Below are 113,842 nucleotides of genomic sequence, written 5' to 3' on the forward strand. Positions count from 1 at the left end.
CTTCCTGGCCTAGAGGGACACCCAACTCCTAGGCAAAATTGATGTTACTGGCAATCACCTGATGACACCACCTTGTCTCCCCCCGAACTTCCAGTTCAGCAGACATCATACAGACACAATATAATCAGTACTCTCTTGTGGTCTGATGATGTCACCTTGAATTCCTTCTGCACTATTCTGCAGACATGAGTTGAAAAAGGCAGCTCAAGCCAGGCTCAGGTTTTTATCCCTCAACAGCTATCTGTAACTTTGGTATTTCTGAGGTTCCATGGGAGAAGGCAGATTATTACATTATAAATTACTTATCATACTGTTTAATGGTGGTTAGGTATTTTTCAGTTCACAGATGTTGAGAGTAGTAGTTCAATACAGCAGTAGGTGAACATTTAAGATATTTGATTAAAGAACATATTCTGATACTGCCGGAACTTAAAAGATGCTTACCTATTCTCCAAAGTATATGGTGCAGTGGTAAAATGAGAACTAAACCCTACCCTCCTCCACTGCCCCCATCTCCAAGCTCTTTTCCCACAGCATCTATTCTTCTGAGAAGTCAACCTGTCCTCCAAGCTCTTTTCCCACAGCATCTAGTCTTCTGAGAAGTCGACCTGTATCCTGACCTGCTTTAAACCTGCAGAGTTGCACAGTGGAATTCAAGAGTGTCATCTTTTATATGTCTCTGATCCTCTTCTCTTAAGGTGGCCATAGACGTAACAATTACGATCTTTCTTGGAAAAGATCTTTCCAAGAAAGATCGTTCGTTTCAATACACACGTGTAGAGCTGAATCGGCAGATATACAGGTAGATATACAGGAAGAAACAATAGAATTCTACCTGCATCTGACGATTCAGCACTAAGAATGGCCGATGTTTGGGTCCCTTCAAAGGCACCCGATCAAAATTTTCCGTCCAGCCCGATCGACGAGCCGACCGATATCCAAGTCTTCTGCCGATATCGGTCGGCTCTTTTTCCACCATACACACAACGAATATCGGACGAAAATTTGTTTCGTACGATATTATCTGTGCGTCTATGGCCACCTTTAGAGCAGCGACACCGATCTTGTGGGAGCATGCGCAATAGAAGCTGATTCAGGACATAGATTTAACGGAGCATGCTCTTCTAAGATCCGTGTCGCCACTCTAGCAGAAGAAGATCAGAGACAGATGGAAGATGTCATCTTGGAACTCCGCTGGCTAACATCACATTGTCTTCATGATCTCAATATATGCAGAATGCTCATGTATAATGCCAGCAATTACAGTCATATGAAAAGTTTGGGAACCCCTCACAGTCTGCATAATAATTTACTCCACTTTCAACAAAAATGATAACAGTGGTATGTCTTTTATTTCCCAGGACAAAAAAAATTGAGCACTTTCCTGTAGCCAAAATTTTCTAATCAGTTAGTCAATAAACTCATCTGCGGGTTGAGACTTGTAGCTAAAATAAGGCTTGAGACTCACCAGTCCAGTTGGACAGCCACATAAACAGCGCAGCTACAGCAAATTGTTAGTGATCTGCTGCACGGAGTACATTGTGTTCCACATTGGCATTAGATATAAACTGAAACAAATAAAAAATTCCCTGGAGACTGTAGCTCATGCTAAGCATTTTATTGTGCTTTGCTAGATTGTCTTCATTGTTGCAAGTCCAAAGATGTGGTATATTGTCCTCTGATTAAAGCTGGCCATAGACCTGAAGATATTATCCGTATGTCCGACAAACGCTTGTTCGTTGATCTCTTCTGACCTACGATAACCATTCAGATTAAATATAGTAGTAAAAAGAACAAATCAGACAATGCTCTGTCCCTTAATTGACAGACAGCAATCCTGTTATGTGATGTCCGACAAATAGTAGTGTCAGTCACCCACTGGGTCACTTTAGATACAATCTACTAGTTTTCTTTGTCTAGTTTTTATTTTCTTTCTCAGCTAAGGCTAGGATAGAGGTGGAGGCACTTTGAACCTGCCCAAGGATCTGGAAATAGTTATTTTTGGTTATATATGTCTCCATTGTAATGGGAAGTGTAATGAATGATAACGGTTTTCAAGCATTTTGGGATAATAGTGGCAGGTTTGAAGTGTGATCATCCCTCAGAGAAGTTGTCTGGTGAAACACGTCAGCGGAGATGTCACAAGCATAATTTTGAAAATGTTTGCAGAGATTGGGAGCATGTGCAATACATAGCAACAAACTATTTCAGACTGTAGCTGCGGTGAAATCTCTATTTGCTATGCTCAATTTTAAAGATGTGTATGTAAGTGCAATATTATTTATTTAACATTTACTGTACATGGAACTTTTCTATTGTCCCTAAAAAGGAAAAGTATTGCGGAACAATCTGTAGCTTGGACGAAACACAAGAATCAATGTGAGGAATAAAATGGGTCCATTGTCTCACATATACTGTCAAACTAAGTTGAAAAAAGGTTGAAAAAGCACACGTCCATCAAGTTCAGCCTTTTAGTGGAGAACTAATACCCCTTGCTAATAAAAAACCTCTATTCTTCATAGTCCCCCCTCCCTGCTCCCCCAGCACAAGTGTTAACAAAAGTAATTACCCCTCCTTGTAGTCAGCGCAGCGGAGCTCACAGGCAACATCGCCCCACTAGGTACCAGGGGCAGCAAAAATGCTGCTACTGGTACTTTAAGAGTGAATTTCCAGGGGAGGGAGGGGCCAGGATCGCCCCTGCTTCTGGCGCTTTGGTAATCTTCGGGTCTTCTTCTGGCACTTTGGTCATTTTTGGCACATGCGCAGTTGTAACAAACCGGAAAATTGCTCCAACATGCGCCAATACGGCACTTACTTACTTTACGAAGCACTGAAGATGGCCCCCGTGAGCACCTCTGACTCTGTGAGGGGTAATTACCGGCTTAGGGGCATTTACTTGTGTTAACACCTGTGCAGGGGGAGCAGGGAGGGGGCACTATGGAGGGTAGGGGTTTTTTATTAGCAAGGGGGTTTAGTTCTCCTTTAACTCTATTGTCATGTGCCTAACTGCTAGTTGATCCAGAGGAAGGCTAAAACCCATTTGAAGCCTCTCCAATTTGCCTCAGAGGGGGAAAAATTCCTTCCTGACTCCAAAATGGCAATCGGACTATTCCCTGGATTAACTTGTACTATGAGCTTCCATAACCTTTTATTCTCTCCTTTTGCTAAAAAGCTATCCAACCCCTTCTTAAAGCTATCTAATGTATCAGCCAGTACAACTGATCCAGGGAGAGAATTTCAGCTCTCACTGTAAAAAACCCCTTCTGAATATTTAGATGGAACCTCCTTTCTTCTAATCGGAATGGGTGACCTTGCGTCAGCTGGAAAGACCTACTGGTAAATAAAGTATTAGACAGATTATATTATATGATCCACTTATATATTTATATATAGTTATGATATCCCCCCTTAAGTGCCTCTTCTCCAGAGTGAACAACCCCAATTTGGCCAGTTTTTGCTCATAGCTAAGATTTTCCATACCTTTAACCAGCTTAGTTGCCCTTCTCTGTACCCTCTCTAATTTAATAATGTGTGGCACTTAAGGCTATTTCACTAAATTTTACATTGGGTCTAAGATTTGTATTTCTGACAGTGGGTGAATGTGTGGCACAGGGTGTATCAATTTTTAAAAAAGCTGCACTATAATACTTTTATATTTTTTTCTCTTATCTTGTTTTCACAAAATGCTAATTTTTTGAGTCTAACAGTGACAGAAACTTGAAATTTTGTAGGTTGAAGAGGACCTATTGTGTTTCACTGAAGTGGGACCAAAACTGACTTAGGACTTTTCTTTTTGATGACTAATATAGAGGCTACCTGTCCCATTTATTAAAGAAATATTTTTATAGAAGGTGGTGGGGTGTGGGAGTTAACTGAAAGTGGAACAAGAAATACTATAAAGAATGTCAGATTCACAAAAGACTAAGGGGCCCATATACTAAGGGTCAAAGTGAATTTTCAAATTAAAAAACTTCAAATTTTGAAATAATTTTTGGGTACTTTGACCATCGAATCGGCCAAAATTAGATTCAAATTGAAAAAAACTTCGACTTCAAAAATCGAAGTACTGTCTCTTTAAAAAACGTGGACACTTTGCCACCTTAAACCTGCCGAATTGCTGTTCAGCCTATGGGGGACCTCCTATAAACTTTGGCTAAGTTTTGAGTAGTCAAAGTATTTCTTTGTAAAATAATTCGAATCGTTCGATTCAATCAATCGATCAAACGATTTATTTCTTTGTAAAATAATTTGAATCGTTCGATTCACTCAATCGATCAAACGATTTTTACTTCGATTGAAAACGGCCATTTTCGATCGAAAAAATACTTTGACTATCGAAGTATCAAATTCGATGGTCGAATTTAGAAGTTTTTTAACTTCGAAATTCGACCCTTAGTAAATGTGCCCCTTAATCCTTTTCATGTTTAAAATGATTTGTTACACGTCAATATTAAATTATTTCTGATACCACTTTAATGAATTAGAAATACTAAATTATTCTAGACAAATTGGTCAGAATGTACGTCATGTTTAGGTTGTTAGTTTTTTGGCATTATTAATTGCATTTTAATGGTGTTAATGTTGAATACAGAAATATAAACTGACAAGATAAGTATACTACAACTTTTGCAGTTTGTTTGTGGAGTTTCTCATTCGTCCAAGTCATGGCATATCTATAGTAAATCAAATCAACTGGACTTGCTGTACTTTTTTTTTCTTTTTCCTTAAAGACGTTTGGCTAGTCATCCGAACGGCTTTCTCAATTCAAAATTAATGGAGAAAGAAAGTCGGATGACTAACGAAACGTCTTCAAGGAAAAAGAAGAAGAAAAAAAAAACAAGTACAGCAAGTTCAGTTGATTGGCCTTAATACTACAGAGATACAACATTTTGCATTTTGCTTTTTTGGACTTTGGAATAGGATGATGTAAAAAAAAGGCCAGATTACTGTTACTTTGTCATCAAACGATTTTTTGGTGTTCTTGAACCTTTTATGCCAAATTCATCCTTTCATCCTGGTGCTGCTTTTGTGAATTTGAGCTCATACCTGTCAAAATGTTACAGAATGGTTAGTGGTTAGAGCCAATTATATGTGCAGCGTGAAGCTCCGGCAAGGATATAAAGTGGTGGTTGATCCAAAGCTGTGGGTGGCTAATAAGTTCCCAGTCACTGCTATGGTTGCCATTTGACCAATAGCTAAAAGCCTAACTGGTAAATATTATACATGATACCTAGGATATGAATAGGGAGGAAAAATATATATTGCAGAAGAATATCAGTATATTTTGAATTCAGGATATATGGCAACCCTGCATGGAGTAGCAGTGTAGCTTTCATACCTGAGAACCTTTCCAACAGAATGATTGTTTTGTAATAGTGCAGTTCATCTGGGTTTTCAATATTATAGGCTAAAAGACAGAAGCAATGCTGAGCTACAATTACCAACGTTCAGTCTAACCCACACAGTAGTGCTGACTATCTGCTACAAACACACCTGTGCCATGGCTGTCTAACCTACTTTCTTGACCAGTTGCTAGTAATGATAAAAAGCCATTATTTGCAAACAAAAACAAGAATGATTGCGAGCACACAGTCTCAGCCTTTATAAATAATTATTTTAAAAATTAGGTATTAGTACCACACTGTGGCAAATATATGTAAGCGCACGTCATGTAAAGGCCTCTTGTTGTACAGGAGTCCTACACTTCTATTAGCATTCTGTCTGTAGTGCATTTAAAATCATGAGTCTCTCCATGACTAATGAGATGTACAACCCCGTTTTTACCTTCCCAGACACAGGGTGAACCTGATTTTCTATACTAAATTCTAGGATATTTGGATTTTAAACCTGAACTGTGGTTTATCAAATAAAACAGTCCTATTTCTGGGGGTGCTGTCTGCTGACTTCCTTTAAAGGGGTAGTTCACCTTCAAACAACTAGTTTTCAGATAGATCATCAGAAATGACATTTGTGTCACTGTTTTTCTAATATTTAAGTGTAAAGAGTCTTTTTTCACCTTCTAAAGCAGCTCGGGGGGGATTGTCGACCCCCTAAACTGTCCTAAATGGATACATTTAGTTGATACATTTCTTATCTTTGTCCCTGCTGAGCAGAATTTCTGGGTTTGTTACAGGCGGCTGTTAGAATCGATAGAATAGTTGCGAATACGCCAGAGATGCTGCTGAGAAATGTATCAACTAAATGTTGCAAAATTGTAACAGTTTAGAGTCTGCACCTGAATTACTGAGCTGTAAACGTAGATTTTGGAAAAACGGTAAAAAATAAATAATGGAAAGTAATTGAAAAAAGTCTTTATTTCTGGGGAACAATCTAAATTCAACTGAATTGGAAAAAAAGTGTTTGGAAGGTGAACAACCCCTTTAAGCAAATGTTCAGGCAATGGAAAATTAAATCGAAATCCTTTGAACAGTCCATAATATTTGGCCATCACCAGGTTATGCAGACAAGCCACAGATAAGGGCTATACATATCACCTCAAGTAAACCACAATTTACCGGGGGGGGGGGTTATATGTCAGTTACTCCCCAGTGAATCAAATTACTTTTTTTTGTCAACAGGCTGCTGCTCTTTTTGGGAAGAAAAATGCACTGGCCTCAGAAAGACACACAGTGATATGTATCTTTCAGAATAAATAAGTATCCTACTGCAGCTAGGTCTGTAGGCTAAAGTTGTTCCTGCTGTGGTCATACCTTGCTTTATAGCAGTACTTAGTTACATGCTGCATTTATTAAGATGTGTTTAATCATCATTATTTCTTTGCAACAGTTATCTGGAAGCATTTTCCCAGATGTGTGTATTTTTTATCCATCTTAAAGCAGTTTCTGGGCAAGAGAACAACATCCATCTTCTCCAGAGATCTCCGGATCTTGAGACAAAAATAAAATGTTTCTGAATTTACTGGTTGATTTTTATTTGCAAAGTGTGAGTGCAGTTCTTTGTATCGGTTCACTGTTGGGAAAAGGCAATGGCACATGGCATGTTTTCAAGTATTTTTCCAATTTTTAGCTTGATGGGCAGGTGGTAAAATGCTTGAATTTGTTGCTTTGTAGACTAAAGCTGGCCATAGATGTTGAGATTTTTAAAAGATCCGATCCTCATCGTGAGACCACGATTTTCTTGGAAAGATCGTATGAATTGACCATCAACTTAAAAGTCCAATTTGCCAGGAAAACAAAGTGGAGCTGCCTGCTTAGCCCTGCAAGCATAGATAGATTGCACTGGGACCGACAAAGATTTTTTGACCTGGCCGATCAATTTTCTGACAGATGTTGGCCAAAAACATCTGGCCTACTGTACAGTCTAACTACTACTGTAAAGTCTAACTGAAAAGATACAATGGCATACCCTGGCCCCTTAAACATATGTATGTTTAATAAGCCATATTGTGACATTTTCAGGGGCACGCCCTTTTACTCAAATCAAAGGGCATGCTTCTACAACATAGTTGATTAAACATGCTTTGCATCTACTTTGAGTGCCCGTATATTTTGTATTTTCACACTACAGTATTACTTGCCTAATAGATAACACAAAGTAGTTTCTCAGATGGTTTTCTTAATCTAGTTATCTAGTAAAAGCTCTACAATTACAGATCTATGTCCAATTCTAGTATCCTGATTGTAGGTGTAGAGTTATGCCCCACCCTGAAAGAGGTGTCTTGCACTACTTCTGTAGATACTCATATTTAGCATCCAGGAAGTGAGTTTGATCAATTTGAGACAACTTGTTACTGTATTTGCCACAATGGTAAATTCTCATTTCATGAAAAAATCCTGCAAAGATAAAAAAACCTCTTCAGAACATGTTTTCAAAATGTGAGAAACATTTCTTCTAAGCATTTTAGTAATATCAAGGATTTGAGGAAGACTTTTGATTAATCTATGTCCAACGTGATCTCTGATTATAGATAATGTACTTCCCAAAACTGATCAATCTACTATTCTTCTCAGAAGGGAACATGCAGGGTCTGAAAGAAAAAGCACAACCTTTGTAGCAGATACACCAGATAACAGGGGAGAAGAAGAAGAGGTATACCCTCAAGATTGACCACAAAAAGAAACTTCCACAACAAGAGAAGATGGTCAAAGCTTCATGTAAAAGCAATCATCTGTTCCCAGTCCACAATGTTATTAAAACAAAACTGAGTACCCTGGACAAAAAAAAAAAAGCTAGTCAAAAGGTTTTTATTTTTAAGATTGACAAATTTTAGAACTCCGCTCTTAGTCGATGCTGCTATAACCAGAGTGGTAAGACACACAACCATCCAGTGGATGAAAGGGTGTGTTTGAGATGCAGTGGAAAGAAGACGGTATGCCATCCTGAAAAAGTTTTATTTTGTTAAAAATATTGCTTGCACATCTTCAGTGACAATTACCTCCTTAGCCAGAGCCAGCAAACTCTGGATTGAAGAAACGGAACATGCTCCTCTTTGTCTACAAGGTATACACATCTTCACCTATGTGGATGACATCATGATCTAGACTGAATCACAAGATCTCCTGATAGTACACCTCAAACTCCAAAAAGTAATTTTAATTCTTTCACATTTAGGGATGACTATTGCAATACTAAACTTTTTAATCTTGCCTATGCTTTGGTTGTTCCAGACAGGCATGCCACAGTTTCCACTTTGATTATGTAATTAGTAAAGAGGGTGTACATTAGTGATGTGCGGGCCAACCCGATACCCGCGTTTTTCGGGTAGACCTTGCACTGCTCCTCGCGGGCGGGTGCGGGTTGAGCTCTTCTCCTGCTCTCCCCGCCACCTTCAAATGCCGGCATCCAACTTCCGGTTTTATAGTCTCGTATCTGCTTGCCCCTTTTGTGACATCATTGTGATGTCATCGGCGGGGCGGATCAGCACGGGTCTATAAAAGGACCCCAGAAGCGCGGGTGCGTGCTGGCGTTGCAGCAGGGTGGGTTAGATGCGGGTCAGGAAAACCCTGACCCACACATCACTAGTGTACATGTATTGCCTAAAGCTCCCCATAGACACAAAGATTTTTCTTGCCGAACGACTGATTTAGCGAAGTCAGGCTAATCCTTCGAAATTATCGTGCGGTTAGTGGGATTCAACGATCCTACATCTTACGATTTTTCGTCCGACATCTGTCATAAAATTGATTGGCCAGGTTAAAAAAAATCTTTATTGGTCCCAGTGCAATCGATCTATGTTTGCAGGGGCAAGCAGGCAGCTATCGTTTGTTTTCCTGGCAAATGGTCTTTTTAGTTGATGGACAATTCGTATGATCGTTTCGAGATAATCCTGGTTTCACTATGACGATCGGATCTTGGCCAGCTTTAGAGAGTGGGGAATTTCCCTTTTTATAGCGGTTCCATTTTTACACTTTTGTAAGAGCACTTGAGAAAGGAGATACTGTATCTTAATAAAATATACAGCATATTAGCACATTTACTGGATTTGAGTGCCATCTGTTACAAATTGTATATAGTATTGTCTTGAGCTCCAGAGCAAGAGGACGCAGACTTGAGCACCATTTTATGAACTTTATTTTTTGAAAATTGACAAAAAGCTTGGAAATATTTTTGGATTAATGGACCCTAGGCTGTTCAAGGACTACATATACACTTTGACAGGGTAAAATTAAAGAAAATGCCTAAGCAGCTTTCACATACAGTAGAACCCCGATTTTATGTTTTTCAGGGGACCAGAAAAAAAAATGGTGTAGAAATCCAGGAAAATGTAAAATCAGGGAAATGTATTATGCATAATATATAGGTGGGGCCACAAAACAACAATGTAAAATGAGGGAAAACTTAAAAATCAGGTGAATGGTGCTCAAGTCTGGGGGTTCTTCTGTATACTAAAGATGACACATTTTAAGGAACGGTGGGAACATTGGTATTGGGACTCCTGATCCCACAATGCCTTGCATGCTTGTGTTAGTCTCAGGCCAGTTACTTGCCATATAGAAAGGCAGAGGCTAGTTGACTACCAATGCAACATTTCATAAGATATAGCAGCGGTGGAAGGAACATTAAACTCTACTCTTACATGTACATTTACTAATGAAGTGTGAAAAACAGTGTGTGTGTATATATATATATATATATGTGTGTATGTATAAATAACTCACCCCCATATATGCTGTAAAGCAAATAATGTGCAAACTTGATTTTAAAAACAGCAGAACACTGTCCAGGAAGTCCACAAAAATACAACACACTGACAATTTTACAACTAACTGTGTCCTAATATACAGGAAAGAGTAGACAATTTCCAATAAACCCCAAGTGTGGCCAACAAAATAGCGTGAACAAAGCCGCACAACCATAACCGTGGTGGCAACAGAGATGTTTTCTCTTTCACTCCAAATGTCAGGCTCCACACGAGCAAGCTTACAAAGGGGAAAAGGCAGCTTGTAGGTAAAAGGTAGTACATCACTATGTAAATAAAATCTCACCACGGTGGTTTCAAAGGTGCCACAGACAACAAACTAAGCAGATAAACCGCTTAGTTTTTAAGACAGACGGGAACCTATTTGCCATATAACATAATGAAGGCGGGAAATCCGCACCATTAAAGAAACCACTATCTCCCAAGCAGCGCAGGCATGCAGTGATTTAGACATAGCGTCTGAGGGTGCGCCGCAAAGATAAACGCCACGGAAAAATAGGCGTGGTTAAAGGGGCGCGCGCACCTTACTGGGGGGGGCAGTTTTGTTGGGACAATTGGGCGGAGCTTTTGCGAGCGCGTCGCCGGTCTCGCTGTGTGTATGATGTTTTGGGAACGCGCAGTGGCCGGGAGCGAGCAGTGTGGTCTGTGCTTGTAGCTCCGTGCTCCGGTGTTTGCGGTGGCGTTTCGTTACAGAAGGTTTGCGCAGAGGCCCGTAAATCTATATGCGGCTACTCCCGGGATGGTGAAGAGTGGCTCGCGGTGAAAAGGTGTGGGATGGCGATCCGAGGCCCCCCGGGATCGTTAGTCTGGGTCACCCGGGGGTTCTTCGCAGTCTCCATCCTTTTTTCCGTGTGCAAGAAACCGACTTGGGCTGCCAAGACTGAAGGTAAGAAGCAGTGAGGAGCGAGGGGGGTTACGAGAACGGAGCAGTGATTGTGAGTGGGAAGAGGATAGTGGGAAGGGCAATAGATCAGTGGAGGTCAGTGCCGGCTGCTGGAAGAGCCATTAGGCAGCAGGAGTCGCTTGCTTCTTGGTAGGAATGTGTGATCCAGCCATGTCTCACACGAGAAGCACAGCAAATCCACTTTATTGCTGAGAATGTCTTTATTGCTGAGAATGTCTTTATTGCGTTGCATTGGCACCTGGAAGTAACATGGCTTGAGCCCACCACCCAGAGTGCTGCCGCTTCTTTTGTTGGGATAGTGAAGGGTAACAAGTTTATACTGGAGCCATCCTCTGGGGCATCTGCATTGGGACTTCTTGGCTCTCTAGCCCATTTTCTACAAAGTTCTGGCTCTGTTGGCTTTCTCTGGGGGCAGCAGGTTGCCAGCGTACCATCCTAATAAAGCCAACGTTTGCCTTGTTTTCTCACAATCCCCAAAAAAGAAACAATTCGGGACCGACCCATTTTGCCACAATGTTTAGCACAGCTGTATATAAAATGAGGAATCTGATAATTAACCATTTTAAAATTGTCTGTAATGAGACAGGATCTCCCACCCTCAACAAACGTAATGTAGGTAACATAGTACTTGTTGGCCTTTTCAACATAGATCCACTTTTTGCTTTATATTTGATGTCCACCCCAAGGTTTCAGTAATAGCAGCCACTAAAGATATCTTGGTTTCATTTTCAACTCCGCCAACCCTTCAATACACAGGGCACATAAACCTTTTTGTTTTATATACAAAGATGTGCCTTCTGGCATTGAATGGTTTCCTGTAGGATATACCTGGGTGCAATTTGTCTATCTTCTTCTCAATAGCACTGACAGACTGCAAAATCAGTGGTGTTTATGGCAGTGCTTTTTATATCATTTCCATGGCAATCATTAAATGTAAGATAATAAAATGTTGTTGGGTTGATAATTGTGTTTTTTTGTTTTATCTCAAAGTTGTGCAAGAGGATATATTTGCACAGTATTATTTGTTTTGCTAAAACTAAAACAGACAAAACCCCCACATATGTTAAACATTTTTGGTGGCGTTGGATTCTTTTTTCCTTTGGGTTATTCATGTATTCTCGAGGATGGTCCATATTATTAAGAAATCCTTATGTATTGAGTAGATTGCACATGTATTATGTTTTTATATGGCTCTTGCACATGCATAGAATATATAATCGTTGTATGTATAGTCATGTTAATCTGTTTCCAATTAGGCATGTGTATATTTATGTTTGGCCAAGCAAGCAATATCGGACTGTTTTCAATGGCGGACGCAAACATTTCTCTGGCATTCTCAGAGTAGCATTTTTTTTTTCTTTAAGATGCTGAGATGTAAATGTTGTACAGCAGATTAATATTTAATAGACAATGCCTATATTTTTGTAGCAAGTCCTCATATTTGCTTCAGAGCTGCTCTGAATGCTGATTAGGTTCACTATATAATAATCCAGATCTGCAGAGCTGTCTATGCTTCAGTTAAAAAAAAAAAAAGAAAAAGTCTACATTTTACAGTATCCTATGCATATTGATGGCTTTGGCTGTGTATTTATTTTAGTCCGTCTAGCGACAAGGACTAGCATTATTCATACATCAGTCTGCAGTCTATGTGGTAATTGAATTAAAAATCTTAAGCGGATTTCAGGCTAATAGCCGGTACAGCTGATGACAGAAATATGGAGCATGGGCCTTACAATTATTCTGAATAACCGTACTTATTAGCTGTAGACTGGATGGAAGCAAGTAGACGTGACATGCTTGTGAGTAAATGTGTGCTTCACCTCACTCTGTCATCCTGCAGTAGCGAAGGCAGATCGTGGACCACATTTCTTTGTTCACACTCAAAGGTCTTTATTACATCGTTGTGTATCTTTTTTTTTTCCCCTCCCCATTTATTTGTAAAGGAAAATGATTTGTGGCGATTGCTGCCAATGTGGTTGTAATGTGGTTCCTGTGACTTGTTCATTGGACTAATGCTATTTTTCAGTGACTTTTTTTTGTACAGAGAGGAGGTAGTTGGATTTGTCACAGATCTCTGTGTTCTTTATTTCAGGTGGTGCCCATAAAAGGTCATTTTATTTTGTTATGTATTTTGTTATGATTCTCTTTGCTGTGAGGTCTGCTATTCTTGTATGACAACATGGGCTGCTGTGGTTATAGCTTAAAACTTAGTATTACCTTTGTATTACAGTCAGGTGGAATGCAGTTCAGACTGATAATGTGCAAGCCCGTACTGTGTAGCGAGGAGCTTCCAATTCTAGGGCCACTACATTAGTGTTGGAAATGACTTTACCATGGAAACCATACTTCTTTTTAGCATTCACCTGGTAAGTGAGGTAGTAGTTTTGCAGACACCTTTTCATCCTTAGACCCTTTGGGGCAGATCCCAACATATTAGGGAATACAAAACCTTTGAAAGGGAGAATAAGGAGCAGATTTATCAAAATGTGAGTTTAGAGCTCACCTCAGAAAAACTCACTCACTTATTCCTATGGGATTTTTAGAATCGTAATTATGAATGGGTAAAAGTTAGAGTGCACCTTTATGATTCTAAAAATCCCATAGGAATGAATAGAAAGTGGGTGAGTTTTTCTCTGATGAGCTCTATACTCACATTTTGATAAATCTGCTCCTTATTCTCCCTTTCACAGGTTTTTTATTCCCTAATATGTTGGGATAGATGCAAATGTATCAAGTTCAGTGGTGTTACCATACATGCAGCAGAAGAAAAACAGTAGATCCCTCCAATCTGCAGTACATGTAAAATCAGTGGCATTTCTATCATACTTCTTGGGAATCCTGGCTCACTAGAATATTCTAAATCTAAACTGTCATATAGGCTGACAAAATAAGGCTGTGTTCCAGATATTACACCAAACTTTTAGGGCAGGACTCCACAGGCGATTCCGACGCACTGCGCAAAAACGCAGGCCTCACGTCGGATGCAATGGAAATAAGGTAAGTAGTTCTATTGTCGGATCGTGTCGCAGCGTTGATGTGACGCGAAATGACTGTCGGATGCAGATGCTGCGTCGACGTCTGCGTTTCTGCTTAATCCAAACTAAGATATAATCAATCCTTATTGAAAGCAAAACCAGCCTATAGGGTTCATTTCATTTTTACATGATTTTTTAGTAAACGTAAGGTAATAATGTAAAAGATCCAAATAATGGAAAGATCCGTTATCCGGAAAACCCCATGTCCCAAGAATTCTGTATAATAGGTCCAAATACCTGTAGTAGTCCCCTTTGATGTAAGGCTAATGCATTAACTGTTACATTTATGATGCTAGCTGGTTGGATATTCCACACAAAGCTGTATTTACAAAGATATTCTATGTCAATGAAGATTTTCATTCATCAAGGCTCTGATATACAGTATCTAGTAGGAAGCAACTGAATTTTCTGAGTTTGGGTAGTGGCCCAACAGTCCGATTGCCACACAGTATCCATTTGCTTCCCCACAGTGGGGCTTATTGTGTAACACTGGGGAAATCTGCACTATTGCAGTAACTCATAGAAGCCAATGGCTAGCTTGCTTTGATCAGTCTGCTGAACACAAAATAATTAAAATCTCTGGTTACTTCCATGTTGCATTTTCCCCACACTGGCACATAAGCTACAAAGAAATCTTCTAGGGTGCAAAATTATCTTTGGAGGATCAGTTACCACCCTGCCGCCACAATAAGGCAAGTGGTTTCTTTAAAGTCTCCTCCTGCCACCCCACCCCCACACATACCTTACATTAGCAATATGCCTGGATTTTAGTAACTTTAAAAACCTTTTAATGCTTCTTTCTAAAACCTAGCACATACGCTTAACCATCTAAGTAACCTTAAAACCCTCAAGAAACCATTAACAGGTTACTGTAAAGTTGACAAACCTGTAGAATCCTGTGGTTCATTGCTAATTTGCCGTGCCCAGGATTTTAAACTAGTTGCCTCAGGAGATGCAGAGAAGCATTGGAAGGAATACTATTCTGGGCAAAAACTTTAGGGAGAATCAGCATGCAAATGCTTGGATGCTGTTGGAGTTCTCATAAAAATGATAAATTCAGTGTGAGAGACAGGGCTATATGCTCTCTATTTAGAGTTTTCATAAAGCAAAACATTATTTATGTCTATAGAAAATGTAAATATTCTAACAGAAGTGTATTGTTGCACAGAGAGAATCACATTTGTCATTTTAATTCTACTTGAAACCTAGTAACATATGTTAAGGATGAAAAAATACTGGCAATAAGTCATCTATCTTGGAATGCTGTGTTGCAGTATGTCTTGGGAGAAGGAAATGTTTTTCTGTCACCTCCAGTTCTGTTAATCCTTTGATTCCTGCTACACTGATTCCAGGAGTCAGAACCAGAGGACCAGCAGTGCTGAGAATAGAATCAACTTGACCGATATTACCATTAATAGGAATAACATTCAGAAATCCCTTTAAAATCAATGAAATTTTAACTCCATGTATATTTGACTAGAATTAAAATGTAACGTAAATGCAATTTAATTGTCTAGGTAAAGAAACCACATTTTATCTGGAATAAATATGGGGACACCCCATGTAAGAATCCATGTACTTTACTGTAGCTTAGTATTGGTGCTGTGCTAACGATCCTCATTCCACAATACACTAACAAAGGAACGAACTGTCCGCAGTCAATATGACATTGTCTTGGTGGACGTACCATCCTGTTTGTTACTTCAGTAGTGGTATGACTGAATCAAAAGAACAAATATTAGCTATTGCCAATGTGTTTTCTTTATTCTGGGGCAGAATGCTTAAATATTTAGTCCCATAATAATCTTTTTCAATGGTAACTGACATCAGTGGTACCCACTGGCTTAGTTTCTCTTGACTTGAAATGAGAAAGGTGAAAGATAATTAGAATAAATACTTACAAAACAAGATTAACAAAATTGCATCATTTCTGGTCGTGATGAAAGCTTGTGTCAAACGTTAGTTTTGTTTTCCCTAACATTCATTTCTGATGGCTGTTCATCTGTGTTCCATTTCTCTCTTCTTGCACATGAACCTTTTTGCACTTTTTCCGTTTTTCATTTTCTCCTTATCTACACTCTCCAGACGTGATCCTTGAAGCTGTCAGCAATACTTCAGTGAGGTTCAGAGCTCATTTCTGTGGTAGTTGGAAATGTATGCCATTGTGTGTATAAAACTGGAAATCTGGTTACTGACTAAGATGCCGAATACCTTTTAATTAATTAGAGAGGAGAAAATAGGCACCTCTTGGGTATTTTTTAATAGCTTGAAGTCTTAGACATTAATTTTATGATGCAGTAGCTGCTTTGGCATAGTTTGATAAGTGACCCCTAATTTGCTTATTTTCATATATTCCTACTTCGAAATTGTAATGATTTATTTCTAAATCTGGCCACAGACATGCTGATTCTATCCTAATGTCCGATGACTGATCATTCATACAACTAACCATTCATATTAAATAAACTAGTAAAAAGAACAAGTCAGACAATGTTTTGGCCATTAATTGACAGACAACAACCGTACAAAGTTCTGACAAATAGTAGCCCATTGATATTGTCAAATAAGCAATACATGCAGAGATATTATCATTAGCCGGCAGAAATCTTCTAGCTGTCTTATTGACTAAACGACTGATTAACATGGTACAAAAATGTTGGGACAATCCACACATAGGGGCAAATTCACTAAGATTCGTAGCTGCGCCAGCGGCTGCTTCGCCACACTTTGCCAGGCGTATTTTCGCCAGCGCTATGCAAATTCCCTTAAATTTCGAAGTTGCGCTCAGGGGAAGCGTAAGGTTGCGAAGTTGCGCTAGCGTTAATTCACCAAGCAAAGCGAAGTTACGCTAGCGATTGAAAAAGATTGAAAATTGAAGTTACAATGGAGGTATATGTAGCATCACTGCACAAGCCTGGGAAACCTTCAAAACAGCAAATAAAATTTTTATTTTGCCCTACACATGTGCCCACTGTATAGTTAAGGTGCCATGAGTTAGGAAATGTAGGGGGGAAGGAGGGTAGCCCCAAAAATATTTTGATCTTTTTCAGCCTATCACCCATAAAAAAAGAAAAAACACCAGTGTTTTTTGGAATTTTTTTAACTTTTTTTGAAGCAATCCCTATCTACTCTATTGCACTTTGTTGGTCTGAGGTGGTGAAGGAAGTCTGGCGTAAAAGGTAGCATTAAGAAAAATTTGCGCAACAGTGAATTTGCGTAGTTACGTCCGTTGCGCAAATTCGCCAGGCATAAGGGTGCGAAGTAACACTAGCGAATTTACGCCAGCGTCCGTTAGTGAATCGGCGAATTAACGAAAATGTGCTACGCTACCGAATTAACGCTAGCGTTAGGTGCTTCGTCCTTTAGTGAATTTGCACCATAGTCTGAAAATTGCACAAACCTTTATTCATATGACTTTGTTTGCTCCTATGGCTAGCTTAAGTCTAAGTAAACTTAAGTTTTGCACTGCTCTAAATAGAGCTAATCAGAGCCACTTTAAGCCATGGTGCCCCCTCTCCCCCCAGTAATCAGTTTCACCCTTTCCCGCATCTTTGTATACAATTAAAATACTTATATAGTATATACTTATAATACTTAAATATTATAGTTTCATAGTAGATGAGGTTAAAAAAGAAAAGAACACATCTATCAAGTTCACCCTTTTGACAAATCAAAACCTCCCTGACTTTTAGTTGATCCAAAGGAAGGCAAAAAACTCCATCTGAAGCTTTTAACTTCGAAGGCACAGCAATAGTACTAATTCTAGAAAAGGCTTTTTATTGTAGGGTAATGGCACACAAGATTTGCAGTGTTTTTTTACTCCCAAGGGTGGGGTGAAAATGTAGCAAATCTTCTACCCATCCAAAGTAAATGGAAAATACAGAAATCATTCTTGAAGGCTGAGTGAAAGGCACTCCACATTTTAGATCTGTTTATCCATTTATGTTTTGCCATTCTGAGGGAGGTGACAGCTCTGCAAATCTCTAGTGCCATTACCCACATGTGCTAGAAAATTTAGTGAAACATAAGCCACTTGTAGTTTAAGTAGGCCTTTAGCGTGGGAGTATTATTCCAATCTTATATCTAACTTGTAGCGCTCTTGCAGTTTATTTAAGTAAGGGGTCTACTATTCCTGGGATATATTTGGATCACTGAAAAGGCTGATGGTTTATTACAGTTCCCCAATACCATATTGCCTTAGGGTAAGGTCACACTGGGCGATTCGGGGAGATTGTCGCCTGGCGACTAATCACCTCGTCTTTGCGGCGACCAATCTCCCCGAATGCCTTACCTCTGTCATGTGCCGGCTAAAATGAAAAGTCGACTGCGGCATGGCACACGCGTCGATTGGTATTCTGAAGTCGATATCTGTTGGCTCGTCTCCCACCAGACACACACCGAATATCATATTTTGTACGATATTATCGGTACGTCTATAGCCACCTTTACTCCATTTTCTTGTCTTTAAAGGGGTTGTTCACCATCAAAAGACTTTTTTTTTTTTTTGGTGAACAATCTGAAAACAACTGATCTGAAAAAAATCTACTTTTTTCAGTTGTTTTCCGTGTTCTATTTTTGACCGGTTTTCCAAAACTTGAAGTTTAAGGGAGTTGTTTACTAAAACTAAAATTGTTTAATGAAAACAAAGCCAACCCAACTTCCATTGCACAAATTGAACTCATTTATGAATAATTTTTAATGAAAAAATCAGAACGGCAAAACATTGTGACAAAATAGAGCGTTAATTCGTATCATATGATTTTTCCCCCAAAAGTCATTTTATTGAATTTTCACAGCAACAACGTTACTTTTTCTAATTATCAGACAAAAAACCCAGATTTTTAGCATCTTTGGGGTATGTTAAATCTGTAAAAATTCTAGTTTTATTTACACCAAAAATTAGTTTCCCCCCTAAAAACCTTTAACAGAAAAAAATTGAGGTTTAATAAATTAGTATTAATGTTCCTGTCCATGTTTCAGCCTGGCAACTCAGTAATTCAGGTGCAGATTCTGAACTGTTACAATTTGCTACATTAGTTGATACATTTCTCAGCAGCATTTATGGAGTATTCACAACTATTGTATCAATTATAACAGCTGCCTTTAATGAAACACAGGGACAAAGAACAGTATACAGAGTCGGCGACCCCCCCCGCTGAGCTGCTTTAAAAAACACGAGAAGGTGAACAATGAGACTTTAAACTTCAATAGTAGAAAAACAGTCACAACTATAAAACAGAACGTAATTGAAAAAAAGTCTTTAGTTCTGGTGAACTATGTGAAATCAACTGAAATGGAAAATGTGCTGGAAGGTGAACAACCCATTTAACTATTTTTCCTAATTACATATTGTTTAACAATGCTTACCTGTATTCTTTAACCTTTTAACAGTATGTTTTGCTGGCAAAAGAATGCATCTATTTACAAAGTTGCATGCATAAGTTTAAAAAATAAATAATGATATTCACTGACTTTGGAGTGCGGGTCCTTTTGAACTTTATACAATGCTTTGACCCAGCACCCTCATCAATATAAGACTGGCTCAGAGTGCAAAAGTTTAAAGCGGACCTGTCACCCACACATAAAAAGCTGTTTAATAAAAGCGCTCTTCAAATTAAACATGAAATCCAAAATATATATATATATTTTTTTATAAAAGCATTCATAGTTTAGGCATAGAGGCGGGGCAGGCAATTACTTTGTATGTATGCATGTGTATATATGTGTGTATATATGTATATATGTATATACCTTCAACTGCCTTTATGCACTCACTATCACGTTAAAATGAACTTAAAGGTGAGCCACCCCTTTAAGCAAATATTTCAAAAGTAATATTATTGTTAATAATAAACAGTTCCTTGTACTATTGGGTTTACTTAATCTTTTGGCAAGAATGCGAATCACCGGCGGCATACCTATTGTTTCGGAATTTCGAAGTTTCCTTGTGAGGCAACTTCTGGTGACATCGGAACACGAAGCAATTCTTATACCATGCGGCTGGTGATTTGCATTCTTGCTGGTGGAAGGCATTTGGGGAGATTAGTCGCCCATAGTAGAGAAGATTTGTTGCTAGGCGACTAATCTCCCAGTCTGCCACCGCCCTAAACTAGGTCAGACTTTGCTTGGCTGGTTTTATATTGTTGTATAGATGAGAAATGTGATTACTTTGCCCTTTATTATTATTATTATTATTATTATTATTGAAATTTTTTGTTCACTAACAATGAATTCCCTTTGTAAATTACTGTGTATTTTAGTTCCCGTACAATTACACTCCACTTATACTACTTACCTCCGTGCATCACTTTGCAGCACTGCTGCAATAATGAAGTCTCAAGGTTATTGGTGGGGGCAGTCCCTTGCCCCCCAACTGATATAAACTGATATAAATGTTTTTTTTATGTCATTGCACCTGGTGAAAGATAGAGGACAAATGCTTGGACCCTTCAACGTAGCTATGTGTGCACGTGAACATATTTTGTATAGATTTGAAATAGTACTACAGTAGACCTCTTCATTCTTGATATTATTAGCTATGATTGTTGTTACAAAATGTATTTGTTTTTTGCACAACGGCTTTATTGAAGTGCACAGTTACAGCGTGCAGACTTTTGTTACTTTAATCCACATTGTAAAATAACTGATTTATGTATTGTATAGGCACTGCCAACCCACAAACATTTCTTTGAAGATAATTGCACAGCGTATGTTTCTGGAGCTTAACTTCTTCTTCCTCTATGTTTTTTTTTGAACAAGGAATTATCAGTCAGGCATTTTGCACAAAAAAGTTTCTTTAGGGTTCTGTTTAAAAGGCTATTATTATGACTGTTCCAGAATATGCGTGACAACTCGTCCCTCACCACTGCAAATTAGGAATCTGTTCCGTGATGCTTTGTGTTATAGATGCTTGGATGCTTGAAAAGAAAGCAGAGTGTAATCAAAAATGTTAGGGAGTAATTATGAATAAGATGTCTGAATCCTAAATAACGATTAGAATTTAACATGGTCTCCGTTGCTGGTAGCTTATATGTTGAAAAAGAGTTTTCATCTCTTCCGCCTTTGCACTATAGCAGGCCAGGACAGATCCGATTATTACTATCATGACACTGCTGGAATTCTATGCAATTCAAGCAACCTGGCATACATAAATTTGCAGCATGTTAGTAGATTGTACCATTTTCTGGAGCTTTCTGTATAATGGGGTTTGAGATATTCTTATACCCAACATATATGTGCTATCAATTAAACTCTCCTGATTCTTCTTGAGCCAATTTAACCATAATGTGCATGTTTGTAGACGCATAGGGGCCTATTTATCATGCTGTCTAAAAAGTTGAGTGAAGCAGTGATGTTGCCCAGAGCAACCAATCAGCAATTAGATTTCAACAGTTTGCAAACAAAAGCAAATATCTCATTGGTTGCTATGAGTAACATCACCGGTAATATTTCACTCCACTTTTTACACAGAATGATTAATGATATTTTTGATAATAATGTATTATGTGCATTTTGAAACAAAATGCGCTTTGTTTTCTTCAGACTTTACGTATTCTCTTTAGAGGACTTACAACATTTTGTGTGTGTGTGAGACAAAATATCTAGTAGTGTATAAAGATAACTAATCGTGAAAGTCTTGGACTCTGAAAAAGCTTGTTTGGCTAGGTTGGTGATGAATAGATATGTAGTTTGTGCAGACCTGCCAGCAGAGGACCACATTCATAGCCCAGGTTCCTCCTTGCTACATGGTGGTTTTCCACATTGATACCTGACTGGTCTAGGTAGGGCCAAGCTAGACTTGGCCAATAGACCTTTATCCCTTCTTAAAAAACCTTTACAGTCTGCATTCAGACAAGTACATTCTCCTGACATCTGCCAAACTAAAACTTGTCTGTCAGGGCACCAGTCCATTTGGCCCCTGTGCCAATAGTTTAGAGAGACTGTATATAATTGGACTGTATATTAGAGGGAGGTGCAAGGGGAAGCACGTACATTATAGATACTAGGAAAGAGACAAAAAAATACTTTTTGTGCTCCCTTTCATATAGTCACCCCTTATGACGTTCTTAAAAAGAGGAGAAATACAACCTTGTTACACTAGTGGGGGTATTTACTAAAACTCAACTTTTTCCCTCACTCTAATAAAAATTCATCCAAACTCCCAAATCTGAACTCCCTTAATTTACCAATAATTCTTCTTGAAAAAGTCGGTGCAAAAAAATGTTGCAACAAAATCGTGCGTCAGTTCGAATCATGTGAGTTTTTCGAATTGATGCTCCAAAAACTGACTGTATCGGATTGTTGCAGTGACAATTCGAATTTTTCAGATTATCAAACGAAAACCAACTCAAACAGCCCCACACTATTGAGAATCCAGAAGGTAAAAACATGTTCCAATTTTTAAAGGGACCATCTGCTATTGACTTCTACATGAATTCGTCACATTTTAGCTAGAGTATTTTCGGATTCAAATTTGTAGCAGCTTTGGAAAATAATAAATCTCGGGGAAAAAAATCAATTTTTTTGTTTCCTTTAAAAATTTGAGTTTGTCTATATACTGTACACGGATCACTTACGTTGGATTTTTGGCAAAAACAAAATTGCTACAGCATCAACAAGTTACTGAAACTACACAAGACAAGTTCTGCTGTATTAACTCTGCAGTGGTGGAAATCCACATTATTTATTTGCAAGTTGTAAATTACACCACTCCAAGACTTTGAATAAATGCTTATTTATCAAGAACACAATTTTTTTCCCACCAAAGTTCGGTCCAGTCTGTTTGACCCCTTTGTATCTTATGAACGGTCATATCCTCCATGCCAATATCCCACATCATTGCTTAATAGCATTAATGCACTGATGCAATTCCACTTAGTTATATGGGAAAAATATGCTGACATAATTACGCAAAGTATTTGCATGTTAATGTCATGTGACTAAAGCTTTGGACAACTGAACGCGACAATTTTTTGTTCATAAATGATTCTATTTTTATCAAAGTTGAATACATTTCCTGACGTTTAGTAATGCTGACAATCTTAATAAATTTGTTTCGCTAACTTAAGCTCATTTGTATTGGCCAGACCTTCAACTTATTAGTGGACTTGTTTATGCGACGTAAGGCAAACTGTAAAAATTTGAGCAAAGCACTTATTTTTACACTTTTCACGCCAACTGCAGTGATGTATCCTTTGGGGACGATAGTTGGCTTGTGGGCATCCCTTGTTGCTACGATTAAGGGGATTTATTATACAGGCCCGGATTTGTGGAAAGGCCGCCTGGGCCTAGGGCGTCAGGATTTTAGGGGGTGGCATGCTGCCCAACCACACCCACATTAGTTCAAAAACACAGAGGATACAATAATTTTTAAAATTTCCCATGCCCCAATCCCCATTGCTCCGGTCCAGATGATGAAAATTTGCATGAATAAAGGGGAAGGGACAGGGGCGACAAACGGCAATGGGCCTAGGGGTGCCCACTATGTAAATCCGGCCCTGTTATTATACCCCCAAAGCTGGAAGTAGCATGAATCTGAAAATACACCATCTAAAACCTGTCAAGGTCATATAGAAACTATGACTAAGTGTCCTTGGTAGACACAAAACGCGTCAGGCCATGGTTCTTAATTATGGAAAATAAAATGTAAGCTTTTTAATCCTTTTACAATCTGACTCCGGTTTCACTATTTCATGGGTCGAGGCTTGTGCCAGCCCCTTTTTCAAGTTTCCTGGTATCTGTTCCCCTTGCTGAAGGTTGGGGCGTGTGCACCCGGGCCCACCGTGTACAGTGGTAAGCTCATTTAACACATTTGGACTTAGCATGTACTAGTTATATATTAGTATAAAAGGTCATATAGAAGTCAATGGCAGAGGTCCCTTGAACAATTTGAAGATGTTAGTAGCCTTCATTATGTTTGAGGTTTTTCAGTGGGGTTCACTCGAAAACTGAATTTGAGCGATTTGAGTTTTTTCTCGAAAAAACTCGATCAATTTGAGCATTCAAATTTTTCACTTGACTATACTGATTCAAGTTTTTTTTACATTAGAGTTTTTAAGTAATATAGTAAGTTAGGTTGAAAAAGACACATCCATCAAGTTCAACCTTTTAACTCTATTTTAACCTGCCCAATTGCTAGTTGATCCAGAGGAACGCAAAAAAACCCAATTTGAAGCCTCTCCATTTTGCATTAGATGGGGAAAAAATATTTCCTGACTCCCAAGATGGCAATTGGACTAGTCCCTGGATTAACTTGTACTATGGGCTATCTTCCATAACCTTGTATTCCCTCCTCTTCTAAAAAGCCATCCAACCCCTTCTTAAAGCTATGTAACGTATCAGCCAGCACAACCGATTCAGGGAGAGTATTCCACATCTTCACAGCTCTCACTGTAACAAACTCCTTCTGAATATTTAGCCAGAACCTTCTTTCCTCTAATTAGAGTGGGTGCCCTCTTGTCAGCTAGAAGGACCTACTGGTAAATAAAGCATTAGAGAGATTATTATATGATCCCCTTATATATTTATAAATAGTTATCGTATCACCCCTTAAAGGAGAAATAAAGGCTTCATGCATTTAGGAGTGCCAAATGTAAGGCACCCCAAGTGATTGTATTGACTTACCTGAAACCCCGGGCCGGTGCTCCTATTAGCAGAGAACTCCTCTTTCTTCACGCGGCTGTGCATGCACAGTAAAACGAAAAGCCGAACTTTAACTTAAAAGTCGGATATTTCGCTCAACTACGCATGCGCCAGGAAATTTGAAGAAAGAAAAAGCCGGAAGAGGATCGCTCCGTGATGCTCACTGGTATAACCCCAGGCAGTTTTTTCAGCAGTTTTTCAGCAGTTTTCTGCTGATAAGATCACCATGACCATAGGTTATGTAATGTAAGGGGAAGTGAATAATAGAATAAAAATGTTAGTAATAATAAGGTTTTCTGGTGGGCCAGTGGCACCCAAGGCTCACCATATAATCTGCCATAAATCAGATTCTACAATCTCAGTTTATCTAGAGGAGAGTAAGAAAAGTAAAAGGCTTGCTCCTATCAGCATAAAACTGCACTGGCCCTTGGTTATACCAGTGAGCACCCGGAGCTATCCACTTCCGTTTTCTTCTGTCTTCAAATTTTCTGGGCAAACGTATGCGTAGTTTAACAAAATAGTCGACTTCAAAGTTCGGCCCGGGGTTTTAGGTAAGTAACTATCACTTGGGGGGTGCCTTACATTTGGCACCCCCAAGTGCACCAAGCCTTTCTTCTTTAAAGGCTCTGCCCCACATGCATCAGTAAACTTAGCGGCAGCCCAGATCACGATAGGTGCTTCAGAGGATGTGGAGAAAGAGAGTCCTTCCTGCACACCTGTTGGACCTGCACTGTAGCTCAGGAATTCTGGAGGATGGTAGCGTCTCTGCTCTCTGAGGTTCTAAATTGCACTATACAAGCAGCCCACACACACATTCCTATTAGTAATGAAGATCAGAGCCATAAACTCTAAACAATCCTGCAAATTAGCTACTCGCATCCTCAATGCAGCAAGATCTCTGTTAGCAGCAAATCGGAAATGGAATCCATAAGAGACAAACTCCAAGACAGACACATCTGTGGGTCCAGCACCTGGAGAACCTGCAACCTAGAGGTACTACATGCTGAACACAAGCTTTTATATAGCTAGGGCCTGATAACTTTCCCTCTTCTCCTTCCTTTCACCCCCTCGCTTCCCTTTTTTCCCTACCGCATCCCCCACCTATCCCAATTGAAACCTTTATTAAATTTGTGTTGAGGCAGCGATATCATGACAAGAGGAGACTCACCTTGGCACAGATGCCTACTAAATAATGAGTAACATGTCATGAGACAGATTAATGATGCCGTTCAGGCAGTTATATGTAATCCTTGTTACTTTTGTCAACAGTAATCTTTTATTTGAAAATTGAAAATCAGTAAAAAAATGTAAATACCAAAAAAAGCTATGCAATAGGAACATCAAAACCCAGCAAATAGCCAGAATATTGCTCTTTTCTTAAAAACCCAGGAATCCTTTATTCTCAACTGTTTTTTTTTTTTTTAAATATGGTGCTTGTTATTGTTACCTTGTTGCAGTAATGTAAAGGTGTTGAATGCACACCTTTCCTTTCCAGTGGCATGGAACAGCAGTGATTTGCCACTTTTACACGCTTGGATTATAGTCTCTTCCGCCAACTATCTATCAGAAATAGGGATGTTACCCTTGGAGGGCGTCTGCATAGAGCCATGTTTTTGAATCGTAGGCATTCTCCATGCACACAATGTGTATAAGGGCATTGATTAGTTGGTTTTGTCCTTCTTCAGCGTCTTGTAGACACACAGACATTCCACTTCAGTGAGATGGATGTTTATGTTGTATCATTTTCATTTATGACGCGGTTCTACGTTTAGCTGCTAGATGTAATATTTTCACATTATAAACTGGAAAACCAAGAATCTCGTTACATACAAACTGTAAGCTTATTTGTTTTGTTATTTAAAGATGGTATAATATAATGATTCTTCTGTACAGTATGTTATTGGTACAGGCTCTTATTGGCATGGAAGGGAAAAAAACATTCTAGCAAAATAGTAAACCAAGAGAGAAATATGTTTAGCATATGACAAAAAAAATACATTTTTGGATTAGCTCCAATGATCTTAAAGGAGAAGGAAAGGCAAAAATAAATACCTATTTACCTGTAATGTACACCCCAAGACCCTCAAATTCGCTGAGGTAGCAATCCACATAGTCCTTTCTAATCATGTAGATTCCATGTCCTTGTTACTATTGCTTATTTATTCAGGCAGACGCCATCTTAGTAAGGTAACGAAAGCTACCGTCGCCTCCTTTTCCTTATTGCGCATGCACGGAAAAAAACGTGCACAAAAGTAGGAGCGCTCCTGTATGTATTTTTCACTGACCCCCAATGAATATTTACAGGGGAGAATGTTACAGGGGCGATTGTTTATTAAAGGGGCCACTGGCCACCAATGTATATTACAGGGTCAATGCTTCAGGGTCAATGATGACGCACGCTTATTCAGATTAGCCTGCGCTTCATCATGAATAGGTGAAAGGCAGCGCCCACAGAACATGTGCAGTTGATGTAAATTATACCCTATGCGCCTCAAGGCTGCCTCGGCAGCAGGAAAGTAGAAGACTGTGTAAAGCGTGACGTCACCTGAGTCCCACGCTTCATGTTCCTATGAGCGCAACTGCTTCCAGATTAGACCAGTAAGAAAACTTTAAAAACGCTAGGTAAGTTCTTTGTCCACAAGACTTTGATTAGAGGCCTATTTATCATTTGCCTTTCCTTCTCCTTTAAGTAATACTATGTTACATTTACATGATTGGATTTAAACATTTTCTGATTTTGTTTTCTTAGGTATGGTTTGTTACATCTTAAAGCTGCATGCACAAAAAACTGTATGTGCACCGTGAAATGATACTGACAATGGTTTTCAGGAATATTTCAATATCGCTTTTAAAAATATTCTTGTCATTATCCTAAAGTCTTAAAAGGATCCTGTCATCGGAAAACATGTTTTTTTTCAAAACGCATCAGTTAATAGTGCTACTCCAGCAGAATTCTGCACTGAAATCCATTTCTCAAAAGAACAGATTTTTTTATATTCAATTTTAAAATCTGACATGGGGCGTTGTAAAATCTACACCACTGGCTCTAAAGTAGCATAGCGTCATCAGCATAGACCCTCCACTACCTAATGGATTAAACGACAACTAAACATAATAAAATAAAAATGTTATTTTAATAACTGCTGTAATTGCATATGTTATTTTTACGTTAATTTTTTTATTAAATGTTATCCTTTATTTATATAGCATTGACACATTTAAACAGGGCTTTGCATTTTACATATTGGGAACCAAATAAGTTTCCTATGTGTTTGCTATGTTTTGCATCCATTGTAATACAGTATGTTATTACTGTTATTATAGTATGTTTTTACTATTGAGCTCTGTTTTAAGATCTACCAAGCAGTTGTTATCTTGTGTTAGGGAGCTGCTATCTGATTACCTTCCCATTGTTTTGTTATTAGGCTGCTGGTAGGGGGGGGTATCACTCTAACTTGCAGTACATCAGTAAAGAGTGACTAAAGTTTATGAGAGCACAAGTCACATGACAGGCAGCTGGGAAACTGACAATATGTCTAGCGCCATGTCTGATTTCAAAATTAAATATAAAAAAATCTGTCAGCTATTTTGAGAAACGCATTTCACTGCAGAATTCTGCTGTTTACCCATGACAGTATCCCTTTAAAGCATTTGATCAGGCATTCAACATCCCTCCATCTCATGTCTGTCTCACTTACGTGCTCTGTCTTTTTTTTTTTTTTTTTTTTTCTGGTTTCACATGCTATTTTGCTGCTGAAATGTGCTGCTAATACAAATCAAAAGCCTGTGTATGCTGGAAGCACTTTATTATGAAACATTGTATGCCATCTACATCTACTACTTCCATTGGTTTTGTCGGCAGCAGTGCATTTTTGTGTTTAGTAAATCATTTAAAGTTGGATATGAAATACTCCAGGGCAGCATATTATTCTGCACTGGGAATTTGTTTCTTCTGTATGTAAACAAACCTCTGATTTGCTGCTTTAGAGTACCAACAGGAATATTGGGACTTCCTCTCCCGGGACATTTTTTGCTTAAACATGAAGCAGCAAGGCTTATACTTAGAATGCCTGATTATTTAATTTGTTTTTGTGTGTTTAAGCAAATATTCTATATAATATCTACCCGGCAGCTGTTATCTTATGTTAGGGAGCTGCTATCTGGTTACCTTCCCATTGTTCTTTTGTTTGTCTGCTGGGGGGGAAAGGGAGGGGGGTGATATCACTCCAACTTGCAGTACAGCAGTAAAGAGTGATTGAAGTTTATCAGAGCACAAGTCACATGACTTGGGGCAGCTGGGAAATTGACAATATGTCTAGCCCCATGTCAGATTTCAAAATTGAATATAAAAAAATCTGTTTGTTCTTTTGAGAAATGGATTTCAGTGCAGAATTCTGCTTGAGTATCCCTTTAAGCTTTAAAGTTATGCAGAAGTCCTACAGGATTAATTAACCGTTAGCAGCCAAGTAGCAGTGTATATTGTAAGCTTGATAGCTACATAAAAAATTTAAATTTCAAATGTAAAATTTTAAAGCGATCTACCCCTTTAAAGGAGAAGGAAACCTAGTCGGTGCAAAAACCCTCCCCCCCTTCCCGTGTGTTGCCCACCCTCCCTCCTCCCCCCTGGCCTACCTGTCCTGCTGGGCAAATGCCCCTAACTTGTTACTTACCCTTCTGCGCCCAGTCCAGTCTACGGAGTTCACCGACGCCATCTTCTTCCAAGCGATCTTCTTCCTGCTTTGACCGGCGCATGCGCAGTAGGAGCATTTCGCCGGTACGATCTACTGCGCATGGGCCAAAAGTCACGAAGTGAAATCAGAAAACTTCAGGGGTTTTGCGCCGACTGGGTTTCAATCTCCTTTAAGTCGGTCAGTTGCCTTATAGAGAGTTAGCTCATCCGTTTTAAGTATTTTGTTTAACACAACAGTTTTTTTAAGTAGAAGTAATAAACAAGTTTACTTGGCTGGACTTGGGCATAAGTAAGTATTTTACATTATTTTGATATTCGCTGGAATCTCACAGCTTTCCTTTTGGCTTCTCACATTCTGCCTCTGCCATTATGTTTTCAACATTATTCGATGTGGGATTAGCTAACTATTTCCTACATACCAAATGGCAGCGTTCATATGTTTCTACAATCATTTTTGTTTTATTCGTTTGACCTTTGCTTTTATAGTAACTGAATACGGGGACTAAAAGAAACAACCTAAAACGTGAATCCTTGCAGTTTGATTGCAAGGTGATCCTCCTCTGGCACATGTTCTGTTAGCAGGATTTTGCAACTTAGTGAGCCCAATGTTGTACCAGGTATTGCTTTCCTGTTTAATTGGCTGCTTACATTGTGAGTAAAGCTGCATAACCAAGTGTTTTTCCACTGTAGAGACATAAAGGACCTGTTTCAAAGCTCAGGGAAGGCGTAAACAGAAAGGGGGAGAGCACAAGGAAACTTGTGTGAGCTGTGCGTGTGTACTTTAGTGGAGAGGGAGAGACGAGGGGGTGGGGAGTGGAGCACAAATGTCTTCATTTAGGCTCCCAAAGAAAACTCTCTCTGAGTCTAGAGGCCCCATATGGAATCATTTAGTTGACCACACAAAGCAGAGGCCCATCTATTGTGCAGCTTGGAAAAACGTTGAGGTGTGCAAAGAGAGGAATTGTAGTTTGGATTCTAACCTTGTAACCTGTTCTTTGCTGAAAAGACATTGTAGAAAAAAAATGTAATGTATGTTATAACCCTATGTTCTGCTTTCAAGGGAATGCTGACTCCATATATAGGGTTACTTATAAACTAAATTGCAAAGAGGAGTGCCACTGTACATGTATGTCACTGTAAAATTCTCTCATAATCCTCTGTTTTTACATGATAAAACCTTTAACCGTTTTAGTCACTGCGGCTCTTTGATCTGAAGTGTGTTGCCATGTAAACATCCGTGCAACCAAGATCAAAGGGCTGACCAGAGACATAAGGCCAATGCTAGACAGGGCTGAAATTCAGCTTGCTGAAATACACCAGCCGAGAATCGGCTCCTACGCTGGCATTCGCTTGTCCTGTCTGTACCCGGAGGCAGGCACATGCAGCAGATATCGGCACAGATGTTGTACAGTTTGCATTTGTGCACCAAAATCCACCGCTTGGCTGCATGACAGGATGCTAATGCTAGCTTATGGGCTGATTCTTGGACTGTGTATTTCAGCATTGCAATCTTCAACCCTGTCTGGCATTAGCCTAAAAACTACAATGCTAGCACTAAAATGGTTAACGTATGTTTGAAAATGCTGCAGATTACAGCAATGAAAACATTTTTTCTGCTTACTGTATTTATTTTCCTTTTGATTACTTTCTATTCTGCCTGTTCCTAACATTGTGTGTAAATGGTTTCAAGTTGTTATGGTGAGGGTCCATAATCACCAGAAAGCAAAATGAATTGTGAGATTAGGTTTACTAGCTAGTTATCTTTCTGTTCTTGCTTTCTCCTATTCATAAACATCATCATTTATTTATATATTACCATCACAGCAATTTACATTCATTTATAACGAACAGGGGTTGATCAATAATTTAACAAATATAAGTTACAGAGTAAAGACAGGATCAGAGTAAAGCTGTGCAGACAGTTGTACTTACTGGGTTCATTAAAGTGGACCCGTTACCCAGACATAAAAAGCTGGATAATAAAATTCCTTTTCAAATAAAACATTAAATCCAAATTCTTTTTTTTATTAAAGCATTCATAGCTGTTATAAACTCATTTAAAATTTTAGCTGTCAATCAAATATTGTCTGCCCCCTACTCTATGCCTCAAACTGGCCGTATGGTCGAACGGTTGGATTACGATATACCAAGGGGCTCAGACGGGTCGGTTGGGTAAAAATCAAACCTTCCCGATTGATATCGTAGCCAGATATCGATCGGGAAGACCCTCGGAAGCCCATACACGCCATACACGGGCAGATTAGCTGTCAAATTGGTCTAAACGACCGATATCGGCAGCTTTATCTGCCCGTGTATGGCCACCTTTAGGCATAGAGGTGGGGCAAGCAATTACTTTCACTTTCCATTCAGCACTTCCTAGAGGTCACTGCTCTCCCCACATTCCCCCAGTTCTTTTAACCATTTAATTGCATAGCCAATGCATGGGGATGGACATCAGGTCCCCCATTCTGGTGCACAAACAAGATTTTGAGATGATGCAAGGCTTGCCTTAATAACAGTGTCCAGCAGGCTCCTGCCTGCTTGCTAAAATTATGAGTTCCCAGATTGATGGAAACGAGAATCAAATAATTTATACAGTGTAAGTAAAGTTAATTTTGCTTGACTAACATGATAAAATAAAATTTGAAATAATTTTTTTGGCTGAAGGGTCCCCTTTAAGCCATTATTTAGATAGTAGTGTTAGTTGTAAACATGAAAGATGCGGAGTAAAAAAGTTATTTCATATCCATAAAATACCACTGCTGGTACAAATTATGTTGAATTTGAAAATGGATACATTTATATTGTTTACAATAAAAGGGATGGGATGCGCTGGGGAAGATTTCAATAGAATATCCTCAATCCCTGTTGGATTTTGCTTAGTGTGTCCTGACTTAAATTTACATCTAGCAGTACCTCTTTTATGCAGATCTCTAGGACATTAGCACGTGTAAACTAGAGAGAGGACTACTACTGCTACTTTATCTCATTACCCGCAGGGAGGGGTGGGGGGAGCATTGCGAGTTTGGACTCCCCACATAAAGGGTCCTTAAAGTTGCGGTCCTGGTGGGCCATGACACGCCAATCCGTCCCTGGAAATGCTGCATGTTGGCACAAATTATATTGAATATAATTTGAATAGTATTATTTGTCCTCTTATGATGGCAGAGAAGATGAGTTCAAAACTTATCTCATGCATTTTATTCTCCAAACATCAGTTATTGTATCCGTTAATATGCGAATTCCTATTAGCTTATTTGCATGTACATTACACCCACTGCCCTAATTAAACACACTGTATGATTTTTTTTTAGAACATACAGGTTGTGTTAATATAGCAAATATCTCAGTGCATTTTAGTCAGAACAGCTATTCATCACATATATGTTGTAAATTAAGGATGAAAGCTTTCAATTACCTAATATTTTATTTATTTAACAATGATAGTGCCAGAAATGACTGTATTACCATAATATATTGTGTTTTTAATTTGGCACTATCACTATTTTACATATGGTTTTTAGTGCTTTTCATTTAATAAAAAACAAATTAGTTCAGGATCAGTTTTTTTTTTTAGTTATTTTATTGTGAATCTTCGGTCACATTGAGCCATTCAGAACCCCATACTTTCCTGCCTCTCTCATGGAATGGAACCAGGCAAGTGCTTCTAAACAAGCAAAAACAATGCTTGAGTAAAGATATACAGATTTTATCCTGTAAGAATACCAATAGGGTGCATGACAAGGATTCAACAAATGCACAGTGCTGTCTAAAGAAGAAACTGGGATTGGGAATGTTAAATACAACCTCTTGCAAGTAACCACTTAATCCATGATTATGCTAAAATGTGTAGAATTTGAAGCTAAATGTGTAGATTTTGAAGTAGGAGAATGAATGTGGATATTGTCACTCAGTTCTAGACACAGACATCTTTTGGTGTCAAGAAAGTAGTAAAGAAGAGGATAAATCCAATGGTCAAGTAAACAAAATCAATATATAAAGTATATAAAGTGTGCCCTTTAAGCAACCTTTACTAGAGTTTAATAGTTTCAAGTACTGGATTTCTATCTGCTTAGTATTTACAACAAAGTTAATGCATCAAAAATTGTAAGTGTTAAAATATATTTTAACAGTAGTAAAGCAGTCTCTGGAACATAGCAATAGACATGACTGTAAATACATATATAGTTAAAACTCGATTATAGATGTAAAGATTTTACATTTTTTCCTTATTTGCACCATTAGTTTAAAATTCCAAAAGAAAATATTCATTCAAATGCTCTCTGAATTTACACTTGCAATATAATCATTTTATACTGACCTTTGGGCTGTGTTTAAATATTATCAAAACAAGTGCATTCAATCAGATGAGTCTTCGTTACATGTAAGGCTTATTGATCTTTGTGAAGGACTTGCTATTACAGATACTTAAAAAACATTTTTCTTAACTGAACTCCTTGCTTCTACACAGAATAGGGGTACTGGATCCATCTTATCTTGACAATTTAATATTGTTGGATTTTTCCTTACAGTTCCTTTTTCCTAAGAACCTCAGAAAGGATCTTCTTGAGAATTGTCAATGAAACTATAACTGTAAAGGCGACAAGATTCAATATTTGCTTATAATGCAAAATAGGCAAGGTATTATCATTTGGATCGGCCGAAAGCCTCTATTTCCACAAATATTTGCATGCATGGCTAGAGGCAGGAGAACAAAACCGTGTCTGTATTATAATCATTCTTTGTATTAGACATGCATTTGGTTAGTAATTCCAGGGTCATATCTTCTTTGCTTCTGTCTCCCAGTCCTGTGTTATTAATTTATTAATCTTATATATATGATGCCAATGAATTTCCAGTATGAATTATTACTAAGTGGCCACATTTTAACTTGTCCAACACATGGTCTGCTGTTTTGTGCCATCATCTTCATGTTGCTCTTGAAGGAAAATTTTGGCCTCCTCTTTTATATTTTTGTATTATTTGTAAAACAGGTGCATTGGTTCGTCCATGTTCAGGTCTTTTGGCTGTGCACTTGATCTGGCAGTCCCTTGCTGGATTACTGCTTGCCTCTAACCCTATGCAGTTACTTTTTGAGAGTGGCTTCCTGAGAGGAAACAATACTGAGATGAGCAGGAAGTCATTGAGAATGATGTGGTTCCTGTGGTTATATGTTGGTTGAGATAAGAACAGAGTGGTTGCACAAAGATCAGTATGACACAGCTTCCCTAACATACAGGGCTTTTCAGATTTGTAATGTGGCGCCTTGCACTGATTTTAATTAAACTGGATCATGTTTATGCACGTGTACACCTAAAACTATGCAATACATAAACTGTGTTCAGCAAAAGCTCACTCGCGAAGCATAATATTGAGTAAATCATGAATGACAGATTTTGAATATGTTTTTGTTTTCAAAGTTTTATGAAGGGGAAAATGGCATTTGAATGCAAATTGTGGCATAGAGAAGGTTGCTGATTAGGCTTAGATAGATCATGAACAAAACAATACCTATTTGGCACTACAGTTATATAGTACCTATTATAGAAGATACTCTCTATTGTGCAAAATTTAGTAAAAAATATGTACAATCGGTTAGAGGAGAGAAATAACACATGCTAATGGACCAAAACACTTTGGGGGTTATTTATCAAAGGTCGGACTTTTGAGTTTTATATGCTACAAATGAACCAACAACTCAATTTAAGAAAAACTAGGATGGAAAGAACTTGATTCAGTGAGTTCGGGGTTAATGATGCGAGAATTCGAATTGGTCACGTGTTTGGCAAAAAAAAAAAAAACTCAAATTAATTGAGCTTTTGGTTAAAATGTCTTATTGTTTCTTGAACAAACAGAGAGAAAAAAACTTAATTTTTGGTCATTGCAAATTCTCAGTTGATCCCTATACAATGGATTCCTGCTTATCTGTGCAAGGACCAAACATGAAGTAACTTCAGTTAATTTAAATCATAGGACTTAATGTTGAACAAGGCATGTTATTCATAAATGTAATTGCAGTTAAAAGCAGTGTTTGTGGCTCGCAAACATTGTTTTTCGGGGTCACAGAATGTACACATACATTTACTTCTTTTCCTAGCAATTACATTTTCAAATAATATTAAAACCAGTGAAAATATTTGAATAATTGGGCAGTACCTCATTTAACATGTTTTCAGTGAATTGGTCTTGTTCTGAACATACTTTTTGCTTTTTGTTTTAATCACAAAAAGTATATTTTCTGTTAACTCATGAACTAAACAGGGAAATTGAAGCGACTCCATGATTGGTCCTTTCAAGTTAGATAATTAGGTTGCCAGTATACAACCTTTCCCTCCCTTCCCCTTGCTGTGACTGTTTTGTTAGCAGGCGTCCATTGTAGAGGAGAATTATATTTGTGTAATTGTGTAATCTGATTATCTGCCTCGCAAGTACTAAACAATGGAATAGCTTCAATTTCCCTACATGACCAGTGATTAAACCAATTGGGCAAAAAGTATGTTCACCACAGGCCTTACTCGTTGCGCTTGAACAAGGGGGTATACTGCACCTTTAATTGTATGTTGCAAAGCTGCTTAGTACTACATGATAAAGGTGAAATAGATTGGATTGGTTCTGGTAAAATCAATATGAGACTTTTACATCATAAATGTATTGCCTCATTTACATAAATGAAGTCTAAAAATAGGAACAAAACAAACCATTCTACCGCCTCCCCATCCTCTCAATCGTTTAGATCAGTGATCCCCAACCAGTAGCTCGTGAGCAACATGTTGCTCTCCAACCTGTTGGATGTTGCTCTCAGGGTCCTCAAAGCAGGTGCTTATTTTTGAATTCCTGGCTTGGAGGCAAGTTTTAATGGATTAAAAACCAAGTCTAGTGCCAAGTAGAGTCTTTTGAAGGCTGCCAGTCCACATAGGGGCGACCATATAGCCAATCATAGCCCTTGTTTGTCACCCCAAGGGACTTTTTCATGCTTGTGTTGCTCCCCAACTCTTTTTACATTTAAATGTGGCTCACAAGTAAAAAAGGTTGGGGACCCCTGGTTTAGATATTTAATAATTCAGGTAAATAAGGTAGTACCTCACAAGGTATTTTTGGGGAAAACAATGCTCTTACAAGACAAAAAAAATCAAGACAATAGACCGTTTTACCCAGGAACTCCAATGATGCAGTCTTTAGCTCAATGATTGACCGTCCTAGAGTTTCTGAATTCTTGGTCATCCAGTTATTTTATTCTTAAGATAATTGCCCCGTTCTCTGCCTTCACCGAATGGAATTGGACCCCCTTAAAACAATTAGCACAGGTGACCACCCATAGGTCATAGGATATGTCATTCTGGAATGTATATAAAGGCTTTTATAAGTGCTGCTGGCCTTCTTGTAAATATGAAGATTTACGTTAAATTGAAATTGGCTTATCTGTGTTCCCAGTAAGTGTTTTCTTAATCTTCTAAATATGATGCTGTCTGCTAATACTGTCTTGGTGTAAACGGGTGATTCCTACTCTTTAATTTTTCTGAACATGCGTTTATCTGATAATAGTATGTGTGCTTCGTATCGGTACTAATCCAATAATGCAGCTTAACTCAAGTACAGCTGGTCTGTTCTCTGTGTGCTATCACATTCATTATCTGTCTTCTGCTATCTACTATGATTTTTGTGTAAAGTAAGTCTATGAAGTAGAGTTGTTATTGATGTCAGGAAGCGGTGGGGAAAATATAGCTCAAAACAAATTGCTTAAATTTACAGCTCCGGTGACCTTTAAAAGTCTTCTGTTCCCAAACTAACATTATATTCCCCTGGGATAGTAAGAAAAATAAACCAGATCTCCTGCATTATTGTCTAATACAAATTTGCACTGAATGCACAAACATTAAATATATGCACAATGATTGCCACGCATGGAACATGTTTCTAGATAAACTAGATACCCACTCAGGGCAACACGTCACATACATTTTTTTTTTAATATTTATTATTTATAAAAGAATATTATTTGTAATTTAATTTTTGGCAAACGGCACCTGTTTTTTTTTTTCACTTAATATTTTTTTTAAAATTGTCTTGAGGGATCTGTACAAAATATGTCCAGTTTTGCCAAAAAAAGAGCAATTTTATATACCTGGCACTTTGATTCAGTCTGTGTCATGTTGACGTCTATTTTGTATAACATTATGCAATGATAGCACATTATACAACACTTAAAATAATGAAAATATAATGAACTGTTTCCCTGCACTGCTGTTTTTGCTTCAAAAACTCTGCAATAGTTTATACAACAAGCTGCTGTGCAGCCATGGAGGCAGCCATTTAAAGCTGAAAAAGGAGAAAATGCACAGGATACAAAGCAGAAAACAGATATGTTCTGAAGAATCCCATTGTACTACCACAGAGCTTATCTGTTATCAACTGTGTACCCTATGCTTGAATGGCTGCCCCCCATGGCTACACAATAGCCTATTTATATAAACTATAGTGGTGTTTTTGAAGCAAACACATCTGTTTTATCAGTGCAGAGCAACAGTACATATATTGTCATTCCTTTTTTTTGGTGTTACTGTCCCTTCAATTAACTGAAATCAATGGTTTGCTGCACATGCCAGATGCATCAGTAGAGTATAATGAATTGTACCACTTTGCCTAAATCTCTGTTTTACAATAGACTTGAGCAGGCACTCAAGCAGATCCCATTATAAGAAAATGTTAAGAAAAGCAAATATTTATTTCAATCAGCTGTAGGACACACCATAAGCTTACACTGTGGATTATATGTAGGATACACAACTGTTAGCAGATTAGTAGTCAGCACAACTGCAACTCACTTCTTTGGCTGGGTGCACGTCCTCCAATGGCCACCTCCTACTGGCAATATTGGCGAAAAAAGTTAGTCCAGCACCCACTGTTTAGTGAATAAAACGGCCTTTATTGGACCAAGGGCATTACAGCAACGTTTCAGACCAACTGGTCTTTTATCAAGCTTGATAAAAGACCAGTTGGTCTGAAACGTTGCTGTAATGCCCTTGGTCCAATAAAGGCCGTTTTATTCACTAAACAGTGGGTGCTGGACTAACTTTTTTCGGATACACAACTGTTACCTCAAATTCAGATGCAGAACAGTCTCTCTAAGAGGAACACTAGAAACTTCTATAACCAGCCTGATATTTCCTGAAAAGTGCACTGTGTTTTTAATGCTCTTTTGAATCATTAGACAATGAATACCCCAAAGCGATCCTGGAGCTCATATGATTTAACAACAGTCATTTAAATCTTGAGAATATCATCCCAAGGCTTAAAAATTGATCAGTGGGTAAATTTCTTATAATATGAGTGGATTTGATGGATCCACTTTCAAAATAGTGTTAGCTGAACAGTCCTATACAGTGATGTGACACTAACTATTGCATACCATGCAGGCAACATCTAGATAGGGAATTTTAAAAATTCCTTAGTGAAAATCAAATTCATATTATTATCATTTAAATAAGTAGAAAATTCATCAAACTTGTGTGGGGTATCATGCCAGTTGAATAGCATCATGATAGATGTACATCTGTTCCCACCAACCCATGTAAAGGTTGGAATAGTATGGTGAAAATTTAGCACCCATTTTTGTCCCATACTTTTGAAGATAATTTTTTTTTTAATATAAAGACATTGTAAGTTAAAAGAAACTCTGTGGATGGCAAGAAGATTTTTTTTTTATTTTTTTAAATCATTATAAGAAGTATAATGAGGTAGAATTTATTTACTTGTAAACCTAGTGCATATGTTATACAAGAGTAAAGTGCAGAAACTAGAATGTGACTACATTTTTTTATCACACTATGTAAATAAACCAGGTTGTAAATGGAAATTCAGATTAAAGTTCACCCAACGAACCAATTCCTGCCTCTCTTAACCCCATTTTGGGACTCTCAAAAAGCCGCAGTTTAATAGTATAAAAACGTTCAGCAACACTATTTTCAAAAGGTTCAAAAGTCTTTTGCTAAGCCTATTGTTTGGATTATAAGAGGGGATTTATCTGAAAGCTGTCTAATGGCTTCTGCTATATAATCATCTTTATTAGGGATTTATTAGTTTTCGGACACCTATAGCGGCATTGGATTTAAAGGAATTGTTCAGTATCAAACTAAAAACTGGGTAATAGATAGGCTGTGCAAAATAAAAAATGTGTTCAATATAGTTAGTTAGCTAAAAATGTAATGTATAAAGGCTGGAGTGACTACATAATAGCCAGAACACTGCTTCCTCTTTTGCAGCTCTCTTGGCTTCCACTGATTGGTTACCAGGCAGTAACTAATCAGTGACTTGACTTGGATCATAACTGTTTGCTTTTGAATCTGACCTGCATGCTTAGGATCAAGTGCAAACTCACTGAACAGTTTTGTCCCATGTGGCCCCCCTTAAAGGAGAACCAAACCCTTTTGATAAAAACCCCTACCTCCTACCCTACATAGACCCCCTCCCTGCTCCCCCCAGCCTAGGTGTTACCCCCGTTAAATGGGTAGGGGTTTTTATAATTAAGGGTTTAGTTCTCCTTTAAAGTCGATGACTTACTCAGAGTTCGAGAACTGCACAGCAGGATGTAGTGTTCTGTTATGTGAGACATCCATTCATCAGTGCCAGTGTAGGTATTCCTTTGGACAGGGCCCTCTTTACCTGTATTGGATTTTAGCTGCTTTGTATGTAAATCGGTATGTTCATTGTATACAGTCATTTATTGTACAGCAGTGAAGAATATGTTAACACTTAATAAATACATAATAATAATACCAATGACAATTCTGCTGGTACCTTTGAGAATAGAGTCTGTTTCTATGGCAAGGTTAATTGTACCAACAGAACATACCTTTGCTGTGGTTGTGATTATTCATGCAAGTTTACTAAATGAAATGTATTTATTATATAGGTTTGGAGTTGTTCTGTGTCTCTAAATGAACTGCTCATGTTTTATCAAGTGAACTTGCCTTTTCTCTGTCATCATAGGGGGACACAGGGACGATGGGGTTAAGCTCCACCCTCCAGGAGGCAGGACACTTACTAATAAATTTGTGGGCGTGCCTAACCGGCTTAACCCCCACACTCCAGCTTATCCAATCAGTTTTTTAAGTGTCCTGTTACCAGGAGGATGGACGTCCAGCGCTTCCCTTCCTGGGGTCTTACTCTGGGCAGCGTATGTTTGTCCTTAGTACAGTCCCAGTATTCTCCGCCCACCGGGGTCATTTCCTAGCCGCTATAGGCTATAACGACCACCCAGACATATCCCTGCTAAGTTTGGCGATGGCAGACGGTCTGGCCGGGATGGGCACGAGGTGAGTACCTGCCTTGGGCATAACAACTCACCTCACAATTCTGGCTTGGCAGCCTCCCCCCTAGCACATGGAAGCCCTCCCCCCGTTCCCCCCCTTATCCTTACTGTTTGGTAAGGGGTGCAGGACGTGCTCTTGTACTGGCCGGTTCTCTCCCTCCATTCTGTTGTCTGGGCGCTCGCTGCGCCTTCTGTCTAAGTGAGGGAGACGGCTGAGGGGGGAGAGGGCCGGATCACGCTGCGCTGGAACGCATGCGGCGTATGCGTTCCGGCGGCCATTTTGCGCACATTGTGCGCATGCGCGTATGCGTTCCGGCGGCCATTTTGCGCACATTGTGCGCATTCGCGTATGCGTTCCAGCGGCCATCTTGCGCACATAGTGCTTCTGCTGCGCACCGGATGGTCCATTTTCTCCGCTCCTGCAAGTGTTAGCCGAGTTGTAAGCGGTTGGTGGCTGCCCCACACTCCTACTTACCCAATCTCCATGGCAGAAGGTAGGTCAGAGGGGTTATTCACCAGGGCAGGGGGGAAGGCTGCCAAAACAGCGCAGATTAAATTTTTTGCCTGTGCCAATTGCAATGTTAAGCTGCCTCGAGGGCAGGGGGAGCCGCTCTGTAAATCCTGTTTAGTGGGGCAGAGTACAGCGCTCATTTCAGAAGATGTTTCAAGCCCACCAGCGGCTCAGCCAGAGAATCCTTTAAGGGTTAACAGAAGAAGTTATTGCCACATTATTGAGAGCTCGTAAGTCTTCATCTTCAAAATCATACTACAGAGTCTGGCAATCCTATCGGAGTTGGTGCGAGGAGTTCAATCTATCCTTTCACAAGCTTAGCATTCCGAGAGTTCTGTCTTTCCTGCAGCGCGGGCTCAGGCGAGGTCTAAAACTCAGCTCTCTGAAAGTACAAGTATCAGCTCTGTCAATCCTATTTCAGTCCAAACGAGCCTTGAATGATACAGTACGCACTTTTCTACAAGGAGTGGCACATATAGTTCCTCCATATCAGCCTCCAGTTCCAGCATGGGATTTAAACGTTGTTCTCGAGGCCCTTCTTGATCCACCATTCGAACCGATGGGATCTATTTCAGATACTTGGCTTACCTGGAAGGTAGTGTTCTTAATGGCAATTACATCCACTAGAAGAGTGTCAGAACTGAGTGCACTATCGGCAGATCCATCTTTTCTAGTGTTCCACAAGGATAAGGCAGTCCTACGCACAGTTCCGTCTTTCCTTCCTAAGGTGGTCTCGTCATTTCACATCAACCAAGACATTGTTGTTCCCTCTCTCTGTCCGGAACCAAAGAATGATAAGGAACGTCGACTACACAACTTAGATGTAGTTAGAGCCTTACGATGGTATATTGAAAAGTCAAGGTCTTTTCGACGGTCTCAAACTCTCTTCGTATTACCATCAGGGCCCAGGAAGGGTCATCCTGCATCTAAAGCTACCATTTCTAGATGGATCAAGGAGACCATCAGACAGGCATACATGGCCAAAGGGAAGATTCCACCGGAGGGAGTTCGAGCTCATTCTACAAGAGCAATCGGAGCTTCCTGGGCTTGGCGTAATTCGGCCTCATTGGACCAGATTTGCAGGGCGGCTACCTGGTCCTCTGTACATACTTTTACAAAATTCTATAAAGTTGATATTTTTTCTTCAGCTGAAGCATCTTTTGGGCGCAAGGTGCTTCATTCTGTGCTGAAGTAATGGTTAATTCGTTTTCCCGCCCTGCTGTTTTTGGGGGCTGCTTTGTTAAGTCCCCATCGTCCCTGTGTCCCCCTATGATGACAGAGAAAACAAGATTTTTTATACTTACCGTTAAATCTGTTTCTCTGTGATCAATAGGGGGACACAGGGCGGCCCGCCCTAAAACTTTTGTTTATTGACCGTTTGGTCATGTCGGGATAATTCCCTGATTTACCTTCTACGTGGGTTATTATTATTATTTTGATTATTACGTAATCTTGTTACAGCATCTTTTGTGACAAACTGATTGGATAAGCTGGAGTGTGGGGGTTAAGCCGGTTAGGCACGCCCACAAATTTATTAGTAAGTGTCCTGCCTCCTGGAGGGTGGAGCTTAACCCCATCGTCCCTGTGTCCCCCTATTGATCACAGAGAAACAGATTTAACGGTAAGTATAAAAAATCTTGTTTTCTTATGGCTCTGCTGATGACTCTGCATACAAGCATCTGTTTAGAACTTGGGCAGAGATAGAATATGATCTTAACTCTATTGCTTTCCTCTATTTTTATACTTTAGGCAACTTGGTGAGAAAATTGTACTTTAAGTTTCTCATTAAAGGCATACTAATCCCTGATCAGGAGCCTATATGAATTAATCTGGTACAATGTATGTGCTTGTATTTTTTTTCTAGCCTTCCGTCCTCAAGCATTTTGTTGCCAATGTCTGCCTGTCAATATCTTATGTGCCATGTGATTAAGTCCTCAGTACACTTTCTTCCCCCTCCTTTTGATTCATCTTTGGGTCAGCTGACTCAGAACTGCACATGTTTATCAATCTGAATGTGGGCATACCAATGAGTATAATTTGCCCATTACATTAATATGAATATTATATAATGGGTATCTGCCTAGTGAATAAAGTATGCCCATTATATAGCGAGTAAAGTACTCCCTATTGTAAGTCACAGAGGAGTTCCATGACTATATAAAAGGCAGAGTGCTTTTATAAAGTTCAAGGAACTCTGAGGTGACTTCCAATATCCAAATTTTTATGGAGTACTTTAATTATTATTATTATTATTATGCACAAGTTTAAGTAAGTTATGTGACAGACATTACATCACTAAGCACCAGTTAGACCTGATGACATCACTAAGCACCATTTAGGATATCATTTACAGGATATTCATGGCTCTTGTGTATTGTATTTTTGGAATAAAATATTATTGTGTTAGGTAAATCTTGAGGTTTCTGGTAGTACAAATTAGAATTTCCCCCATGACTGGTCAGCTTAAGCCCAGCTTCAGTGCGCTAATATTTCAGTTGTATTGCCAATGATCCTTTTGTAAAAGTTACTAATGAAATTAAGATGACACATTTATTTGCAGGAAAAGAATGTTTTAAGCTATACTTGCTCTTAACTTGCAAATAGAAAATTAAAAATGATTTAGGGTTTATTTTGCCTTAATAAAGACTTGACAATTTTGAACAGAAATCAAGATTTTATTCTTGCTTGTTGGATTTAAGATTTCCTTTCGTTTCATGTCACTTTCTAAATCGGCTTATCAGCATGAGGCATATAATGCAATAAATAAAATATAAGCTGTGGCCTACGCCTGTCCAATCTGTATCAAATGAATTTTGCTGCACACGCAGAGCTGAGAAGATTTAAGGGTCATTGAAAGTCACAGGGGATTGTGAGAACACGGATCCTGGAAATGGGAGAAAAGCCAGAATTTCATTTAGCTTTTTATGGACTTGAGGAGCCCTTCTCTTGATTTCGTGTTTGAAAATTTAGGCATTCTGAGCAATGTTAGTATTTTTTCATTTCTTAGGGGATTAGCTCACATGCTTGATACCACAATTAAAATTAAAGCTATTATAACACAAATAAGAAAAAAAAAAGATTGATCAATCACAGTGCAGGGATAGTACTTAGGATGAGGCTATATATGCAAAATAAAAGTAAAAAAAGTAGGTAATCCTCTTCATGGTCTGGTATTTTATATAAAAAAAAAGTGATTTATCATACTAGATTTTCATAGAATAACAAATAAGTTTTATGAATAAATAGTTGACATTTACTATAATATCATAGTTACATAGTTAAATTGGGTTGAAAAAAGACAAAGTCCATCAAGTTCAACCCCTCCAAATGAAACCCAGCATCCATACACACACCCTCCATATTCACATAAATTACATATATCCATATCTATACTTACTAAAGATTTTAGTATCACTATAGCCTTTGATATTATGCTTGTCCAAGAAATCATCCAAGCCATTCTTAAAGGCATTAACTGAATCAGCCATCACAGCATCACCCGGCAGTGCATTCCACAACCTCACTGACCTCACTGTAAAGAACCACCTATGTTGCTTCAAATTAAATTTCTGTTTCTCTAGTCTGAAGGGGTGGCCTCTGGTACAGTGATCCACTTTATGGGTAAAAAGGTCCCCCTGCTATTTATAAATAATGTCCTCTAATGTACCTGTAAAGTGTAATCATGTCCCCTCGCAAGCGACCTTTTTCCAGAGAAAACAACCCCAACCTTGACAGTCTACCATCATAACCCGTCAACCTGTCGTTGGACATATCAAAGTAAATATTATTCATTATCAACAATCATTTTATTTATGTGTGCCATTTATTACAATGCTTAATAATCCATCCTGCTTCTTACTTTATGATTAAACTAGTAAACTAGTCATAAATTCGTAGCTAGCAATTGTGCTTGTTTCTGAATGTGTAAAAATCCTGTGTGCGCACATCATGAGGCGACCAGCTCCAATGTAGCTTAGCCATGTAATCTAATTGTACATGTTTATTATGCTTTAGACTTGGGTTTTCAGTGCTGTGCATTTGTCCTTTCTTAAAAACATACAAATCAGAATAAAAGAAATTAAATGCACTTCTTACAAAGGAACTAGTTTGTTCTATCCATAAGAGTTGCCTGCGCAAGAAAAAAAAAAAAAGCCTTAATACTCCCACATGGTTCTGTTTATCCATGCTTAATCTCTGCATTTTTGTGTATGTTTACATTAACAATATTATGTTTGGAGGTCTCTTCCTTTCTTTAAAAGCTGCTTATAAATTCTTATAATTATGCTTTAATACAGCACGGATCTCGCTCCAGTCAACATCCTTGTTAGAATGTGTAAAATAAATAGTGGAAAAATTATGTGTACTGTGGTTTCTAATGGGTTGAAGGTTACAGTGGGGTTTGATTCACAAGGGAAAAATGTGGTACAATGGTTGAAGAATTGCTGTGGTACACCCTAAGCACAGATTTAAATCACAGTGCTTTATCCTTCAGTTGAGCACATCTGTTTTTTTTTCACATGCCAATCTTTGCATGAGCAAACAGTTTGCTTTACTACAGTACAGTTCTTTTGGCAGAGGAAAGCCGTAATGACACGTTGTCCCTGGGTTATGTAAGGGCTTGTTCAAACAAACAGTTTCTCTCATTGAAAAGCTGAAACACATTTCATTTTCTTTCCCTGTAAGCAATAAAGTCATGTGTTTGCTCATTCGGATTCAGGGATTGTGCCTGTTGTGTTACTGACCATGTTTAGCGTAAAGAAAAAAAGCAGCCTGTGTAAATAGCTTAGAAAGATGGTAGAAGCATCCAGCCCCAGAAAATCATGTGTTTGTGTGTGTTTTTGTGTGACAGCACCAGTGTGTGCCTTTGCTGCGCTCTGCAATAGCAAGGGAAAATTGTTAAATTTTACATTTATTTTTACATTTTGTCAATTACAATTTTTGAATCTGATGGCTGTAATTTTTTTGTCTAGTTTATATTTTCTTTTTATTGCAGTTGTCACTGTAAGTGAATAATACAATAATACAGATTCCATGTATTTTCATGGAATCCAATTTGTTAAATTTCTTACTTTGGGAGACTGCTCATTCTTTGCTTCAATTTGAAACTAAATTTAGTGTAATAAGTGTACCAAATGTTCCCTTGGAATTTGGGCAACGATTGTTATATTGAGCTATCTTGAACAGTATGTAATGCAACAGTGATATCTAATGAGCATGTTACCACCTGGGAGGAACATGGTCTCCCACTGTGCTTATATACACAGAACATGAGCTTGAATGAGATGTGAATACTGGAAGCTCCTCTTTGGGAGACGATGGGTCAAAAATGGTGAAGCTTTTTGAGAGGATTTAGATGATGAGTTTGCCAGGACATGTAGGGTTTATTGATTTGGAACAAGTTAGAAATCCCTCTTTCCCAGACCAAACGGAATGCTTGTAATGGATAGATGCCATGATGGTTAGGCATTGACGAATGGGATTGCTTCAGTCATTTTAGGGTAAGGGCAGGCTGCTTTTTCGGGAGAATAGTGGCCCCGCGACAAACCGCTTCTTCTTCGGGCGACTAATCTCCCCGAAATTGTCTTTCCGCCAGCTAGAATGTAAATCACTGTCGGGGTGGCACTCGGAGCGCTTTTTCGAAGTTGCCTCATGAGGAAACTTTGGCTGACTTCGGAAAGCCAAAGCGATCCGTCTGCCATCCCGCCAGCGATTTACATTCTAGTCGGTGGGAAGGCAGTTCGGGGAGAGAAGCCGTCCCAAAGAAGAATCGATTTGTCACTGGGCGACTAATCTCCCGAAATAGCAGCCTGTGCCGAGACCCTTACCCTCCATTTTTTGTTGGATTGCCCCTGTGAGAATTGGCATTGTGATACAGTATTTAAATGCCAGCTAAACACCAAAGACTAATAAATCATTTTTTAAAAATCAACCAAAAGATCCGTCAGGACCGTGGCAAACAAGGTGATTTTGACACTTTTTTTGGAGGATTTCTTTCCTGCAATTTTCCTCCATTGTTGCCAATTGGAATCGCGTGAAGGCATGATCATAGGAAATCGCCATGCATTTTTTCCCACAGAAACTGTGGCTTTTTACATTTTCTGACAATCGCCCAACAGTCAATAGAGCAAATTTACATGGTGTTCAGAAGACTCTGTTGTACAGAATTGTTTACATCTACTGAGAGGCACTGGCAGATTTAAGCAGCATTGTAGAGGAGTTTATATAAAGCAAATACAGTTGTAGTAGAGTTGCATGTTGCCCCCAATTGGTTGTATGTGCCTAGGCCATTGGTTTGTTTTGCCATGGAATTCCTGTATGAACTTGTCCCATTTTGCTCTCATTTAATGTGCTGTTCTTTTTCTCAGTTTTTTTTTTCTTTACCTGAAACCATGTTTTTTTTTTTTTTTTTGCTTTATCAGTTTCCATGACAACTAGTGACACAGCTTATGTCTGTCAGCTCTTTGTTAATTTAGATATCTGCATAGACTTCTGCTTTGTACCAATGATTCTGCCACATATTTACCACTGCTATGAATTGAAACATTAAACACTGAAAAAAGACACTAGGCTGCTCCCCCTCCATCCAGTTACTAACCATTCAGTGCAGCAATATCTTCTGCCTTTAAAGGCTCTTACACATAGGTGCTTTTTATATGTTTACAAACACAATGGAAAAAAAATGCATATATTGCCTTTATAGGCTTTTTTTTTTAAATGCAAATGTGTTTTTGTGAGTCGCTACCTTTTGTTCCATACCTCCCAACTGTCCCATTTTTGACACACTATTCTCTCTATTGCCAAAGCTGAAGCTTAGCCCTTTTAAGTGAAGAGGATGCACCTGGGACAGTTTGGGGCATTAATCCACTATCTGTCCACTTTGTCCATTTCCAGTAATTTCAGGGTATGCTCTGGCCCACCTGAGACCTCGCCTACTTTTGGCTAAGCTAAATAAATTATACCAGTTGTGAGATATGATGTTTTTGAATATGTAAATCTTGTTTTCACCATAAAGACTTGTAGTGGCATTGCAATTTACAGGGTTTACTCATTTTATTTAATTGTGTCAGTTGAGAGTGACCTGGAGGGATATTTGAATTACTGCAGAAGCGTTTTTAATGTAGAAACTGTTCTACTTACTCCCAGCTATAGTCAGAAATAGGGCTATGCTGTAATAAAGTTAGTAGGTGAAAGAAGCATCTGAGTTGAAATATACACCACTAACGGGGTAATGTCATAAACAGGTTGCTACTTGTCTAGCAACCAATTGGCAAGTAGCATTTACGATTCAGCTGTTTGAAGATGCATCTAGTTGCTATGGGTTACTACATGTGGGCACACCTTAGACTTTTTATTGTATTACCCTATTAGTGATGTTGTTGTACTTGTTGCTAACAATCTTAACATATTGTGGTTCTTTTGCTTTCTATGCCAGCATATTCAAAACTATTGAATGTCTTGGACGTGTTATCAATATACCCATTATCCAGAATGGCCCACTTTCTCTCATTGGCATTCCCCACAGTTGTATGGAATAATGAGTTCTTTATTGTTATCTGACTTTCTGTCCACAGTACCTTGCTGACAGATAATACATTTTATTATTTGTATCAGTCACGATAGATATTAAGCAAAGTACTCAAAAGAAAGCATTATCCAGAAATGTCCTACACATTGCAGAAACCAAGATCCATACCTGTATGTCGTTTTCTGAAAGACATGTTCATCTTAATGTTTTATTATATAGATGGATATTGACTTAAGTGTTTCATGCCAACACAAAGAAAATTCTCATGTAGATGGAAGATACAATATATGGGTGTAATTACTAGACTAGCTTGCTATTAAGTATTCAGTGAAAAGTGTATCGCACCTGACGCATTAAGGAATACTCTTCTTGCTTGTGTCTGCCTGGTTATTATGTGCTTATATGCCTGGAATATTAATTCTGCTAATCAGTTTTGTGCACGCATGCATACCACATATATGTGTCATTTCCATGAATTTGGAGTTATCTTCAGTTGTCTAATGTGTAATTTGCTCACTCACTGATGTGTATAAAATTGTCTTTTTTATGCATATCTGCATAATGGATCTGTCTTGTAACACTGGCTTTTCCCTCCGCCTGTTCACCCCGTGCTTCCATCTTTAACTTCTCAAGAAACCTCCACAGGGACTTAATAAATATCACTTCCACAAGCATGGACACAGACATGGACCAGATTCCCGCTGTGAATTATTCATCAGCTGCTTTAGTTTCATTTCCCCTGCCTTGCTTTCCTTACCTTCTATAGCATTCTGTGCTCTCTCTGCTTGTTTTGTATGCAGCTCTCTCCAATCCCCTGAATCTTCTCCATTTCCAAGAATACGTATTATTAGAGCCAACGGATTAATGTATCAATCAGTCCTCTTTCCTAACATGCTTCCAGAAATCCGCTCTCCTAATTGTCTTTCATATCGGGTGCTGCACAGGGTTGTGTATTCACATCAAAGTATGAGAAATGTGCGCACTCCATCCAAGTTCATTTCGTTATTTCAATCTTAACCATCACATTGACGTTTCGGTTCCAGAACCGAAACTTCAATGTGATTGTTAAGATTGAAATAAAGAATTGAACTTGGATGGAGTGCGCACATTTCTCATACTTTGGTATATATATATATTTTTATTTATTTATACACACACACACACACACACACCATAACTGTCATAAGAAGAGGAAAAAACAAATTCGAAAAAAAAAATGAATTTGGCAAGTCATGTTTACGTTTTTTAAGCCGTATCCAATCAAGCATGTTGGACTGCAGTGACTTGGTCCAAATAGTCAGATCAGACAGCTGGCTGTTACTTACTTTTTCAACATGACTAATGAATGTGGCACACATACATTTTGCCTTTAGATTTATTTAATTAGCCATTGCACAGATAGCTAATCTATTTCTAAAATAATGGACTTCTAACATAACTATCACAAAAAGGGTAAAGGGAAATGTTTGTATACAGGTAATCTATCTACCTTTCAAGGACTAAACTCTACCTTTCAAGGACTAAACACAGAGTAGCTTCAGTATCCCTGTTTGCCCTGTTTAGCTCAAGTATAACCATACTTTTCATGATTAAATCAATAGTCACAAGACCTGTTCATTGCACTAATGTTGACAAGATGGTGTACTACCATTTTAACCAGCCCAGTTACTGAAAATGGTACTTCAAGAATTGCATGTGGGCCACCCTCTGCTAGAGACCTAATTAGGTGGACCCCTACTAAGACCTTCAACTCACATTTTAACCTGATTAACATGTAGTAATTTACTTAATTACAGAAAGCTTCCTGGGACCATAGTGCAATTGATGCTTCGGTTTGCCTGTCCCATTCATTATTAAGTAATCAACCCTTTTTACCTAATTATATTTTTACATTTCACTTTAGCCTTTGTCCAATTATACCACAACAGCTATATGATAGGTATCTTTATTAGGTGCCTACAAATGTATTTTATTTGCTAGCATAATATTTAATAGGAGATTCTCAATAAGGCAAGGAAGGTATTAACCTAAATAGAAGTGTTAGAATAGGAAAGTGCAGACTTTGAATACATAGTTTTGAAATGCTGTCACACTGCATTATTGCTCCCATGTGAGGCTTATGAGTTGGTATAAAGGAAGAACGCTGCTTACTAATTGAGAGGTATAATGCATGACATGTTGTATCGCAGAGGAACCTTTTGAACACTGCAAAGCCTCTAGGACATTAAAGTCTCTCAGGGCTTGTCCTATCTGCTGGCAGCTCTCTTGCATTAAAAGCCTAATTACAGGACAAGCAGCGGGGATCATATCCTCTTATGCAAATAACTTCTCAAGGCTGGCAGTAGTTACAGTGGAGTTTCCTTGTGCAGATTTTATTCTTTGGTCCAATATTTCAAATATACTCTTTTGAGTCTACTTTGTAGCGCAGATCTCATAACTTTAATAAGCAGCAACATGTAATTTTTGTCATACTGCAGGTATGGGATAAGTTATCCTGAAACCTGTTATCCAGAAAGCTCCGAATTATGGAAAGGCTGCCTCCCAAAGACTCCATTTTATCCAAATAATCCAACTTTTAAAAAATTATTTCCTTTTCCTCTGTAATAATAAAACAGTACATTGTACTTGATCCAAGCTAAGATCATATCAATCCTTATTGGAAACAGAATCATCCTTTTTGGTTTATTTATTGTTTACATCAGGGATCCCCAACCTTTTGAACCTATGAGCAACATTCAGAAGAAAAAGGAGTTGGGGAGCAACACAAGCATAATAAATGTTCTTGGGGTCCAAAATAAGTGCTGTGATTGGCCATTTGGTACCCCCTATGTGGATTGTCAACTTACATTGAGACTTTGTTTGGCAGTACACCTGGTTTTTATGCAACCAAAACTTGCCTTCAAGCCTGGAATTCAAAAATTAGCGCCTGCTTTGAGGCCACTGGGAGCAACATCCGAGGGGTTGGAGAGCAACATGTTGCTCAAGAGCTACTGGTTGGGGATCACTGGTTTACATGATATTCTAATAGATGGTATGAAGATCCAAATTATGGAAAGGGATGTTATCCAGAAAACCCCAGGTCCCAAGCATTCTGGCCAACAGGTTCCATACCTGTATTATAAAGGAATGCGGAGTAAACTAAATTATATATTTGATTTGATTGGAAGTACATAATGGATTAGTTACATTTTGGAATGGAACAGGTGCAACTGTAGATGGGAGACCCATTCTCAAATATTTATTCTTTTGACTGTTTGTGTTGATGGTGTTATTTTTCTTTAAAAAGAAAAATAAGCATAAATACAGTTTTAGGAAAATGTACGGGTTAGGGGCCTGTGTGCATCTAAAATATTGAGCTCTGATGTAACTCACACCTGATCAATGACTTAAAAATTATGTCATCAAAGGGGTTAAAAAAATAGTGGAAAAGAAAGCTTTACTATACTTGAACTGACCAGCAGGTAATTTATTCTACCAGCAGGTAGTTCAGTCCGCCAGTACCCAACACAATGCAGGATTGTAGCATATTTTGCTTTCAATCACATGACTGCTACATGGTATAACGCAAAAGATGCTGCTTTGTCTGGCTCAACTAATCTTAATTTTGTTAATACCCAATAGTGTTTAGTACTGACTAGGGATGCACCGAATCCACTATTTTGGATTCGGCAAAAATCTCTCCTTCGTGTAAGATTTGGCCAAATACCGAACCGAATCAGAATCCTAATTTCTATACCTCCCGACATTTTCGAAGTAAAAAGAGGGACAAATATTTTTTTCACACGTAAAACGATTATTTTGACCACGCCCCTTTTCGGTGTCCACACCCCCTAATTACCATGTTCATTTTACAAATTTTGGCGGGTTATGAAAGTTTGAAAATGTTTTTTTTTTTTTTTGGTTTCTCAAAATTGTTACAAAGTATCTTATTTTCACCTGTTAGCTGTTCTGTGTTCTCTGCTGAAAGCCAATTAAGTGAGAAACTTTTCTTTTTCTGGCTGTTCAGTGCAGAGAAAATAGGGACTTTCCAGTACAAATGAGGCACAGCAGGTTGAGCTGTCAAAAGAAGGACTGTCCCTCTGAAAAAGGGACAGTTGGGAGGTATGATTTGCATATGCAAATTAGGGGTGGGAAGGGGAAAACATTTTTACTTCCTTGTTTTGTGACAGTCACACGATTTCCTTCCCCGTCCCTAACTTGCATATGCAAATACGGTTTTGGTTCGGCCGGGCAGAAGGATTCAGCCGATTCCTGCTGAAAAAGGCCGGATCCCGAACCAAATCCTGGATTTGGTGCATCGCTAGTACTGACCTACCTATATCTATATCTTTGGTACACATCATGGACAAATTAACAAGTGAATATTAATTTAGGGCAGAAAATACTCTGTAGGACAATTCTTATCCAGTGCACCAAATATTTTGATAAGCTCTGTACAGAAAAGGAAAATACTAACACATATTCGTGCACTTATGGCTTTAACATATGACCCTCTTCTCAAGATACAGTCAAGAGAGGTGGTAGCTACTCTGTTTAAAATGCAGGCTGGAATGTCATGAATCACATCCAAATAAACAATTTGATAGGGCCATTTTGAATAGCTGGTATCTTAGGAATGAGAGCAATAGGAGGCAGGACAAGGATTCTTTGTATACACATACTATTTCAAGGCATATACAGCAAGGAGTGTGTGTGTGAGTTGGGCTTGTATGATGAAATTCTTTACTGCCGTAGAAGGATCACCAAAAGAGATTTTAATGGGCTCTCTGACAGTGCGATATAATTTTTTTTAGTGCTCATAGCTCTGAAAAGGCCAAGAACAACTTTATATGGTCTATCCTGTGGCTGAAGGAATGTGAAATGGGCTTTAGGGGCTGTCAGTGTTAAAAAAACAGTCGTACTAAAAGGCTAATAGTTCTTAATGTCTTTTTTTTGCCCTGAGATTCCGACTGGAGAAATGTAAATAAAAAGAACAACATATTTCCCCATGCTGTCATGTTGCGATGAGAGCAGCAGTTTGGCTTTCACAATACATTGCTGTGGATTTCCCAAGTCTATTAGTACAGAGCAGTGGTGTAACTTGGTAGCGTTGGAACCCCCCTGCCAAAAAAACGACTGAGGGGGCCGGCATCAACAATGCCCCTGCCCCTTTCATGATCCATTGCGCCTCACCTTCTGGACCGCTACACTATTTTGAAGGTAATATACGGGTTGGGGAGGGGGACTATAATACAGCAGACCCTGCGGTCCAGGACCCTTTCTTGCCCGGGCCCCCCGCAACTGTGCAGTCTGGTGTATAGGTAGTAAACCAGTGGTACAGAGCAGCTCATAGAGCTTTGTTTGTTCTGGTGCAGATAGCAAGTATATGATTCTGTGTTACTCCACTGAGGCAAAATCACACTGTACTTGTTGTTTGAGTGGGAATTATTATTTGATTATTATAATTATTACTCACACACACACACACACACACACACACACACACACACACACACACACACACACACACACACACACACACACACACACACACACACACACACACACACACACACACACACACACACACACACACACACACACACACACACACACACACACACACACACACACACACACACACGGAGAAAACATATTTCACAGTGCTGTACAATAAATGGTGTATACCATTTAATATAAAAAAAAACAATGTCCGATACAAGAGGTAAAGGGAGCCCTACTCAAAATAGCTTACAATCAAAAATATATCTGGGAAATTGTAAGAATGGTATTTGTTGGCAACCATGATTTTATGTATACATTATTTGGGGTATAGTGAAAGCAACAGTTGCTACATGAATTTTCAATTCACAGAAATTTAAACCATGATCTGTACTCTGGTACCCTGCAGCTTCTACTATGACATACTTCTCTGAGGCCCGGCACCTCTTTTTGCTCATCTGTGTACTACGAATATTTGTTGAAATAATGGACTTAATCCTTACAAGAATTATCCCATTTTGTAAGAAAAGTGAATTACATCTGTTTCAGGACTTGTATGTGTAAACTGCAAGCTTGTTTTTGTTCTCTTCTAAAGTTACACAGAGCAAATGGGGGAGGGGAGAGCAAAGGACCCAGTGGGGTGGCCCTGCCTTGGATAGAATTTCTATTTGAGCTGCCTGTTACTTGAACTGTGGGTGTCAGGATAGGTCACTGCTCTGTAATGTATACTGCAGACCACAGCACACTTAACCACTTTCTTGCAGCCTCTGTAGAGTAGATATGTCTCAGATGCTTGCAATGAGTCAAATTCATTTTATCAGTAGCACTTAAAGGCATATTATACCCAGCCTTGTCTTAAGCATTTCATTTTCATTATAATGGAATAACAGGTTTTCAACTATGTTTTGGGAGGGAGCAGTGGGACATTTAAGAGGCTTTGAATGATGAGCGTGTCAGGCAAATGTAACCCTGAGCACCACAAAAAACATGGCTTAGCTCTGGTATTCTTTGATGAGTGACCCTGAGAAGATGGTTTGCATAGGCAACGTTCATACTGTGTTTTGGTAATAGAGCCAATGAAAGGAGCACTCGGTAAAACTGTAATACTGTTAGGGATGCACTGAATCCAGGATTCGGTTCGGGATTCAGCCAGGATTCTGCCTTTTTTAACTGGATTTGGATTCAGCCGAATCCTAATTTGCATATGCAAATTAGGGGTTCGGGGAGGGAAATCACTTGACTTTTTGGCACAAAACATTTTCCCCCCGCTTCCCATCCCTAATTTGCATATGCAAATTCGGATTCGGTTCGGTATTCTGACGAATCTTTCACGGGGGGTTCGGCCGAATCCAAAATAGTGGATTCGGTGCATCCCTAAATACTGTATACAAGTTCACAGTGTGCCAGCTAAGATCTGATGGCACAAACAGCTGGCTGAACAGTGTCCAAAACACCTCCTAGTGCCTTACATTGATTGACTGGGGAACATCTGAAAGCCCATTTAAATCAATGGTAAGTGGTAAGCAAGTGATCTGGGTGCTTTTTAGCCAGATGAAAACCTCCCCATTGTGCAGTGCAGTAAGCCTTAAAGTGCTGCTGACTGCCAAGAATCTAATTGAATAATACACGTGTGTAATAATGTATCTCCTAACAAGTGTGTTTTTGTTGATTTTATTAATTGGGCATGGTCTGTTTGCTGACTTAATGGAGATGAGAATTCAGCTGTGTAATTGCAATCAGAATCGAAACCATTGAATGCATGGTAGTGGAAATTGGGAGGGATATCCTGAATCTTCTTGGGTCTGATCTTTAAGGAGCTGCGCAAAAACGCAGGCGTCAACTCAGATGCAACGGAAATAAGGTAAGAGATGGAAATGGCGGATGAAGTTGCAGCGTTCATCCGACGCGACACCATCTGACGTATGCAGATGCAGCATCTGCATCCGACAGTCGTGTCGCGTCAGACGAACGCTGCAACACCATCCAACGTTCCAGTTGCTTACCTTATTTCCGTCGCATCCGACTTGCCGCCTGCGTTTTTTCGCAGCGTGTCGGATCACGCTGAAATCGCACATGGAGTTCCTCCCTTAGTTAATGCTGTCTTCTCTCGTTCGGTCACCATTGATGACTCCAGATCATTTCAATCTAAAGATGTGTATATATACAAATTAAATCTTATTGTAAGATAACATATTTTCTTTTATAATATAAGGGGGGAAATTACTGAATGCTAATGTGCTTCTCTATTTTTAATGCACTTTATCATGTAGTAAGACTGTGCAAGAAATGCTTTTAAACATGTCAGAAGCAAAGGCATGTGCAAGATAGGATCAAATATACAGTACTTTAACGTATCAAAGACTAAAGATTCAAAATAATAAATAGCATATATTTCCAACTATTTCTTGTGAGGTTCCTTCGATTTTATACCTTCTGTTATAGGACAACATCTGACTTCTGTACTTGTTGCCTCTGCCTATCCAGGCAGTTCTAACATTCAGAAGTAATTGGCATTTAATAACTGTAAAATGACAATGGCTCTTCTCTCATGAAGCAATTACCTAAAGAAATGATTGACCTTTCATTGTCTAAAGAGCAATCCAGCACTTGAGACGATGACAGTTTCATGGTCTAGCACCATCTCACTGGACAATAAAGCAAATCTTTTTTATTTTTGCTTGTTTTACAAAATTCCACTTAAAACTGTTGCTTTTTGGAACAAACAATTGCTCTTGCCACTGTAAGAGCATATATTTTACCAGTATTCAATATAGTTATTATTTTTCAGGTAACTCTGTAGTATTTGGTGTCTTTATTCGTATAGGACCTGTTATCTGGAAGCCCGTTATCCAGAAAGCTCCGTATTACAGAACGGCGTTCTCCCATAGACTCCATTGTATCCAAATAATCCAAATTTTTAAAAATTATTGCCCTTTTCTCTGTAATAATAAAACAGTGCCTTGTACTTGATCCCAACTAAGATATAATTAATCCTTATTGGAAGCAAAACCAGCCCATTGGGTTTATTCAAAGTTTACATGAAATTCTAGTAGACTAAGATAGTGGAGAACCAAATTATGGAAAGATCCATTATCCAGAAACCCCCAGGTCCCGAGCATTCTGAATAACAAGTCTCATACCTGTAGTACATACTGAAGGAACACTTGCCAATATCTGTTACCTTCACTAGAGCGTTATGTATAGTCTGTGTAGAGCCTTCAATTTAACTTTTCTTTGATGGCTTGTCTGCTGAAAACAGTGCAAAATACATTTTGATTTTCTGAACAGCGAGGGTTAATGGCCTTGAATCTCCAGGCTGTAAAAAAAAAAAAGTAGGAATTTGCATATTCAACATCCTCACCATTATTTGCTTCCCTACTTCTTATGCTTCATCAGTTTTCTCCATGATGTGTGGAAGTATTTCATAATTAATTGTGTGAACATGTATGAGCTCTACTATAACACCCTCTTCCTCTTTCCACTATTCTTTCCAGCTTTGCTGTTACACTGTGAAGTGGATGAACTGAAATGATTATAGTATGTTTTATGTTATCGATGCCGGATAGTATTCTCTTTGTTACTGTTCCACTAATGAAATCGGGGGAAAAAACTGTTTGGAATTTTTTTTATTCTAAATCTCATTTGGTAGGACTGTTCTGGTACCTAGTAACATTGTATATAGGCTTGCTAATATCCATCCTTCAGCAAATGTAGATTTTTGGTTTCCCATACAACTAACAGGAGGCACAAGAATGTCCCAGGGAGATAGTGATTAGTGAAGAGAAGACAGACGCCGCCCCCCTGCAGAGGAACTTCAAGATGTATTCTTTACATAAAGGTCAGAGTGCGTCTCTGGTTTGTTATTCAACCCCCTACATAAGCAGTGTATTAAATGTTTACTGCCGAGTATCACATAGCAACATATGCCACAAGTGCTGTAAAAACAAGCTGCTACTTATTGTTACTGTCAATAAACGTTGTCTTCCCGGTAAGCAAGGGCATATTTAACAAATTCAGGTTCCTTTCAAAAGGGTAAATGAATAACCGTTAAGTACTAAAGCAGCTCAATAACCCTTTATCCCTGTATATTGGCTACTTTTGTGGAAAATATGGCACCACCGCAAATGAGCTGCGGATATAGAATGTCAGATGTTGGCATGCTTTCGATCTGAATATTGACATAAGGCAGGAACTAATGTAGACAGCAGCAAGTGCTCGGTTGGGCACGGTGTGACATGCACAGCGGAATTTGTGTGTGCTGATCACATTGGACTAGGGTGCAGTAAATTGCTTTGAAAGAATCGCCTTCACTTACACAATACTGTTCCCTATCCGTAAACTAGAATCCTGCCCAGATCCAGGTTTTTAAACCTGCAACCCGAAGGCACAATTTGACCTGCATGTTCCTGCTACCGGAACCGCAATAGGCCAACTAACCATCCGACCCGGGGATATACAAAACCGGAAGTGACGGCTCTCGTGCCGAATCTTCGCAAAATATGTAAAAACTGGAAGAACCACAAGGGCGGGTTTGGAGGGATCAAGCTTGCACCTTTGTTGGGTACCCAGCTGGGTTACCTGCAGACTGCCCACATGGGCAAGGAATCAGGGACTTTTTGCCCGAAACCCAACCACTTTGCAGGTATTCCACGGGTACCCAATCTGATGCAGGACTCTACCGTAAACATGTATGTATGGATGCTGTTCAGTTATTACAGTCCACACTGTTTCAAAAACACACAGTGTATCCCTGGGCGCAGCCATTGTTTTCTGCGCTATTTTACCACCTCTGCAGAATTTTATCAGTGTAAATTGAGCACATTTTTGTTCACTATGTATGGTGCCTTGGTGTGTGAGGCTAAACAATTTCCAGTACATTAAACGAGTACCCTGTGCATTCTTCATGTGTGAAATATATACTGATACTGGTCTGTATTAAAACAAGATGTGGTGTTTGTAGCTTGTTTCTAGACTATTGTTCTTGACTTGTTTCTCGCTGCTCCATATAGTTATCAGTCCTAACACCTCTCATGGACAGTTAACCAGTTATTGTCCCTCTCCTCTCCTCAAACACACATACTCATACTCTGCCTGCAGCTCCTTAGAAATGCAACTTGCTGAGCCCTTGGTATCCATGGAAACGTGTGGCATGGGACTCCAAGCTGCCTTCCCCCTTCTATTATGTATGGCTGAGGAGGGGTCATGTGATTTGTGGTGTGTAGCTGGTAGCAGGGGGGCTTTTATTGTGCTTGGGGATGGGTATGCAGTAGCTCTCTGATGAATGGGGGGTGGAGGATTGCTGACACATTATACAAGGGAAAGAAACATCATTTATCACTGGGAATAAACCAGTCCTGCTGAGTCCTTCCATTATATTTATTTACTTGCCCCATTTTTGTATTGCTATTTTGCATGAATCTAAGGCTAGAAAAAAAAAACACCACCATTTAATATTTTAGCAGTTTTATTTCAAGTTGAAATGACTGGAAATCTGCCAAGCTGACAGAGAAAGTTTACATTGTACTCATTAGAATACGTGGCTTGCTGAGCAAGCATGTACGTGAGAGGTAATGGCTGGGATAGCACACGGTTAACTGAGGTCAGATGACAGAAGCCTGCAGTAGGGGTTCTGGGAATTTTCTTTTCATAGCCTACTTGTGGGCCATTCATATATATTTGGGGGGGGGAGTTATTTGGATGCAATTACACAGTGCTGAATAGAGGAAAAAAGCCATTGATTTCAGTTACACACTAGTAGACAGTTCAAAATGTTATGCACACAGTGCAATTTTTTTGTGTGGTGGGTACATCTTTGAAATCCCTCAGCATCAAGGTAACACTTGTTTTAATGAACATGCTACCCAAGGAACCCTTTTGGCCTTCCCTGGAAATATTTCTGAAAAATACTTATGGTGTGATTGTAGTAGGAGTAATGTTATTATCCTGCAGTCCTATATTTAAGGCAATAGAAACACACACACACAGCAGTATTATATGTTTTATTGAACTCCCATTTCTTGGCAAGAGCTCGGTTAGATGGGATAACAATGAGCAGTTATTAGAAACATCAGATCATCTCGTCACTACTTTGTTAAAGTATAACAATTACTCTTTTGAATGAATAGTTAGATGCATTTTGATGCAAATTAATTTAATTCAGATTTGCCTTTTGTTCTGCATAATATCAATAGTGAGCAAAATAATGGTTACATTACTTCTGCAGGAAGCCATCTGGATAATTACACCGAACTACAGTTGAAAGTAGGAGAGGTAATGACAAGAAAGGCAATTCAGCAAAATAAATCACAGACTCTCTTATACGCTAGTGAGAAATGGACAGCTATTGTTGCCCTAATGCAACACTGTTCCCATCTGGCTCTCGGTATTTACTTTGTGATTGGCCAAGGCAAAGTATATTGCATGCTTCAGCCATTCTTCTGATTAAGCCATATAAGTCTAATATTACCATTGGTGGTTTGTTTGCAGTGACATAAGTAACAGTTGCTGGAAATAGACACACTAATATGTATTTATGAAGACACTCTTCAAGCTCTTTAGAAATTCCACATGTGGATTGACATTTACAAACTATATGTATGTATGTATATATATATATATATATATATATATATATAGATATATAGATATATAGATATATAGATATATAGATATATAGATATATAGATAGATAGATATAGAATTTCCCCTGACGAAGGTCCGAAACAGAGGATCACTTGGTTTTGTTGCCAAGACCTGTGAGTGCGGCATTCTTTGTTAAATTTTATATATATATATATATATATACATACATACATACATATATGTGTGTAAAGGCTTGAGCACACACTCCAAAAAAAACTTTCACCTGGGTGCAAGACAGAACGGCTTGTATAGTGATAGAATGCTGATGCACACCAGGATTTTTCTTTTAAAATTTACTTTCTTTATTTAATCGACGTTTCGGTCCACGTCTGGGACCTTTATTGATAAAGGTCCCAGAGCGATTTTTAACATTGTGTCTGAGTATATAGGTGAGAAGGGGAGCTTAGCAGTGGACCCTTACTTGCGAAATTTGACTCCCTTTCCTAGCTTATTTCCTCCTTTCCTCCTTTAGGCTGCTTTGTAATGATCATATGTCATAATGATCCTATGTCATACGCCTGCAATTGTGGGAGAAGTCCTATTTTTATCCGTTAGATACAGAAAAGGCAAAGAACCATTGCATAACACAAATGGGTTACCACTTTGTACAACCAAACTGGCATGCCATCTGTTCCGTTGCAGCATTTATTTATACAGTGTGAAAGAACTTGCAGCGTGAAAAATGGGATACAACTAATGCAAGAGTATTTTTAATGACTGCAGGCCTGATTTAATGCATATCACATAAGTTAGCCCTCATTTCAATTCTTAGTGGTACCCTGAAAGAGTAGGGAGTTTTCCTGTGCGCGGAATTGTACTACCTTTGTAGTAAGTAAGTTGCTTTTCTTACTATCCAAGGTCATTGCTTAGACAGCAAGGACTTGAAATTTGAGTGTATCTAGGACAGTGCGGCCGTGCTTCATTATAATATTGTATGACACACAGACTGTAGTAGTTGCATTTTTTATATTGAACAAGGTTTATATTTGAATCCATCCCTGTTTATTTATGCACTATATATATATATATATAGATATAGATATATATATATATGTATGTATATAACCAAAAACGGGCCCTTCGCACACCAAAAATCGTAATGCACCAGGTGCTGCAGCAATATCGAATATCTAACAGTCCACGGGTAGTTAGCAGCGCACACTGGAATTTTAATTTTTTTAATTTATTTATTAAATTTTAAAAGAGCATTGTACACGCATCAACGTTTCGGTCCGGGCCTTGGACCGTTATCAAGATACAGCATGTGATTAAAACAAAAACTTTATACTCTTCTATGAGCCTAAACAGGAAATGAAGTCACTGAAAAATCACTAACAAGTACAACCAGAAGATTGTCACAGTATCAATAATCATTTAAATATAACTCCTAAACATGTTTGTTAAATCTGATACATTATTGCAGTTTGTAATAAACAGCATAAACTTAAACATTATATAACAACCTCGTTTCTTAGAGATACACTGAAACAAACATGACACATTTAATCAAATCCTTATCTCTGTTTCAAAAAGCACGACAGGGACAACTGTTCATTGAGGCCATGAGGTGCCAGTGTATTAAGTTTCTTAATCCAAAAGCATTCTCTCTTGAGAAGCATTTTGGACCTATCACCCCCTCTCCTAAGGGGAAGTATATGGTCTATACCAGTGTATTTAAATGTTGGTAGATGGTGACCCATCTCTAAGAAATGTTTGGCAACAAGCTTCGTGGTATAATTGTCCCTGAATGCTGTACTTATAGCCGAACGGTGGGCATCCATCCTAAGGCGCAATGTAAGATCGGTTTTGCCAACATAAGAAAGACCACATGGGCAAGTTATTAAAGGAAAACTATACCCCCCAAACAATGTAGGTCTCTATTAAAAGATACTGAGTAAAACAGCTTGCGTGTAAAACCCTGCTTCGTGTAAATGAACCATTATCATAATAATATACTTTTTTAGTAGTATGTCCCATTGGGTAATCATAAATAGAAAATTGCCATTTTAAAAAATAAGGGCCGCCCCCTGAGATCGTAAGATTCACTGTGCACATATACAAACCACATGTAAGGTCACATGAGCCAATTAACAGACAGAGTTCTGCCTTTTGCTTCCTCACTTCTTCCTGTTACAGTTAGAGTTGTAGTATTTCTGGTCAGGTGATCTCTGAGGCAGCACAGATAGAGTCACGAAATGGTGGTTCAAGGCAAGAGATGTAAAAGGGCAATATTTATGTAAATATATATTCCAGTTTGGTAAGATTCTTTAATATGTCATTCAATTTGATATAAACTATCTGTTGCTTAAGTATTCATTTTGGGGGTATAGTTTTCCTTTAAATAAATAACATGTGTAGTGGTACATGTAATATGTGATCGAATAGCAAATCTTTTGCCCGTGTGCGGGTGAGTAAAACTCTGACTAGGGCTCATATATCTATATGAAGTGCAAGAGGGACATCTGAAGCACCCCGTTTTTCGATTGGTAAGCCAACCAGTCTGGGATTTTTGATAACACTCTATCGGATCCGTCTTCCCCAGAAGATTCTATAGTAGGGGGACTAGACAATACTGTTTTCAGACTACTGTCTGCCTGTAAAAATTTTCCAATTCCTTGTTTTGTGACAAAAAGTCACGTGATTGCCCTCCCCGCCCCTAATTTGCATATGTAAATTTGGATTTGGTTCGGCCGGGCAGAAGGATTCACCCGAATCCTGGTGAAAAAGGCCGAATCGAATCCTGATTCGGTGCATCCCTATATTTAACAGATTTTATACAGAAATGTGGCTGCATAAATAAGAAAACATGTTTTCTTTACACAGACATTTTGGAGTTATTTATTAAAGGTCAAGTTGTATTTCACTAAAAAACTCTAATTGTATGGGGGGGAAAATTAAAATTTTACGAGATTTATTATGAATCCAAAAATACTCCAGCTAAAATCTGTCAAATTAATGTAAAAGTCAGAGGTCCCTTTACCCGTTTGAAGATGTTTTTTTGCCTCCATGATTTTCTGGTGTTTTACACTGGTCTGTACTTTAAAACTTGATAATTTGAGGTACTCTAGGTTGTTTAGCCTATAACTTTAAATTTAAGGTATTTCCAATTCTGATTTTTTCATAAATAAGCAAACATTCGAGTTTGTTTAAATTGTGAGTTTATTTGAGGTAGAAAAAAACCTCACAAACTTGACCTTTAATAAATAACCCCTTAAAGTCACTTGAGGGCTCTGATGGTTATGACATTATACAGCCTGCTCATAAGTGCAACACCACTACGGGAAGCAGGGATACAGCCTGAATGGACCACTCTCTTGCTGATGGGCTCTTTTTGTGTGACAAATTAGAAATCCCCGGGTGCACGGCATTAGCTTTATGGAAATGCTTCCAATATTTGATTATGCAAGAGCCAGGAGATGTGCATTCTCGAAAAGCCAACAAAATGTTGTAATATCCTCCTAATGAGATGATCTGTGTATCAAAGTTTTTATACTTATGTTCCTTCAGCAGGAGGGCTGTGTTTCACAGTTACTGTCGTGCCACAAGTTTTAGATCTTTTTAGTTAACTCCATTTTGTCTTTATTTCTACTGCTTATTCATGTATCCGTAATGTTTGACATATAAGACAGGACTTTTGACAGACAGGTGTTCTGTGATCCAGCTGTTTTGTGGTGCTCATTTATTAGTAAGTTTGAATTTTTCTAGTATTTTGTCTGTTGATGTTTGCACCACTTTATTATAATATTTACATATGTATTGATAAAATGACATTGTTGACAAATAGATAATCAATGAAGACATTCTGCAGCATAGCTATACTTTGCATCTGTATTGATTGTTTGCATATGGTAAACAGCAAGCGGTGACAAGGTATTTAGGTATACTTGGCATGAGCACAGAGCACTTATTTTTACATTGAACTGTTCCTTTAATGAAAGTTCCACTAGAGCAGGAACAGATGTGAATGATATATAAGCTCCGAAAAGCACTGTGGAATAAATCAGCCCTATACAAATAAAGTATACTAAATCATTAAAATAACATACTATGCATTTGTATGTGTAAATATGCTCTGTGTGTGGTACCTAAGGGATTGACCCAGCCTTTGTTCCAAGGCTAAATTCCCACTCCTATACAGATGCATGCCATAGAATGTTATATATTCATATTCTTCTAGTGCAGGTGGAGTTGGTGGATTGTAGTCTGCTTCTATTCCTGAGAAACTGCCCTAAAATATTCCTTATATGCTATTGAAGACATCAGTTCTTCATTTTAACTGTAAACCTCTCTCAATGGAAAGCTGGTTTCCTATACTTTATTTCAACATTACCAGAATGTCTGCGGAGGTGAATGTGAAAGATTCATATTTATAATAGGTAGTGTAGTCGTAAATAGAGTGTTTGCCAGGTGCAATAGTATAGTACGACGGACAAATCAATTGGCTACATTTCCTACCAGATGGTTGCTTCCTTTAATGCTACTTTAAAATCTTGCGACTTTGATGCTGCTTGTCCTATTTAAGGAGAATTGATTATGTGACATGTAGCAGTGTGACGGCTCTTCTCCAGGATTCATCAAACTGCTGTCAAGCTGTTTAAAGAAAGTGTTGAGGAAGAGGAGGGGCAGAATAGGACACGCTCTGTCTGCCCTTATGGAGACATGTTACGGAAGAACCGCTGAGTGAGCTGTGTTTCACCACGGGAAGAGGTAAGCTGGCACAGTGCTTTCTTGCCAGCCTCCCTCGACTTCTTTTGCATCTCTTGCAAAGTGCTATCTAGATCCTTTTTTCCTGCTGCCTAGCAGATGTTAAAAATGCCAGCAGTGGTTTTAACCAACCCATTGTGCATATTGTCTAGGAAAAAGGTTGTGTATGGTACTGGAATTGCCAAAGTGGAGACTGTAGTTCAAGGCTTTCTACGTTGCAATAGTTGTCTTGAGCCCATTTTTATCCCTATTGTTTATTTATTGCAAAAGTTTCTATTCTTTAGTGAGTGCACTGTATAGTACAAGGAATTCTATATATCCTTTTTGTTCTCTAAAAAGTCACCGAATCTTAGTAGGTACTCCACATGCGTCATACTAGAACCAATACTGTGCAAGTTATTGTAATATATTCACAAAGGCAAAATTCTGCAGTTGAGTTATAAAAAATACTAAAATCGTTGTTTTTGTTTTTTTGTTTTTAATAGGCTCCGGATTCAGGACCTTTACACCCTTTTATTTCCTGACTGAGCCAGTGGACACAGTGACTCTGCGTGGTTTTGCTGCAGTACTAAACTGCTCTGCTTATGCAGATCCAACGCCGAAGATTGAATGGAAAAAGGATGGGACGTTTTTGAATCTTGTGTCCGATGATCGTCGCAAACTCTTACCAGATGGGTCATTGCTTATAACAAACGTCGTGCACTCAAAGCACAACAAGCCAGATGAAGGCGTCTACCAGTGTGTGGCCACTGTAGAAAGCCTGGGAAGCATAGTCACCCGCACTGCCCGACTCTCTGTTGCAGGTGAGAATTATGTTTGTGGCCATGGGAGAAAGGGCAAAAGCGCTCTGTGTATGTTGATCTGTTTTGTTTGTTTGGTTTCTTTTTCAGTTACCTCATAAACAACCAGCATATTCAATGGCCGACCATGAATAATGATTTTCATTTGACAAAAAGTATAAAGTTGAGTCTTGTTTGCCATTATGGCAGAGTTAAGCCTTTCCATCCTGATGAAATACTAGGACTGAATTATGAACCAAGATGCTAAACTGTACAAGTGTAGTTGCTAGCAGAAACCAGTCTGGTCTGCTTTAATTTTACACTTGTAACCGACTTCAAAAAGATCTGGTGGTCGGTTACTATTGGTAGCTGCCCTTATACAAGTTAGTGCCTATGGTCATAAAATCTGCACCATGTGTAGTTCCATCATGGTGTATAAGCTAATTAAATCTGCCCACTGGACAGGGCTAGATGCACCTCCTGATGTTGCACTCTGCTTCTCGGACCAGAGGAGCAAACACAGATTACCCCAGGATGTAAGTGCTTCTTAAATGAGTACTAAGGGACATGCCTTTGTGCTGATTATGTCATATCACTCTTGGGTTATAGTAAATTATATAATTGTATAAAAAGTCTTTTTTATACATTTGTTTTAAAAACATTGCCCAAAAATATTTCCCCATTTTAGTTTTCATGTTATAAAGACATTTCTATGGTGAACTTATGGATCAGATTCACTAGCTTCTATGTGTCGAAAAAGGATCAAAAAAGGTCCAGATGTTTCAGGTTTTTATTAGACCAATTTGAATGACATCTCTCACAATTAACATATTCTCCACTCTGGGTTTTTTTTTTTTTTTTTGCAGGAATGAACATAAATAGCAGGAATATTTAATGGATATAAATTTTAGCTCCTTCACTTACAGGAGCAATATTGGTAGGGATATTAAAATAAGACTGTAATATAAGGCATCATTATATTTTTTGGGCGCTGGAGGAGGTCTGAGGTTCTATGATTATCTATGACCTTCTTAATCCATATAGCTATTGGATCTACCAGTAATTGATTTCATTTTTATTAATTTATGTTCATGTTGATATGAATTTAAATGTTGCATTCAGAAAATAGCACTCAGCTTCACTTATAGGAAGCAGGTTCTACATTTGCAGCTTAGCACCAGACATGTAACAAACTGCAACGGGACATCAAGCATTACAGGTAAAACTCCATAGAAGGTTTTACTAAAAAAATTACTTCTAGAATTTGCAAAGTAAATGTGTAGACAAGGAATGCAAACAACACCTTTTTAATGGCAGCAAATATGGTTTCCGTCACAAGCTTTTCATCCTTAGGGTACAGTTTGTTTGTACGAAGAGCACTCTGTAAGGCTTGAAAGTCTGTAATTACAACTACATTTTGGTCCAATAAAAAGCATCATTCATCTTCCTACGTTCTGATACTGTACATGACCTTTGCTTTCAAGAAAAGCCCTACAGAGCTTCACACAATTTTACATCTATGTGGATATTCTTCTTAGAGTATGCAGGAAAAGTGACTAATAAATAGTAAAGTGAAAGCACTTTTTCTAATGTATGATGACAGGCAATACTGCCTTAGATCTGCAGCCACAAATAATAAACAGTGTTTGTGCAAAACAGAGGCATCCCTTGTCATATTGTATGTTTTCCATTAATCACTAACTAAAGAGTCATTGTTTTGATTTCTGTGTGTATGAACAACATTTTCATACACAATTAATATTTTCTGACTTTTAATGGATTTGACAGATCATAAAAAACTCAGAGACTGACTTGCAGACAGCACTTTTAAGCACCATTTTTCAGCAATAACATTTTTCAAATACTTTTCATACTCTGTGAAAGCTGGGGCTGCACATGGTCCAGTTCTTGTGATATGAAACGGATTGGCCTATGGTTAATTTGGCATCCAACTGGTGCTTAGCATATTTCCATCTAGGTGTCATATGCCTTGGGTCAGTCACCAATGTTGTTTTTATTCATTCAAATTTGAAGGAGTCTGAACCACCAAATACACTTGTTTGACAGCCCCTCAAATTAAAAAATTAACAAATGGCAAGCATTAGACAGCTTTTTGTTTTTCTTTTAGGTTCTCCCCCCCCCCTTCTTTACAGAAATATTCTTACACCACGATTCATGCATCAGATTTATAGTTTAAATTTATTACAGAAAAAAACTCAGCAAGTAAAAGCTTTTGAGTTTCTATAGAGTCAGAAACTGTTTACTAAAACGGTCATCGAAAATGGATGTAACATGTGATTTTCACTGGTGTGCGACTTTTCTCTCATGGCAAAACAAGAACACGACTATAGAATTTGAGTTTTTTACTAAACAAGTTGGCGACGAAGGGGGAAAATACACGACCATGAAAGTAAATCAGCTTCCATGAGTTCTATATAATCGATGTTTTAAGTTGTGTTTTCTTATATATTGGAAAACATACCAATAGGGGACAAATTAAACAGTAATTCGCAGGACTGGCATCTGGGTAAAACTACTATTTCATTGGATAAAGTGACCAAACAGGAACATAGACTCTTCAGCAAATGTGACTTCTGCAAACATTTGTTTAGTTACTAACTAAGTTGGTGCAAAGTCCTGAAAGACTGATTAACATTTTAAGCTTTATATGCATACTTGGAGCCCTCCTCGTGTCTTAGTTTAATGTTTTTAGCAACTGTGGTCTTTTTTACGCAACTGCTATGGGTCAGTAAAATGAAGACGGTTCTCTTAGCTGGCAATAATAGCTGCTAAAAACACAGTAGAAGTGTTTCTACTATTAGAACTATTTCAAGCCAAGTCAAGATTATCAAGATGAAAAAAAGTTGCTGAACTTCCTTCACAAATTGTCCATGGAACCAAATCAACACGTTAAGGTTTTGCTTTGTATCCATAAAGCACACTGTCCTAAACTACAAGGGATTCACCGTTTCCAGGATTTTTGCAGGATTTGTGTTCGGTTTAGAGGAACAATAATTAGAGTAACTTTAAAGCTGAACACAGCAAATATTTCTTTTAGATTTAAATATGCATATTCGGGTTTAGTTTTGGTTTAGCTTTCAGCCAAATGTTTTGTGCAGGATTTGGTATTCAGTGGAAGACAAAAATTATTGACTTTTTATTTTTGCATTCTTTTAAACTACACAACAGAAAAGGTCAAATGTATCTCTAAAAATAGCATCTTGCCAACCATGACATCAGTGGCCTTCATTTATAATGCTTTTGGATACTTGTGGCCAGGAAATTCAGTAAGGCTAAAAGGAATTCCCTAATTTGTATACAAATGTTTGTATATACGGAAGCCGATATCCACCCCTTGTGGCATTAGCCTTAATATTTGCAGGCAACTGTGTCTACTGTTTTTACCTTTAGCCTCTATTTCTACTTTGTATAAGAATTTGCTGGGTAACAATGTATTCTGCAGTTTTCAGTAAAGCTATTTAGCTAGTTTAGTTAATTTTTTTTGTTTCGATTTACTATAAATGCATCGGCCAGGTCCGGCTTATGGACTTCTGAATCATGAATACATTAGCCTGCAGCAAACATTTAATTTTTTGCATTTTAAAGGAACAGTTCAGTGTGAAAATAAAAACTGTGTAAATAGATAGGCTGTGCAAAATAAAAAATGTTTCTAATAAAGTTAGTTAGCCAAAAATGTAATGAATAAAGGCTGGAGTGAACAGATGTCTAATAAAACAACCAGAATCCAACTTCCTGCTTTTCAGCTCTATAACTCTGAGCTAGTCAGCGACTTGAAGGGGGGGCCACATGGTAGATCTCTGTTCAGTGAGTTTGTAATTGATCCTCAGCATTCAGTTCAGATTCAAAAGCAACAGATATGACCCATGTGGCCCCCCTTCAAGTCTCTGATTGGTTACTGCCTGGTAGCCAGGGTAACCAGTCAGTGTAAACCAAGAGAGCTGAAAAGCAGGAAGTAGTGTCCTGACTGACTTGTTATACATCAAATCACTCCAGCGTTTATAAATTACATTTTTGGCTTACTAACTATATTAGAAACATTTTTTATTTTGCACAGCCTATCTATTTACCCAGTTTTTATTTTTTACACTGAACAATTCCTTTAAACCCTCACACAAAAGTACACAATGATGCTTTTTGAGTAACCGTGCTAGCTTGCTTAAGGTTCAATGGCGGACATTCTGCACTGGGTCCTGAGTGCCATATTGTCTGGCACAACTAACTGCCTAAAGCAGTTTTCTATAGGACACAGATATGTGAGGCTGGATTAGTGCTGCAGGCCTGCAGCTGACCTAATAGAAGGCAGCAGGTTAATTTTAGCTGGAGACATAAAACAATGTATCAGAACCCCTGTTCTGGTTTGGTCAGTTTATGAGAAATTCTTTAGGAAAGCCGCACACATTCATAGTAGAGAAACTGGATGTCCGTTTGCTCTGTCTGGCTAAACAGTATTATCATTCAGCAGATCAATCACATATTGATTAGTTGTTCCCAGAGATCTGTCTGGCCAAGGACTCCCACTGGCCTATGCCTTTGCATGATCTGGATGTTTTCCCCAGGGCTGATGTTTGGATCAGCTAGATCTCACTCTTGGTGAGGTTGGCTGCAGTGGGCATAGATCTACATGTGTAATTACACGGACAAACAATATGAACCACTGCATGTATGGCAAGCTATTAGGAATTATCGGTGCTCATAAAAGTTTAACCGAGTACACTAGACCAATGCAGCAACACGCATGAACTCTTCCTTCCACAGGAGGAGACGGTGGATTGAAATCCCCTGCACTTAAATATTTTGCTTCTTACTCTTCTTCTTTTCTCCTCTTCTTGTCCTGTTCAGTTCCTTCCGCAGAGTGGTGGATCGATGCAAGAATGTGGCATAGCTGCTGAGTAATTCATTGCAAAGGAAAGGGGTGGAGGGAGAGGGGGACATTGCCTACAGGGCTTTTAATGAACACACCATCGATCTCCCACAGAATGTGTTAGTGTCAATGATTTTATTGTAGGACCTATTTGGTGCCAAGGGTTACAACAAAAGTGATACATTCACACTTTAGAAGGGTTCTCCGAATTAACTATCGTTTTTTTTTTTCTTCTTTTAAATCTCCATCTGACTGTACTACATCTGCAAAGGGTTACAACATAAGTGACACATTCCCACTTTAGAAGGGTTCTCTGAAATAACTGTTTTTTAAAAAAAAAAAAAATCTTAATGTACTACATCTATATTTTTCTTCTCCCTTTATGTTATTACACTCCCCCAGCATTTTTTAAGATGCTATGTTTAATTTTTCACTGTAATATACCTGCAACTTGTGCACTGTAGATTTTGGTTCCAAGGACTTACTTAATATAAGTTTGCTTTTCAGTTATGTTCTGTACCTTATTTCTCCTGCATAGTAGTCAAGGTACTTTTCATATGCATGCCTGTTTATTTTTATTTTGTTCACATGCACCTTGTCATGGCTATTTGTCTTTGTATACTGCACTCCTGTTTGTTCAAAGTCAAATGCTTGTAATGGTCAGGGCACACAGGCAGATTCAGGGAGATTAGTCGCCCAGCGACAAATCTAATCTTCTTCGGGGCGGCTAATCTCCCCGAACTGCCTCCCCTGCCTTTTCGCTGGCTAAAATGTAAATCGCTGGCGGGATGGCACTCTGCACGATTCGTTTTCCAAAGTTGTCCGAAGCTGCCTCATCTTGTAACTTCAGGCAACTTCGGAAAACGAATCACGCCGAGTGCCATCCCGCCGACTATTTACATTTGAAATGACTAATCTCCCCGAATCTGCCTGTGTGCCCTGACCCTAAAACAGATGTGAATTTATTAATATTTAAATGAAACAACACTACAGTTGACCTACTATTTCACTGTAAACCTTCAAGAAATATTGAAAAGAGATGGAATTATAATTTTTTTCCAAATTGTTTTACCCCATTGTTGAGTCGGTGGTCGATGATAGGTTTCCCCAATAATTGCAGCCACACCTTTGTCAAAGATTTACTTTCAGAGAAGGAAGTTTTATTAATCCAGCACAGAATACAGAATCATTCTGTAGCTAGGAGAGATCTCTGGCTGTTACAATCGCATTTATCACATAGCATGTCATATCAAAAGTATTGTCTTTAGTTTAGTGAGTTAAGGGTTAACTTCATCATAATGCTAAAGAAAAGTTTGTCTGTGGGCAGAATTAGCTTTAAGCAACTTTTTTTATTAGCTTCTGTAAATTTAGCTGTTACTTGGTTGTTAAATTCAAGCATTACATATAAAGCTGTACACCATAATCATGCATTTTGTGGAATTTAGTAGAACATTGAAATGCATTAACTATGATAGAGAAGGTAAGGGCAAAACAAGTAACAATACTAGGCCTCAACATCATCTTTTATTTAAGTATGGCCTTTATTATTTATCCGTAATTTCTTAAATATGCTTTCATTTACAGCACTTGATGTAGCCAGTGCTGTATTGTAAATTTGCTGGTGCTTTCTTTGTATTCTCCAGCCATACATGTCCAGATTTGGTATTAATGACTGATCAGCCTTTTGGGATATTGTACAATAGGGCTATCAACATGGATTTCAAAGGTAGCTGTGATCTGCTCATTCTGCCAATGGACAAATTTAGTGTATTAGGACTAATCTGGAAGGAAATTCTTGCTCTATAACATAGAATAACAGTGAATTAGCAACCTGGACAAACAGTTTTCGTTTATCAATCTTTTGTCTTAACAGAAATAGTTTGGTTGGGAGGGGCAAAATGCTATAAATCTCTCTCCCTCACCCAATTGCAGTTCAAAGTGACTGTGAAACTCCATGATGGTGCCTTTCCCTCTTTGTGAAATTGGCAATCATGGCCCTGCATTGTGGAGCAGTAAAGACTTGTCATTGCACAGCATAAGGTGTGATCGCGGGGAGGGGAGCTTTGGGGTAGGTTGGAGGTTCATAATGTATTGTCTCCTCTCCGAGCTATAAATCACTGTGCAGAACCCCCTAGCAAATCTCCTTTTGTGTCATTACCTTTAAAGGCTTTGTGTTTCCTTCTCTAAGGAAAAAAAAAAATTCCCCTTGAAAATCGTTTGGGTGAAAAGGAGTGGTATATCACTTCTTTTAAGATGCATTGTTTAAAGGTTATTATGGATAAAAAGAAATCATGAAAATGTTTTAGCTGCTGTATCACTAGAAAACCTTTAAACTCCGTAGATTTTCTAATTTTATCCTTGACTTAAAAAGGTGCCAAACCTCTTTAAGAAAGTCCATTCTTGTTTTCGCACTTGCCTGAAAAGGCAAAATCATTTTTTATGTATACATTTGGTATTTAATTCCCATTTTCGGATGCTGAGTATTAAAATAGTCAATTTCTATTTTTTAGCTATGGTTTTTTTTTTTTTGGCCTTTTGGTTTTTATGTGCCACTGGCCTACCTAATAAAAATGGTGCTTGATGCTTATGTTATAAATAGAGGAAAAATTGAACAGAAATATGAATGTTTTTTTTTATTGTTGTTGCAGAAAAGGCAAGTTACATACATGCAGCACTTTAATACCCCTCCGAATTGTGTCTGTATGTTACCCTCCCATTTAGACTGTAAGCACTACAGGGTAGGGTACTCCAGCCTTTTGTCTGCTTAACACTGAGCACTTAATCTATATTGTAATTATATTACAGTGCTATGCAATATGTTGGCGCTATATAAATACATGTTAATAATAATAATAATAATATATTTATATTTACGTGAATTGTATTTTTTAATAATGCACTTATTGTTACTTTTTATTTCAATTACCCCATGTTTGTTACTTCTTATTTATTGTTTTGCTGTACAGTGCTTAGCCCTCAAGGAGCGCTATACAAATAAAAATATTAGGGATGCACCGAATCCAGGATTCGGTTCGAGATTCGGCCTAGATTCGGCCTTTTTCAGCAGGTTTTGGATTCGGCCGAATCCTTCTGCCCAGCCGAACCGAATCCTAATTTGCATATGCAAATTAGGGGTGGGGAGGGAAATTGCGTGACTTTTTGTCACAAAACAAGGAAGTAAAAAATGTTTTCCCCTTCCCACCGGTTCGGATTCTGTTCGGTATGTGGCCGAATCTTTCACGATTCCGAATCCAAAATAGTGGATTCGGTGCATCCCTAAAAAATATACATACATACATACATGTCCTTTAAGAGTTACTTAATGCAAATTTGTTATACCATATAATATAGAAGTGCACCATATTTATGGTTTTGAGATCATATATTTGAGTTGAAATTTGACTTACCTCTAATTTTTATTTGAAACATTATTAACATGTATTTATATAGCGCCAACATATTGCGTAGCACTCTATTGATAATGTTGTTACTATTGCTTACTTTGATCACTGAAGATTCATGCAGATGTCGTTATAACCAGTATAAAACTCTTGTTTTTTCCTCTGTTCTCACAGGCCTCCCTCGATTTACAAGCCAACCGGAGTCCTCTTCTGTATATCTTGGGGATAGCATTGTATTGAACTGTGATGTCAGTCCTGAACTGGTGCCTTTTGTGCAGTGGGAACAAAACAAGGCTCCACGGGAATTGGACAGCAGAGTAGCTGTTCTATTAAATGGCAGCTTGGTCATTAGCAACACCAATGAAAGTGATGCTGGACTATACCGCTGTGCAGTAGGTGGAGGCTCATCCATAAAATACAGTGAGGAGGCAGAGATCAAAGTACTTCAAGGTAGGTAATTATAGGGTGCCATCACTGTAACTTTTGTACATTTGCATTATGCAAGCATGCTATGCTTCTCTGGAAGATAGGCATCACAAGCCACTGGGTTTCTTAAGTACATGGATGAGGATTAATTGGAAGAGGGGGCAGTAAAGCATCGTTCACTTATATGAATAGACTAAAATACATAAATACATATACACAAGAACATTTCCTTTACTGTGCTGTATGTTGGCCAACACAGCAGTTATCTATTCTCCTCTACAAACAATGTTGGTGGGGTTGCCTTTTAAAAATCAATATGTCTGTGATTGTTGATGACTTGTTTTCTTCAGACACAGGAGAGGAACGTCCCATGGTGTTTCTGCGCCAGCCTTTACCATTTACCAGAGTCTCTGGGCAGACTGCACTTTTGACTTGTGTGGTATCTGGGTATCCCATACCCAGTGTGCGCTGGAGCCATAACCAGAAAGAAATACTTAATGAAAAGTAAGTCTTGTTGATAGCATTGTATTCACACATGCATACACCAGTTCCTTTTGATAATGATCAGTGTATTTCAACTGATTATTTGCTTAATTTTTTGATATTTGTGCTTCATCTGAATATTGGCCCCATTCTAGAATCTGCAGTTTCAGACACATTGACTACCACTTAACTTGTATTTTTAAACCAACACAAATACATACTTAGCTGTTGTATTTACAGGTTATTGTCTATGTAAAACACCTTAAAGGAACAGTTCAGTGTGAAAATAAAAACTGGGTAAATAGATAAGCTGTGCAAAATAAAACACATTTCTAATATAGTTAGTTAGGCAAAAATGTAATGTATAAAGTCTAGAGTGACTGGATTTGTAAGATAATAGCCAGCACACTACTTCCTGGTTTTCAGCTCTCTAACTCTGGGCTAGTCAGCGACTTGAAGGGGGGCCACATGGTACATTTCTGTTCAGTGAGTTTGCAATTGATCCTCAGCATTCAGCTCAGATTCAAAAGCAACAGGAATGACCAATGTGCCCCCCCCTCAAGTCACTGATTGGTTACTGCTTGGTAACCAGGGTAACCAGTTAGTGGAAGCCAAGAGAGCTGAAAAGCAGGAAGTAGTGTTATAGCTGTTATGTTACACATCCAGTCACTCCAGCCTTTATAGATTACATTTTTGCCTAACTATATTATAAATATATTTTATGTTGCACAGCCTATCTATTCACCCAGTTTTTATTTTTATACTGAACAATTCCTTTAAGTAAGAAAAATCTGTTGTGATGTTGAACTGCAGAGACTAAAATGCTTTTTGAGATAAATAATAGCAGGAGTGATAAACTGTTAATACCTTTATTGTCTAACAGTGATGATAATCATTGCAACCAACCTTTCAGAACATTAAGGCCCCCCATACACGGGCCAATAAAAGCTGCTGCTGTCAAAATTTGAAAATTATGAGTGAACGGATACATGGTGGAAACCGTTGTACATGCATCAGGCTCTAAGAATTGGGAGGTTACAGTTGCTGACTAAGAAACCTGCTCAATAAAAGCTGCTGACAGACAGGAGTCGGCAATTTATTAGCCTGTGCTTCCCGATCGATATCTGGTGAATGTTGGTCAGATCTCGATCAAGGCAGGTTAAAAAATCCCGTCGGATCGCAGCCACATCTGTGCGTTTATGTGGTCCTGCGATCCGACCGCCCGTATCTAATGCATTCTGATCCGATCATTGGGCCCCAGGGCATATCGGGGAGATATCCGCTTGTTTGGCAACATCGCCAAACAAGCGGATTTCTACTTCTATGGCCACTTTTACTGGTACTTTTACATTTACATTTACTGATGATCAGTCTTTTTTTTATCTCAAGCTTGTGTTTCTCTTTAAAATAATTACTGCCATTGCACGGCTCTCTGTACTGCTTTGTGTATTACTAACTTTATATATTTTTCTGAAGCTCAGAGAAGTTTATGCTCGTGGCAGGGGGCAACCTGCAGATCAGCTCTGTAACGGAAGAAGATGCTGGAATTTACACATGCATAGCTGACAATGGGAACCAGACAATTCAGGCTCATGCTGAGCTTAGCATACAAGGTATGATATGCAAGCAAAGCTGCTTAATTGCCCAAACTAAAGAAGATGTTTAGTTTATGTATATTCTTTTATATATAAAATAAAACTCATATACTGTAAAACTGCCTGTAACATTGCAGAGGTGAGTTCCTGTTAGTGAAAACCTACTAGTTTTCTATCCTGTACATGTTAAATGTTAACTTTGAAAATTCAGGTACATTTAAAAATGTCATTGCTCAGGTCCAGATGATGAAAATTTGCACGAATAAAGGGGGGCAGGGGCGACAAATGGCAGTGGGCCTAGGGGCGCACACTATGCAAATTTGGCCCTGACTGTTGTGGTGGAGAAATATTTTCTTCCTTAGTTATTAATATGACATTTTTTGTCATACAGACATAATAAAGTGAGATGTTTGGCAATTTCAGTGTTATACTTGATAACAACATAGGTTAAAGCACTAAAAGCAGTCTCATTGTTCAGCTATTACAGGAGGTTAACACGTAATAAGTATTGAGAAATAATAACCACAAATCCTGGGTACCTTACAGACTGAAAAAAGTAATAAACAGAGAAAAATCTTGGGTTATTGAATTTGTGTGTTGCCAGATGCTGAGGTAAGGCTAAGATATTGGTAAGCGTCTGTGCCTATTTTAACTGGCCATATATTGACTTCTCTTTATAATCCAAGAATTTTATCTATTTTTTTTTGTTTCTAAGGTTTATAGGTTAATTAGTCTCTCCAATATAGTATTAGGGGGAAGGTTATACAGAGACCACAGTCCTGGGCTTCCTGTCTTCTCCCACTTGGTGGTATCCCCAGGGACTAGTTATAAATTAATTGAGACTGTAAAGTCGCTTTTGGGGATTTCTCCACCCTTCTTTCAATGTTTCTTTTTATTAAGTCAAATTGCAATATTTGTTGTTGCACAGTGCACTTGTTTTTTAAGTTATTTGGTTAATGAATTGTTTACCTAGTGAGTAAAAGAATTGTACTATAATAAGTAATGATAGTCTTTATACTGTGTGGAGCACTAGTCATATTCTAACGAGTTCTATCACTATGTGTAAACACTTGTACTTTAAAGGTTCCTTTGACATCTTTTCTGGGTTGTCTTTCTCTCCATTTTGATTTAGTCGGACTACTCCTTCTGAGGTCTTTAATTCTTCGAAAATGTGTGCAAATTGGACATACGCACTCTCTTAGCTGGTGTACATTTTGCAGCATTATGGTGCTGGAAAAATTATGGAATGCATTATATTTTAATGTCCCATGTAACATCCTTCCTAACTGATATGATCAGTTAAAAATCATTTAATTCACTCCCTTCCACTTCACACTGAGCGACATTATTATAGAACGTCACCAGGATGTGTCCCACTGTTGTGCTGTGGAGATAGTGTTACCTGTCGATGAGATTACAGGGTTATCCATTTTTTGCAGGAAGGTAGATCTTTCCGCTGGCACTAGGTGTGTTTAAAAATATTTGGTCCCAGCATTGCAGCACCAGCGTTTTTATCATCAATGCGCACAGCTACTACAAATGGGCCAGATCAAGTACTCTGATAATACAGGGGCACCCTGTGTGCATTCAGATAAGGCCAGCTTAATCCATTCCATTCAGTTGTGTTATGTGCTATAAAGCCTCAGCCATACTTTGATCCTTGACCTTTGGAATAATTGTCTGTTTCTGTGCCAAGGATTTGTATTTCAACCAATGACTTCATTTCTTCTTCCTCTGGGGCTTTTTCATGAGTCCCGTCAATAGTATATTATTTTCTGCCTTGTTAACTGAACTTACTGATTTTCTGTATCAGACCATGACTCTGTTTCAGCAATTTAAAGTGATTATACAATTTCCATTACAAATTTAACATTCATCCCCTAAGGCTAATGTACATGCGTGGTTTTGATTGCTGCTACAAGAAGGAAAAAAAATCACTGAAACAGTGGCAGGTTCCAAGTCTCCCTTAGCGGACGATTTTTTCTAAAAAAAAAAAAAATAATAAAGAAAATACACAGTTATGGGTTTTTTTTCTTTTTAATAATGGCTGTTGAAGGAAACCTGTTGGTCCTTTTCAGGGCAGTGGAACAGACTATCATCAGGTAGCAGGTGTTTTGAAGAGGTCCTTTTTGTTTGGGTTTTTTTTGGTATGATTTGTTTAATATTTATATTTAAGTTAAGGCCTTGTGTGGGAAGCTGTAGCAGTTAGGCAACACCCTCAGATTGCACCTTGTTGTGATTGCCATACAATGAATATACCATTGATGTTCGATGTGATTTGAGCTTTTCATCTGAAAACCTATCCCAGGCAGTATATATTGTCAAATAGCATGCTTCTAATTGCTAAGTAGTCGATAGATCAATGTACTTGCATGCAACCCTATAGGGTATTATGGGGGTGCCTTTTGCAGTATGAACAGAATTCAGTGTAAATTGCATCTTACACAAACCAATTGCGACATCTGCAGTCGGAACACTACATAATGTGAAAGCATGAAATTCCCATAGGGGGAGTTGGAAACCTGACATGTCTAATCAGGAAGAGGTATTGCATTGTCACCAGCCATGTTGAAATTGCTGTGCCTAATATGCACTTATATTCCTTCTAATAAAAACAAATAGCATTGAGCTGTGATTGTGATTTACCAAAAGCTACATTTAAACTTCCCAAATAACTTGAATTGCCTGTTATATTTCATGTTCCATTATTGTCTGATACATTTGCATTAGGATAATCCTTGGTGTCTTGGCCAGTGATTAATCATCCAAAGCTTCTTTTCTTTTGGCCTAAATAGTTTTTCATCTTTTCTGTAATAACTGCTATTTAAGGTTTATAATACTTCGGCTGGCTGTTTAACCATTATGCTTTATACCAAGTCTCCCATGATGAATATCTTTACCATGTAAGTGCAACCTTGTTAGTTGCCCATTTGTACTTTTCTGATGCTGTAAAGGGATTCTGTCATGAGTTTTATGGTTTACTTTTATTACTAAATTACACTCTTTACATTGAAAATAATTCACTCTACTATTTATGAGAATAGCACCCAAGCAGGAAAAAAAGGGGTTTTCCTGCTTTGGTGCTATTCTCATGCATACCACTAGCAGATCCTTCAGCAGAGGTTTCAGATAGCTGCTATCTGGTTAGCTGCCCATTGTTCTATTGAACAATTCTGCTGAGAAGAAAGGGAAGGGGTGATATTCTAACTTGCAGTACAAGTACAACTGAAGTTTATTAGAGCACAAGTCACATGACCTGAGGACTCCTTGGAAACTGACAATATGTCTAGCCCCATGCCACATTTGAAAAATGAAATATTTAAAAATCTGTTAGCTCTTTTAAAAACGGATTTCAGTGCAGAATTCTGCTGGAGCAGCACTATTAAATGGTGAGGTTTTTTTTTTTTACTGTATCCCTTTAATCTTATTTTGCATATTTTTGTTTCATTCAAAATGACTTTATGCACTAGTGAAAAAATGTATCCAAATATTCATAAATATATGTTTAATAATATCATGTACGTTATTTTTAATAAGTTTAAATCAATAATTCATGAAAATAAATTGATGAAAATTATTTGGCAGAACAAAGTATCTATTTTACTTTGTTTTATACTAATTATATTTACTACATTCTTTCCATAACCTGCTTTTTTAGTTATTTCATTCACTTTTTTGAATTAAATATTATTACACCTGCACCTTTGAATAACAGGCGTTCATGGGAAAGCTTGTTTGTTAGGCAGACAGAGCAACACTAACACACACATGAAAATCTAGCAGATGTGGAGGTACAAACAAAAAAATCTAGATTGTGTCACCTATATAACCATTCCCCAAAGCCTGCTGGACAAAAATGTTAAAATCTGTCCAATTTGAAAAATTGGTAGTATATGCATGGTAGAAGAATATCGACCAGGACTGTCTGCTCAAACATAAAAAATGTTTCTTACGATTTTATTGGTACATGTAGCTAATCTAGCTAAAGGCTTCTAGGTCTCAAGGCAATACACGTTACTTTGACAATAATATATTGTGACTTTACCAGTTGTTTTTTTTAAACAAAATCATATCTTACAATTCATTTGTTTTCAAACAATGTTTATTTTCTATTTTACTACAGTGCCACCTGTTTTCCATGTTAAGCCATCCAATACTCATGCACATGAGTCCATGGACATTGTGTTTAAGTGTGAGGTGACCGGGAAACCTACTCCCACGGTTAAATGGGTCAAGAATGGAGATATGGTGATTCCAAGTGACTACTTCAAGATAGTGGTAAGAGCATAATCTTGTAGTTTGTTGCTTAAGGGGATGTTTAACATACAAGGCAAACCTTGAAATAAGTTTGTGGAAGAGAAGGTTCATCGTTTTTCCTAACATAATCTTTTTTTAATTTTCAGGAGGACCATGACCTGCAAGTGTTGGGTCTAGTGCGCTCAGATGAGGGATTCTATCAGTGTATAGTCGAAAATGAGGTGGGGAATGTACAGGCAGCAGCACAGCTTATTATCCTTGAGCCTGGTAAGATTTGTGTATTATAATATCCATATACATAAATATACATACTTCTGTCCTAGCTAAATATAGCAATGCATCCCAATGCTCATAGAGCCATAGGGCAGTGTTCTTTGCTTTATAGCGCACAGCCCATTGAACTTTGCCCATATTCTTCTCTGCCAATTTTCCAATTGTAGTTTTGCCCAAAAATTGTTGCACCTGTTAAACACATTGCTGCCCTAGGTTAGCTGTCTCCTGTGAGTTCCTGTTCCTCCTTCCTGAAGCCCCTGTAGAGAATCCTGTGCCATTGAGGCAAATTCTTTCTATGTAATGGAAAGTTCTGTGGCTTCCTGAGAAGTCACCATCCCTAATAAACTGAATTATTATTTCCTTGCTCTCTTTACAAAGAACAGTCATTTTCAGAATAATCGACAATCTAAGACCAGGGCTTTAACATGTATAATGTCTAAATTGGAATCTCTTATAATTAGACATCAACACTGCATTGTCTATTTTATTAGCTGCCCTTCATTATTTACATGCTGATGTTATTTGCTCATACAAAGTTTATAATTTTGCATGTGGTTAATGGTTTAGTCCATTCTCTTCCATATGTCCCTGCTCTAGTCTGATATACACCTTGCAGTTGTATACCAGAACTAATGATGTGGTGTTTTAGAATGAATTTTCACTTATGATTATTCCAGTGTTGCTTATAAGCAGACTTATATATCCAATTTATATGCTATAATAGGAGCACACATTATACTATGGGTCTGATTTCTGAACATTGACGCTAAATGGCACAAATTCTCTTTCAATTTGCATTCATTGTGGTATATGCTTTTATTAACTTTCCGGAAGTGTTCTGTTAAAGTTCAACACTTGTGCAGTTTAACACCTGAGTTCATAAATCATCCCCATGTGTAAAAAACATTTCTTTGTCTGTTTGATTTTCTATGAGAGGGAGCTGCCATTTTCCCCATTGTCAACACTGACAAGAGCACCATTTAACTCCTTACTGGGAAGGTTGCTTTCATTTCTGTAATGTATATTTGTAATGTAAAAATTGTACCGTTACCTACTCTTCTATTCAGTAGAAAAAATAATTGAAGGAGCACTGCCAAACTGAGATCGAAGCATAGTCTACATACTGTATTTACAGGCATATTATGTTGACCAGTAAAGGAGAGCTTTCAAACTAGCTTATACCGCTGAGAACCTAGAGTTAAAGCAACTTTGTCAAATTAAAAAGAAAGAGAATGAATTTAAATTGTTTTGCATTACCATAAATTCATGACAGTTTATCAGGAACAATAGCATCAGCCAGTCATATTATTAATTGTGGTAAAATTGAGGCATAATTATTGGTTTAAAAAGAGCAGGCTAAACTTGCAAGAGAATGGGCTGTCCATGTTGATATTTACATTTGTATTCTTAGAGTAACCTATTCTCTGCCATAGAGACCTGATGTACCTTGACTTGCTGGCTGTTGAAGGTCCTACTGTCAGAGGAGGGGTTGACTTTGATGTTTTGCATGTTATTGAGCAACTCAGGCCTGCCAGAGGTGGGTCAAGTCTTGGCATATTACAAGTCATAAAGGATGACTGTTGGACCTCTGACCTTTTGTAGTACCTCCTTCAGTGACTGGGTGCCTGTCTCTGCATGTCCGCTGTGCCTATTATGTTTATTTTCTGTTCTTGTTTTTCGCTTTGTGTTTGTTTGTGCCCGTGCTTGTCCTCCTCCCTTTTTTTATCCCCACTTTCCACCAATGTCAAGGTGTTACCATCCCAACCTCTCCCACCCCATCACTGACCCGTGCCACTGCTCACAATGTAGCTGCCACTCCAGGAGGCCCCCTGCCTTCATCCCCAAGGGATGTCGTAGCCTCTCTGGTGTCTACACGTTTCATAAAGCTGACTTGGCGTATGCCGGCTGATCCACATGGAGAGAACCTCACCTATCAGGTCTACTATACTAAGGAAAGCATGAATAGGTAAGTCTCAGCTTTTTAGTTATTTATGGCTGTCTTATAACCTTGCCTTTCAGAAACATGTTCTACTAAAGTGTATATTATTGGTCCCTGTGGTGGTTCTTTTTGTGAGTTTATAGTTTGCCAAACTCAGAACAAACTAAATAATCTGTTTGGAAAAACACAAATGCATGCATCCTAATGATTGGCAGCAGTACACAGATATTCTCATAACTATCTATGATAATATTTAACTTTGCTTAAGTGCAAATTTGTACTCTACACAGAATTTTTAGTGCATGTATTTGTAAAGTTTTGTAATTATTATGGAAAGTAATTTTTTTTTTTACAATGTGCAGTGTCATTCTGTTGTCATTCAAATGCAAAGCATGCCACGAGCTTTGGATATGAAAGACCAAACAAGCTTCAGCAAACTCTATAAAAGGATTGGGATTTTTTGTCTTGTGCTGAAAACAACATAAAGGAAATAAAGTATTGTCCTCCTCAGATATTTCAAAAAATAATATTTAAGCAACATGACTCTGTAACAGTCCCTTAAATTTGAACTAGCAATGAACATGTCTATTCTGTTAACACAACTGTTCATAAATTAACAGCATTGTACCTTAGTACACATACTAATAATACTAATAATATGCCATCTCTATTGATTGGAAACAGAATAAGCAACCAGAGGCAGATAATACTCCCAATATCCTCTTTATAAATTACTGTTAAAGGGTCAACAAGTACCTTGTACAAGGGCTTGTGCTGAACATACACTTTGCCTGTTGTTTTAATTATCAAAAATCTATATTTTTTTAGCTAAGCAGGGCAATCGTTGGGATTCTAGCTACTCCATGTTCTTGCAAGATAGCTAACAATGTGTAATAAGATTACAAAATCAATAGCCATATGCTTTTTTTTTTTTAATTAAACAAATGGCATGCAGTTTAACATATCAACAAATGCGTGAATTGGTGGAATCACAATGCCCTGTAAGACATACTGCCCAGTGCACAGACCTCGGAAATCCTGGCACCATGTGTGCAGGCTGTGAACAGAAAAGGATGCTGGGAGGAACCGGAAAACAGCAGTGGCACCAGCACCAAACTTGGGAGGCAACATTTTCCTATTTAGGGAACAAAAGAAATATTTTTTTCTATAGTTAATTACAGGAAGCCGTTTATGGGTTTGGAGTGATATTTGTGTCCCTCAAAGTGAAAACGAAATGTTTTTTACCATCATCTTTTCTAGTTAATTCAAATCATTTTGAAATCTTTCAAAATGTAATTAAAGGGAAAAATAACATATGTCATGGATGCCAGCTGTGCACAAAAAATAAAAAAGATAGATAAAATTGCTTGTTTTATAATATTAATATTTCCGAAAACAAAATTTCAGTGTGGAATATTCAGTTACATTAAACAGTTGATATAGGGTCTGGATACTTCTCATTTTGCACCTGTGAAGTTTTACTGCCTCTAATTTTCACTGTCTTAAAGGAAAACATTTTAATTGCATGATTGAGTGTACCATTCTCTGTGTTCTTTTCTTTTTTTCAAAAACTGTGAATTGAGCCATGAGTTTTCTATTGGGAACTGTCACGAATGACTTGCACCTATGTGTAGGGTAGAGTCCTGCAGCGGGTCGGGTACCCGCAAAAACCTGCGGGTTGCTGATGTAAGTTCCGGGTGCGGGTATAGATGCGGTTCTGCGGGTTGGGCCGCGGGTCTTCTCAATAGCGATATTTACTCCTTTTTTCTGGTCACGTCTACTTCGATGACGTCACTTCTGGTTTACAATGACAGCACTTCCTGCTTTACTCCTTTTTTTCTGATCACGGCTACTTCCAATGATGTCAATTCCGGTTTACAATGACAGCACTTCCTGATTCTTGTGGGTCGCGGGTCCGGGTTGCGGCTAAGGAACTTGCGGGTCAGGTAGCGGGTAAGAATGTGGGTCCGGGTTGCGGATTGCAGGTTGCGGGTACATTTAGGGAACGGGTCCCAAAAAATGGACCCGCGCAGGACTCTAGTGTAGGTTTGCGATCTTTTCTGAGAAATATTACTGGTGGGCGGGAACTTAAAGGGGCGGTCTGTGACACAAAAGGGGGCGGTGCCACGTGCCATGATGCAAAAAGGGGTGGGGCAACACCACAATGGCCAGAAGGCTGAGAAAAACGGTAAATTGTGAATTGGGGGCAGGCCAAGGGTTTTTTTTAAGGTTATTGCAAATTAAATTTGTAATACTGGCCTTGGCAGGTGTTTTACCGGCTAGGCCGGTGAAATACCACCTGGGTGGCAACCCTACCTATGTGGTTGTTGCCAGAAAACAATGATGGGCATTTAAGGGATGATTTCGTACATTTTGTCTTTGATATAGGAAGAGCATAATCTAGTTGCTTTAAAAAATAATGTTTCCTTTGCTTTATAGGGAACGTGTGGAGAACACTACCCGCCCAGGAGAAATGCAGGTTACAATCCAGAACCTTCTACCTGAGACAGTCTATTACTTTCGAGTGGTAGCTCTGAATCAGCACGGAGCAGGTGAAAGTTCCCTTCCTCTGAAGGTTGAAACACAGCCTGAAGGTAGGTTTTGTGTGACCATTATCAAGAATGTCTAGTGGCATGAGAATGTTTTCAGGGTCATATTTAATTTTTCGTGTATGCTTTATAATAGTGTAGTATTTATACATACTGAGGAAAAGTTGACATAATAATTATGTCTGCTACTAAAGGTGAACTTGTTCTGCTGCATACTGTTTCCAAATTAAATGTAGTTCATGTTCTTTTTTTTCATTCAGTGCAAGTACCTGGCCCAGCCCCCAATTTTAAAGCCACATCCATCTCATCCACATCTGTAAGTGTTTCTTGGGAAACCCCACTGTCTGGAAATGGCGAGATTCAGAGCTACAAGCTTTATTATTTGGAAAAGGGAGCAGACAATGAGCAGGTGAGATGAAGGTTCAAAAGAGGTGTTGTCCTATGAAAGGGGATGTTCACATTTGTTCAACTGCTTTTAAGCAAATAGTCTTTTCCATTTACAAAATATAATATAGTAGTGTACACACTATTCACCTATAAGACTGCTATACAACTCATAATCCATTTGACTGGACACTGCTCGACACAGTGGGGCTGGTGACCATATATTTCCTTATGTTTATGCTTGCCAAATCATAAAAAGAGCGCACATCCATAGTAAAGGCTTCAGATTGTTCTGCGCATGTACAACTGCTTCTCTTCATTCCACATTGCTTCTTCTAATGCAGGAATCTAATGTTAGCAACACATTACCCAAACAACATCTGTGTGCACTCAGGTGACTTTTTGCTGCAACAAGAAAAATACATTTTTGTGCTACATTATATATGGCCATAGTCATAAATGAAATGCGGGTTTTAAGTTCTAAATGTGCAAGGTGAACTTCCTTTCTAATCCTTTTAAATGTGGTTTCTGTTGTGGTGCTTACTTTTGCAGTTGATAACACTGGTACATTTTCACCCAACTTCTGCAGGATATTGATGTGGGTGGACAATCCTATACATTAAATGGCCTGAAAAAATATACAGAGTATACCTTCAGGGTGGTAGCTTTTAACAAGCATGGGCCGGGTGTATCCACACAAGATGTGACTGTCAGGACTCTGTCAGATGGTGAGTGAATTTCTTTGGCTACATGAACTTGTGTGCTTGTATCTTAATCTCATTGGGAACCTGACATTGTTTTGCATTTACCTTTAGTACCCAGTGCTGCTCCTCAGAACCTGACACTAGAAGTTCGGAGTTCACAGGTAACTTTTCTGTTTTCTCGTAATGCTGTTATGGTACTGTATGTAAACACAAGCTTACTTTGTTATTGATGTGCCAGGTCACACAGTGTGACTTTTTAGCAACTGCTGGGTTAGGACAAGGTGCAAGTTTGTATTGTGCACTTATGCTACAAAATGTTCAAGTCTTTAAATCCAAGTGTAATTACAAACAGCTGTTGTTGATCTGTAAACCTGTGCATTGATTCATTATTGTTCCAACTAAATATCTTTTGCAGAACAGAAGTATAGACCTTTTTGTTAATTGTGCGTAAATATGAATATGCAAATTATGGTTTCAGGATTGTTCATTACATAATTGAATCTTTTTGTAGCCAGCAGATACAGAAGCTAGCACTCTAGGGTAGTTTTCTACATATGTGCTCAATTTGGGATTCATCTTAGGAGTTCTTACAATGCGCCTTATGTCTTGTAACTTTTATGTGCCGGACAACTGAAGCCACCAAATTTTGTTCACAGATAATGCAATTTCATCAGCTCTCAGATTTCAGTTCAGATTAGGTTTGCTATTGTCTGGAATAATTTGTGCAGTATTTGCTGGAATTCAGAAACAATGGATTTGTTTCATCCCGGAAGTTCATGTCAGGAATCCAGTGCTTCTTCTGGTATTTTATACATTTCCACATTTAAGAATTTGATGCTAATAAGGAGACAGGATTTTCTAAATAATCCTGCTAATAATAATGCATAAACATAGCATATGAGTTCACTGCCTCTAATGTTTTCTAGGTTAGATTGCTAAACCAGTCTCTTAACTTCACATCTCACCAGAGATACATTACCAATACCCATCTGGAGAGACTGTCCTTTGAATGAATACACCGAGGGGCATTGCAGTATATTTCACAACTTTTTGCATACAAATAGTTAAAAAGACTGCAGTATGTAATCTAATAGCTAGAACGCTAATAAACATTGAATACATTTCTAAATCATTTGAGAGTGTAACCCTTTAAGCAAGTTTATATGATGAGGTCACTTTTTTTGTAAATGTCTAGGTACAGGCAGACGCTTTGGTTTAGTGATTTTTATCACCGAATAACATACAAATCGCAGTATATTAACTCTACATTCATGTAAATTGTAGACATGTGCTATATTAATACAGGAATTTAATCTGTTATTCTTAATGTTTAGGACCTGGGGCTTAGTTATACAGATAGTAAACCTTTTTAGTTTTGCCTCATTTCACTCCAAAACAAAAACCAAAACAAAGGGAGGGACCAAGTTCAAATTTAGTAACCATGTCGGTCACCAAAAATGGAAGTCTTTGTTCCATGTGCCTGCTCTTTGTATCTGAATGGAGGATGTCCCAAGCAGGCACAAGCTTGAGGAAGCACAAATGATTACAATAGCTCATACTCCGATTTCTAATTTCCTTGAAAATCAATGATGCATGATGGGGTTATAGACATTTTCTACCTTTCATGATTTACTGATCAGTATACCCCATTGTTCAGCAAATACGGCTTGTGCTGATTAGTACTTTTATTTATTTTAATCAAATCTATGTTTTTTGTTATTTCTGGAGCTAAACTGGGGAAACTGAAGCTCCTCCATGTTTGGTCATTGCAAGGTAGATAATTAGATTATCAGTGCAAAAGGTCATTATGCAGGGGGTATTTATCTGTTCTCTGATAATGGTCAGAAACTGATTACTGTGGTTATTTATATGCTTCGGCCCTTTCTGCTCCCTCCACTGACATCAGAGATGGGTGGGTTTATAAAATCACAGGGCTGGGTCAGTCTCAGGTTAGGCTAGGGCTAGGGCAGGTGAAGGACAGTGTGGTGCATAGAATTTCCTCAAATCACTACTGATGATAAGAAATATATATCTGAAATTAGAAGAGTTACAGGGTCGGTCAGAAAAAACAGAAGGTGAACTTTTGGGCAGAGTTGGAAATGGAACAAATCAGTACTCGCGTGATATTGGCAGCACAGTGAATCGCTTCCATCAGCAAATGTTTGAGTGCAGATTTTTTTTCATTACACTTATTTTGAACATTGTTTTTTAAAACAGCACACATTCATATTGATGAGTAAATGCGGTGGGGCACTATAAAAATAAGAAACGGACTTACTATATCTGCGATTTTCTCATCCGTTCTGTTTTTATACTCATGATTGTAGAACTCCAGCTGCAAACTGTAGGGAAACACTCTCCATTAGCATTCAGTATATGCTGTGGATATCTTAATTGAATTATACGGATTATTTCCATAGAGCATTCTAGTGCAGTGGCAGCCCCCTCCTGTAGGTTCCCAAAATGGACAGATTGTGGGCTACAAGGTCCGTTACCGCAAGACAACAAGAAAGAGTGAGACTAGCGAGATGCTTGTGGACGCTCAGCTTTCATATCTTTTTACAGGTATGTTTGCATTATTTAACCTAATTTCCCTTAAAGTGATACTCACACTAAAAAATGACTTTTTAAAATATGAGTGTACATTAAAAGTTACCTATAAATCATGTTAATTGTTTTTTGCCGAGAGGTTTGTTACTTGAAGTTTCTAAATCTGACTGTCCCATCACAGCCTGTTAAAGTTTCTAATGCTAACGGACTCCTGCTGCATAAATATGGCAACCCCCTCATAGGAACATGGGGCATCAGACAAGTAATTAAAAGCATTGTGCAAATACTTTATGGCAAAGTTATTATCTTAGCTTAGCTTTCAAATGCAATATTATGTTAGATGTAAAAAAGTTTAATTTCTGGTGTCAGTATCTCTTTAAAGTGAACCTGTCTCCCAGACACAAAAATCTGTATAATAAAAGTCCTTTTCAAATTAAACATGAAATCCAATTTCTATTTTTTATTAAAATATTCATAGCTGTTGTAAACTCATTTAAAAATCCCAGCTGTTAATCAAATATTGTCTGTCCATCCTCTATGCCCTGGGCATAGAGGTGGGGCAGTCAATTACTTTCACTTTCCATTCAGCACTTCCTAGATGTCACTGCTCTTCCCACATCCCCCCAGTTCTCTTTACCATTTAACTGTGTAGCCAGTGCATGGGGATGGACATCAGGTCCCCCGTTCTGGTGCACAAACAAGATTCTGAGATGATGCAAGGCTTGCCTTAATAACAGTGTCCACAAAATGGCTGCTGCCTACTTGCTATAATTTTGAAATCTCAGACTGAAGGAAGCAAGATTCAAATAATTTATATAGTGTAATTACAGTTCATTTTGCTTGACTAATGTGAAGCAAAGTTTTTGGGGTGACAGGTCCCCTTTAATGTCTCTGATGACCATACCTGGTGACTTGTCTCTCCCCTCATTTTAGATTATAAGCTGTAATGAGCAGGGCCCTTTTTGCTTCCTGTAACAATCTGTATTTGTATGATGTATACACTTTGTGGAATATGTTGGCGCTTTGTGTTAATAAATATCCCGTTTGTTCCCCATGCTACCCTAGGTCTTGAGCGGGACACAGAGTACAGCTTTCGGGGTGTGGCCTTGACTGTAAATGGAAGTGGCCCGGCCACAGACTGGGTTTCAGCAGAGACCTTTGAGAGTGATCTGGATGGTGAGTATAATTATTTATAGGTTTCCAGTCTATAATTCTGTCTGTGTCTGGTACAGAAAGAAGATATTATTTGTATTTAGCATGTCCCTTCTCTCTATCTATCACAGACTGCTTTTTATTGTATTTGTGTGTGTGTGTGATTGATTGATTAAAAGTAATATTTTTCCCTTTAACTACTGTTCAGATTTTTGCTTTTAATTCACATTGACACATTCAGGCAATTCAAAAACCAAATATTAACTGTTACAGGTGAATGGGAAAGAGAAAAATGTTTTAAATACCACACCTTAATGCTGTATATCCCTTTAGTACCCAAGGAACTAACAAATTCTTTATTGTAAAACAATAAACAGTGGGTCCCTTATAGGTGTATACACAGAGGAGAGAACAGCAATATACAGCTAAATAAAAATGGTAAGTCTCTAATGTCAAGCTGAACCAGACTAACAGATGCCAATAACCCTTATTGTGCATATCTATAGGCATGTGCCCAGTCAGGGATTGGGTCTGCATCTGGTCTTCTCCCAGTATTTCAAATTAAAATATTCGAATTTGATGACTCCTGGGGCTGTGTTTGAATCGTTTACTTATCTGAGAAATTACTGTTACAGGCAGCTAACAGAAGCAAATTTTGAAGCTGAAATTTTGTAGTTTACAGATAAATTGTAATGTTTTATAACTAATGTGCTTAAATTTGCAAGTTAAACTTTAATTCCGTGTTCAGACAGATCTTCTATATGGTATTTTGCATTTAGTTCATCATTAAAAGTCTCAAACTTATGGGTACCCATAAGAAATAGTAGGCTAATATACAGGTGGAACTTATTGGGAAGCATCTAAAACTGCAAATGCTTTCTTATACATATACCTTTCTTAAGAATTATGCTATATTAGGCAGCAGCAGAATAATTGTTTGATTAGTTTTCTTACCTGGCCACAAGTATAATTGTGTACTGTGTAAGTATGGTACGTGTCATATTCTGCCAAGTGCATTTTAAATAAACTTAGGGCTTGAAACGTTAATAAAACACTGAGAGACTTCTGAGTGTTGGTTAAACTCAGAGACGGGTCGTCCAGAATGTGACCGAGACACACTCACTTATGCATCTGACTAAGTTGTCTTTTCCCCTCCAAGATTTGTCCTTCTCTGTGTGAGACCAGTGCCAGTTGCTTGTGGGAACATGAGCCGCTCCAGCGTTCTTAGTCCTAACTGGAGAGACCAGAAGATGTAGTGTAATGAGACTGCAGCGAAGCGTGTAGGCCAAAACAGTTTGATTGTTTGAAACATAAAACCTGTCTTTCTGAACACTTCCCTTTCTGTACAGTTCATTTTAAAACAGGAGAATAATGGGGACAAATAGTCCATGGGATTATCCCTGCATTCTGAGTATCCAAGTGGCTAGCTGTCTGAACTGTCACATTGCCGAAAAATGGCCTTTGTGGGGCCAGATACAGTGGAGTTGTATAATTGCATTTTAATGATTTACTGCTTTTTAATGGATGGGAAAGAGTGAACATATTGGTTCCTAAACACATTGCTTTGTTAACATATGAAAAATTTATTTTTATTTGTTACCGTTAAAAAAACGGTACTTGCCACAACAGTTTCCCTTTGTCTGTACGCTCCCTATCGGCTATATTTTATAACATAATATGTTGTTCCCTCAGAGTCACGTGTACCGGATGTGCCAAGCTCCCTCCATGTACGTTCCTTGGTAACAAACATTGTGGTTAGTTGGACACCGCCAGAAAACCAGCACCAGGTGGTGGTCCGTGGATATGCAATTGGCTATGGTTTAGGAAGCCCCCATGCCCAGACTGTACGTGTGGACCACAAGCAACGTTACTACACCATTGATAACCTTGGTATGAAGTTTAATCTTACAGATGCCTGACAGTTTCTACCAGCCGCATAGTTATCTGTCATTTTTGGCAAACTCTTTTTAAATCAACATCTAATGGTAAATGGTGCCACCTAACAGGCTCTAATCTGTGCTGACTGCTGGCAGCAGTGTTTGACGTATAATGCCTAATGCAAGAAAAATACTTTTTCTTATTTCACTGCAGCTCCATCGTGTGGCATTTTGTGATATTTTTCTTAATTGTATGAAGTGCCTTATGTGCCATAAATAAGAGCTGCAGTTAAAAGCACTAATTAGATTTTGCTTCACAGTATTTTTTCCACAACTAATTAGCATTTTTCTATGACAGATCCCAGCTCCCACTATGTTATCTCGCTTAGAGCCTACAACAATGTTGGTGAGGGAATCCCACTGTATGAGAGTGCAGTTACCCGCCAGCATACAGGTAAGGTCTTGGAAGCATAGTGCTCTCAATGATGGCAGCAGAGAGGTGGAATGTAGGGGATTGGGATTTTAAGGTTCATAGTTTGCTTATTTCTGTGTCCTGCTAATTGTATGTGCTTATTACAGGTAACATTGCTTCTTCTTTCTTGTTACTAACAAGCTCTTGTTCTCTCTCTCTCCCTCTCTCCTCTTTCTTTTTGCTTTAAAAACCATTTTATCCACATTTAATTTTTCTTCTCTTATGTTCTCAAAACCCTTACTGGATTTCTTTTTTGACACTATTTATACAACATACACTTCCTTCCCATTCCATCATTTCCTGTATCCACACCTAATCATGCCTATGGTTGCGGCCTAACTCTTGTATGCACCCCCCATTTGCTTTTGCCTGTTTACATCCTGTGATAGACCCTTCCGATGTTGATGTGTTTGTTGTTCATGCCCCATACACCCCAGTTCCAGAGCCCAGTCCTATGTTGCCCCCAGTTGGCGTGCAAGCCACTATCCTGGCCAGTGACACTGTGCGTATCACATGGGCGGATAACTCTCTCCCCAAAAACCAGAAGATCACTGATTCAAGATATTACACAGTGAGATGGAAGACCAATATTCCAGCAAACACAAAGTATAAGGTAAATAAAAGGAATGGGAAATGTTCTGAATACCACCACTAAGTTGTGGAAGCCTCACATAGTATACAGGAATGCAGCAGTTTGTAAAAAAATTGTTTATTAGGGCACAATAAAAATTAGCATGAACAAATAAAAAGACGGGTAATAAAGTGAAGTAGTGATGGGGGGTTAATTGTAGACAGAAAAGAAAATGCTCTGAATGGCTACCCCATGGCTACACAGACGCTCATGTATATCAAGTTTTATTTTCCGAAGCAAACGGACAACTTTCATCAGGCTAATCATACATTAATAAAATCCTTTCATTTTTGGTGTTGCTTTAAACTATTGCCAGGTGGGTAAGAGTCAGCTGATTGGACCAAGTGAGAAGGAGGACAGGCTAGTAGCAAGAAAACAATCTCCTGTGTTAGTAGAGTTGATTTACTAAGCATGGTATAGAAATATGGCATAAGAATCCTGTTATTTTCACCTTCTTCTTAGATGGCCAACAGCACAACGTTAAGTTACTTGGTTACTGGTCTGAAGTCCAACACTCTATATGAGTTCTCAGTCATGGTGACCAAAGGTCGTAGATCAAGTACATGGAGTATGACAGCCCATGGGACCACATTTGAATCAGGTATACTATAATCACTCTGTTTCCATAGGGTTCTTTTTCTTTGCTTTGGAGTTGCAAAAATCTATCTTCCTTTCTCCCCAGTGCCTTCCTCACCTCCTAAAGATGTAACTGTTGTGAGCAAGGAAGGAAAACCTCGCACCATTATTATCAACTGGCAGCCTCCCTCAGAGGCCAATGGTAAAATAACAGGTGAGGCCAAAAGTACTTCCGATAGCTCAGCTCCATATTATTCTGTTTTCTTCTAGTATAACTGTGCATTCTAATTGGTTTCTTATACCTTTCAGGTTACATTATATATTACAGTACAGATGCTCAGGCTGAACTCCATGACTGGGTGATTGAGCCAGTGATTGGAAACCGTCTGACCCATCAAATACAAGAGTTGACTCTAGACACCACTTATTACTTCAAGATCCAGGCAAGAAACTCTAAGGGCATGGGTCCTATGTCAGAAGCTGTGCTTTTTCGTACCCCGAAAGGTGGGTAAAATTGCAGTGTGCAATAAGGTTCAGAAATAGTGTTAAAATTGTATACGGAGAGTATTAATGTACAGCAAAGCACCACAATGTTTTATGCTACTGAAAATGTATTAGAGCCCAAAACACACATCTCTACTGCTAATTTATTAAGGCTTGTGAGGTTATATTGTGGTGAAATACAATGCTTTTATCACTTCAATACAAACAGAAAAGTACTGTTTAGTACTGTAGGTATAGTCTTAAAAGATCACTTGAAAATCAGAGACACACCAAATAAATGTATGCTGTAGGGCTTCACTGATTGCATTTAAATTAAATTGCAAAAAGGGCAGCTCTTCTAGCTGGATATTCTAGGCGTGTCTCAGAATTTTCATGTAATCTGCTATCCCTACTGTAGGAAGCAAAGCCAGGAAATGGGGCAAAAATAAATGATCCTAGTTAAATATTTAACTTAATCTGGTACTCCTGAGCTTCAGGCTTGTTGCTTCCTGGGAGTAAACTAGATACATGTTTTCTAACAAAGACTATTCTGCTTTCTCCCTGCATTCTGTCTGTGTATGATTTTCTCCCTTTTAACTCTCCCATTCTTTCCTTTCCCTCTCTTCTCTCTCTCTCTCTCCCTCCCACCCTCTCTCATCCCACCCCAACTCTCCTCATCCCACTTCATTTGCCTCACACTGGCAGAGTCATCACCTTACATGCCTAACGACCAAGGTAATCATATTTTTATGTTTAATACAATCGTCAGAGGGAAGATTTCTATCTCAGTGGCAAATAGTTTAGTGGAGGGCTATTGTATAGCGAGGGTTTTGTGTTGTCTTTTTGTGCTTGTCTACTTTCTCTCCTACTTCTCTACATCTTTGTATAATGGAGGTCTCTCTTCCAGCATCCAGCATCTCTGGTAAAGGGGTTCGCCCTTCTGATACTGGATCAAACAGTGGCTCAACGCTTGGAGGTAAGTCTTATTATGGCAGGCACTCTTTCATTTTACTGTTTTATAAGAAGAGGCAATTTGGGGGCATATTTATTATATGATATAAAAGATGGTAGAATAATTTAGCACACACCACCATGTAAAAAAAACTGTATACTTTTTAACACACTTTTTCTTTGAGCAGCTTCCACCGGAACTTGTAAAATAATGGCGGTTTTTTGGTGAATTTGTTTTACACATAGTTGTTTTTTTTTTAACTCTGTAATCCTCATTGATTTTTCCAGGCAGTAATAGTCACCATGGGAGCCCGACTTCACTGGATCAGAACATGCTTCTAACAATCATTGTTTCCCTTGGTGTGATCACTGTCTTGGTTGCCGTGGTCATAGCAGCCATATGTTCCCGTCGTTCTAGCGCCCACCACAAAAAGTAAGTTTGGGGGTTTTTTCTTGTACGTAGTTTCAGTAGTTTCAGTTTACCATATCCTGCCTTTGTTTTTTTGTCTATTTTTGCCCCTGAGGAAGACCCTTCCTATCTCTTACCATCATCCTCCTCCTCATCATTTATTTATGTAGATCCAGCAGGTTACTTCCACAGGTGACAGATCTCTCGAGAAAGACCTTCCATAGCATAACACTAAGATATGAAGTCAAATTTATTACTCACAGAAATCTGGTTTATTTGTGAGAAAGTCACCCCTCGCCCCGGTGCATTTTCCCTCACTCACATTCAGACATAGTCATCTGTTTAATCAGTGTAAAATGTGAGGCAGTAACGGGTGACATTTCTTTCAGCCAGAAAGTTCTTTGTAACACTTCTACATCTAATCACCCAATTTATATGTAATCCTTATTGATGGTCTGCGAGAGATAGTAAATGTTTTTTTTAAACTACTGTTAATGTTTAAGAGGCATACAGGTGAATACACAGTACTTGTTACATTCAAAGGGGCCTGTAACCTCCGCACTGCCTAGCTGGTAGGCATGCAATTAACCTTTCAATATGCGATGGGAGAGGACAGAAACATCTACATATATGTACATATAAGACTTCACCTTTTAGGGGAGACAGTTTTCCATTTAACTGTTCATTTTTGAGATAATTTAGTGTTTTCTTTTTGCCAGTTTTTTTTTTTAATTAGATTCAGGATTTTTTTTCTATCATTTTACTGTGATTATCTCTTTTTTTTTAATTATTATTATTTATTTATTTTTTAAAATGTTATTCTGTTAACGTCATAACAATGCTTTGTCTCTTCATGTACGGCCAATTTTTATGCCTTTCTCTATATAACACACTTCTGCTACCTCATTTCCTTTTTCATTCTCCTGCCAATGTGTTATAGTGCTATTGTTAGTCTTTTACTATCTCTGTATGCCTGAAATACATTGTACTTTTATTGTTTGTTGTTAATTTGTTGTTTTTCCTTCACCTGTAACTTTAGAAAGAGAGCTGCCAGTAAATCAGTGAATGGGTCGCATAAATACAAAGGCAACTCCAAGGATGTGAAACCACCAGACCTGTGGATCCATCATGAACGTTTGGAATTGAAGCCAACAGACAAGTCCCCCGAAAATAACGCCATTTTAACAGATACACCTCTTCCACGCTCCCCACAAGATCTGACACCAGGGGATAGCACAACAGAAGGCAGCATCCATCAGCACAGCAACTCATATCGAGGTGAAAGTCAAAGGGATTTATATATCTACTAGGGATACACTGATTACATCATTTGTGGACGTAGCACGTTTCCGAATTTTCCACAAAAGCTTTGACCAAATACAGAACCAAAACTGAATCCTAATTTGTATATAGAAAATCTGTCAAACAATTTTGCCATTTTTACAATCTAGAACCAAATGATTTGGCATGTTTTTTACATTTCCTTTTCTTTTTCCTCAGGTCTGGAGTCAGAAGATTCTGTGTCCTCACTTGCTGGCCGTCGTGGCATGCGACCGAAGATAATGATGCCTTTTGACTCCCAGCCTCCGCAACGTGAGCAATATAAAAATCTTGCATTAGCATAAAGGGAATATCAATAGACTAGCAATACATTACAGTACAGGGATTGGTTGTTGCTTTACAACACTCAATAAATCCATGATTTCAAAATGTCACAGGTCTCTATTAGTGGAGATGGAGCTATGGGATTTCTTATGCAGAGAGAGAACATCTCATTGTAGCCCCCATTCTAGCCCTTGGTAAAGTGGCAAATGGTCTAATATGTGAATAACTAATAGTATTTATGCTGAAGGTGTCCACAATGCAGTTCTTCAACTACATACCTATACGATTCTGGGATTTGTAGTACAAGAAGAACTGAAGGGTTTAAGGTTTTCCTCTTCATATAGAGATTCAAGAATTGAAAGATCTGATTTTGTATTTATTTTGCATCTGTCTTTGGCCATGCTCCATCTTTTATGCAAGGACTGCAAAATTCTAATTACATTGACTTCCATGTTCCACTCATTAAGTAGCTTTCTCCCCTTTTCCTGCACTCTCCTTATCTACTTCCCACTCCCTCTGCCTCATTTCATCATTTTGTCTCTGTGTTTCAGCGGTTGTCAGTGCCCATCCCATCCATTCCCACGATAATTCTCATCATTTTCGCTCCGTTCCTGGGTTCATGCTGCACGTGCTGGGTGGCCCTCCGCAGGCTGCAGGTGAGAGGGTCACTCCTGGGAATGGTAGTGTGCTCTCTGCTGTTTGTGCTGCCAGAGGTCTTGGGTTCTGTTTACAGACATATTCATTTCCTCACCCTGTACATCACCCTGTACGATTTTGATATGTCATACCTCACTTTTTTTCAGTGAATGAATGAATGTTGATGGGAAGCTCTTTCTTTTGTTACGCATCTCTCATATTAAATCTTCTGTTGTAGAATCTGTGCGTCATACCCCTAGCTGTGATACCGTAGTAGCTGCATCATCTTCCTCTCAGACTGGCCCTGAGGATCCAGAGCCCTCTGGGGGTAGCTTCTTGCCTGGTTCCCTGGATGAAGATACTGTACCAAGTGTTCCCACAGCACATATCCGTCCCTCTCATCCCCTAAAAAGCTTTGCTGTTCCAGCTGTGCCTGCCCCTGCTTCTGGAGCCTCATATGAACCCCCATTACCCAGCTCTCCGCTTCTTCAACAACAATGTGAGTGACACTGGATTTCTACCTTTTTGGTTGTGTATCTGAAGACACAACATCTCATGTTTTAATCTTTTTGCAGGCCCCACCGCTTTGTCTGTGAAGACTGCCTCTCTTGGAACTCTTGGCAGAGTGCGCCCGCCTCTTCCAGTCATAGTTCCCAACGCCCCCGAACCACTAGAGACAACTAGGATGCTGGAGGGCTCAGAGTGTGTACGTGTTTTCTTTTTTTTATGCTCAACAAAGCCGAGTATTTAGCACAGCCTGAGACCAATACTGTAACACAGAAAGCAGATCCTTTGAGGTGATCTAACTGCATTCCATGAACCCTTAAAAAGTAAAGGGGAAAATCAAATATCTAGGTTTGCAAAATTGATGCTATGGAAGAAACAGAACTTGGGATTTTTTTTTTTTAAAAAAAGGAAAAACTTTAGTGTTCTAACTTCTGTATATGCAGCAATGACTCAATATATCAACCACATGCAATGTTGTATGTTCGAGGCAAGAACTGTGTTCAGTGTATAAACACATTTTTTGTACAATGCCACAGAATATTTTGGAGCTTTATAAATACATAATAATAATAATAATAATAGGATTCAATTTGCCTCCTTCTCCTGAAAGGCCAATACCATGTTCAGGATAGTTTATGGAGATTGGTATGGCATAGCTAAATTCGTCAGTCGTTTTCTGGTGTTCTGAGCAATATATTCTGGGTAAACCCGCTTCTTGGCATTGTTTGGTGTTTTGGATAACTTATTTTGTGAAAAACTTCTTCAGAAGGTTCGTGAAGTACCACATATGCATATTGTATGTTTTAAATTGGCTTCAGAAGAAAGAGCACCTTAAGCATAGCTCCTCTGTAAATCCTGCTGATAAAGGCTTGGATTCAGCGAATCTGGGATTTGGTGCATCCCTAGTTATTGTACATTTATTTTACTACTCATATTAATATATCTTATATTCATGGCTTCCTCACTATTCAGAATCCGTTGTTTAACTGTGTGTTTGATCGTTTTTGTTATACTCTGCACTTTGAAATGATAAAATGTATGTTCTCAACATGCTTTGTTCCTATTGTTTTGTTCTGCAGAGTTATGAACCGGACGAGTTAAGCAAAGAGATGGCTCACCTTGAAGGCCTGATGAAGGATCTAAATGCCATAACCACAGCATGAGAAAAATAATGTCTCCACCCCGGAGGCCTGTCCATGAATGGGCTTTCAGCCAGCTAAAGGCTTCTGTGCCACAACTGTACAGACTAGAGGGGTGTAAGAGCCCACATTGTGTATGCTGAGAACCACCAAGGGCCAAAGTGTAGTACTTTTTTCTTGCAACTCTCATACCCTCTGATTTCTAAGATGAATTTTTTCTTGGAGGGAGGATTTATATAAAAAAACAAAAGGACATTTGTGTAAAATGTGGAGGAATATTGTGTACATTGTTTCCACCACATTGGGCCTTCATCCTTTTGCCTTGGCTTTGTGGATGCCAGATATGGTGTGCCAAGCAATAGAAGGGTGCCTGAAAGACTGCTCCTCCTAAAGGCTAGCGTTGTATTTTTTGCAGTGTTTTCAGGCTGCGGCACAGCACCAGTCAGCAGCAATTCCCCCTCCAGCCTCTGTGAGACTCGAAACAGTGTTAATCCCCCAACACTCCCTGATTTGTCAAGAGACATTGCCTCCACACCTCCGTCCTGTTTAAGTACTCTCTACCCGAAAGGATGTTTTACGGAAGAACTTTTTATGGTAACTCACTACAAGGGAGGCTTGTGTCTATGAGATTTGCAGAGTTGCTTCAACCAATTTTGCTTTTCTCTTCTTCTCAAGTCCAGCCTTGTACCCACTCTTTCTGATTTCACGGAGAAGGCCATATCAGGCTGGTTTTTCGGCACTTTCATGTGTTTAAGCATCTCCCATCTTGTGTGATGTCCCCATGCTTGTAAAGAAGAAATGTCTTTCATACATCTTCTGTATAATGTTCTGTCCTTTCCCCAGCCCTCTGCCACTCGCAGTTCTTTATGTACAGAAAATTCATTCTATATATTTTTTTTTAATTGCTTTTTCTGTAGTGTTTAGATTGTACCTTTTTATTGTGATTTTTTTTATAACATAATGAATATTATTTGGTATTGGAATTCAATACACTTTTTTATTCAATCAGACTACCTTTGGCCTCTATTTTGATACGTATTAGGATTTTACCCTCTTTTATCCCATGGTTTGTTTCTATTCCTTTTTCCGTTTCATGTCAAGTTTTCATTGTGTTTGCATCTTAACTGGATCCTGTCATGGGAAAACATGTTTTTTTCAAAATGAATCAGTTAATAGTGCTACTCCAGCAGAATTCTGCACTGAAATCCATTTCTCAAAAGAGCAAACAGTTTTTTTTATATTCAATTTTGAAATCTGACATGGGGCTAGACATATTGTCAGTTTCCCAGCTGCCCCAAGTCATGTGACTTGTGCCTGTACTTTAGGAGAGAAATGCTTTCTGGCAGGCTGCTGTTTTTCCTTCTCAATGTAACTGAATGTGTCTCAGTGGGACATGGATTTTTACTATTGAGTGATGTTCTTAGATCTACCAGGCAGCTGTTATCTTGTGTTAGGGAGCTGTTATCTGGTTACCTTCCCTTGTTCTTTTGATTGGCTGCTGGGGGGAAAAAGGGAGGGGGGTGATATCACTCCAACTTGCAGTACAGCAGTAAAGAGTGATTGAAGTTTATCAGATGACTTGGGGTAGCTGGGAAATTGACTATATGTCTAGCCCCATGTCAGATTTCAAAATTGAATATAAAAAAATCTGTTTGCTCTTTTGAGAAATTGATTTCAGTGCAGAATTCTGCTGGAGCAGCACAATAAACTGATTCATTTTGAAAAATGTTTTTTTCCCCATGACCGTATCCCTTTAACCTGATGTTGAGACGATTCGATTGTACAGGCTGGGCTCAGATTCCATCCAACCTTCCACACCTCCATGACACATGCAGTATGTGCATAATCCTCAGCTCCATCGCTGTCTGCGGTCAACACGTTTGTCTTGTTTCACAATATGAATGCAGACAATCTCTTACAGAACCTTCTAGCACTCAGCACTCAGAATGCTTTCAACAGCACATTTAAGGGAAAGCATAATATATTTATGCAGAGGTTTTTGCCTGTTTTTCTATACACGAGAAATGTGTTATGAGGTCATACAACATTCCATCTGTGCAGGTTCAGTATATACATCTGTACATATCCCATCCAATGTGGGACAATAATAACAGATTTTTTTTAGCTACTGTTAAAATGTAGCTTTATCCCATTTGACGCAAGCAATTAGAAATGCTACAATCAGATATGCAAATGTTCTGGAGAAAATAAACATCTTTAGAAACAGTGTGTTAAATCTATTAAGGAGAAGTAGGGCAGAAATTTTGTACATTATGTTTTGGGCTTCTGTACCAACCCAAGGCAACCACAGCCCTTTAGCAGTAAAGATCTGTGTCTCCAAAGATGCCCCAGTAGCTCCCCATCTTCTTTTCTGCTGATTCACTGCACATGCTCTGTGCTGCTGTCACTTACTGAGCTTAGGGACCCACTCACAATATACAGTACATATAGAATATAAATGTCACAATATAGGGCTAATTAGTAATTAATACAGATAATTACTACATGGCAGCACAGAAACCAGGGTAAGTAGCATCAGAATATAATAATCAGCCCTGTAGCATAAGTTTAAATTACAGACAAACCTCATTTTCTGCTTGATAATTTGCGACAACCCCTAAGCTTAGCTTCTCAACAGCTGCTCAGAGCCCACTGAGCATGTGAGTGTCACAGACACTTTCCAAGATAGTGACCCCCTGTGACAAGTTTGAAGTCCTGGATCATTGCTGCTATTGACAAGGCTGGTGCAATAAGTTCAGTATATAAAATATGCCATTTTTAACCACATTCATTTTTTAGGGTTTAGTTTAGTAATACCCATGCTCTGTATACACACTCACAAAATCCTATTGTAAAATGCACTCTATTCACCCAGATGTGATATCCTATAGCAGTGATCCCCAACCAGTAGCTCCTGAGCAACATGTTGCTCTCCAACCCCTTGGATGTTGCTCCCAGTGGCGTCAAAGCAGGTGTTTAATTTTGAATTCCAGGCTTGGAGACAAGTTTTGGCTGCATAAAAACCAGTTGTACAGCCAAACAGAGTCTTAATGTAGGTTGACAATCCACATAGGGGCTACTAAATGGCCAATCACAGCATTTATTTGGCACACCGAGAACATTTTTCATGCATGTGTTGCTCCCCAACTCCTTTTACTTCTGAATGTTGCTCACGGGCTCAAAAGGTTGGGGATCCCTGTCCTATAGCAACCAATCAGCAGGTAGCATTTAATGGTCACCTGTTTAAAGCAAGCATCTTATTTGTTGCTATGGGTTACTGCACCTGGGCAAATGTAGTGCCTATTATTGCATAAGGGGCATAGAATGTTTCAGTCTGTTCAACGCCTGCAAATAAAAAGTAATCCGGACAATATCAATCTGCTGTTTATAGTGATAAGATTTCCTGTAGTCATAAGCCATGGATGATACTTGACCTCTGTTTATCAACAATTAAATGGACTCTGTCAGCAGAAGTTTTGTATTTTAACTGTGTGGAGCTTTTAGTACAGTCTTTTTAGGAACAAAATAGACTTGAGTTATGAAAAAGTTAACTGCTGATTTTTAGCTTACAGTTTTCTCATTCTAAAATGACTTCACTTGGGGGGAAGATGTACCATCAGGGAAGCCGTTTACGTGGGAGCCCCAGACACCTTCAGGGGCCACTTATGTTTTAAATAGAAATATTCATCTATTCATTAATTAGGAGGCCAAATGTTTCTGCTTTGTTTCCTGGGAACTGGTTGAGCACAGTTATGATATTGGCTCCAAGAAATGATTTGACATGTCTGTTACGTTCCATGTGCACAGCATTTGCATTTAATTGTCAGCTCAAAGGGCAGACAAAGGGTTTTTAGGAGATAATCCTGAATGTTCAAGCTGTAGAAGTGTATGTAAAGTATTCAAAATGTTTGAGTTCATTGTTAGAATTTTTTCTTGAAATTGTGAACTATTTACTACACCAATTTATCCCCCCCCCAGCAGACTTGCAATAAGGTGGCCAGATTGATTTGGTTGTGTGAAGCTGCAATACCCCACATACACTATTACAGGGATGGAGAACCTGGTGCTCAAGATGATGTGAAATTACTTCTCCTATCACCTCCTTGACGGCTGAAAGAGGGATTCTGGGAGGTTCAGCACCATATGAGTGTTTTGTGTAGCTTTCTAAACTATGTTCCTCTCATCACATCGCTTACAAATAGAAGTTGCAGCCATTCTATAGGTATATACAAAGAATAAAATAACAGTCTGCTCCAAACACAATGCTACCACCTAGCAGGAAGATGGACAACACAATCAAAGAAGCATTTTACACATTATTCTATGTAAAGCTTTATTCAAACCCAGATGTTATGTAGCTAGCTAGCTAATATACACACACACACACACACACACACACACACACACACACACACACACACACACACACACACACACACACACACACACACACACACACACACACACACACACACACACACACACACACACACACACACACACACACACACACACACACACACACACACACACACACACACACACACACACACACACACACACACACACACACACACACACACACACACACACTCCGGCTATGAAGCGTTGTGTCATTTTTTTTTTTTTTTTTTAGCAAAGATTAGAGATTTAAGCCCTTCTAGGTAAATAGTATGTGTTATTCTGTTCTGCTAATATATTGCTCCTAATATGGTTTGTCACTAATTGCCCCAGCCTTATCTACATGAGCTGCTTCACTAGCTGAAATGAACACTTCATTCTCACCGAGCTGATTCCATTTATATTTGCTGATTGTTGAGGCTCATATAAAACTGGCCGGCTTTGTAACCTCACGCAAGTTTCATGGCATCCAACGCTATTAGATTTGTTGTCATCTCAGCTGATATTGCTCCAAATCTGCCTTTCTAAAACTATCGCAAAAATAAAAATGTAGTATTATACTGAAATAAGAAACTTTCTAAATGCAATCAATTAAATATTCTGCATAGTTTCTGAAATAATAAAGTTTATATTCATAATATCTTCATTCAGCAGTTGGGTGTCAGATATTCATTGACAGTTAGATCCAATATATCTTATAGGGGGGCTCCTTTTGCCTAGAAGATGTATTAGAGCTCACTCGTTAATTAAAATCACCAGACATCATGTCTCTCTACATGCAGAATATGTGCAAAAGGCAGTTATTTTGTTAGATTTTATTTGTACTGGAATCAGTTATTTGAATGAGCTCTAATTCATCTGCTAGGAAAGGAAACCCCCCTATAAGATATATTGGATCTGTCAATGAATATCTGACACCCAACTGCTGCATGAAGACTGAATGAAGAGAAACAGACAGTGACGGAACTAGGTGGGGCGGGCCGTGCAGCTGGGCCCCGCCCCCACCTTCGTCCGTGCGGCGCTGCAGCCGACTCCAGCCAGCGTGACTGCCGGGGGGCCCTGCGGAGGTGCGGGCCCTGGCCCAATTGCATCCCCTGCTCCCCCGGTAGTTACGCCACTGGAAACAGATGCTGAGAGAGGGATAGTGAACATAAACTTGATTATTTCTGCAACAATGCAGAATATTTGATTGTATTTAGAAAGTTCCTTATTTCAGTATGAGGAAGCTTATATTAAATGTTCATTTTCGCAATAGTTCCCCATTAAAGTTGGCACCTATACCTGCGTGCTGGGCCAATCCAATGGTTCAGCCCATGGTGCAGCAATTGGATCATAATAAAGGCCAGTTTAGGTCAGGAAAGGACATATGGATGCACCAATGCAGTCCCACCCTTATAGTTATCTGGTTCATCTGTGGCCACACGTCTCTTTGGGAGGCTCATACATGTCCAAATAAGAGTCTGATTCATCTTTAGGGGCAGAAATGGCAGCCTTAATCTGCTTGTGTATGGCCAACTTAACACCAGTGTTTGCAAATAAAGACAAGTCAGTTAAAGGGAACATATCCCACATAACGTAAATGAGAACTAAACCCCATCTAGGTTTTTAGCTATTTGAGAGAGTCCCCCTCCACAACTGCATTCATCCTGGCACCTAAACCCCCCTGATCTCCCCTGTACCAGTTATTGAACTGTAGAATAGCGCAGCAGGTTTGGCAGCCACCATTTATGGCCACATCACAAATTGTTTCTGCCAATCATTGGTTACACAGTGGAAGTGAATCTCTGCCTTGCGTCCACTCTACATACTCGTGGTCACTCAAAGTAACAAAATATGGCGGGGCTTTTGACAAGTTCCTCCTCACTTCCACTTATTCTATTGTGATGCCTCAAACCCCACTCACATTCAAGGCATTTTTTTTTTTTTTTTTTTAAACCTTGCCCATATCTGGAAGTTTCTCAACTATTCCAGTGGGTTTACTCTTGGCTTCATGGCTGTAGTATTTATCCTATTGCACTGTTGTTAATCGTAACTTAAAGGAACAGTAACACCAAAAAATGAAAGCGTTTTAAAGGAATGACAACATAATGTACTGTTGCGCAGTACTGGTGTGTTTTCTTCAGAAACGATACTATGGTTATATAAAGAAGCTGCTGTGTAGCCATGGGGGCAGCCATTCAAGCAGAGGATACACAGTAGATAACAGATAAGTCTGTATACTACAGAGCGTATCTGCTGTGTAACCTGTGCCTTTTCACCCATTGGTGATGTGGAAAGTTTTTCAGCCTTATTAAAAAAAAAAATCTATGATAAAAGTTTTTGGTGAGCAGCGTTCTACAAAGCCATTCTCCTCGCTCTTTAGATTTACATTGAAACAGTGGAATTCAAGGAATGGAGTCGGCTTATCATTCTGTTTCCTGAGAAGAGCTTTAGACTAGAGGAATTTTCAATCACAATATCCCAAGGGAAAAGAAAAAGAATTCAGACAGCGAATAATAAAAGTATATCCTTTGCCAAATGATTTGGTGTTTTATCAATTCAGAACATATACACGTTCATGATCAGAGAGGTCAGTTCCTTTTACAGTATCCGGCAAAGGACTTGACTTTGGCATCACTGAGTTACAGTCATCAATCAATCCAGGACCAGTTCAGGGATGGAACGTGCAGCAGAAGACATTTGCTGTTTCTAAACTGTGTCCACTCAGTCATAACCAGGGTAAACGGTTATATAGAACCCTCCACACATGCCGCAATATATTGCCTTAAGAATACAATAGGGTTAGTGATGGCTGGATATTTTATTCCTGGTCTGAACGTCACACACTGTACATCGTTCTGATTCGCTTTCTAACGTTTCATGAAGAATCTTTTTTTTTTTTTTTAATGGTTGTTACATGGGCAATGTTAAAGAGACACTATCGTTTCTTACTAGCAATTAGAGTTGCCTTGATTTGTTTATTTCGTACAGCGCAGTCGAATATTTTGGCACTTTAAAAATACTTATTGATAATAACCAGATATATTTTAACCCCACCCATAAGTTATAAAAAAAAATAATATTTAGCAATGCAAAGAAAACATCACTTTACAAATATCGTTGCTGCAAAGGCTTATAGACATAATTGAAAGCAGCCCTCAGCATTTTTATCACTCCCTTCTTGATAAATGATCACACATTGGAGCAGACGGTCTCCATCAGAATCAGACCTGAAAAAAATCGATGGTAGGGCAGTTTAGATAAGAGAGGCCTAACTGCAGTGTCTACAGACAGCTATGCTATGGCTTAGGCCAAATACAAAGTACTTTTTAAGCAGAATGAAAGCGTTTTGTTAGATAAGGATGTATTATTTATTTTATCATAGGTGATAGGGTCCCTGTAGGGTGGTGGCACACACTCAGATTCGGGGAGATTAGTCGACCAACGACAAATCTCTTCTTCTTCAGGCGATTAATCTCCCCAAAATGCCTTTCGGCAGGCTAGAATCGCCGGTGGGATGGCACTCAGATCGTTTCTTTTTCTTAAATTGCCTCACGAGGAAGCTTTGGGTGACTTCGGAAAGCCGAAGCTGGGCGACTAATCTCCACGAATCTCCCCCAATCGCTATGTGTGCCACCACCCTTAGGGTGGTGGCTAGGGTTACCACCTTTCGGCCTTTGGAGGCGTCGCCAGTGAAATGATAATTACAGATATGGGACCTGATATCCATAATGCTCGGGACCTGGGGTTTTCTGGATAAGTGGTCTTTCTGCAAATTGGATCACATACCTTACGTTTACTACAAAAAAAATCCTTTAAATATTAAACCTAAAAGGATTGTTTTGCCTCCAATAAGGATTAATTAAGTCTTAGTTGGGATCAAGTACAAGGTACTGTTTTATTACCAGAAAGAAAAAAGGGAATTATTTAATTATAATGGAGTCTATGGGAGATGGCCTTCCTGTAATCTGGAGCTTTCTGGATGACAGGTTCCAGATAACAGATCCTATACCCATACTGCTTCATTTGGTATTGCTTTCAAGAAAAAAGGTAACCAGTCCCATTGGCAAGCAAAGCCTTGGTACTGATGGAGCCACTAGAATGAATGAGGAGCCAAATTTGCAAAACTCACATCTGGAAATCAGGGGAGCGATTCCCATCTCTTAAACAGATTCATCCCCCCCATCTCCCCTCAATATCAGATACTGCATGTGACTTGCCTGACACACTAACGGACACATCAGAACTACATTATAGTCTATAGTGAGAAGTGATACAATCAGCACCTTGCAGCTCCTCTTATATCTGTGTAACATTAGTGCTCTGGTTCTTCTGGCACTTTTATGTCCTTTCCATGGATACAGCTCTCAAAAATAACCTCTTGCCCCCATAACTGGTTATTGACTAATGAATTCCGCATTACCCTAATATCATAAATGTTCATGTAGGCATTGTTATGAGCAAAGTATATGTTCAGAACCTTTATTGATGCCTATTGTCATTGCTTCTGTCTGCATGGGATGGGCAGGGCTAGGAAGACCCCGCGGCCAATCAGAACTTTAGAACCTCCGCATGGGTAATGGAAAAAATATTCAGAATATTGTAGTATTCATAAATCAAGTAGTCAACCACCACCTTGGTATGAAATGAAATTAATACATCCAACTTATTTTTTTTATTAGACCTGCATGTTTCACCTGGGTTGTACAGTATGTGCCTACTAGCACTTATTATGGCTCTGAGGATTTGAACGTAATTAAGAATAAAGATGCTGCTGCCGAGGCAGCGAGGCCATTAATAACACTAGTCCGTCACCTGATTTGCTTAGAATTTGCTAATACTAGTCAATGGCTGCTTGTTAAATATAAACTGTATACGTGTGTGTGTGTGTGTGTGTGTGTATATGCCTTACCTTGTTGTGCACGTATTTCATTAGAGACTTTTGTATAAAATAACAATTATTGCAGGGCCTGTTTAGTTACTGCATATGCTTAAGCTGCTGACTATATATCCCACTGCTCTCTGCCCTGGGGCCAGGCCCAGACTGGCAATCTGTGGGTTCTGGCAAATGCCAGAGGGGCTGCTATAAGGTCCCATAGAAAGTCAGTATTTAGTGGGCTGGTGGGGCTGTTTGGGCCTCTCTATGTGGGCTGATTGGGCCTCTGTGTACCTGAAATGCCAGGGCCTATTTTAATTCTCAGTCCGGACCTGCTTGGGGCTGATTATTGGTTATTGATATTAGGGGGAAGTCCTAGTTGTTTGCTGACAGGCACACTTTTTAATTCTTGTGGTTTAGCATGAAGCAATGAGTTAGGCATGATGTGTCTAAATGTAGCTCGGCAAACAGGAGAGTATGGCTGAAAGCAAAGACAAGCACAGGTAACACTCTGGTGTGTAATACAGCAACAACAAGGCACTCTCCAATACAGGCGTGTGTGTGGGGCGGGAGCAGTGGCAGAACCTTATTGCAACAAGGAAAGTGCAGGTGTGGGAATCAGCATGAGGCTGCAGCTATGGCAGACACACCCCATGTCACATGGTATGGGGCACCCATGGGTTACACTTGCTGTGTGTTTACCGCATGGGGAGTGAAGGCACAAGGACAGAAAATCGGTTATATTGTATTGCTTATAAAGGCAAGCTGTCAGGCCCATGCCTCAATGTCCCTCTCTAGCTAGCTGCAAACAAATAATGTACATGCCAATGGAATTGGTATGGGGCTGTCCATGCTGATGCCTCCCAGGCAATGCATAGATATCGAGACAATGCAGGTGCCTTATTGCCAACAGCGTGGCCTCTCTAGAAAGGGAAGCTCCAAAACCTAGTTCTTATCATCTTTATGTATTGCTAATATTTATGCAAAGTGAATGCTCCATTTGATACAATATACAATAAAATTCAGCATAATATCCAGCTAATAAAGATGTGTAGGTGAGCCTAAAACTGACCTGTATGGTAAAGAAAACCAGCTTTAGTTTACTGCCATGCAATCATGTAACATATCTTTTTAACCATAACAAGATGGACAAGGTCAGAATGGAGAAGAGAAGGCGTTTTATAGAGATCCCAGTTATATTTATATATATACACCAAAGGAGTCAGTTTTAACCACATTTACAGTACCCTAATCTTTGGATAACATCTACTGGAGATTTCATGTGACCGTTATCTCTGTTTTTGGGTTACACCAATAATTTTGGAGAATTCACTGTATATACATTAGTATTTAGATTTTATAATGCAGTAACAACAGCAAAAATGCCATTGTATCAAATAAGGTGTGTGTGTGTCTGTGTGTCTGTGTGTCTCTCTGTGTCTGTGTGTCTCTGTGTGTCTGTTTGTCTGTGTGTGTACAATAAAGTTGTGGCACACTCCATTGCTTTCCATAAATTTTTACAAATGTTTCAGCAACCTTTGTTTAAGAAACATGGAGAGTGCGGACCACCTTTATTGTATGTATTATACCTTTTGGTGTAATATATATATATATATATATATATATATATATATATATATATATATATATATATATATATATATATATTCATGTAGAAAGCTGCAGCACACTGGGATTTATCAAAATAAAACTTATTTTATTGGATCAACGTTTCGGTCCACACAGGGACCTTTATTCAAGGTCCCTGTGTGGACCGAAACGTTGATCCAATAAAATAAGTTTTATTTTGATAAATCCCAGTGTGCTGCAGCTTTCTACATGAATATATAATTTTCTCTGATTAGCACCTGGGTCTTTTCTTCAGTAAGTGTGTGCCACTGCCCTTCTACATACACATATATATATATATATATATATATATATATAGTAATAAATAAATAAATATGGGCATGTAAACATTCAAGAGGAACACCTAACAAAATCCTATATTGTAACTAACATAGTTGGGGGTAACTCTCCCTGAAGACATGAGGGTTGGGGGGTCTGATATAGCACAATCTATAGCAATCTCCGTTGCTGAGTCTTTTTACTGTGGCTAAGGGTGGGGACAGGGGTTTTTATTGATTTTGTATAAAATGAAATAGGAGTGCATTTAAATGATACAAGAGAATCTTGTCCCTTGAGATACTGCATGATACTTGATACATGATACCTGAGTCTTGAGACACTGCACATGAGCATCAGTTCTGGCATCTTAATTGGAAACAATGAGCAGCCAAAACAGATATTCACATGCTGAATAAATTGCTATAATTATGCACATGGCAATGTATTTATGGTGGGATCCCAATAAAACTAACAGTAATCTCCACTCTTGACACTGAAATTGAACACAACTATATGTGTGATATACAAGATTAATGCACTAATTGCACGTTAGTAAACCAGTCTATGCACGGCATATGAACAGATAACTCAACTTAAAGGGACACAGTCACCAAATATGTCAAATCAAGGATACTTTTCTATGGCATAAGTCAGTTCTGATTTACAACTTGGAAACCGTTTCCAGTGCAATCACATGATATGGCTGGCAGTCGCAGCCAGGTTGCATTCTGTTTCTGTTTTTGGATATTTATTGGCGATTTGCACAAGACCTTAATGAGTAAACAGAAACAATGGTAACACTGCAGCAATATGCTGCAAAAGAACAGGCTTAAAATGGAAATGAAGAAATGATAAAGTGCCTTGAATATTTTTACATCACCCACTTATTAAAAGATAAATATGTAAGAAAGAGAAAATGTATTCTCAGGGGGCACTTGATCAGTGAGAGGTTCTGTTGTTTGGATTGTGCTGTCATGAATTTATATTACAGTGTAACTAAACATAAAAGCCTTTAAATAAAAAAAGGACACATGGTAGCTAGAGAAGATTGATCTTCTATTTCATCCCATTGCCTTACGCCTAGTCAAAGTTGCACAGATCAACTGCTTTTCTATTTTAAACATTCTGCAGTTTCTCTAGGTTAAGGGGCTGCAGGAAAATATTGGCTTAAACCAAAACTGTCAGTTTTCAGATGTAAAATATTGATCCAGGGAAGTAAAATGCCAGTTACTAAAATGTAATGCTTGATACTTTCCTGAATACTTTACTGGATACTTTACTTTTTCTGGAACCTGCAAGTATTTAATTTAAGTACTAATAAGCTGGCCAGTTCCTAACTGGGAAAATGTTTTAAAAAGAATGTGTGTAGCAAAATGTATTCAAACATTTGCTGCTGTGCAGAATGCATTGTGAACATTAAAGTGCAGATGTGGTTTGTATTATCTTAGGCTAATGTCACACTAGTTAGGGATCCCCAACCTTTTAAACCTGTGAGCAACATTCAGAAGTAAAAGGAGTTGGGGAGCAACACAAGTATGAAAAATGTTCTTGGGGTGCCAAATAAGTGTGTGATTGACCATGTGGTAACCCCTCTATGGATTGTCAACCTACATTGAGGCTATGTTTGGCAGTACACTTGTTTTTTTATGCAACTAAAACTTGCCTCCAAGCCAGGAATTAAAAAATAAGCTCCTGCTTTGAGGCCACTGGGAGCAACATCCAAGGGGTTGGAGAGCAACATGTTGCTCACGAGCTACTGGTTGGGGATCACTGCACTAGGTGATAGAAGAAATCACCCAGCATGTTCAGTGGTGCTCCAGTTCCCTGGATGTCTGGCTACTAGGCATCATCATGTAGCATTATCCTGAAAAACAACAGGAACTCGCATGCGTTAAAGGTGTTTAACCAGTTTTATTGATCCACAGACTGGCTTATTGTGAAGTTCAGCATTTTGGGGCTATAACCCAACCTTTAGCATGAATAAAATGGCAACATATGTGTAACACAACACAGTGTGCCTGTAAGATGTTACACTTGTGTTGTCACTTTATTCCTGACTAAGGGAGGGTTATAGCCCCAAATTGCTCATCACTGTGTCCCAATTAAATTGGTTTAAAGCCTTTCATACATGTATGTGAGTGCCATTCATGTTGATATTAAAGTTTGTCTTCCACTGCCATCAGACGGAAAACAGCGCCAGTCAAAATGCTCCCTGTCTGCCTATCAAAGAACAGTTGCTCCGGAATTTCTGAATGGAGGTATGTCAGACAAAACACCCAGTGGGACATAAGCCTGGTGTGATATTTTCTACATTATCAGTTGAATTCAAACAATAAATGACTATTCTAAAAAATGGCTGTGCACCTTACACAAAATCTGTTTTATGTTTAGTTACACTTGAAATGATAGTCTAGTGTT

General features: G+C 38.6%; 1 protein-coding gene across 10 annotated transcripts; it reads left to right on the forward strand.

Annotated features, from left to right (window-relative positions):
• The first annotated feature begins 10,699 nt into the window (after positions 1 to 10,699).
• Positions 10,700 to 101,270, forward strand: neo1.L (neogenin 1 L homeolog). Of its 10 annotated transcripts, none has more exons than XM_018252891.2 (29): positions 10,701 to 11,045; positions 66,086 to 66,403; positions 74,837 to 75,112; positions 75,439 to 75,592; positions 77,048 to 77,184; positions 81,290 to 81,444; positions 81,570 to 81,690; positions 83,446 to 83,662; positions 86,075 to 86,229; positions 86,445 to 86,593; positions 87,158 to 87,296; positions 87,384 to 87,433; positions 89,693 to 89,837; positions 90,888 to 90,998; positions 92,667 to 92,864; positions 93,210 to 93,305; positions 93,713 to 93,936; positions 94,417 to 94,555; positions 94,637 to 94,744; positions 94,840 to 95,034; positions 95,719 to 95,748; positions 95,921 to 95,989; positions 96,253 to 96,397; positions 97,413 to 97,651; positions 97,874 to 97,966; positions 98,530 to 98,634; positions 98,853 to 99,113; positions 99,190 to 99,320; positions 100,201 to 101,270. In XM_018252891.2, the coding sequence occupies exons 1-29, from the start codon at positions 10,934 to 10,936 to the stop codon at positions 100,282 to 100,284; spliced, it is 4,356 nt and encodes a 1,451-aa protein (XP_018108380.1). In that variant the 5' UTR covers positions 10,701 to 10,933; the 3' UTR covers positions 100,285 to 101,270. The 10 variants fall into 10 exon arrangements, with proteins under 10 accessions (XP_041442610.1, XP_018108380.1, XP_018108383.1 ...); XM_018252894.2 differs by having other exon boundaries at positions 83,506 to 83,662; XM_018252898.2 differs by having other exon boundaries at positions 83,506 to 83,662; positions 93,761 to 93,936.
• The last annotated feature ends 12,572 nt before the right edge of the window (positions 101,271 to 113,842 follow it).

Source organism: Xenopus laevis, chromosome 3L, assembly GCF_017654675.1.
Source record: "Xenopus laevis strain J_2021 chromosome 3L, Xenopus_laevis_v10.1, whole genome shotgun sequence".
NCBI lineage: Eukaryota > Metazoa > Chordata > Amphibia > Anura > Pipidae > Xenopus > Xenopus laevis.

Bases quoted from the DNA above. Each gene is read 5' to 3' on its own strand.
- neo1.L (XM_018252891.2), top strand. From the start codon at position 10,934: ATGGCGATCCGAGGCCCCCCGGGATCGTTAGTCTGGGTCACCCGGGGG. The intron at 75,593-77,047 runs GTAAGTCTTGTT...ATTTTTCTGAAG, and splicing joins AAAGAAATACTTAATGAAAA to CTCAGAGAAGTTTATGCTCG. The intron at 86,230-86,444 runs GTAGGTTTTGTG...TTTTTCATTCAG, and splicing joins GGTTGAAACACAGCCTGAAG to TGCAAGTACCTGGCCCAGCC.